A 128,854-nucleotide genomic window follows, 5' to 3' on the forward strand; every position below is an offset into this window, starting at 1 on the left:
AAGGATTTGGGTCATCTTCTACCGCTTTCCCAGGCCATAGCAGAGAGCTGGATCAGAAGTGGAGCAGCCGGGACTTGAACCGGTGTCCATATGGGATGCTGACACTGCAGGCGGCAGCTTTACCTGCTACACCACAGTGCTGGCCCCCAGAACACTATCTTAAAGGAGCAAGGGTTGCACTGGTGTTGTGGCATGTCAGGTTAAGCCACCACCTGTGATGCCAGGCATTCCATATGAGTGCAAGTTCAAGTCCCAGCTGCCTCACTTATGATCCAGTTCCCTGCTAATGCTCCTGGAAAAGCAGTAGAGATGGCCCAAGTACTTGACTCCATCTGGGGAGCCAGCAAATGGAATCTCTCTCCCTGTGTCTTTCCCTCTCTCTCTCTCTCCTCTCTCTCTCTCTGCCTTTCAAATAAGTGAAATCTTTTTTTAAAGGCAAGGATGAGGGTAAACAACAAAGTGCTTCGCTGAAGGACATTATGCTAAGTGAAATAAGCCAGACACAGACAAATACTGCATAATGCCACTTAAATGTGGAATCTGAAACAATCAAACTCATAGAATCAGAGCGTAGAATGGTGTTTACTGGAGGCTGGCGGGGTGGGTAGGAGGATTGGGGAGATGTTGGTCAAAGTCTACAAAGTATTCATTTAAAATGAGGCTTTTTGAAATATATAGTGCAGCATGGTGACACTACTTGATAATAGTGTCTACTTCAAAATTGCCAAGAGTAGGAGTAGGTGTTGTAGTGCTGCACCCCATATTAGAGTGCCTGGGATTATATCCCACCTCCACCTCTTATCTAGCTTCTTGCTAATGTGCCTGGGGGGCAGCAGGTGATGACTCAAATACTTGGGTCCTTGCTACCCATATGGAAGACTGGATGGAGGTCCAGGCTCTTGTCTCTGGCCTAGACCAGCTCTGGCTCTTGTGAGCTTTTGGAGAGTGAACCAAAGTATGGCTTCTTTATCTGTTCTCCCTCCTCTCTGTCACTTTGCCTTTCAAAAAATAATTGCTAAGAGTAAATTCTGAGTGCTTGCTTCGGCAGCACATATACTAAAATTGGAACGATACAGAGAAGATTAGCATGGCCCCTGCACAAGGATGACACGCAAATTCGTAAAGCGTTCCATATTAAAAAAAAAAAAAACAGTAAATTCTGAATGTTCTCACTGCAAAAAATACATATTTGAGGTGACAGCTATGGTAATTAGCTGGCACGTTGTATAAATATATCATTACTTTATACCTTATAAATACATATAATTTTTCAATTCATAATAAAATTAATTATTTTATAAACATTTATTTATTTGAAAGGCAGAGTTACAGAGAAAGAAGGAGAGACACAGAAAGATCTTCCATTTGTTGGTTCACTCCCCAAATGGTCACAATGGTTGGGGCTGGGCCTCTGGATCTCCCATGTGGTTGGCATGGGCCCAAGTATTTGAGCCATCCTCCACTGCCTTCCCAGGTGCATTAGCAGGGAACTGCATTGGAAGCAGAGCAGCTGGAACTTGACCTGGTGCTCCAATATAGGATCTGACATTTCAGGCGGCAGCTTAACCTGCTGTGCTACAATGCCTGCTCAAAAATAAATAATAGAAAGTGTTTAAAATTAAAAGGAGAGGTTGGCAAGAAAGTATTCCAGTCAAAAGAAAGGAAATGTCTTCATATTATGCTAATTGGATTAACAGTGAATAATATGGTTGCTTTTATAATAATGAAGTCAATGGTGACTTATCTAAATTGGTGGATATAAATCTATTGAGGGATAGAAGATGAAGAAATAACACATGTGTTTATGAGAAGACTTGAGCATAAATGCATATCTTATTTCCTATAGCAAGTAGTAAAATGGCCCACACTTAAAAATTAAGAACTAGCAGTATATGATGCTACTTATGCTTTATTTTATTTGAAAGAGGGGGAGGAGGAGGGGGAGGGGGGAGAGAGAAAGAGAGAGACAGAGAGACAGAGAGAGACAAAGAGAGAGAGAGATTCCATCTGCTAGTTCATTCCCCAAATGCCCACAACAGCTAGAGCTGGGGCCAGGCTGAAGCCAGAAGCCCAAAACTCCATCCTAGGCCAAGATAGTGTGAGATCCCATTCTGTGGTTTAGTTCTCAAATTCCTGGGATCCAAAAACTGAATCCAGGTCTCCCACGTGGGTGGCAGGGAGCCAACTGCTTGAGCCATCACCTGCTATCTCCCATGGTGCACATTAGCAGGGAGCTGGAATTGGAAGCAGAGCTGGTACTCAAACCCCGGCACTTCCATATGGGATGCAGGCATCCCAAGCAGCATCTTAACCACTGTGCTAGACATTCACACCTAAGCGTGATATTTAGAAATATGAAGATAAGTCCCAAAAGAGATAGCTAAAAGGTAAAAAAGAGATTAGCTCTGGGGAGTTGAAATAGGAAGTATAGAGGGCTAGGGCAGTGTCTGCTCTTTTTCATTATAAGCCTATTGATACCTGTGAATTTTTTTAATGTAATTGATAAAAATTAGTGTTTAATGTAGCAGTTCATTGATTTGAAAATCTAAGTGGATGGAGAAGAGGAACTGCTTCTATTAAGCAGTATAAGACTCTGGAAAACCAGTAACACTGATTTAGTACCCCTCTGGGAAAAAAAAATATAATAGCTCCTTATTTTGGTATGGAGCTGTACTGTGTTCCTTTGTTATTTTAGGGACTCCAGTGACTTGTCAGCAGTGGTAGCACCAGCAGCTCTAGGAAAAGAGAATATTCTGGCTCCATGCGTCGTTGTTACCATAGTAGCTACTAGTATATGTGGACATGACACACACAGCTTTCCATGCAGCGGCCAAAGAGCCTAAGAGGGCGCATCCTAGCAGATGTGCAAAGTAAAGTGTTGCTCAAATAAGACATTTTAGGGTTATGCTTGGGAGTAACTGGAAAGCCTTCTCTGAATGTGTCCCATCACAACCACTGGAGGCCAATCCAAGGAAATCGTCCATGCTGTGCATACTCCACTTGTCTTGGACTGGTGTGGCCTAAGCCAGAAAGGGTGGTGCGGAGGGATAAGAAAGAAGGGGGCATCCAGCCAGCCATTCAGTCATTAGAGGGGAATGGAGATCAGAGTAGGGAGATAGCGGAACTGGCAAGGCCACAGTCACAGATCTGTCCCAGATCCATAAATTGTCACTTCTGCTTCCTAACCCTGTGACTGCCACACTTAAAATTAGAAATAGTTCCCCTTCTTTTCCTAACCACCACCACCACCACCCCAACACACACACCGGGGAATTTTTTTTCAAGCCTCACAAAGAAATAAAAGGACCTAGGCCAGGTGGGAGGGTACACCTGGGCCTGTCTCGCTCTTTAAGAGGAATGGAACAGGAAAATCTAGTTACAGCAAAGCAAGGAAAAGGGTGGGTACTAAGGCCAGTCCTGCACATAAACAGCACAACTCCAATGAACCCTAATCCTCTGAGACCCTAGGCCAGAAATCTTTCCTCCCTTGCCTACTATGGTGGCCCCAGATCCTACCATTTGCATCTCTTTGGGCGTCTCAGCAGAACTGAGTAAGGATTCAAGTAGCTATAGGTACCTGATACTTTTCTTTGGCCAGAGGAACCTTTCCCATTCTCCTTTTTCCTTTCTCTGATCCCTGTAAGCATTTATCATTTTTTAAAAAAGATTTATTATTTACTTGAGAGGCAGAGTTACAGACATAGAGAGGGAGAGATAGAGAGGTCTTCCATCTGCTGATTCACTCCCCAAATGGCTGCAACAGCCGGAGCTGGGCCAGGAGCTTCTTCCATGTCTCCTACATGGGTGCAGGGGCCCCAGGACTTGAGTCATCTTCTACTGCTTTCGCAGGCCATAGCAGAGAGCTGCATCATAGTGGAACCGGTGCCCATAAGGGATGCTGGTGCTGCAGGTGGATGCTTAACTTACTACGCCACAGCGCCGGTCCCAGGCGTTATCATCTTGATCTCAGTACCCATGTGCAAAGATAATAAGACAAGGTCCCCATCTCACCAAGCGCACAATATTTTGGTGGAGGTTGGGAGTATAAAGGCAGATAAGAAAACATAATTTTACTGTAATGGGGTAAGTTAGGAAAGAGATGGGCACAAACACAGAAAGGAGTGCACTTAGGACAGGCTGTGTGGTTCAGCAGACCCCTGACCTAAAGGAAAGTAAGAGTTGCCCAGATATGGGCAGGGCAGAACAAACGGAACTAGCCCCACCGCTTCTACAAAGTCACCGGAAGTTGTATTCCAGTTTTGGCAGACAGCTGCCTCTCCAAGCCCTGTGTTCTTGCTAGATCAGTTCCTGTGACTCCTCTCCTTACCTTGGCCACAACCTTGAACCTTCATTTAGGCTCCAGTCAGGTACCCATCCTTCCAGTCATAGTCTACTCACGGCAACATCAGTCTCTATTCTAGAATGGCATTGTCTAATATAAATAGAAAATATTCTGGTAACCACACTTTAGTAAAAAAGCAGGTGAAATTAACATATTTAGCCCAGTACAAAATATCTAACCATATTAATATCTTAAAATCTGAGATGTTCTATTTGGTTTTTAATGCTAAATCTTTGAAACCCAGTGTATATTTTATACTTACAGCTTGTCTCAAATGTTCAGTCGCTACATGTAGCTAGTGGCTACTGTACTGGACAGTGTACTTCCAGTGTTACAGTGTATTTCCTCTAAGCCTCTGCACCCCAGTCAAGGCCATGAAAACAGTTCAGGAGACAGCTATGAGGTTTCAGCCAAAGCATGAGCATTCTCTTTAGACGCCAGACCTAAACAACCCTAAAATAATCCCAAACTTGCTTCTGAATAAGCTTATACAATCAGATCCGAGGTGCCTCACTGGTTGTGTAAGCTGATTCAGGGTGTGTAAGTTTGACCCAGGGTGTGTCTTGATTGTTGTGGGTCAGCAGAACACCCATTGACGTCAAAATTCACCAGTGACAGCATCTTCCCAGGGCAGCCTGGTGACAGGACAGCCAGCACTGAACTGGTCCTGTTTGGGGATGGGTATTTAGGACTGAAAGGAGCTAAATATATCTGATGCAATATCAGACACTCTTGCGTTAATTCTAGCCTGGCTTCCATAGGAATCATGTGGGAGAAAAAAAAATGTATAAAATTCTGTTAATGGGCCGGCACCGCAGCTCACTAGGCTAATCCTCCGCCTTGCGGCGCCGGCACACCGGGTTCTAGTCCCGGTCGGGGCACCGGATTCTGTCCCGGTTGCCCCTCTTCCAGGCCAGCTCTCTGCTGTGGCCAGGGAGTGCAGTGGAGGATGGCCCAAGTGCTTGGGCCCTGCACCCCATGGGAGACCAGGAAAAGCACCTGGCTCCTGGCTCCTGCCATCGGGTCAGCGCTGTGCCCCGGCCGTGGCGGCCATTGGAGGGTGAGCCAATGGCAAAGGAAGACCTTTCTCTCTGTCTCTCTCTCTCACTGTCCACTCTGCCTGTCCAAAAAAAAAAAAAAAGAAAAAAGAAAAAGAAAATTCTGTTAATGAAAACATTTACACAATCTAGGAAAAGATAACTTTTACAATCTGTTTAGAGAAGGAAGCGCAAGTATTCCGTCTGAGTTCTTGAAATCCAGAGAGGCACAGAGAAGGGCGTGTGATTTGCCCAAGATCGTTCAGCAAAACCCTAACAGTTTTGACGAACCCTGTATTCTACCCGCCGACTTCACGGTCTCCACTAACTACAACAAATATTTTAGTGGAAGACACTGTGCCATCGCCAGGGTGCCCCTAATGCACCCGCGGAGGACGACCCGCGCTGGGCAGACGGGGTCAGCCGCCGCGAACACACTTGTCCCCACCTCCTGGAGGTCGGGGAGGAGGATACTGCTGGCGGTTCTTTCGCCAACTTCACACCGTCCGGAGCCCGGCCTGGGCCAGCCCAGCATCGCCGCTGCGGCCTCCTTTCCAGCTGCCGCCAGGACCAAGGCGGCCAGTGTCCATCCGGAGGCCGGCGGAGAGCCGCACCTGAAGGCGGCACACTGCGACTGCAGGAAGCCAAGCCGGGCAGGGAGCTGTGTCCGGTCGGCGCGCGGGCTGCAGGTCAGCACCTAAAGTGATGGGGAAGACCCCCGACCCCCTGACCGGGGGTGGGTTTATGCGAAAACAGATGGCTCGGCTAGTCCCGGCCCCGTCTCCACGGACTGGGCCACCCTGCCTGCCATTCCAGGGGCCTGGCACATCCGGGCCGCCGGGATCTGAAACAAACGGCTCAGGCCTTGCATGGGCTGCATCTGACAGCCGGAGCTGGCACTGGCTTCCGCAGAGCCCAGGCTGTCACCCCAGAACAGCCCTACTCTGTCCGGGGGCCACGCGTGGGCCGGGCCGAGCGCCGGGACCGCGCAGCCTCCGGACCCTCCGCACACGGAACCGTTTCCGGGGCGGATGCTTTTTGCTGCTGACCCGGCGCGGCCGGTGACGCCAAGGCCCAGACGGAAGTGTGGGCGGCGGAGCCGGAGCCGGAGCCGGATCCCCAGCGTGAGCCCGAGCCGGGAGCCGGTCTCGGGGGCTCCGGGCTGTGGGGACGGCTGGGCCTGGCAGCGATGGCGACCCTGTGGGGCGGCCTCCTTCGTCTCGGCTCCATGCTCAGCCTGTCCTGCCTGGCGCTCTCCGTGCTGCTCCTGGTGCAGCTGTCAGACGCCGCCAAGGTGAGTCCCGCCCAGCCTTCGCTCTGACAGGAGCTCCTCCCCTGCTCCGGCCTTGCGGAAGCTGCCTCTGCCGACCTGCTCGCCGCCAGTGGGTTCCTCTCCGACCCTGACAGCTGGACCCCTGGCTTCAGCCCCCGCAACACCGCACCCTGCCGGCTGCCTGGGAGCTCGCTCGCCCTGAGCCCGGGCAGCCCGGCCGCCCCCGCGCCCAGCCCAGTGCAGCCCAGCCCGTGCCCGCAGCCTGGACAGCAGCTCCTTCGTCACTTCCCTTCTCAGCCCCGACAGCACCCACCTCACCCGTCCCAGCCTTTGCAACTCAGAGGGCCTTCCGTTCTCCACCCTGAAGCTCTGACCACCTCCTCCTCCCGCCCCCATTCCCCAAGGCAAGGACCGAGGGAGCCCCCCATCTCCCAGCAGTCCTCCTCATTAGACTAACTCGTGTCATCTCACCCCCGAACACATTCCCTTCCCGGGTGGAAACTTGCCCCTCCTGGCAACCTCCCCTCCCGATAGGATCGCTCACTTCCTAGGCTCACCCAACCCCCTCGGGACCTCTTGGCTGCTTTTCTGCCTTTTCTTGACTGCCTGATACTTTAGTGGGTAAAAGAGGACCCAGACTGCGGAAGAGGTGAGGTGATCTCCCTGGTTGCGTTTCTCCGCCCATCTAGTACCCCCATGCTGCTGGGTGCCCCTGCTCCCCGGACCTGCCCTGGCCCCACACTCTTTACTGAGCTACCCATTATCGGGGGAAACAGAAGGGATTCACACTAGCGTGGTGGGAAAACAAAATGACATTGCAGTTTTGGGCAAAAAAAAAAAAAAAAAAAAAAAAAAAAAGCTTTCATCTATAGGGACTGGAAAAAGGAAATGACAGGTAGCAGATGTTTGTGATCAGGGACTCTGAAAGCTTTCCCACCTCCCACTAGAAGCAGCAACAGCAGCAAGTCTCCTGGCACCCTCCGCATAGCTCCCCCATCGCTTTATGTAACGTATGGCGACCGTGTATTTATGTGTCCTTGTTATGGGCAGGAACCCTGGCTTGTGCTCATCTGAGCCCACCTCATTGAACACAACAAGTTCTGCACAGAGCAGATGCTTACCAACAAGCAGTCGCTGAATACGTTTATGAACAGCTCTGCCAGGTGGATTGTGGGTGCCGGGGCCCAGTGCTCAGGGGATAATAGATTTCCCTTTGCTGAGGAAGAGTCCGCTACTCTTTCTCTACACAGATGCTTGGTCGCTCTTCTTCTCTCTCTTTAAAACTTTTTCTTAGAACTTGTGCTGTCAGCTGGTTCCCTGGGAAGCACAGACCAAACTGATCTCAGCTAGAATGGAACTACTTCCCGTATGTACTTCCTTTCTGGTTGGAGCTAGGTGCCTCCGACACTTCATCCCTTTTACAGGACTCTGGCCCAACTCTTTTGGTCAGTGTCACTGCCCTTCCACCCAGGAGTGGCAGAATGGTATGGAGAAGCACTGTGACTCTCTTTGAATAATTGTTAGTTTGCTCCTTCCCCATCCTTTTGAAATCAGCGTTCTTATATGCAGGCACAACTGTCTACTCTGTGTGTTTCTAATGGCAAGTACTTCTTGAGGATATGAACACAATTGGATTGCCATATGACCATAACTGGCTAATAAATCACAAATCCTGTACTAGGAATAATTTCAAAATAATTTTATGTGCTATACAATGATTCATGAGCATTACCATGTAGGACTTGTGAGTTTTGAAATTTTGTCTCTCTCAAAATTAAAGTTTTTTTTTTTAAGATTTTTATTTTTTTTTTTTTGACAGGCAGAGTGGACAGTGAGAGAGAGAGACAGAGAGAAAGGTCTTCCTTTGCCGTTGGTTCACCCTCCAATGGCTGCCATGGCCGGCGCACTGCAGCCGGTGCACCGCGCTGATCCGAAACCAGGAGCCAGGTGCTTCTCCTGGTCTCCCATGGGGTGCAGGGCCCAATTACTTGGGCCATCCTCCACTGCACTCCCTGGCCACAGCAGAGAGCTGGCCTGGAAGAGGGGCAACTGGGACAGAATCCGGCGCCCCGACTGGGACTAGAACCCAGTGTGCCGGCGCCACAGGTGGAGGATTAGCCTATTGAGCCACGGTGCCAGCTTTAAGATTTATTTTATTTATTTGAAAGACAGAGTTACAGAGAATGGTAGAGACAGAGAGAGAAGTCTTCCATCCGCTGGTTCACTCCCCAGATGGCTGCAACGGCCGGAGCTGCGCCTATCCGAAGCCAGGAGCCAGGAGCCTCCTCCAGGTCTCCCATGTGGGTGCAAGGGCCCAAGGACTTGGGTCATCTTCTACTGCTATCCCAGGCCATGACAGAGAGCTGGATCAGGAGTGGAGCAGCTGGGACTAGAACTGACGTCCTTATGGGATGCCGGTGCTTCAGGCCAGAGCTTTAATCTGCTGTGCTACAGTGCCGACCCCCAAAATTAAAGTTTTAAATGAATGGTTTTAGAACATTTGGCCAGAGGTGTTTAGTAAAATGTGTATGGTGCAGTTTGTGTTTTCTTTTCTAAATGTTGATGGTAAATTGTGAACAAGCTGTGCTAAGTTTCCATTTTGGTTACAGAATTTCGAGGATGTTCGATGTAAATGTATCTGTCCTCCCTATAAGGAGAATTCTGGGCATATTTATAACAAGAACATATCCCAGAAAGACTGGTAAGTATTCTAGTTATTGGATTATCTGTCAAGTTTTTTTTCTTTGCTTATTGTTGTTAGTACAGAATGTTCCTCTCATGTGTAATTTTCTTTTGAAGTATTTCTTTTTAAGCAAAAATGTCCACTTCTATTTGCATTTGAAAGTCCCAGCAGAGCCCTGAGTGCATTATTCCAGCTTAAAGGAGTCCTGCAGCTAAAACACTAAGACCCAGGATTCACATGAGGATGAGGCTGAGTCTATGGCGCCTAAACCACCATAGTTACTTTAAATTTCTCCCTCATGCTCTTCAGTAAGGGGTTAAGAAACCTCCTTTCTCTGGATTATAAAAAAATTTTTTTTGACAGGCAGAGTGGACAGTGAGAGAGAGATACAGAGAGAAAGGTCTTCCTTTGCCATTGGTTCACCCTCCAATGGCCACCGTGGCCGGCGCACTGTGGCTGGCGCACCGTGCTGATCCGAAGCCAGGAGCCAGGTGCTTCTCCTGGTCTCCCATGCGGGTGCAGGGCCCAAGCACTTGGGCCATCCTCCACTGCACTCCCGGGCCACAGCAGAGAGCTGGCCTGGAAGAGGGGCAACCGGGACAGAATCTGGCACCCCGACCGGGCCTAGAACCCGGTGTGCTGGCACCGCTAGGTGGAGGATTAGCCTATTGAGCCGCGGCACCAGCCCTGGATTATAATTTTTACAACTTACAGGTTTGGGTCAAATATTGTGAAGTATGAGAGGCTATGTATAAAAGTGACAGAGGCTCAGGAAGGAATGGGAGTGAGCTGTGTATGGGATTATCAGAGTTTCCCATTTGGTGCATGTGAATGGGCTATAGGTGTGCCCTCAGGAAGTCAAGCAGGCCTGGCACCCCTGGGATCCTGACTGACTAGCAGCCAGCAGCCTTCTCTGTTTGTCCCAGTGGGCCTTACAAATTAATTTATTAATTTATAGTATTTATTTGGAGGCAGAGACAGAGAGATAAATCTTCCAACCTCTGGCTTACTCCCTGCACAGCCCTAATAGCCAGGGCTGGAGCAGGCTGGGAGCTGGAAACTCAATCTGGGTCTCCCCTGTGGGGTGGGTGGTGGGCACTCAACTACTACAGCCATCACCTGTTGCCTCTCACTGTGCAGATTAGCAGGGGGCTGACAGAGCTGGGACTCGAGCCCAGGCGCGCCACTAGGCGATGTGGTTGTCCCAGCAGTGGCTCACCTGCTGCACCAAATACTCTCTCCCAATGTTCTCTGTGAAATGGTTTCATGTGACAAAGTGATTCGGCTATGTTCTTACAGGTTATACAGAAGCTAGTTACTTTATACAATACAAGAAAGTTCAAATAATTCTTGTTACTTCTATAAATTTTTCAAATATATTCTACACCCATCGACAGTTTATTCTGTTATCAGTAATAGAACATGATGCCTAAGTGGCAAATGAACTCATTCTTCAAGTGTTTAAGCACTGGTCTTCTCACTAACATTTTGTTATCGCAGGCTTAGACAGAATCATGTCGTTCATCCCTGGTAACTGGTTGTAATAGGGAGCTTTGGAAATAAAGAGTTGCAAACAAAGCGTGTATGGATCCTGCTCGCCCTCCGGCTCTTCCCTGCCTCCTTCCTGCAGCTTCCCGTTTACTGGGAATGGGTTCCCAGCTGGCTCTGAAATGTTTTACCCGGCTTTAGATGGGCAGACAGGCTATGATCAACCGGGATGTTGGGACTTTCTCCAGGCCTCCAATATTTGTAAATCTCCACACATGTTTTTTTTTTTTTTTTAAGATTTATTTTAAAGGCAGAGTTATAGAGGGAGAGAAAGAAAAAGAGGGAGAGAGAATGAATGAATATCTTCCTTCTGTTGGTTCACTCCCCAAATGGCTAGAGCTGGGCCAGACTGAGCCAGGAGCTTCTTCTGGGTCTCCATGTGGGTACAGGGGCCCAAGGACTTAGGCCATCTGCTGCTGTTTTTCCCAGGCACATTAGAAAGGAGCTGGGTCAGAAGTGGAGCCAGCTGGGACTTGAACCAGCATCTAGCATTGCAGGTGGCAGCTTTACCCGCTATGCCACAACGCTATCCCCACAACGCAGGTGTATTTTTACCTTCTGTTTTCTAGTCTCTCATTTTGTCCAGTTGTTAGCTTTAATTCTTCATTGATTTACACTGGCCAACTTAGAATTTAAGAAAAGTTAGAGGGGTCGGTGCTGTGGCGCAGTGGGTTAAAGCCCTGGCCTGAAGCGCCAGCATCCCATATGGGCGCCGGTTCTAGTCCCGGCTGCTCCTCTTCCGATCCAGCTCTCTGCTGTGGCCTGGGAAAGCAGTAGAAGATGGCCCAAGTCCTTGGGCCCCTGCACCCATGTGGGAGATCCGGAAGAAGCACCTGGCTCCTGGCTTCGAATCAGCACAGCTCGTCGTTGTGGCCATCTGGGGAGTGAACCAGCGGATGGAAGACCTCTCTCTCTGTCTCTACCTCTCTCTGTAACTCTATATTTCAAATAAATAAATTAATCTTTAAAAAAAAAAAAAGGAAGAGTAACCTGCTTTTTATTAAAAAAGAAAAGAAAAGTTAGAGTGCTCTGGTTTCTGTTTGGGGTGTATTTTAAAGTTGTTAATGCCTTCTTTTGGCACTAGAGGGAGCCATTGCCTAGTTCCCACGGTAGTCTAATTCAGTCTGGTTCTGTTTATGAGTAGACAACCAGAGGGAACCTTCCTGCTTCCTCTTCAGCTCTTCACAACTTTTGCACAGTGCTGGATATTTTTTTGTGCCTGGAATATCTTGTCCTTCAAAATAAATACTCAATACTTATCCAGCACTTAAATTTCCAGGTAATTCTTAGGTTTTGTTGCTGAGGCTCCTGTAACTGAGATGAGAAACTAAACAGGAAACAAGTCTCACTTTCCTGGGGTGCAGAGAGATAAAGGCAGCTGACCTAGGAGGTGACAGACCTGGATTCTGGTCCTTTTTCAGTTACTGGTTCACTCTGTGACCTTGTGCAGGTGACCTCTCTGGGTGTTGGGCTGGATGACCTCCCTGATTCCGAGGTAGATGGGCTCCTGCTAGGGTGTTTAGCTGCCTCTGCCCACTTTATGCCTGCATGTAGCTGCATACTTGCCTGGTCTTCCATATGTTTGCAGTAGATACCACACATTTTTACCATGTGTCTCATGTGGTCTTATCCTTGTTTGAAATTCTACCACTAGCGATTTAATTTTCCTTACCATCTTTGTGAAAATTGAGTTTGTTAAGGATACCTGAGATGTCATCACTCATACCATTTTGAATTTTCCTTCTAATGCCACAGTTCAGAGCTAGCAGAACACACAAAAAAAGTGCTTTTTCAGGGTGCAAAGAGAAGCCTAGAGCCAGGTGCTTCCTAGAAGAATGGACCTTATAGGGAGGCCGCTGTGGTAGAATTAAACCATAAATAGACTGGATATCAAGGGGCAGGGTGGATAAACAATATATTTTTAATGTATTTATTTGAAAGTCAGAGTTAGAGAGAGGGAGAGGCAGAGACAGAGAGAGGTCTTGCATCTACTGGCTCACTCCCCAAATGGCCTCAATGGCCAGGGCTGGGCCAGGCCAAGGCCAGGCCAAAGCTAGAAGCTTCATCTGGGTCTCCCATGTGGGTGCAGGGATGCTCTTGGAGCATCTTCCACTGCTTTCCCAGGCTCATTAGCAGCGAGCTGGATCAGAAGTGAAGCAGGCAGGACTTGAACCGGCTCCTATATGGGATGCCCGCGCTGCAGGCAGCAGCTTTACCTGCTGTGCCACAGTGCCAGCCCTGATAAACAATCTCTTACAATAACAGAAGCACTCATCTTTTTATCTTTTTTTTAAATATATTTTTATCTTATTTTATACATTTTCTCAGGGTAATTACTTTTCATTTTAAAATGTTACCAATCCTACTTGTCCTTGCTTTTTCAAATAGAAAGGATTTTTGCTCACTAAGAAAAGTGGGTTTTTTCTTAGTGTGGCTTTTAGTGTTCAATTTTCAGAATTTCAGAATTTACTACTTTGTTTAATGTGATAAACAATTCATAAGCTACACTGTGACAGAAATTATATTAGTTAATTCACAAAGGAAATAATCTTATATTTGAACAGTGTCCCATGTACCATAGTTTTGTCTGGTAACAGCATCATTTGTAACTCTTTTTTTAAAGATTTATTTATATTAAAGGCAGAGAAACAGAGGGAGAAGGAGAGAGAGAGCGATCTTCCATCCACTGGTTCACTCCCCAAATAGCCACAATGGCCAGGACTGGGCCAGGCCGAAGCCAGGAGCCAGGAGCCAGGAGCTTCTTCCAGGTCCATGTGGGTGCAGGGGCCCAAATACTTGGGCCATCTTCTACTGCTTTCTTAGGCACATTAGCTGGGAGCTGGACTAGAAGTGAGCAGCCAGGAGGTGGAGCAGCTGGGACTCGATTTATTTATTTATTATTTGAAAGACAGAGTTACAGAGAGGCAGAGGCAGAGAGGTCTTCCATCCGCTGGTTCACTCCCCAGATGGCTGCAGTGGCCGGAGCTGTGCCAATCCGAAGCCAGGCGCCAGGAGCCGCCTCCGGGTCTCCCACACAGGTGCAGGGGCCCAAGCACAGAGCTGGATCAGAAGTGGAACAGCAGGATTCAAGCCTACTGTGCCACAGAGCCGGCCTCTAAACTATGAAATCTTAACAAAGTGCTAACACCGAGAGAGGAAATGATCTCACTTTGTATTTGATTGTTTGTTCTTTATATTCTTCCACTGGGTAAGTTCAGTGATTATTCTGGACTTTAGGAAGGTTTTGATGGATTCAAATAGAAAATACAGGCAGGCTTAAGTGGTATTTTGTCTTTGTGTTTTCAGTGATTGCCTTCATGTTGTGGAGCCCATGCCTGTGCGGGGGCCTGACGTAGAAGCCTACTGTCTGCGCTGTGAATGTAAATATGAGGAAAGAAGCTCTGTTACAATCAAGGTAAAAAATATATATATAGCTTTTCCTTTCCTGGGTGACCTCTGGACCCCTACCCCAAAAGGAGCCTGCAGTGTGCTTCATTGAGATGCTTTGTGGATTAGTTAGGATTTGTTAGATAGATAGGTGAAAAGGCACAGCAGTGCCCTGTGTGTCATCAGGATGCTGCAGGAGAATATCCCGGCTTCTCTGTGGGCCATGTATAGCAAGGCTTCTGAGAATAGCCTCCTTGCCCGCCAACACTTTGAAAAAAACTAGATAAATAATAGCTGTTCTAAAACATCACCTGTGGATTTTGAGATTCCCTTTCTTTATTTCCTGGAAGAAATAGAAAGTAGATAACTCTTACCACCATTTGGAGCTCTAATTGTTTCATTACTTTATTATGGTGCTTGATTCTTCTCCCTGATCTTTCTATATGGTATTTTCCGTTCCTTTTCCTTACAAATGGGAAATCTGGGATGGTCAGTTATAACAGTCACAAAGATTTCTTTTTCTTTTTTGTAGAGATTGACTTTTTTTTTAAGATTTATTTATGGGACTAGGAGCCAGGCGCAGTGGTTTAATGCCCTGGCCTGAAGTGCCTGCATCCCATATGGGCACCGGTTCGAGTCCTGGCTGCTCCACTTCTGATCCAGCTCTCTGCTCTGGTCTGGGAAAGCAGTGGAAGATGGCCCAAGTCCTTGGGCCCCTGCACCCACGTGGGAGACCCTGAGGAAGCTCCTGGCTTCTGGCTTCGGACTTGGTGCACCTCTGGCCATTGTTGGCCATCTGGGGAGTGAACCAGCGAATAGAATACCTCTCTCTCTCTCTCTGCCTCTGCCTCTGCCTCTCTCTAACTCTGACTTTCAAATAAATAAATAAATCTTAAAAAATAATATTTATTTGAAAAACAGAATTACAGAAACGCAGAGGCAGAGAGAGAAGGATATCTTTCATCTGCTGGTTAACTCCCCAAATGGTTACAATGGTCAGGACTGAGCCAAGCCAAAGCCAGGAGCTTCTTCTGGGTCTGCTACATGGGTGCTTTCCCATCTGAGTCTCCCATCCTCTTCTGCTTTCCCAGGAACATTAGTAGGGAGCTGGATTGGAAACGGAGCAGCCAGGACTTGAACCGGTGCCCATATAGGATGCCAGCACTACAGGTGGCGGCTTTGCTCGCTACGCACAGCACTGACCCTCACTGTAGTTTTAAAATTTTTTTTTTTTAAGTTTATTTTTACTTACTTGAAAGGCAGACTGACAGAGAGGGAGAAAGAGAAATTTTCCATCTACTGGTTCACTTCCCAAATGCCTGCAACAGCCAGGGCAAGGCCACATCAAAGCCAGGAGCCAGAAACTCCACGCGGGTCTCCTGCTTAGTTAGGTGACATGATCCAGGTATTTAAGCCATCACCTTCTGCCTCCTAGGATGTGCATTGGGAAGCTGTATCAGCAGTGGAGCCAGGATTTGATCCTAGGCACTCCCAACAGGGCACGCAGGCATCCCAAGCAGTGGCTTAACCTGCTGTGCCACAACACATACCCATAAACTTTTTTAAAACATTATTTATTTATTTATTTATTTATGGGAGAGAGGGGGCAGAGAGCTTGCATCTGTATTGCCCAAATGCCTGTAATGGCCAGTCTAGATCAGGCCAAAGCTGGGAGCCAAGAACTCAGTCCAGGTCTCCTGTGTGTGTGGCAGGGACCCTACTACTTGAACCTCCACATGTTGCCTCCCAGGGTGCACACTAGCAGGAAGCTGGAGGCAACAGCAGATCCAGGACCAGAACCCCAGCACTCCAGAATGGGAGGTGGGAATCCCAACTAGCATCCCAACTGCTATGCCAGATATCTGCTCCTGTACTTTTTTTTTTTTAAGATTTATTTATTTGAAAGGCAGAGCAAGAGAGGTTTTTTAAGACTTGAAAAATATTTTGTGTAGTTCTAGCCATCTAAATGAGACTAATTCTTTATGAGAGGAAAGGAATCCTAATAAGAACTGACAGAAAAGTTTATTCAAAAACATTTCAGGCTTGAGGAACTAACATCAGATCAGCCTGATCATTAAATTTTATACAAACTTTAAAAGATAACTTTAAATAGTGTCTTAACTACTCACATATAACCCAGGTTGAAATCAAATCTTAAGGAGAAGCTTTGACCTGATGTAATTATAAATAGGCAGATAATCAGCATATTTAGAATGTTTAATTCTATAAATTTACATATCTTGGAGTTTTTAAATAAGATTAATGCTACTTGTGTAACAGCATTCATACAGATATTTTTCTAACATAAATGAGAATAATTTGATGATATTTGTATTTTATGAGTAATGTAAAAAGTAAACCATGGCACACAGTTTAATACCAAATCAGATAACACACAGGCATGTGTTCCTGATTTTGTCTTCCCCCTTTTCTCCTCTTTCCTTCTCTTTCTCCTCCCTCTCCCCCTTAAAACAACTTTTTTTGCTTTTTTTTTTTTTTAAGATTTTTATTATTTATTTTATTTGAGCGGTAGGGTTACAGACAATGAGAGGGAAAGAAGGAGAGAGGTCTCCCTTCCCTTGGTTCACTCCCCAAATAGCCACAATGGCTGGAGCTGCGCCAATTCGAAGCCAGGAGCCAGGCGCTTCTTCCCGGTCTCCCATGCGGATGCCGGGGCCCAAGGACTTGGGACATCTTCTGCTGCTTTCCCAGGCCATAGCAGAGAGCTGGATTGAAAGTGGAGCAGCTGGGACTAGAACCGGCGCCCATATGAGATGCTGGCACTGCAGGCAGAGGATTAACCTACTGTGCCATGGCGCTGGCCCCCTAAAACAGCTTTTGACAGCTTTTTAAAACATTCCCATCTCTCATGCCCATTTACAGTTAATTCTGATTCCAACACCCAGCCCCAGACAATCACTATTCTAATTTCTGTCTCTGTATATCTGAACAGTTCATATAAATGGAATCATGTAATATATGGTCTCTTGTGACTGGTATCTTTTAGTAAGTATAATGTTGTTGATGTTCGTTCAAGTTTTAGTATGTATCAATACTTCATCTGTTTTATTGCTGATTAGTATTGTAATATGTGACTACCCATTCATCAATTGATAGGCATTTGGATTACTTCCAGCTTTTTAAATTATGAATAATACTGTCATGAATATCTGCATATATGTATTTATATGGATTTATGTCTTCCTTCCTCTTGGATAAACTCCATACTGTGGCAATTTTCTGTTTTACTTTTTAAGAGACTGCTAGATTGTTTCCCAAAGTGGTTATACCAATGTACCTTCCTATCAGCAGTGATGAGGGTTCATTTCTTTTTTTTTTTTTTTTTTTTTTGACAGGCAGAGTGGACAGTGAGAGAGAGAGAGACAGAGAGAGAAAGGTCTTCCTTTGCCGTTGGTTCACCCTCCAATGGCCGCCGCTGCAGCCGGCGCACCGCGCTGATCCTGGCAGGAGCCAGGAGCCAGGTGCTTTTCCTGGTCTCCCATGGGGTGCAGGGCCCAAGCACCTGGGCCATCCTCCACTGCACTCCCTGGCCATAGCAGAGAGCTGGCCTGGAAGAGGGGCAACCGGGACAGAATCCGGCGCCCCAACCGGGACTAGAACCCGGTGTGCCGGCGCCGCAAGGTGGAGGATTAGCCTATTGAGCCACGGCGCCGGCCCGATGAGGGTTCATTTCTGCACAGCCTTGCTAACACTTGGTATTGTATGTCTGTTTTTTTTTTTTTTTTTTTTTTTTGACAGGCAGAGTGGACAGTGAGAGAGAGAGAGACAGAGAGAAAGGTCTTCCTTTGCCGTTGGTTCACCCTCCAATGGCCGCCGCGGCCTGCGCGCTGCGGCCGGCGCACCGCGCTGATCCGATGGCAGGAGCCAGGAGCCAGGTGCTTTTCCTGGTCTCCCATGGGGTGCAGGGCCCAAGCACCTGGGCCATCCTCCACTGCACTCCCTGGCCACAGCAGAGGGCTGGCCTGGAAGAGGGGCAACCGAGACAGAATCCGGCACCCCGACCGGGACTAGAACCCAGTGTGCCAGCGCCGCTAGGCGGAGGATTAGCCTAGTGAGCCGCGGCGCCGGCCGTATGTCTGTTTTATTATAGCCATTCCAGTGATGTATCACACTGAACTTTTTTTTTTTTTTGAAGATTTATTTATTTATTTGAAAGTGAGAGAGATAGACAGTGACAGATCTTCCATCTACTGCTTCACTCCCCAGATAGTGGCTAGACCAGGCCAAAGCCAGGAGCCAGGAGCTTCTTCCAGGTCACCCATGTGGGTGGCAGGGGCCCAAACACTTGGGCTAGTCTCCACTACTTTTCCCAGGCTATCAACAGGGAGCTGGCTCAGAAGTGGAGCAGCTGGGACACAGGCTGGCTCCCATTTGGGGTGCTGGTATTGAAGGCTATGGCTTTACCCACTACGCCACAACACCAGTCCCTGTACTTTTTGTTAGTAGACAAACTAATATCCCCAGAAAATTTCTGGCTTAAAAAAGTATTTTTGTGTATCTGGATTGATGTAAAAGGATACCTTGTTGAAATTGATGTGAATTACATTTTCTGTTACGGTTCCTTTAAGGTGTTTTAGCAGTGGTGAATGTAGGATGCTATGTTCACTTTAAAAAAAAAAAAAAGGCTGGCGCCGCGGCTCACTAAGCTAATCCTCCGCCTTGCGGCGCCGGCACACCAGGTTCTAGTCCCGGTCGGGGTGCCGGATTCTGTCCCAGTTGCCCCTCTTCCAGGCCAGCTCTCTGCTGTGGCCCGGGAGTGCAGTGGAGGATGGCCCAAGTGCTTGGGCCCTGCACTCCATGGGAGACCAGAAGTACTTGGGTCCTGGCTTCGGATCAGCGCGGTTTGCCAGCCACAGCGCGCCGGCCGCAGGCCGTTGGAGGGTGAACCAACGGCAAAGGAAGACCTTTCTCTCTGTCTCTCTCTCTCATTGTCCACTCTGCCTGTCAAAAAAAAAAAAAAAAAACCAAAAAACAACCTCCTGCTGTGCCAGCAATGGTGACAAACGATTAGCAGTAAGTGAGGATGAAATTTTGAAGACTTGAAAACAAATGCTTTCTTTCCTCCCTCTCTCTCTCTCTCTCTCTCTCTCACTTTTTTTTTTTTTTTTAATAATTCTTTGGTAAAGGGTTGTGTTAGTTTCTTAAATCAGAATCTGGTTTGTGTAGACGTCCTGGATGCTTAGCAGGTGTATTAGTCTTTACTGTGACTTTACTGCTATTCCACAAAATTCTGATTCCTTGGCTTGAACAGAGATATGACTTGTTTTCAATTTCCTTTAGGTTACCATTATAATTTATTTGTCCATTTTGGGCCTTCTGCTTCTGTACATGGTATATCTGACTCTGGTTGAGCCCATACTGAAGAGGCGCCTCTTTGGACACTCACAGTTGATACAGAGCGATGATGACGTTGGGGTAAGTTCTCAGCATGCGCTAGCTGCCCAGGGCCAGTCTCTGTCATCATCGGGCGTGAAGCACAGTGAAAAACAATCACATGTGTATGCTGATGTGCGGGAGCAGATCCTCAGCTAGAGAAGCTAATTCCAGTTCTCACTGTAAGGTCCGTCTGCTGCTCTGTGAGGAGACTGTTCCCACAAAGCTGTAAGCACGGTGGTTTTAACTGGTGATCCTTGGGAAAGGTGCCACAAGAGGCCTTGCCCTGTTTACATTGAGAAAAGCATCCGGGACGGCTTTCTCCCCTTGTTCCTGCCTGAAACACCTTTCCTACCGATAGCACCAGAAATTTGAGGAGAAGGAGCTTTAGTGAAAGGAAGCATGGAGACCATGACACTTTTTTCTTAGTGAACTACAGCTTGATAATCTGCTGATTGTTTTATCTTGCCTTTTTTTCCTCCTGCCTAAGAGAAACTTTTTTTTCCCTTTCATTATGAGAAAAATGAAAATGTTACTTTAGATACTGTTCTTGACTTTAAAACATGTTTATATTTGTACTTGTAGTTGGTGTAATCAGTGTATTAATATTTTTGTGGCCTCCATTTTGTTTTCACATTTCATCATTCTGGACTATGTTGAGAAACTGACACAGCTAACAAGCTTGTTTTTCATTATAGCTTAGAGAATTACATTGTTTTATCATTGTCTTGTTTAGGATTGTTTCTGGATTTCCACTGTTTCATTATTATATATAATTTTTTTAGAAATTATGCTTTTTTATAAAAAGGTTTATTTGTTTATTTGAAAGGCAGAGTTATAGAGAGAGAAGGAACAATAGAGAGATTTTCCATCTGCTGGTTCGCTCCCCAAATACCTTCAATGGCTGGGCGTAAGCCGGGCCGAAGCTAGGAGTCAAGAGCTTCATCTGGGTCTCTGATGTGGATGTAGGGGTCCAAGCACTTGGGCCATCTTCTGCTGCTTTCCCAGGTGCATTAGCAGGGGGCTGGATCAGAAGTAGAGCAGCTGGAGCTCGAACTGGTACCAATATAGGATGCTGGTATTGCAGGTGGCAGCTTAACCCACTGTACTACAATGCCAGCCCCATAGAAATGATATTCTGTTTTGAATAATTTTATTGAGCTACATTCCTTAAAGTAGATAAGATTCAGTGTGTTTTCAAGAATCAATGCCAGAGCCAGCACTGTGGCGTGGCAGGTAAAGCCACCGCCTGCAGTGCCAGTATCCCATATGGGTACCAGTTCGAGTCCCGGCTGCTCTACTTCCAATCCAGTTCCTTTCTGATGCACCTGGGGAGACAGCAGAGTATGGCCGGAGTGCTTGGGCCCCTGCACACATGTGGGAGACCTGGAAGAAGCTCCTGGCTCCTGACTTCAGACTGGCTCAGCTCTGGTCATTATGACCATTTGGGAAGTGAACCAGTGGATAGGAGACTCCTCTCCCTCTCCCTCTCCCCCTCTCCCTCTCCCTCTTTCTAATAAAAAAGTCTTAAAAAAATCAATTCCAAAAGCCAAACCCAGCATGAGCTCTTGCCAATCACTTCAGAAGCCCCTTTCCTCTGGAAAGGCTTGGGCACCTGTCAGTAAAAGATGGGAGAGGGGATCCTATCTGGATGGCTCAAGTGATAACTATAAAAACCTGGACTTTGAGCAACACATAGTCTCATGAATATCAGTTATGAATACTTAACTTCATTGAACAAGCTCTTAATGTTTTTGGTCAAGAATTTTCATAGAAATACCTGTTTGACTCTTTCCCCCTTGCTGCCTATATGAATTCAGCCAACACATATTGGGTTAGCTTTTTTGTTCCTGGTACTATACTGGGTACTAGAAATAAAGGGAAGAATAAAACAAAGACAGGCTTGTGATAGAAATGACTGACAGTGGTGTGTTTTCCTTTTATTTTTAATCATATAAGAAACATTTATTTTAGAAGAATTCTTGGAGGAGACTGATAGGCTGAGAGAGAAGTTAAGGTGAGAGATCAGATGTGGTCCAAACCACTTCGATGAGGCTGAAGTGGAGAGAGCTAGAAGGACGGGTTTGTGTCCCAGAAGCAGTAGAGTCTCAAGTGCTGCTTCCCTGGTCATTTTCATCCACATGTTCGGGTTTTTTAACCTTGATGCCAAAGACATTTAAAAGGTTAAGTAATTGTTGGAGGTTGCGGGGAGATGTCCTGTTCATTGTAAGATTATGAGAGTACTTAAAAGTTTGTGGAAAATGCATCTTATGAAAAAACTATGCTTGGACTTCAAAATTTCCTGCAACAAAACAAACTTGTCTTCATTCCATTTTTCCATGAAAGTTTTGAAGTTTTCTCGTATTTAACAGTATGCCTGACCTCTGTCCACTAGGTCTGGCAGCACCATCCTGCCAGCCTCCCCCATCCTCACCCACATCCGGGTCATGCCAATCAGAATTGTCCACAGACATTGCTAGCTGTCCCTGGGAGGCAAAACTGTCCCCAGCTGAACTGTATTGCTAAATGAAAGATGCGTATCCAAGGCCACTTAAGCCATTTTTGTTATATGCTCTTGGGTTGAAAGTCTGACTTTACCACATTCTTTACAGCATTAGGTATCTGCTCTTGATGTCAGAAATAGCATTTATATAATGTATGTGGAACATAAAATAACAGACGCTCACATGTGTAGACAGGTGCATGTGGGTCAGGCCCCGAATTGGTGAAGGCAGGTGCTCAGTAACTGTTCTGTATGCCAGTGATTTTTTCTGCCTGTGCCTTGAGCTGTGAGAGACGTGGCTCACCATTTTTTGGCCTTTTGGCTAAGATCACATGAGAAGCCTGATTCTTGGATATCTCTTAACTGGTTCTGGTCATAGAGAGATTTTTCTGACCAGAGATATGAGTTTATGTTAACAACTTCATATGAAAATAAATTAAATTTAAATTCCTAAAATATGTGAGTTCCTCTACTACATATGTACTTTTAAAATTTCTTTGTTAAATTCCTAACTTTTATTTTTCTATTTGTATTCAGTGTAGAGCATTTTAAATCAAGTTAAGTTAGTACAAATAGTTAAAAAGCTCACTTCAAGTAGTCACAATATTTACTGTATCATATATCCATGACACATCATCACTGTTATCAAAGCATTACATTAAAACATGTTTTGTATTTATTGTAATTTTATCAGGTGTAAAAAGAACAAACATAAAAAGGGCAAATCTCTTTGCATTCCTCCAGCATCCTTGACCATGAGCAACTAGTTCAATCTTGTTCTAATAGGTGTAGAACAGACCAAAAGGATTAACTGGTTTGTTTAGGCTTTTGAGTTTGTTCCTTAAGAAGATTTTTTTCTCATTACCTCAGAGGTAGGTAACAGAACTGTGAAACTGAGAGGTGCCCTGCTGATAAAGTACATCCCTCTTCCCAGTCTTGTTTATGTCAAAACAAACCAATGGTAATAATGTTTTATATACAAGTCCATTGTGGCACCATATTCCTATAGTGTCATTTTAATCTTCCTGAATAAAACCTGTGTGTTGAGAAGCTATGACATCAAGTCAAGGTTAGGCAAAGTTTTGTTTGTGCTAAATGACCTTGGGCTGGTTTATTTCCTTATGGGAAATCAAGGAATCCTAAACTTTAACCGTCCTCTTTCCTTACTTTCTTTCACATATCTTTGAAACATTTTGGACTTTATGGAATTGTCTTTATTATTTTCATTTGTAAGGTTAAAAATATTTAGCCTTTGCACTAAGCCATTACCTAAATCGAGTGAAAAGGGAATTTTGGTAAAGAAGGCGAGGAGTGATTCTTGGTTAAGGCGCCGCCTGGGACATACTTATGAATCCCATACTTATGAATGCCTGCTTCAAGTTACTGCTGTTCCATGCTTCTGATCCAGTATTCCTGCTAATGCGCCTGGGAGGTAGTAGATAATGGCCCCAGTAGTTGGATTCCTGCCATCCATGTGGGACACCTAGGTGGATTCCCTACTCCTGGCTTTGGCCTGACCTAGCCTAGCCCTTCCTGTTGCAGGCTTTTGGGGAGTGAGCCAGCAGATGGAAGATCTCTTTCTTTTGTGTCTCTCCATCTCTCTTTGTCACTCTGTCTTTCAAATAATAAATAAATCTTTAAAAGAAGAAGATAAGTTCTTTGGAAATGGAAATATTATATGTTTTGTTGTTAAAATAAAACAGGTATTATAATACTATCTAATAGTCAGTGCCGCGGCTCAATAGGTTAATCCTCCGCCTGCAGCGCCGGCACACCGGGTTCTAGTCCTGGTCGGGGCGCCAGATTCTGTCCTGGTTGCTCCCCTTCCAGTCCAGCTCTCTGCTGTGGCCCGGGAGTGCAGTGGAGGATGGCCCAAATGCTTGAGCCCTGCACCCCATGGGAGACCAGGAGGAAGCACCTGGGTCCTTGCTTCGGATCAGCGCGATGCGCCGGCCATTGGAGGGTGAACCAACGGCAAAGGAAGACCTTTCTCTCTCTCACTGTCCACTCTGCCTGTCAAAAAAAAATAATAATAATACCATCTAGTTGTAGTGGCTTATATAGTTAGGAGATTATGCATAGCTTTCCACAAACATGCTGACTCCTGTCTTGCATATATACTAGAGCTTTTTAAGACATGCACAGTAAAACAACGTTGATTTTTTTGTTGTTCCCTAGAGGCAAAGTTTAGTTTAAGAGAGCTGACTTATGATTTGGATCTTGCGTTAGAACATTTGAAAGCTTTGCTAGCATAGGGTTCTGGAAAAAGGGATCAAGGAAAAAGCAAACAAAAGCAATACATTATTATTGAATGCTATTTGTCATGTAGCCAGCTGTGTTTGTATCTCATTCATAAATAGATTAGCGTGGTGGTTTCCTGTGTAGTGACTACAAATATCCAGTTGCATTGGTTTATTTTGACCGAGATAGGTTGGCTTCCCACACAGATACCTGAGTAACCCTTCAGTGGCCTCTTTCCTAAGGCAGCAGCTGACATGGAAGGCGCTAGGCGCTCAGCAATGAAAGATTCAAGTCTCTGTCAAACAGAAACTGAAGTAAAGAATTCCTTACTATGGTTGGTGCTGAAGGGTAATTGTAGCACTTGAGCTGTCTCTTTTCATTACAGACTGGGGAAGGGAGGAAATGAGAAAACTTGGAATCTGGTCCATTTAGTGTTGTATTGAGGGTATAGGAAGAGATAAAACCAATTAATATAAGACCCTGGCAACTCATCTTCCAGGGTGAATATGGTCCCTACCTGGCAAGTAAACAATTCTAATATATTGAGAGTCAGGAAATTAAAAGAAGTTTCCTCTGTCACAGATTAGCTGTATAGTATTGAGTAAAGTCAGCTGAATCTCTACTTTCCATATCTGTAACATGGAGGTGTTAAAGTGACAATAGATGTTCTTCCCCCTGCTAGTCAGGGAAGCTTTCTTTCTTTCTTTTTTTTTTTTTTTTTCAAGTTGTATTTATTTGAAATGCAGAGTTGCAGACAGCAAGAGAGAGAATGAATGAACCTTCTGTTTGCTAATTTACTACCCAAATGTCCACAATAGCCAGAGCTGGGCCAGGCTGAAGCCAGGAACCTGACATCCAGGTCTCCCATGTGGGTAGCAGGGACCCAAGTACTAGGGCCATCTTTTCTGCTTTCCCAGGCACGTTATCAGGGAACTGGATCAGAAGTGGAGCAGCCCCAGAACTTGAATCATTGCTCATATAGGATGCAGGTGTTGCAGACAGAGGCTTAATCTGCAGTGCCACAGCGCTGGCCCTGAGGGAAGACTTCTTTTTAGCCTGAATGACCAATGTCTTTATCTTGGTCTCTGCTTCTTAATGGAAACATCTTTAGAAATGATGACCCATGGGAACATTTCACAAATACCTCCTATCACTTGTTCCCTGAACCACCTATTTCCATATTTGAGTTCATCTACTTCTGATAGTTGAGTATACAGAAACACTTAGTCAGGCACATACTCTGCTGTTTGAAAGTCCAGCTGTTCCTATCTCTGTGGCTGGCCAAGTGCTGTTTGGTGTGTGTGTGTGTGTGTGTGTTACACTGATCTAACCATCTCTGATGTTCTCCATCCCTGGACTTTCAGGATCACCAGCCTTTTGCAAATGCCCATGATGTGCTGGCACGCTCCCGCAGTCGAGCCAATGTTCTGAACAAGGTAGAATACGCCCAGCAGCGCTGGAAGCTTCAAGTTCAAGAGCAGCGAAAATCTGTTTTTGACCGACATGTTGTCCTCAGCTAATTGGATTTTGAATTCAAGGTGACTGGAAAGAAACAAGACAGACAACTGGAAAGAACTGACTGAATTTTCCTGGATTTTGTTTTAATACTCTGTTTGATCTCATCAAATCTTGCTGAAGACTCAAAATTGGAAGCAAAAACATGCTTGGTATTTTTTTTTTCTTGTCAATGTATTAATAGAGACATTTTTAAAAGCACACACCTCAAAGTCAGCCAATAAATCTTTTACTACTTGTGACTTTTACTAATAAAAATAAACTTTCTTGGTAATTATCTTGAAGTCCTTTAACCTTGAACAAGCCCTCTTCTTTTTCACTACACAGTTTTAACTTGGTTTTCAAGAGGATTTTTAGGGGTTTTTGTTTTGTTTTTATTTTTTTGTTGTTGGGGGGGTGGTTTTTTGTTGTTTTTCAGGAGAAGGGAGGGATGTGTGGGAACTGCTTCACGATGCTTTTCTTGAGTTACTTCACTACACAAACTTTTGTAAATAGTCCTTACCTTCTACTTTCAAGTTTCATTTCTATTTTGCCATGAAGCCAGCCTCATCAGAGCGCTGACTTACTCAACTGACTTTTGCACTGACTGCATTACCTAGGTATCTGGCTGGCCTGTGACTGCACTTCATGTAAACTGGGTCTGAAATGCCTGGTGGCTCTTCACAAAATGCAGATTTTCCTCATGTACTGTGATGTCTGATGCAATGCATCCTAGAACTGGCTATTTGCTAGTTTACCCTAATGACTAAACATAGTCTTGATGTGTGTGGTCTTCCTCATCTTCACATATCTTTAAGGACAAATCCTAAGGACTTGGACACTTGCAATAAAGAAGTTTTCTTTTAAACTCAAGCCTCCTTGGATTAATGACATACGCATTATTTGCTGGCGATTCTGGTCATGAGAAGCAGCTGTGAACTAGGACTGGGTGCCTTTCTCTAAAGGGTATAACAGTTATTTGAGAATTGACTTTTTCTTCCTATATCTTTGTTGGAATGTAATAATAAAATAATTTTTGAAACACCTATCAGTGTATTCATGTCTGCTAGCTTTTTCCTCCTCTCTCTTTTGCTGAAGGTAAGGTTTGATGAACAAAGACATCTCTACCGTGTTTGTGAGACTGCTGTTTTACATTAATCATAAAACATTGATACTAAATGTGTGTGCAAGAGCAGAGAGAGAATGTATGATTTCTTAGAAGGGTCTCTTGGCCGGCACCGCAGCTCACTAGGCTAATCCTCCGCCTTGCGGCACCGGCACACCGGGTTCTAGTCCCAGTCGGGGCGCTGGATTCTGTCCCAGTTCCCCTTCTTCCAGGCCAGCTCTCTGCTGTGGCCCGGGAGTGCAGTAGAGGATGGCCCAAGTGCTTGGGCCCTGCACCCCAGGGAGACCAAGATAAGTACCTGGCTCCTGGCTTCGGATCAGCGCGGTGCGCCGGCTGCAGTGCGCCAGCCGTGGCGGCCACTGGAGGGTGAACCAACAGCAAAGGAAGACCTTTCTCTCTGTCTCTCTATCTCACTGTCCACTCTGCCTGTCAAAAAAAAAAAAAAAAAAAAAGAAGGGTCTCTGAAAAGTATAAAAGTTTCATTTTGATAAATTAAGAGACTTGAAAGTCTTTTTTTTTTTTTTTTAATTTTTGACAGGCAGAGTAGACAGTGAGAGACAGAGAGAAAGGTCTTCCTTTTGCTGTTGGTTCACCTTCCAATGGCCGCCGCGGCCGGCGCACCACGCTGATCCGATGGCAGGAGCCAGGTACTTCTCCTGGTCTCCCATGGGGTGCAGGGCCCAAGGACTTGGGCCATCCTCCACTGCACTCCCTGGCCACAGCAGAGAGCTGGCCTGGAAGAGGGGCAACCGGGACAGAATCCAGTGCCCTGACTGGGACTAGAACCCGGTGTGCCGGTGCCACAAGGCGGAGGATTAGCCTAGTGAGCCACGGCGCTGGCCTGAGACTTGAAAGTCTTAAAGAAATTAAAAAATTCTTGGCAGACATATTAAAATTAAATTACTTTAAATGAATAAGGATGAGATCTTAAGAGCTATTGATAGGCATTTTTGATTAGTAAAATTTTTTTAGCATTTATAAATTTATTGTAAAATTGATTTTTGTTAGTATCACAGATACATGAGACTAGTTTAACATTTTAAAATAATGTAATCCTTCATACCTAAAGAAGAAAAACCACATGATTGGACTGATAAATGGAGAAAAAACATTTCACAAAATCCAATACCTGCTTATAACAAAAACTCTCAGCAAACCAGGAAGAAGGAGAATGTCCTCAACTGGATAAAGACATCTACAAAGAAACCTGCAGCTAACATTACCTTTAACGCTAAGAAACTAGAAACTCCCACAGGTGAAGAACAAAGCAAGGATACCCTCTCTCAGCACTTATTTCCTACATTATATAGGAAGTGCTGGTGTATGCAATCAGTGAAGAAAAGGAAATTAAAGGTATAAAGATTGGGAAAGAAGAAATAAAACTTTACAGATGAAGTAATTGTGTAAAAAACCCAAAAGAATAGACCAAAAGAAATTTCTCAAATAAGAAGTGATCACAGCAAAGTTTCAGGAAACAAGATTAATATACAAAAGTCAATTTTTTCCTATATATCGGCAATGAACAAGTAGAATTTGAAATTAAAAACAATACCATCTGTATTAGCAGCCCCCCTCCAAATGAAGCACTTTAGTATAAATACTTAGATAAAATAGGTATAAAATCTACTTGAGGAAATCTACATGACTGATTAAAGAAATTGAAAAGCTAGATGAAGAGATTTCCTATGATCATGGATAGTAGGGCTCAACATTTTTAAAATATCAGTCCTTCCCAACTTGATTTATAGATTAACCATCCTCATCAAAATCTCAGAAAGTTATAGTGGATATTGACAAACTAATTCCAATGGATATTTGGAAAGACAAAGACCCAGAATGGTCAGCATGACGTTAAAGGGGAAAAACAAAGTCAGAGAGCTGATGTTACTCAACTTTGACATTTACTATAAGCCAACAGTAATTAAGGTCGTGTGATGTTGTCAAAAGAATAGACGAATAGGGACCAGTGTTGTGGCATTGCAGGTAAAGCCACTGCCTGCAATGCCAGCATCCCATATGGGCACAGGTTCTTGTCCCAGCTGCTCCACTTCTGATCCAGGACCCTGCTAATAGCCTGGGAAAAGCAGTGGAAAATGGCCCATGTATTTGGGCCCCTGTCATGCATGTGGAAGATCTGGATGAAGCTGTTGGCTTTGGTCTCGCACAGCCCTGGCTGGTACGGCCATCTGGGGAGTGGACCAGTGGTTGGAAGACTCTTTCCCTCTGTAACCCTGACTCTCAATAAATCCAGGTGTTTTTTTTTAATAGATATATCAATGGAACAGAACAGAGCTCAGAAATGGACCCACATAAATACTGTCAACTCATCTTAGACAAAGGAGCAAAAGGAATACATTGGAGAAAAGGAAATTTTTTCAACAAATGGTGCTGGAGCAATTCAACATTGATATGCAAAAAAAAAATCTGGACACAGACTTTATACTCTTGGCAAAAGTTAACTCAAATTGGATCATAGGCAGAAATGTAAAATGCAAACCTATGCAATTTCTAGATGAGAATGTAAGAGAAAATTTAAATTATGATGAATTTTTAGATACCATACCAAAAACACAATCCTAAAAATCATTGTTGAGCTGGAAAAATTTAAAACTTTTACAAAAGATATTGTCAAAAGAATGAGATCAGCCACAGACTAAGTGAAACTATTTGCAAAAGACGGATCTGATAAAGGATTGTTATCCAAAATATACAGAAAACACTTAAAAATGGACAAAAGTCCTGAACAGGCACCTTACCAAAGATACACTGATGGCAAATATGCATATGAAAAGATGTGTCATTAAGGAAATGCAAATTAAAACAATAATGAAATGTCATTACATGCCTATTAAAATGCCCCAAATCCAGAACACTGACAACACTAAACGCTCATGAGGGTGTAGAACTCTCCCTGATTTATGCTGATGGGAATGCAAAATGGTATAGCAATTTGACAGCTTCCAACAAAACTAAACATGGTTTTACTGTATGACCCAGCAGTCAGTCTCCTGGTAATTACCCAAATAAGCTGAAGTCATGTGTCCATGCAAAAACTTGCATGTGGATGTTTGTAGCAGCTTTAGTCAGAATTGCCAAAACTTGGAAGCAACCAGGATAACCCTTCAGTAGGTGAATGGATAACTTGTGATACATTCACACAATAAAACATTCCTCAGCATTAAAAATAAGCTTTCAAGGCATGAAAAGACATGGGGGGGGGGGGACTTAAATGCATACTACCATGTGAAAGAAGCCAATCTGAAAAGGCTACATACTATGTGATTCCAATGATATGGCTTCTGGAAAAAGCAAATCCATGGAGATGGTAAAAAGATCAACAGTTGCTGGGGTTAGGGAGGAGGAGGCAGAGGCAGAGCACAGAGCTGTTCTGGGGCTGTGAAGCTTCCTTATGAAACTAGAAAGGCAGATATGTGTCACACACTTGTCACATCCACAGAATGTAAATATGTAACACCAAGAGTGACTCCTAACCTAAAGTATGGGCTTTGGGTGGCAATGATATGACAATGTAGATTGGTCAAGATGCTGGAAGAGGCTGTGCATGTGCAGGGGCAGGCAGTTTATAGGAACTCTGTACATTTTGCTCAGGAGAAAAATGGGTGCAAAAAAAAATCTAAATTCACATTGACCTTCAAAGTTTGGGCTTTAATCTCAATCTGCCTGAAAGAATACTGGCCAACATTTGTACATTATGACCATTATTGAAGAAGACTTTCCATAAATATTATTATAAAATCATATAAACCAGATGATGCAGGAGGACAGGTAGACATTCTTTAAAGAAAAAAACAGTTTGTTACAAGTGCCCAGTTTTGTAAGCAAACCTCTCTAGTGAGCATTGTTACGTGTTGTGATATCTACATTCTAGGTAGAAAAAAAACGGCTAAACCAGAACTGAGCAGTTCTGTTTAACCGTAAGCTACTTTGCCTGTTGTTACTAAATGATCACCTATAAATCAGGCTAAGTCTGACCTCAGCGCAGAATACAGCATCTTGACAACAAAACTCAGGTGAGAGACTAACTTCTCCCCAGTGGGGGCGGGGTGGGGGCGAAGAACCACATGGTTTGCTAGACAGTCCCTAGACACAGTTGGTAAGTGGTGGAGTTTTGTCGGCTATCTGATCATTCTATTATCTTACACTATCAAGTGTGGCCCACAGAATGAAAGATCCAAACTTTGCTGGTGATTAAATCATCTCCAGGAGCGGAGACTTTGGGTCTGGAAGTCAGGACACCAAGGTCTGGCTCCTGCTCTGCGAGCAGCTTTGCATCCGTAGCAGCCTGTCATGCCTCTGTGAGGCTGGGGCAGAGGTCTCTAACCTTCGCCCCGCCCTGGCATGCCGAAATTCAATTATTCGTGTAGTTGTAACTTTGTGTTTCTTACATGCCAGTTATTTTTGGTGCTGAAAGTTGAAGCTTTTATGCTCAGCAGAGCATCCAGAAGCTGTCACAATTTTACCATTTAGACCTCTTCATTTATTTCCCAGAAGAGTGCAAAGACAGAAACCTGAGATTTTTCTCGAGATAGGTGTTTGTTAGTTGTGCATATTTCTGGAAACATGAGTCCTGGCACCAACAATCTGAATTGCTTTCATTTAAAAATGTGTACTCAGGGCCGGCGCCGTGGCTCAATAGGCTAATCCTCCACCTTGCGGCGCCGGCACACTGGGTTCTAGTCCCGGTTGGGGCGCCGGATTCTGTCCCGGTTGCCCCTCTTCCAGGCCAGCTCTCTGCTATGGCCAGGGAGTGCAGTGGAGGATGGCCCAGGTGCTTGGGCCCTGCACCCCATGGGAGACCAGGAAAAGCACCTGGATCCTGGCTCCTGATTTCGGATCAGCGTGGTGCGCCGGCTGCAGCGCGCTGGCCGCAGCGGCCATTGGAGGGTGAACCAACAGCAAAGGAAGACCTTTCTCTCTGTCTCTCTCTCTCTCACTGTCCACTCTGCCTGTCCAAAAAAAAAAAAAAAAAAAAAAAAAAAAAAAAAAATGTGTACTCAATTTCTACAAACATGTCCAGGCTTCCTAGCTTCCTATGTTGAATCTCTTCATTGCTGCATTTGTCATCTTTTTCTTACTGGAATAAAAGGCAGTCATATTTAAATGCTGCTACATTGATTAGTGAACTTACTGGGAATGCTCAATGGAAAACCTTGTCAATATGTCTCCAAAGACACCATGTTCTTTTTCCAAGAATTATGCAAAGGCTTGTTAAAATCTAGGAACTTCTAATTACCTGTGGCATATACAAATTTTTCAGATCCCCTCTGGATCAAGATTTTAAGACATTATATCATTGGCTTTGATGACATCTGCTTTACTTTTTGGTAATCATTGTTAGGGAATCAATCCTGCCTTGTTAGCTACAGGCCAAAAGAAGACTGTGCTCTTCTGAGAACTGCAGTCACGCAGGCTCCGTCCCCTCCTGCCATCATTTTACTGCTTTACCCAGCAGAATTCCTGGCTTGGGAATTTCCTAACTTGTGTCTCTCAGCAACTTTTTTCTTTTTGACAGAATCTTGGCCCGTTTTTAATCTTCCAGAGATTTTTGTTTTATGTTAGTTATTTTAGGTCATTTGGTCAGTCATTTGGAAACTCATTTCCTGTTCCTCTGTTTTCATTTTTTAATTGGATCTCTCCCACTTATCTCATCTTCCCTGCCATAGGCAGAGCTTTTCCTGGCATTCCCTCCTTCTCCAGCCTGGTTCACCATAACTTTTTATAACCCTTCCCAGCTGCCGCCGCCCTGTGTCCATATCCTCCTGGCTTTTCAGAAGCCACACTCGATACTGGAATTGGAACGCACTTGAAATCTGGCCTGAGAGGCCGCTCCCCGCATTACCCAGTGCAGCCTACAGGAGTTTCGCCACACTGGGGTAGACGAACAAGTGACAGTGCTGGCTAACCTTGCTTGTAAATATTAGGACTGCTTGGGGAGAGTTATTTTGTTTGTTCGGCTTCTTATATGCCAAGTGCACAGCACAAGTGGCTCCTAAAGGCACTGAGAACCCACACCCCTCCGACAGTAACAGCCACGCTCCTCCTTTCATGGGGGACCACGATCAGAGTTCAGCTCCTTTTCCGAGTTAGGTTATTCACATGTCCACAAACACGCGTTGGCTGGATCAACGTGGACGTCCCGCCCTGGGGAGAACACAGGCCATGTTTTCTACCAGGTGCAGCTGAGAAAGGACGCACCACAGCCTTCGCCTGGGAAGAAAGGAAAGCGGAGAACTCACGGCTGTGCCTGGTGCAGTGTTTCTGTGTTTGTGTTTTCTTTGGGTCCTCACAGCCTCTCAGCAGAGTGCTTAGTATCTCACTGGACCCGGAAAAAAGCTGAGGCTCAAAGAGATTGGGAAATCTGCCTAAGGACACACAGCTCCGCAGGGGTACAGCCAAGACTGACACCCAAGGGTGTAAGACTGAAAGAACAATGCTCTTTCTCCTGCAGCGCTGGCCTGCCTCCCAGCTAACCAGCTACACGCAGTGCCCCTGGAAACCCGATGGCCACGTGACCAGGGGGAAACGCACGAAGTAATGGTGGTTTAAAGAATGAGGTGGAGTCTGACCTCATCAGAGAGGGGGAATGTGCTGGTTAGTGTGGGGCCTCTCGGGATAGAACTTTCTCCTCACGGTCTGTGAAAACCAAGCCAGCAAAACCTAAACAGAGATGCACTTTACTTCTTAGAAGTTCTGTATAAGTAAAAAGTTATAAGTTGACCCAGTTTTTAATGTCTTGGAGGAGTTGCTCACCAAAGGAGTCTCCTGTATTTATTTTGGGTTTTGTCCCTGGGCTCTCAGGAGTCGGCCTGCCTGGTCAGCAGCTCGGGTCCCACCCGCACGACAACTGACTTGCCTCTTCATCAAATCAATTCGGGTCTTTCAGAGAAACTTTGTATCACTACTGTAAGTGTGAAACCCGTATAACTCAGCAATTCACAGAAGTCAGCGGAAAAATATTAAAGTGCAGCTAGATCCTTCGCTTGTTGGAGGCTTGGCCTGAGGGGGTTCCGAAGCAATACTAGCGGTGGGGAGGACACATTCTCACCAAGCAAAGGCTTTTAGCTTTGCCATCACGAGGACCAAAAAAGAACGGGAAGGGGAACAGCTTTCTCACAAGGCGATTCAGCATTTTGTTTGTTTGGACAGGCAGAGTGGACAGTGAGAGAGAGACAGAGAGAAAGGTCTTCCTTGTGCCGTTGGTTCACCCTCCAATGGCCACCACGGCTGGCGCGCTCCAACCCGCACACCGCACTGATCCGATGGCAGGAGCCAGGTGCTTCTCCTGGTCTCCCATGGGGTGCAGGGCCCAAGCATTTGGCCATCCTCCACTGCCCTCCCGGGCCACAGCAGAGAGCTGGCCTGGAAGAGGGGCAACCGGGACAGAATCCGGCGCCCTGACCGGGACTAGAACCCGGTGTGCCGGCGCCGCAAGGCAGAGGATTAGCCTAGTGAGCCGCGGCGCCGGCTGTGATTCAGCGTTTTTTAACGCAGCGTGCGTGTACCATTAAAATCCTCTCGCTCCGCACAAAATACTCTGACCCCATCTAATTTCCCAAATGAGGTCAGGAACTAGTCCGCAAGCTAGCACGCCATATCTGCTCTCTTTTGGAGTGGCCAAATGAGTAAAACTCGGTTATGTTTCCAGGTTAAAGAGGAAACGATGGACAAGAGAAGCTGTTCTAATCCGCCAAATAAACTTCCGGTCTTCCCCGATCCCGCCCACTCGCCACTGGGCAGGTCCTTCTACCTGGACCCCATGGTCACTTTCCACCTGTACCCGGAGCCCCCACTGCCAGCCCCTTACTCCGAGGAGCTGCCACTGCTGCCTTTTTCCAGTGACTCCCTGATCATGGAGAATTACGGGGAGCCCTACCCTTTCCCTTTCCCAATGCCTTATCCAAGCTACAGCAGGTGTGAATACTCCTACGGGCCGGCCTTTATCCGGAAAAGGAACGAGCGGGAAAGACAGCGGGTGAAGTGTGTCAACGCAGGCTACGCCCAGCTCCGCCATCACCTGCCGGAGGAGTATCTGGAGAAGCGACTCAGCAAAGTGGAAACCCTCAGGGCCGCCATCAAGTACATCAACTTCCTGCAGTCTCTCCTGCACCCTGCCGATGCCGCCACCAAGCACGCCCCGGGGCCGCGGTCCTCCATCACAGCAACCGCCAGCCGGCACCCGGACCCTATTTTTAGAATTGTGTGATTCAGGATTTCCAAACAGGAACAATGTCACAAAATGGGGGCCCTCACAGCCTCCTTCCGTGGTTTCCTAAATGTAATTTCTGTGTGTGTGAGCAGACAGCGGCTCTGCCACTAAGCTGCCCTCGTGGTTCCTTGCCTGGATAAGCGTTAGCTTGAGTAGACTAAGATGCTTTGCTTCCTTTCTTTCAAGAGCTCTCGGGGAGCAGGTGCCCCAGGCTTCTCTGTTGCTGCCCTTGGCACCCTTGTAGCCAGAAGCTCCCACAGTGACACACACAGCCTCGCACACAAGCTCCCCCGGGGCTTGCTGGGCTCTCTTGCACACACTCGATGTGAAACAATCACAGTGAACCTCCCTTGATGTGTCAGTTTGGTGGTTTTTATTTATTTGCGCTTGACAAGAAGTCACAATATGACAGCGTCTCGGGACTAAAGCTCAAGCAGTTCACAAAGCCTTGTTGTCTTTGAAATTGGTTCCGAGCCGCTTTCTCCTGCAGACACACTTCTCCAGGTAGCTTAGTACAAGAGTAGGGGTTAAGAAGGCAGGCTGTGCAAACACGTCCTCTGTCTGCTCCAGGCCTTGGTTTTTCATGCACAAGATGAGGATAGAGCAGACTCCACGTGTTCGCCATGAGGATTACCAGTGCCCGGCACGCAGGTGTTTCTAACCATTGCTTCTGATAGGCGCTGTTCTCAGCCGTGGCACATTTTGTCCCCAGCATCCCCATTCGCTTCTTCTGCCAAGCCTTTCCTTCAGCCCTGGGAGACAGTCCCCGCCCCATGTCTTGGGGTCTGCCCTCACAGGGTCTCAGCTCTGCCTTGTTCCCTAACTCCAAGTCCCATATGTCACCAAGCCCAGTCAGGACTTATTCACACTGTGACACTCGCCTCCATGTCATGTCTCTCTGTGAAGTCACCCCCAGCATCCTGTCCTGGCCATTCCTTGATTTGATTTATTTCTGCGGCAGTTGCCGATTCTGCTGTCTTCACATCCGGGATACCCATCTCCGTGTTCTTCAGTAAAGGGCGCTCCCTGGAGGACAGGGGCCAGTCATTCATCCTGCATTGCTAGCACCCAGCAGAGCCTCAAATCAGCTTGGTGCAGCAAATGCTGATGGAGACTGTTTTCCTGTCCGCGTGTGTCTGGGTCGCTGCTGACAGTTTCTTCTCCAGCCTCCTGGGCTCTGTTCTCACTCAGCTTTCCCTCACTCCACTGTTCTTTCTTCAAGCATTCCATGCCACTTCGTCACTCAAACCACCTGGAGATCCCCTTCTGCCTACTGTTGTTAAATCCATCTGCTGGATTTTCAGAGTTCCCTATAGCCTGTCCCCGGCTCAAAAATCCACGTCTCGATTTTCTCTGGACTCCCCCAAAAAGAGTATGATGGTCTTGCAAATGCTTCCTTCTCTCTTCCTGAATAACCTGGAACATTTCCCTTTTCTCCATTACACTGAGGAACCCTTTGCTCACTGCCCGAGAGACTTCCATGGTCTGATTCTCTAGCTTTGTGTGCTCTTACTCAGCCTTTAGACATACGGTCCGGGGCTATGGTTGTTCTAAACGTTAATGGAGCACACATCAACAGGCAGGACTCAATGCCGTCCCCCAGAACCTGTTTTCTTTAGGTCTGTCTTCTCTCTGGGAATAGCTATGGTGCCCCAAAAAGGCAGCCAGGAGCTCTGGGAACTTATTACAAAGAGAAAAGGGACTCTGATCTCGGGGTTCCCAACAAGCATCTTGAGATGCACCCCGATTGCAGAGGCTCAGCAACGTGTTCAAGCTAAGCAGCCCCTGCGGCCAGGGTGCGGAAGGTGCTGACGGCCACACATGCAGCCCTGCAGGTGGGCAACACGCAGCCGCTTCATCCTCAGGGATCCGCAAACGGAAACGCGCGGAAGAGGAAAGGGAGCCGGGGAGACACATCCCACGGCTGTGTCTGCCGCTCTTCATGGTCTTCTTACGGAGCGTAATGTCCATGTCCGGCGCAGCACCAGCGAGCAGAGACTCTCAGATGCCTCAGAACGCCAGCCTTGCCCTGTACAGAAGCGGGACTTGCGTTCCCTTGGTCACCGGGATCCATACACACTCGCGCCAGCGCCACCCAGCATCACCACACCTGTGCTCCTCCGTGGAGGCCCGTTACGAACATGTCCTCACCTTGCCATATTTTGCTTTCAGCTCCAGACAAGTTCTTAGAGTCCCCAAACCAGCCAGCGGCTCCCCGCATCCCAGCCTCGCGTTTGCTCAGGGTGAAAACAAATCAACAACCCGAGTTTCTGGAGGGGTCAGGACTGCTCTGAGATCCTTGGCTCCCCAATGTGAGCCACCTGAGCTCCTGGGGATTGAAGCTGCGTGGACCTTCCTCTTCCCTTCCCCTCCCTTCCCTCCCCTCAAAGACAAAGGTGAAGAACGGCCCCTCCCCCCCTGCTCCTCCGCACATGCCCAGTGCCCTCGCTGGGCCCGCCTCAGCGTTCCGGGCTGCCCTCGCATCCATGGCAACCTGCTTGGCTGCGTGGAGTCAGTTGAGCTGAGGCCCAGGGCCCCAACGGTCAGCAGGGGCCTGAGACTCAGGGGGAGGCCAGGAGTTTGAGGCTGTGGGTGAGTCCCCGTGGGGTCAGTTTTGTAGACTTGGGCAGTAACGGACCCTGAGAGGGCTCTGGTGGGCTGGGGCAGCCGAGTTTGCCCTTGGGCTCCTAGGGGTCAGCTGCCCAGGTCTGCGGAGGGAGGCCCTGGCCCTGAGGCCAGCTCTGCTGGGGCCACACCCAGTCCTGTAGGTGACCCGGGTTGGGAAGAGCTGTCTTAATGGCAGGAGTCGCTGCGGCTAAGGACAAGAAGGAGGGAAAACAGCTTGAGCCACGTTTATGCCAGGTGCATTCTGGCCTGAGCCCAAGCGCAGGGGCTGAGTGGATCAGCGGCCGGGTGGGCCGAGAAGGATCTGCAGCTGCTCCTGTGTAACAGAGCCGGCCCCGGGCCCCTTCCTGAGCTGGGCTTCCCAGGGCAGGTGATTGAGAGGAGAAGCTTGGTGTGTCTGTGTGGGGGGGTGCCGCCCGCCCCACCTGGGCGCCCTCTGAGGCGCTGTGGATGGCAGCTCAGGTAACCGCAGGGCTTGTTCTCAGGTGTTTCTTCAAACGCCATGGACTCCGCCGGGCCAGGGGCGCCTTTACCCAAATACTGCAGTGTGGCCACAGCCCTGAAGGCCCCCGGCTGGGACTGTGCTGCACCACCCTGGGATCTCGCCTTGGCCTGCCCCTGGGCTCTCCGAGCGCCCTGGCTCAGCAGGCACAACCCCCTCTCAAGGTACTGTCTCTGCCTCCAGCGGGAAGCAAACCCTTTGCTTTGTCCTGTGTTCCTGCCGGCAGCAGGGAAAGAAATTTTTTCCTGGGAGGGCTGCGAGGGCTTGTTATGTCTGGCTTATTATGTGTATGGGCTGTGAGTATTTTACTCCAGCCTAAACTACTCCTGGGGCTGGTGCTGTGGTGCAGTGGGTTAATGCCCTGGCCATATGGACACCAGTTCTAGTTCCAGCTGCTCCACTTCCGATCCAGCTCTCTGCTATGGCCTGGGAAAGCAGTAGAAGATGGCCCAAGTCCTTGGGCCCCTGCACCCACCCTGGAGACCCAGAAGAAGCTCCTGGCTCCTGGCTTTGGATTGGCACAGCTCTGGCCATTGCGGCCATCTGGGGAGTGAACCATCGGATAGAAGACCTCTCTCTCTCTCTCTCTCCTCTCTTCTCTCTGCCTCTCCTCTCTCTGTGTAACTCTGACTTTCAAGTAAATAAATCTTTAAAAAAAAAAAAAAAAAAAACTCCTGGTGACACCCAGGTTGACCTGGTTTGTTCTACCGGGAATATCGCAGCTGGCATGCGTGAGAGGACAGGGGTGAGCAGTTACAACTTTCTTCTTCTTCAAGGTTATTTATTTGAAAGGCAGAGTTACAAAGCGAGTGTGAGAGAGGTTTTCCATCCACTGGTTCACCCCCCAAATTGGCCACAACGGCCCGAGCTGGGCCGATCCAAAACCAGAAACTAGGAGCTTCGTCCACGTCTTGCACGTGGATGCAGGGACCCAAGCACTTGGGCCGTCTTCTGCTGCTTATCCAGGCACATTAGCAGGGAGCTGGATCAGAAGTGGAGCAGCCGGGATTCAAACTGGCGCCCCTGTGGGATGGCGGTGGCTCACACAGCGATGTTACCCACTTCACCACAATGCTACCGAGTTACAACATTTCTAGCTCCTTTTCCATCAACTCTGAAACTTGCTGTGGTCCCACAGGAGAAATCAGAGCTCCTGCAACCAACAACTAAAGTAGGCCCTCCAGGGCCCTCGGGCGCCCTCAGCAAGCCTCACCTGTCCGGGAGTTTACTGAGCAGCAGCCCAGTCAGCTGTGACTGTTAAGAGAGCAAAGGAGCCGCCTCCACAGACCCAAAGTGTGGGCCTCGCAGGGACTTGAGCCTGTGCCGCTCAGCTCCGCTGCCCAGGGCGTGGACATGGCGGCCGGGCCGTCTTGAGTCACTCCTGTCCTGATTCACCTGTGAGGACCCACCCGTTCCAGGCCAGAGTTAAGCAGCCTTGTTCCCAGCCTTGCCCACAAAGTAAACCCAGACCCTGACTCAGCAGCTGGCCCTGCCCACAAAACTTCCCAGAACCGGCTTCTCCTTTTCTGTCCCACGGGCCCAGCAGTCGGCTTCTCTGGGCAGCTCCTCCTCCGGCACTTCCTCATCCCCTCCGCCGCCACAGCACCGAGTTTGCTCCATCAGCTGCCATCCCAGCTTCCACGCCCTGTCCCGGAATCACACACACCTTCACATCTACCTCCCCGGTACTCTCTCAGGGACTGTTGTCCCAGAACAAGCATTAGTTAACTTGTTTATATCCGGGCTAATTGCATTTCAGCTAGCTTGCAACAATTCCCCATTCACAGACAAAGACCCCTTTATTGTCCTCACCTCCTGCCTATTAAAAGTTGACCTCATCTTAGCACAGTCACGGATTGCTACCTTCTCTCTGGATTTCTGTCCCACATACCCCGTGTGTCCTACATACACCGCGGTGCTCCTCAGATCTGACTGAGATGTAGATCTTCATGGTTTGTTTTTTTTCCTTAAAGATTTATTTTAGTCATGTAAAGGCAGAGTTAGAGAGGGAGTGAGAGAGATGGATCTACTGTCTGCTGGTTCACTCCCCAAAAGGCCACAATGGCCAGGGCTGGTCCAGGCTGAAACCAGGAGACTGGGCTCCATCTGAGTCTCCCACATGGGTGGCAGGCGGGCCCAGTCACTTGGGCCATCTTCCACTGCCTTCCCAGGTGCATTAGCAGGGAGCTGAACTGGAAGCAGAGCAGCTGGGACCCGGTGCTCATATGGGAAGCAGGCACCCTAGGCAGAAGCTTAACCACTGGGCCACAGTGCTGGCTCTGAGCTTCATGCTTTTGGGGCTTGCAGGTTCCCACCCTCTAATTTCCTTTGCTTTCTTCCAGGTGTGCCTCCTATCACTCGTGTATCCACATTGCTGACCCAGCATGGCAGGGGTCGGGCTGGCTGGGAAGAGCTGGAGATGCTGCTGATACCCGGGTCTTGGCGAGGAGGGAACCAGATGGTTTCTATTACTGGGCTCAGATAAAGGCTGCTCCAGAGGCAAGTCCCTGACTCCCAGTATCTCCCTGTCGCGCTCCGTAGGTGGCCCTGTCTTACCTGATGTGCCTTAATTATGTGTGTCCAGTGGTTTGGTTTCTTGGATGGGCACAGACCTTCAATGGCCGGGCTGTAGAAGCGAACTTGTAGTATCTGTGAGTGTTAAGTTTGTTATAGCTGTGTAGACTTGTGTGGATTCATGGAGGAAAGGCTAATGGGAATTCTCAAAAAGTATTAATGATAGAATTTCCATTCAATGACAATGATTTTTTTTAAAGATTTTATTTATTTATGAGGCAGAATTACAGACAGAGGGAGAGACAGAGAGAAAGCTCTTCCATCCACTGGTTCACTCCCCAAGTGGCCATACGGCCAGCACTTGGGCCGATCTGAAGCCTGGAACCAGGAGCTTCCAGCTCTCCCATGTGGGTACTGGGGCCCAAGCACTTGGTCCATCTTCCACTGCTTTTTCAGGCTATAAGCAGAGAGCTGCATCAGAAGAGGAGCAGCTGGGACACGAACCAGTGCCCATATGGGATGCTGGGGCGGCAGGCAGAAGCTTAGCCTACTATGCCACAGCACTGGTCGACTGATTTTTAAACAGAAATTCTGTCATTCATATTTTTTTGAGAATTAGGTTTCCCTATCCAAGAAACCAAACTCCACTTCTGATCCAGCTTCTTGATAATTTGATCCCGGGAGACAGCAGGTGATGGTTCAAGTACTTGGGTCTCTGCCACCCATGTGGGAGACCCAGATGGAGTTCCAGGCTCATGGCTGTTGCAGGCATTTGGGGAGTGAACCAGCAAATGAAAGATCTCTCCATCTCCCTCCCTCCCTCCCTCCCTCCCTCCCTCCCTCCCTCCCTCCCTCCCTCCCTCCCTTCCTCCCTCCCTTCCTCCCTTCCTCCCTTCCTTCCCCCCTTCTCTCTCTGCACCTTTCAAATAAATAAAAATTTAAAAAAGAGTTTTGCTCCAATAGTTTCTATACTCAAACCAGCTTAAGTACCTCTACTGCTTTTATGCTATTCCTTTGCTTGACTGTAGCTTTCTTCAGGCCTGCCCCATCTCCATCACTTTGCCCTTTGTGGGCCCCCTGGATGAATAATCAGCCAAACCTTGTTGGTCTCTGACATAGGAACAAAACTTAGCAGTGTCGGGGGGAGAGAGTGCACTGGGGAAAGATTCCGAGGAGCCAGGTTACTCCTGGGAATTGCAAGCCAAAAAATTGAGTAGGAGGAAAGAAAAACAGGAAAAGGCAGAGGATGGAAAGGGAAAGGAAGTGATAAAAAGAGTTGCCCAGGGTGAGAAGAAACAGAATGAAGATCAGCAGTCCCACAGTCCATCTCTCTGCTGTCAGCAGCACTGGTCCTGTCCCTTCTTTCAAACGGCCTCTTTCTGGGGACTTGTAGGGAACTAAATGATCCCAGTTCTTTTTTTTTTTTTCTTTTTCTTTTGAGAGACTGCTCTTCCATCTGTTGGTTCACTACCCAGTGCTTGTAACAGCCACAGTTGGGTCAGGCTGAACCCTGGAGTTGGGAACTCCAGGTCTCCCACATGGGTGGCAGGAACCCAAGGACTTGAACCATCACATGGCTCTCTCCCAGGGTGCACATTAGCAGGAAGCTCAAAAGTGGACCTGGGGGGCCAATGCTGTGGCATAGATCTTCTATCTGCTGATTCTATCTGCTCTGGACCCTGGAGATCTCTCTGCTGATTTACTCCCCCAAATGCTTGTAACAACCAGGACTAGATCAGGCTGAAGCCAGGAGCCAGCCATTCCTCAGGGTCTGTGTGGATGGAGGAATTCAAATATTCAGGCCATCATCAGCTGCCTTTCAGGCAAATTAACAGGAAGCAGGATCAGAAGTGGAGCAGGGGCCAGGCTGTAGCATAGTGAGTAAAGCCTCTGCCTACAGTGCTGGAATCCCATATGGGCGCCGGTTCGAGTCCTGGCTGCTCCTCTTCTGATCCAGCTCTCTGCTATGGCCTGGGAAAGCAGTAGAAGATGGCTCAAGTCCTTGGATCCCAGTACCCACATGGGAGACCCAGAAGAAGCTCCTGGATCCTGGGTTCAGAACAGCACAGCACTGGCCATTGTGGCCAACTGGGGAGTGAATCAGCAGATGGAAGACCTCTCTCTGCCTCTCCTCTCTCTCTGTGTAACTCTTTCAACTAAATAAATAAATTAAAAAAAAAAAAAAAAAAGTGGAGCAGCCCAGGCTCCAACTGGCATTCTGATAGGGGATGTAGGCATCCCAAGTGGCAACTCAACCCACTGTGCCACAACACCCGCCCCCCCATGATGTACCATCGATGCCTCATTGTATCACCGTGAGTGTTTTCTTTCCCATAGCTGGAGCAGCAGGGGACTCTGCTTGTGGAATTTGAAGTTCCCCTTGTCACAGGCCCAAAGCTGCCCGCCCCACAGCTGAGTGTGGTCTCGGAGGAAGATGTCATTCAGCTCCCACGATCCGTGGACTACTCGCTGAGAACTGGGGACAAGGTGCTGGCACCCTGGGAGCCAGACCGACAGCGCTACGGCCCTGGCACTGTTTTGCTGGGCTTGGAGATGACTGACTGCATGAGAGGTGAGGGAAGCTGCCCCGACCACTCAGTCCCCAGGAGGAGCCAGGCTGGCGATCAGGCCAGAGAGCAAAGGGGGTCTCTTCAGCAGCTTTAAGGAAATGATCCTCACCCCCTTAACTTGTTGCTTCATCCTGGGGCAGCCGCAGATACACAAATCCTATCTTGCAGACTTTTTATTTTTTAAATCAGGGAAAGTGGTCTTCACTACTAGGTCAGTGGCCTAAATCACAGTGGGGTGCATTATCCTGGGGTCTCACCAGGTCTCAGGAGTGAGTCCTCCAGAAACTAATGGTCCTCTGCTGAGGGGAGCAGGGGCCACTGGGAACCCGAGAGGACAGGAGGGGGCTTTCACTGAGCACATGTTGGTTTGAGGTGGGGGATGGGCCCCTCCAGGTCATCTGGCCCAGGAGGCAGGTGGGCTTGTGCAAGTCTCCGGGGAGAGAGGGGAAGGGGCGTGGGTGGGGAGATGCTCCCAGTAGGCTCCCCCGTGGACAGGTGCCTGTGAGAAGCTGGGAGACAGAGCAGAGCGGTGGCGGAGGCTTTCTCTTGGGGATAGGACCACCTTACCCCACCATAAGCCTTACCCCTTTTCTTTTCCTTAGCATCAGAGGAAGAAGAAATCACTGTTCATTTCTGGAATGGCCTGACAGCTAAGGTGCCTCAAGGTGGGGTCCGGTGGGTGCCCCCAGCTGTCTGGAGGAAGGCTGTGGAGAGGCTGCACAAGCCTGTCCCCAGAGAGCACCTCCGGCCCCTCCTCTGGGCCCCATGCTGCTCTCTGCTGGGGCCGGTCGCCGGATGCATCACCAGCGGGCTTCCTGCGGGCACGCAGTTCCTGTGCCCTCCCTGCCACCCCCGCGCCTGCTGCCCTCTGCTGTGCCAGGGCTGCCTCTGCTGCTCCCCCTTGGGTGGCCCCACCTGGTGGCCCGTAACCAGGACCTCCAAGGTCTCAGGTAGAGAGCTTGCTGAGTCCGAGCTGAAGTCCACAGGCCAGCTTTTGCCCCTGGAGGGTTCCACGGAGAAGGCGGCAGCAGTGCAGGCCCCGGTGGCTGTCTCTTCCTCCTCCTCTTCCTCCTCCTCCTCCACTGAAGAGGAAGATCTGGACACTGATCTGGACAGGGGCCTTCCCCAGACCCTGACGGTGAACCGCGCAGTCCACACAGAACCCGTCTTCCTCGAGAAGTCTCGGAAGCAGGCTGCCCTTGGGCAGCCCGAGTGGAGGTACTGGAGGAGAAACGGACCCGAGCCGCGGCCCGGGAAGCCAGGTACACCGAAAGCGTGGGTCGTCCCTTCCCTCCTGTGTCTCGTGGGAGAGGGTGCTTTCTGTTGGGACTGCGACACATGGGAGACCCTGAGAAAGGGAAGTGGCAGGTTTTTGCTGACTCGCAGGCCAGTGAGAGGAGGAGGCACTGATCTCTGTGCTGAGGTGTGCACTCCTACTTACTATTTGTCTCTTTCTTTGCTAATCTCTACCAACAAGGCACTGCCATTGTCTGTTTTTGCTCCTCCCCTTTTCCCCTGGAAGCACTGGTTTTTCTCTAGATGAACAGTCAAAATGCCCCCAGGTCAGTGCTCTGAGCAGCACAGGAACTGGTCATTCAACAAGGCCTGCCAGGCCCTGCTGTCCCACTGGCCCCTTAGTTGGAGTGACAAGAACCAGGACACTGTCTAATGCTGCCATTTATTTATTTATTTATTTATTTATTTATTTATTTATTTATTTATTTATTTATTTAGAGTTAGAGGGAGAATCAGAGACAAGAGTTCTTCCATCTGTTGGTTCACTCCCCACATGGCCACAATGGCCAGAGCTGGGCCAGGCCAAAGCCAGGAGCTTCTTCCGTGGGTGCAGGGGCCCAAGCACCTGGGCCATCCTCTGCTGGTTTTCCCAGGCCATTAAGAGGGCGTTGGATCGGAAGTGGAGCAGCAGGGACTCAAACCAACTCCTGTATGGATGCTGGTGTTGCAGACGGTGGCTCTACCACAACGCCAGCCCCTGTGCTGCTCACTCCTCACTACTAGGAGGGGAAGCAGTGTTAAGTTCCCCTCGGCAGTCTTCAGACTTCCCCAAATTTCTCTGCCAGGAGCTGAAAAGTATGGAGGGCTGGGAGCAGCATCTCATTGATCTGCCTCACACCTGTCCTAAGTGTGTGTGTGTCTATGCCACGCCCTTCACATGGCTCTGCTCTCTGTGCTGGGAAGGTATGCTGGAAGGCTGAATGGCCTCCAGGCACCGGCCACACTGGGATCCACTGTGGGACCTAGTTTGAAGCCACTGCCCTATTGCTCGGTAGCTGAAGGACTGCTCACGCCAGGAAGATGCCGGTCTTGCCCCAAGGGTAGGTGCGGTACTGCCAGCCACAGCTACCTAGTGAAGATGAAGCACACAGAGGCACGTGTGGCTCAGGGCTGAACACAAGGGCAAACACCGGAGTTTGCCTTTGCTCCCCTCCGGCCTGTTTCCCTTTAGGGAAATGTGCTGCCAGCCTCTCCTAAATATGTCTGTTAATCAGTGCTAGATGTATTTGATAGGAGTCCTGTCAAGCACTGATGCTTTGATAGTCAGTCCTGCGCTTGGCCTCTTATGAAATCTCCTCCACTTTCATTCCCTTCGGTTACAGTGAGAGGCCAATGATCCTAACAATCCTAGGGAGACTGGGATGCTGATGGCCAGCAGTCATAATGCTCTCCTCCTCAGCTTGACTGGAACAGGATTCAACGTGTAGTCTTAAAAGTTGTCTTTTTAGACTGTTCCCATCTCCTAGGATTTTTATTTCGTCTAATTGAATTTCTTAAAGCTTATTTTCCCACCAGCTTATTATCTTTTCTTTTCCTTTTAAGATTTTATTTGAAAGGCAGGAAGAATATACCATGCAATGGTTCACTACCCAAATGGCTGCCACAGCCAGGTCTGGGCCAGGCTGAAGCCAGGAACCTGGAACTCCATTCTCGTCTCCCACAGAGGGAGCAGGGGTGCAAGCATTTGGGCCATCTGCTGCTGCCTCCCCAGGCCATTAGCAGGGAGGTGAACTGGAGCACGGTATCTGAGAAAATTGGTACTCCAGGATAGGATGCCAGCATCACAATCGGTGACTTCACCTGCTGCACCACAACACCAGCCCCCAGCTTTCCCTGTGATCAGCATTATCAGTTCTGATACTGTCAGTAAAGGAGAAGCTTCCGCAACGGGAGGCAATAACCCATCTTTGCTTCCCCCACTGGCATTTTTCCATTTTTCTTTTTTAAATATTTATTTGAAAGTCAATCAGAGAGAGGGAGAGACAGATATCTTCCATCAGCTGGTTCACTCCCCAGACACAACAGCCACTGCTGGGCCAGGCTGAAGCCAGGAACTAGGAGCTGCTTCCGGGTCTCCCATGTCAGTGGCAGGGGCCCAAGGACTGAAAGGGTCTCCTCCCCTTTTTTCCCCAGGCTATTAGAAGGGAGCTGAATGGGAAGTGGAGCAGCCAGGACATGAACCAGCGCCCATATGGGATGCTGGTGTCATAGGCAGCAGCTTTACCCACTACTCCACAACACCGCCCCCTCCCCAGAGCTCTTTGAAAAAGCTGATAACTGTTGCTCCCCAACTCGAAATCTGGGTATCTGATAATACCCCTTACTCTAAAGCACAATGGCCAGAAATGATTAACAAATATTATTTCTCTTTAAAAATACAAAACAATACTAGGAGCTTACAGATGCTTGAGATCTGGTGATCCCTGATACGTGACTTGCCATCAAGATTAGTTCTGGGGTGGGTGTTTTGCTTACTGCTTAAGATGCCCACGTCCCATTGGGGTTGGCGCTGTGGTGTAGCGAGTAAAGCCACTGCCTGCAATACTGGCATCCCATATGGACACCATTTCAAGTCCCAGCTGCTCCACCTCCGATCCAGCTCTCTGCTATAGCCTGGGAAAGCAGTAGAAGATGGCCCAAGTCCTTGGGCCCCTGCACCCATGTGGGAGACCTGGAAGAAGCTCCTGGCTTTTGGCTTTGGATCAGTGTAGCTCCGGCTGTTGTGGCCAACTGGGGAGTGATCCAGCAGATGGAAGCTCTCTCTCTCTCTACTTCTCTCTCTGCATAACTCTTTCAAATTAATTAAAAGATGCCCCCCATCCCGTATTTTAGTATGTGGGTTTGATTCCTGGCTCCTCCAACTTTCTGCTGATGAGACTGGGAGGCAGTTGTAACAGCTCAGGTAACTAAATCACTGCTACCCATATGGGAGACCTGGATCGAGTTCCCAGCTCCTAGCTTCAGCCCAGGGGCCTAGGGCCATTGTAGGCATTTCAGGGAGTGAATGGGAACTTTTCCTCTCTGCTTCTCAAATAATAATCCTATCAAAATGATGGCGTATTCAACATAACTAACGGATTTTGGGTTTAGGAACAAGATCTTGCACCATCCGAAAGGAAGAGAAGGACACTAAGCAGGAGAAAGTGCCAACTGCAGTAATGGGGACTGCCACGGAGCTGGCCCTGAGAGCCAGCAATGTGAAGCTACCACAGACCCTGCCGGAGGAAGCTGGACGCCGAAGGCCGAGTACAGGAACATATCACAGGGACAAGAACTCGCCCTAGACAAAGCTCGGAGGATCTAGGTAAAGCAGGATGGCTGGGAAGGGGCTCCTTGACTCCTCTCGTGGCTCTTAGAACTTCTGGGCCACACCCACTTTGAGAACGGTAAAATCCACAGTCCTTTTCCTGGAAAACAGGACATACTCAGAATTTTGCACATGACTTCAGAAGCTTCGAGAATCCTCAGGTTCACCATAGGCTTCAGGGGTGGGGGAGGGGAGAAGGCTCTCCATTTCCATGACTTTCTGCCCTATGGTGTTGGGCACAGGCTTGCTTTACCAGACCCTGTATCTATAAGTCTATTCCAAACCAGGAATGCTATTACAGCTGTACATAGACTGCCATTTTCAACACATAAAATACTAGCATATCTACCAAGGCAACACTTAACTACATTAGATGAACTAAACTGTCAGAGGCAATCATACTGTTAGTATGGTGGCTTAAGGAAGTTTGGGACACATCAATGACTTTTAAAGCCAGTGACTTGGGGCCAGAACTGTGGTGTACTAGGTTAGGCCTCTGCCTGAGGCACTGGCATCCCATATGGGTGCTGGTTCGTGTCCTGACTGCTCCTCTTCTCATCCAGCTCTCTGCTTATGGACTGGGAAAGCAGTGGAAGATGGCCCAAGTGCTTGGGCAGCTGCACCTGTGTGGGAGACCGGGAAGAAGCTGACTTCAGATCAGCCCAGCTCTGGCTGTTGTGGCCATTTGGGGAATGAATCAGTGGATGGAGGCCCTCTTTAACTCTGCCCTCAAAGAAGTGAATACATCTTTTAAAAAAAAGTGACTTAAAAATTTATTTGAAATGCAGAGCAACAGAGAGTAAGAGACAGACAGATTTCACTCACTGGTTTATTCTCTAAATGGCTGCAACTGCTAGGACTGGGACAGGGCAAAACCAGGAGCCAGGAACTCCATCTGGATCTCCCACATGGGTGCAGGGGCTCAAGCACTTGAGCCATCACCTGCTGCTTTCCCAGGTGCATTAGCAGGGAGAGTTGGAAGTGGAACAGCCAGGACTAGAACCAGCGCTCTGATACAGCACCACAAGTGGCAGCTTAACCTGCTGTGCCACAGTGCTGGCCCCCAAATCAGTGACTTTTGATCCTTGAGATTTTTCTCTTACAGGAATAAAAATAATGATGGTAAATACTTGAGGAGGCACTACAGACAGTGGCTGACAGGGATGCTCTCCACAGGAGGAGGAAGAGCACAGGCTACAAGTGCAGCAGCTGCACCCCGTGAAGACTTCCCTGCAGACGAGCGGCCAGAAGGCATCTGTCATGAGGGGCATGGGAGTATGGCAGCCCCATCCCAGGGCGCTCTGCCACAGGGAGCTGACGATTCTGCATGAGGATGCCCCATTCACGGCTGCGACAGAGTGTGGTCGGCCTGCTTGGGGCAGATGTGTCCACAGCCTCTCTGCCATCTTCTCATGAAGCCTACAGTTACATGTGGGTGACAGTGTGTTGTACCTGTAAATGCAAATACAAATGAATTCTCTTCATTTCCAAATCTCTCCCTTTATTATCATAGTTAGTCTTTCCTTGGAAAGCAAGCAATAAAAACTGTTGAGACAGCATCATCACATTATTTCAATCAACAAGGATGGGGACTTGTACATATCAAAGCAGCCACCAAAAGAAGCAGAGGCCAGTTCACTGGAAGACTGGCCCTGTGCAATCAGCACTAAAAGCAGTAGTAATGTGTTAACTACTACAAGGATCAGACCATGGCTTTATTCTTGCTACTTAAAAAGAGGTGATGGCAGTGACGGTCACCATCATACTGGGAAGACCAAGTCCACACTTTGTCCCGAATCCACCGCTACCACGTGAGTCTTCTTGGTGAAGTCACTTGAGCCCACAGTGACAGAATAGGTCCCTGGGTAGACTTCTATGTAGAGGTCCTTAGAGATGTCCTCAGTCTACAAAGAGAAGAAGCTATTAGGTTTCAGATGCATCTCTCCCTCTACCAGGCTGGCTGTGCCAGAGCATAACAGAGGGAAGCGCTCACGTGGGAGGCGGAAGCCCTGCCTCCAGGGACCAGCTGGGCCACCTAACAGCACTGTCCTTTAGAAGTCTCAGCCTTTCCTCACACTCATTTCCTTCTTTCTAAACTAGGCTAATACCTACCTCGCAAATAAACATGTGAGAAGGCTCTGTAATGCTAAAGTGCTACAGGACTGTGAAGAATTATGAACCAGCATTCCAGGTGGAATATGAATGAGGCAGGTAGAAAGGCTGATTAATGGTCATTGTTTGAGGCTCAAAGTAAACAGAGCAACTGGTAGCACAGATTAGCAGTAAAGGTGGCTGAGAATATTTTAACTAAGTCCATGATTAGGAAAATTAAGCATTTCTTTTAAAGCTAAGAACATATGACTGGATTCCATTTTGTGACTGAGGCAGCAAGCTAGTCAGTGGGCCAAAGCCCTGCCTCGGAGGACTGATTCTCTTGTGGTGTAAAACACTGGAAACTGGAGTTAATGGGAAGATTTGTGTTTAGAACTGAACGGAGGCTGGCGCCGCGGCTCACTAGGCTAATCCTCCGCCTAGCGGCGCCGGCACACCGGGTTCTAGTCCCGGTCGGGGCGCCGGATTCTGTCCCGGTTGCCCCTCTTCCAGGCCAGCCCTCTGCTGTGGCCAGGGAGTGCAGTGGAGGATGGCCCAGGTGCTTGGGCCCTGCACCCCATGGGAGACCAGGAAAAAGCACCTGGCTCCTGGCTCCTGCTATCGGATCAGCGTGGTGCACCGGCCGCAGCGCGCTGGCCGCGGCGGCCATTGGAGGGTGAACCAACGGCAAAAGGAAGACCTTTCTCTCTGTCTCTCTCTCTCTCACTGTCTACTCTGCCTGTCAAAAAAAAAAAAAAAAAAAAAAGAACTGAACGGAGCACAAACCGTCCTCTAAAACCACCCTCCAAGGACAGGCTTCACACATGGCTGGGAGATGGGTCAAAGCAGGTGTGCAGGCAGGGGATGGGTCTCAGTCCAAAACCCTGAGGGAAAAGTAACAGATCAGAAAACAGCCAGAGTGATAGCAGGGGTGCCCCTGGGCTTACTCATTGCTCCAAAGGAGCCACAGGTGGAAACTGTCTTTTCTTTTCTTTTTTTTTTTTTTTTTGACAGGCAGAGTGGACAGTGAGAGAGAGAGAGACAGAGAGAGAAAGGTCTTCCTTTGCCGTTGGTTCACCCTCCAATGGCCGCCGCTGCAGCCGGCGCACCGCGCTGATCCTGGCAGGAGCCAGGAGCCAGGTGCTTTTCCTGGTCTCCCATGGGGTGCAGGGCCCAAGCACCTGGGCCATCCTCCACTGCACTCCCTGGCCATAACAGAGAGCTGGCCTGGAAGAGGGGCAACCGGGACAGAATCCGGCGCCCCAACCGGGACTAGAACCCGGTGTGCCGGCGCCGCAAGGTGGAGGATTAGCCTATTGAGCCACGGCGCCGGCCCGAAACTGTCTTTTCTTTCCTTACACACAGAGGAAAAAAAGATAACTACTGGCCAGCAAGTTCCAGTAGGAAGAACAAATGATAACTTTTATTTTTATGAAATGTCTTCACCCCCCTTATCTTGCAGATAGATTTGAAGCCAATTTGCTTCCCAAGCTGCTTTATGTTATATCCTTTCCTGCCAAGTTACAGCAAAATTGGAGGTCTACTACCACTTAACTAATAGAAACCTAATTGACAATGTCACAACTATCTATTGGTGATCAACTATGTAAATAAAAAGTTTCAGAAAATATGGCTGGGGTGGGTGTTTGGTACAACAGTTAAGACACCACTTGAGACACCCACGTCCCACAATGGAGTCCTTGGATTTCAGTCTTGGCTCGGCTTTGGATTCTACCTTCCTGCTAATGTGCACCCTGGGAGGTAGCAAGCAATGGCTTAAATACTTGGGTCCAGGGGCTGGCGCTGTGGCGCAGTGGTTTAACGCCCTGGCCTGAAGCGCTGGCATCCTATATGGGTGCCAGTTTGAGACCCGGCTGCTCCACTTCCAATCCAGCTTCCTGCTGTGGCCTGGGAAAGCAATAGAAGATGGGCCAAGTCCTTGGGCCTCTGCACCTGTGTGGGAGACCTGGAAGAAACTCCTGGCTTCGGATCAGCACAGCTTCAGCTGTTGTGGCCAAATGGGGAGTGAACCAGTGGATGGAAGACCTCTCTCTCTCTCTACTTCTCCTTTCTCTGTGTAACTCTGACTTTCAAATAAAAATAAATAAATCTTTAAAAAAATATATTTGGGTCCTAAGCCACCCACATGGAAGAACTGGACTGATTTGGGGCTCCTGGTTTCAGCCTGATCCAGCTCCGGTTGGGTGGATATTTGGGGTGAATCAGCAGATAGGAGATCTATGTCCCAGTCTACCTTTCAAATAAGTAAAAATAATTTTTAAAAATATGGTTGTCTCAATCACAAAAACCCAAGGAGTTCCACTTGTCTGCACACAAGGAAACACCTGGGAAAGACTGGTATCTGGGGGCTGGTGATTTGGCATAGCAGGTAAAGCCACCGCCTGAGATGCCAGCATTCCTTATGGGGGCTGGTTTGTGTCCCAGCTGTTCCACTTCCGAACCAGCTCCCTGCTAATGGCCTGGGAAAAGCAGTGGAAGCTGGCCCAACTGTTTGGGCCCCTGCTACCTATGTAGAAAATGCAGAAGAAGCTCCTGGCTTCAGCCTGTCCCAGCACTGGCCATCACGGCCATCTGGGGAGAATCAGCAGATGGAGACCTCTGTCTCTACCACCCTTCCTGACTCCTTTAACATAAATTTTTTTAAAGGATAAGTGTCTGTGGTTCCAATATGAAGGAACATCAAGAAGATTAGCATTACCAAAACTCAACCAGCATTGCAAGCATCTCAAGCTAAGGACTCCTATTTGCACTACAAGTGGAATATTCTTACTCACTACTAAGCCTAGTTTATTCCCAGTCCTGGCTCATAACAAACTGTATACAAATAAAAAGCAAGGAATTTATTGCAGCAGCATGCTGAAGCCCCTCCACAGAATGTCAGCTCTTCCAAGGTCCAAAAAATTCCTTGAGTTCATGACCTAATAAATACTTTATCCTAAAAATGAAAAACTCACCACTGTGTGTTTTTGCAGAGAAACATTTGTAGAGACTGGGAACTAATGCCTTCAAATGTTTTGGAACCTGATCTCACCAAATGTATATGCTCCAGAATTTGGGCAGCCGTTTCACTTTGTTGACGGGGGGTGGGGTGGGGGTGTCAGGTCCCTCCTGCTGTTTGAACAGATGGTGGAATTCCAGCAGGATACTGTGCCAGCCCAGCTGAGCTGTAGGAGCTGAGAGGGAATGCTTCACATTCTTTTTAACCACAACTATGAGTTCAGGCACAAACAGTATCCTTGAAGCTTCTAGTGAAGGAAGGATACCAAGAAAACAATTTTACACTGAGTCAACCATCTCAACTTCAAACTACTATAGATTTAGTACAAAAGAGAGCCTCTGATAAGCAGGTCAACTGTCTGATGGCATGGCAATGGTGAAGTCCAGGACGCCAGCAGTTCTGTACTCACCGACTGAGAGGATTCCAGGGTATGCTCTGATGCCGGGAGGCAGCCTCCAGGACCAACAGCTGCCTCCCCTCTGTCTTTTCTCTGCAGAGGCAACAGAAACAGATTAGTGCCTAAGCTTTGACTTCTGACTGATGTTCAGTTCTGTCAACTTTTTCTAAGTTGTCACCTAAGCTATTACATCTCCTTTTAGTGAGACATTTCCAGGCTGTTTGCCCCGATTACTTTTATTCTTTCATAGGCTCCAGAATCAGATCTGGATGTAAATCCTACCTCTGCTGTTTACTAAAAGGGACAGATGAACTTCTCCGAGTCTTGACTTCCAGTCTGTAACACAGGACTCCTAGACTATAGGGAACACTTACTGTGCAAAAGTGACCAATACCTCACAGGTTCTGAAAAACCTAACCCTCTCTGCCCTTGTGCTAGGAGCAGGGGTATGAGAAGGGAGCAGGCTGTCAAAGCCAATTTCCCTTAGAGGCTCCAACTTATATTTTACAGGGTGAGACAGCATTGAGCCCAGTCCATATAAAACCCCTTAAGATCAGGCACATTTGCTTAAGTGTGAGGCAAACTCGGGACTCATGCTCTGGTGTGGCTCTTCACATCCCGGGCCAGGGAAGGAACACGGGCACTTCTGTACCCATTCTGTCCTCGCTCATGTCCCCTGGCCCACTCGCCACACTCCTCCTCCACCTCTTTGCTCCAACATCTTGTGGACTACACTCTGGATTTAATTTTGCTATATTTGAGCATACCCAGGGGAGTTTATCTCAACTATCACCAGCTCCTGTTCAACACCAGTCTTTGGCTTCCCTGCAATGACATGAGGTCAAAGAAGTAAACTTGTGGGGTCCAGCGCTGTGGCATAGCAAGTAAAGCCGCCGCCTGCAATGCTGGCATCCCATATGTGCGCTGGTTGAAGTCCTTGCTGCTCCACTTCCCATCCAGCTCTCTGCTATGGCCTGGGAAAGCAGCAGAAGATGGCCTAAGTGCTTGGGCCCTGCACCCATGTAGGAGACCCAGAGAAGCTCCTGGCTCCTGGCTTCAGATTGGCCCAGCTCTGGCCGCTGTGGTCATTCGGTGAGTGAACCAGCAGGTGGAAGACCTCTCTCTCTCTCTCTCTCTGCCTCTCTATAACTCTGTTTTTCAAATAAATAAATCTTAAAAAAAAAGAGGTAAATTTGTAATGAGAAGTCTGTAATTGTTACTATGTTTAGGAAAAGTATTTTGTTAGAAGAGAAAACCCCTCCTTGCCCTTTTAATTTTTTTGTTTATTAATTTTATTTATTAGAAAGGCAGAGTGACAGAGACAGAGTTCTTCCCACTGCTGGTTCATTCTCAAAATGTTACCAACAGCTGGGACAAGTCCAGGTGAAGCCAGGAGCATAGTGCTCTATCTACATCTCCCACACAGGATTGAACCATCATCTGCTGCCTCCTAGGCACATTAGCAGGGAGCTGAATCAACACAGAGGTGGGACTTGATCCAGGCACTCCAATATGGGAATGCCAAATGGCAGCTTAACCCACTGCACCAAAACACCCATCTTACACTTTCTTTTTAAAAATTACCGAAGATGGGGCTGGTGCGGTGTCATAGCGAGTAAAGCTATACAGTGTTGGCATCCCATGAGCAGTCCTGGCTGCTCCATTTCTTTTCTTCTTCTTCTTTTTTTTTAATATTTATTTATTTACTTGAAAGTCAGATTCACAGAGAAAGGAGAGGCAGAGGAGAGAGAGAGAGGTCTTCCATCTGATGGTTCACTCCCCAACTGGCCGCAACAGCTGGAGCTGTGCCGATCCAAAGCCAGGAGCCAGGAGCTTCTGGGTCTCCCACGCGGGTGCAGGGGCCCGTGGACTTGGGCCATCTTCCACTGCTTTCCCAGGCCATAGCAGAGAGCTGGATCGAAGTAGAGCAGCTGGGTCTCAAACTGGCGCCCATGTGGGATGCCAGCACTTCAGGCCACACCACAGCGCTGGCCCCCGGCTGCTCCCTTTCTGATCCAGCTCCTTGCTAAGATGCCTGAGAAAGCAGCGGAAGACGGCCCACATCATTGGGCCTCTGCAGCAATGTGGGAGACCGAGAAAAAGCTCCAGTCTCCTGGCTTTAGATCAGCCCAGCTCTGGCTGTTGCTGCCATTTGGGGAGTGAACCAGTGGATGGAAGATCTCTCTCTGCCTCTCTGTAACTTTTTTCAAATAAATAAATAAATCTTAAAAAAATTACTGAAGACATGAAAGTTATAATTTACCTTACAGTAAAATATATTTAATTAATAAAAATCTCTTTTCTATCTCTAGATGTAGAAGAGGCTATCTGAAGCTTTTTTGTCAAGCCTGCCCAAAAATCCTGTGGCTCAGGATTGCGGGTTGCAAGATTCTACAGTGGCATCCATCTTAGATTTAGAAAAATCTTCTACTCATGTTCATTGTGATAGTTCTCTAAGGTTGCGAGTTGATCTGTTTCTGTTGGGCCCTGCTACGCTGGGTCACACCAAGCCCTGCAGAAGATCTGGAGTACAGGGTCTCACACCTTGGGAGGTCAAGGGCACTGTGCAGGCCACGTGAAGAGACATACCTGACCATTCCCAGTTTCCGAACACAGGTGCACCATTGACTTCCCTCTGTGATAACGACAGACGTGGGTGGTCCCTCCTTCTTCTGGCACAGATGAGTAATATTTCTAGGGAAGTGGAAGAAGTGGGGTAAACAGATGGTCTGGAACTGGAGCTAAGTGTAGTTAAGGAGGGAAGCAAGAGCACAAGGGCAAATTATCCCACCTTTTAAATTTATTTGAAAGGGAGGGAAGGAGGGGGAGGGGGAAGGAGAAGGGGAGGGGGAAAAGAAGAGGAAGGGAGAGAGAGGGAGGGAGAAAATATCTTCCATCCACTGCTCTGCTCCAAATGGCTGCAACGGAGACTGGGCTAGGCTACAGCCAAGGGTCAGGATCCAAATACCTGAGCCACCACTTGCTGACTCTCAGGGTGCACATTATCAAGAGTGCAGGATTGGAAGCAGAGGTGGGACTCAACATGCAGTGATCCCAAGAAGAGGCTTAGCCCACTGGGCCACAAAGCCCAGCCTTACCTGCCCTCTTGACAGGCGACTGAAGCCTCTAGCAAGCCTGAGCCCATGAAAGTGCTGCAGGGAAGAAAACTGCCTTTGGCCTAACTTACTTTGCTGCCATCTGCTGCCTCCATGCCGGATGAAGTAACTTGCACATCTTTGCCCCAGTGTCACATGCACAATTTTTTTTTTTTTTTTTTTTTTTTTACAGGCAGAGTGGACAGTGAGAGACAGAGACAGAGAGAAAGGTCTTCCTTTTTGCCGTTGGTTCACCCTCCAATGGCCGCGGCGGCTGGTGCGCTGCGGCCAGCGCACCGCGCTGATCCGATGGCAGGAGCCAGGTGCTTTTCCTGGTCTCCCATGGGGTGCAGGGCCCAAGCACCTGGGCCATCCTCCACTGCCCTCCCTGGCCACAGCAGAGAGCTGGCCTGGAAGAGGGGCAACCAGGACAGAATCCAGCTCCCCGACCGGGACTAGAACCCGGTGTGCCGGCGCCGCAAGGTGGAGGATTAGCCTAGTGAGCCGCGGCGCCGGCTGCACATGTACTTTCATCTCTTTCCCTAACAAAGTTTAATGAACAGTTCCATGTTTATGTTTAAGTCTCAGATAAGGATAAAAGAAGAGAGAAGTGCATTTCCTTGAGATTTAAAATTACAGCACGAAAGATGGGTGTTTGGCACAGTTGCTTGAGATGTCAGCATCCCATCACAGAGTGCCTGATTTGGAATCCCAGCTGTTTCCAATTCTACCTTCCCACTGACGTGCAACTGGAAGGAAGCAGGTGATGGTTTAAGTACTTGGGTTCCTGCCACCCACGTGAAGACCTGAATTAAGTTTCAAGTTCCTGGCTTTGGTCTGTCCTAGCCTCAAATGTTACAGGCATTTGGGGAGTGGAATAGTAGAAGTCGGAGATCTGTGTTCCAAATAAATGAAAATAAAAAAAGAAATACGGCAGGAAATGAAACATAAACCTAAGAGCTATCTAACCCTTTTCCTCATGATTCCCACATGAGCGAGTAGAGGGACAGGTCTCCAGTTTTAAGAATGATAATCCACAGGGTTGAAAAAGTTACATTTTTCTTGTCTACTTCCTTCCATTCCTGGAAGTTAACCTTAGATTTGCCCTTGGTTATGACTAATGATGAGGCCATCACAAGCCTGCTTGTTTTGAATGTGGTTATGGACAGTGTGTTAAAACATGTGACCAGAAGAATGAGAAGCTGAACACTTCAGGACACGGATCTAATGATATACTTAGCAGCTACTTCAAAATCGTGGAGGTAAACCCAAAACCCGGTGCAGTTGTTTTTTAACTTGAAAGAGCAATACAGAAGGAGACAGATCTTCCATTTGCTTGTTCACTCCCCAAATGGCCACAACAGCCAGGACTCAGCTAGGCTGAAACCAGAAACTCTATCCTGGGCTATCCTCTATCCTGGGTAACAGGGGCCCAAGTACTTGGGCCATCTTCTGCTACCTTCCCAGGCACATTAGCAGGAAGCTGAATGAGAAGTGGAGCAGACAGGACTCAAACCAGCATTTCAAAACGGACTGCTGATTGGTGTCAAGTGGTAGCTTAGCCTACTGTGCCCAAACACCAGCCCCTCTTCCCCTTTTTTGAGAATGATGGATGGATAGAAATCTCTCATCAACTGGCTCAATCCTACAAGGCCCTCTAGAGCTAGAGCTGGACACTCCATGCAGTTTTCCCACATGGTTGGGCAGAGAACAAATCACTTGAGCCATTACTGCTGCCTCCTAGAATCTGAGCTGGAGTCAAGAGCTAGAGCCAGCACTCAAACATAGGCACTCTGATATGAGATGCAGGCATCCCAAGTGGCGTGTTAACTGCTAAGCCGCATGCCTGCCCCAGAACACTATTTTTCATGTCTAGAAAGCCAAGGGGCTCTGAAGCTCCATCCCATAACGGAGACCTGAACTGAATACCAGTATGAAGAACACCAATATGCTAAACCTCAAACCAAAGACAAATATTATTCCTTTTACTGAGCCAGGAACCAAGTATTTTAATCACTTTAAAGAAGTTACAGATTTTTCTACAACTTAACAGTACAAACAAGAACATAACAAATTTTCTCTGAACCATATCCCACTAGTTAGAATCCTATCCTGAACCACAGGCATCTTCATAAAAGATATAGAAAGATTAAGTCTTTCTCAGATCTTAACACATGAAACTGAAAGCAGGAGAGAAACAAGGTATATTCTTCGTTCTCCTGCACAGGCTAGCATCCTGACAACCACAGAAGGCTCACAAAATGCTAAGGCCAGAGGAGTCAGAACATGTTGAGATTTCTAGCAGACACGTGGTACTTTCCTCGCGGGTGATTTCCTTGCATGTTGACTACTCTGCTGTATTTCCTTCAAGTACTTAAAGATGATCTAAGTGTATGGATTTGAGAAGAGGGACTTTAAAACCATAGTTCACCCATTTCGATGAATGTTAACTGTCCATTTTGCACTGTTACAAGAAACATTGGAAGCTGGGCAACTTTATAAAGAAATTTTGCTAGCTCATCCTTCTGGACGTCCAAGGGCCTACTTCTGATAAGGACCTTCTTGCTGGCAAGGTCTGGAGGCAGTACAAGGCATCCATGCAAGAGACAGGGAGCGTGTGTGGGTCTCTTCTAATAAAGCCACCAGAAATCAATCGAGGTGCTCAATCCTGCGGACCTTATCAAATCCTAATAGTCTCCCAAAGACTCTGCCTCTAAACACCACAGGTCAAGTTGCTACCCTCTCAGTGCCTCACAGCGGGGATTAGATTTCCACATATGAACTTTTGGGGGACACACTGAAACCATAGAAGGTACCAGAAATTTCACTCAAACCTCTCATGCTATAGTTTATAACCTACACTGTGAAAGAACCTTAGAAGTCTTAATTTTATGAGGAGGAAGCTAAAACACATCAGTAGCTTCATGTCCTGAAGGTCTCTGCACAACTTCCTCTTATTCTAGTCCCATGCTTCAGGAAGGCTGAGAGAATAACCAGCCTAAGGCACTGCAGCCACTAAGAACCTGGCTCTGACTCCTGGGGAGCCCCTCCTGTCAATAAGCCACACAACCCTGACCAGGGCACTGCATCTGTTCCATGTAACTGTCTTCCTAGGGATGCCAGGCACTTAAACATTAGAGGATAAGAGCTAATGCAGACATTTAGTTTCAGTTTCAATACATTTTGAAAACAGAGAGGCTCAGTTCTGAGAACAGGGGAGTGGCTGGGACCCGGTCATCCCATATCTGAGGGCCTAGGTTCCATGCCCAGCTCTGGCTCCTGACTCTGGCTGCTTGCTAATGCGGAACCTGGGAGGCAATGCCCATTGACTGGTTTCCACCATCCAGCTGGGAGACCTGAGTTGCGTTCCTGGCTTAGTCTCCTGCCCCAGCTGAGGCACTGCAGGTGTCTGGGGAGTGAACCAGCAAAAAGGTACTCACTCTCTTCGCTCCTCAAATAAAGTATTTTGTAAAAACTCTAAATATTTTTAACTTTAGTTCAAAGTTTTTTTTAAAGGCAAAAATGGATATGCAACTTGTTTTAGAATTCGGCAAATTAGCTGTTTTTTACCACTAGACTGAAAACTCAATGAGGGCCTTTCCTGGCTTGTTTATGGCTGAATGACCAACAATTCCAATTAAGCATTTAGTACATACTTTTTGGATGAATTCTAACCTGGATTTACCACTTGGTTTAAATTCCTCACTGATTATAACCTGCCTAGGAAGGGGAAGAGGTAGTCTCCAGACTGTCCCTAAATTCCAGAAAGATCCACGCTGGGATCCATCAGCAGGTGATCAGGAGGCATGGCTACGGTTCGTGCCAACTTACCCCACACTGGCTTGAAGTATAGTCCATGAATTCAGCCATCGTTCTGAACGAAGCACTAAGGGTCGGGTGCCTTTCTTCTCTCTATTTGAATAAATGGCAAGTCACAGGTGAGATGTAGGATCCCCTGCCTGAGAATGAAGCCATCTTGGCAATAGCCTCCTTTTTACTTTTGGAAAGACCTCTCTGTTTGCCAGTAGGAAGGCACTTCAGACATGCAATTTTATCAAGGACCTAAAATGGGTTGGCTGGTTTTCCTCTAGTATGCAAAGGAAGCAAGGTAGGTTTTTTTTTTTTTTTTTTAATTTACCAACCAGGGCTGATCACTGTATTCTACAACAACCCAACAAGAATCTGTAAACTGTGAAGAGTTTTCAAGAGACTTTCCCATTCATCGTCCCAATACTTCCCGGCTTCCGCCATGGGCAGTACGGTGCGCCCCTGGGCCCCAGCAGGCCGCCGCGGGCGAGTCCTCAGCATGGGGCCCTCACCTCTCCCGGGAGAAGGCACAGGGGGCCGGCGGGCGGCCTTCCTGCGTGGTAGGGTCCCTCCCAGGAAAGGACCCCCGTGCTGCCTCTGGGACGCTCCTGCGAATGCCAGTCCACCGCCCTTCTTTTGGCCCGCTCCAGCACTTCTTGCCCCAGCCTAGCCGAGCGCTGCAGGGAACGTCGGTCCACCCCGTTCAGCGCCGCGGCCGCCAGACAGCTCTCCATGTCTCCCTGGGCGGGTACACACAAACACCGTCGGGTCAGGGGCGCCTCGGCGACCGTGCCCTAGAGGGGTGGGGGTTTCGGCCTCGCCCCCCTCAAGCAACCACTGCTCGCCTTCACCCCCAACGCGCACTCCCGCGGGCGCCCTAACGGGACGGGGGCTGTAGGCGCCATTCCCTCCCATATCCGTCTCCCCCTCCCCTCCTTAGAGAGCCCCTCACCCGGCCCGCTTCCTAGGCGCATGCGCTAAGTGCGCCCTCAGAAGAGGAGGGCGGGGCCTGAAGCTCCCGGTGCCCGCGCCGCAGGCCATTGGCGGAGGGCGGAGAGGGGCGGGGCGCACGGCCTGCGCCCGACACGCCTTGTGCGTCGCGGCTGCGGTGTCTGCGCCGGTTGCCGGGCCCCTGACGAGCAGAGGGTAGATGGGGCCCGGGGTCTCGAGGAACGTGGGTCTAGGTTGTGCCAAGAGCCTTGGACAGGATCCTGGCTGTTAGGATTGTGCTCTGCCGCTTGACTTGGTAAACTTAGTGCAAAGTGACGTAGTCTCCCATTGGGCTAAGAAGTTGTGGCGACTGAGATGATTGCCTCATACTGCTTGGTTGATGCTTTGAGGTACACAGCCACTCTAAAACTCCTTTTATTTTGTTTCAGGAGGTGGCTAGGCTAGACCAAGCAGCGCAGCAGGAGGCGGGAGCGTTGTCCTGCCAGCAGTGTGACAGCTCGGGTCGCAGGGAAGACTATTGTTCCGGGCTCCCAGGTCCCCACCCGGGAGACACGTGTTCCGGCCCTCAGGAGCAGGGCCGCGGGAGGAGTTGGTCTCTCATCCCCTCGCGGCGTCTTCCTCATCCCTCCAGTAGGAAGTCGGTTTACACGTTTTGGGAAGCCTCAAGGATGACTGTACCATGTTTAAGTATTATCTCCTACCCTACTCCGCTCATTATTGGGAAGGAAATAGAAATATCCCCGAAGGTCACAGTACTAGTGACAGCTACACCGGGCAGCTCGCGGCGGAGCAGTGATGCTCAGGAACAGCCCCGTAAAGGGACTCCACAGACCACAAATCCGCAGTGCTCAGCGAGTCTCGGCAGATGGCTTGATGGGCGGATAGGTGCTGCCAGGTGAGTGCTAGGTTAGGCTACGACCTCTACCTGCGCTTTGCCATTTGCTCGATTCCTGCTTTCCCCCTCGTGAAAAAAAAAAAAAAAAAGAAAAGAAAAGAAAAGAAAAAAAAAAGAAAGAAGAAAGAGAAAAAGAGAGAGAAAGAGAAGAAAGAAGCCTCATGAGCCGATTTTTCCTTTTAGGAGTATTCTAGAACTTTTCATTTTTTAGATGCCTCCGTTAGAACACAGTACTTATGTTCCCGGAAATGGCTAGAACAGAAGTCCTTTCTTGTCGTAAGAAAAGGATTTCAGGTGTGAGACAGAGAAGGGCAGTAAGTAAGCTAGTGAAGTTTAATGAAGAGAATACACCTGGATGGCCAGGTGGGCAACACAGCGAAGAACGGAGAGCCCAGTTTGCATTCAGACTGCAGTTTTTATGGGTGTGGGCCCGTGGATTTTCACCTGAAACATTTGTTTCTGGGGTATTGCTGGGCCAACGGCTTTTATGAAATTCCTCCTGGGGCTTTTATCAGCACACTGTTATTGGATCTCATAGCCCCCTGGCCAGGGGCTGGGAAGATTCCCTTAAGATGTCATCAAGGGAAGGCTGGGGTCTACCTAAAAAGTTATGCGTCATTGACAAGACTTTTGATGTGTAAGTGCTGGGCTACCTCCAAGGCCTGTTGCTAGTTTCTGTTCTGCCTCTCTCACATACCTAGGCTCAGGCTCATGTCTACCTTCATACAGTATGAAGGCTTAGGGGCCTGAATATCCAGTCTGGAGAATTGGTTTGAATTCTGGCTTTGCCACGATTTTCTCTCAGATTCTGGGAAAGCAAGTTATTTCTTTGAGTCTCACTTTTCCTCGTCTTTATAACCCTGGCGCACTTACAGTACCAGCCTCCCTAAGCTGAGCTTGAGGGCAGGGATCTTGTTCATTAAGTTTAAGGTACATCTAATATTTTATCTGTATGAATTTTTTTGTTGTCAAGATTTTGTGGGGCTGGCGCTGTGGCTCACTTGGTTAATCCTCCACCTGCGGTGCCGGCATCCCATATGGGCACCGGGTTCTAGTCCCAGTTGCTCCTCTTCCAGGCCAGCTCTCTGCTGTGGCCCGGAGGGCAGTAGAGGATGGCCCAAGTGCTTGGGCCCCTGCACCCCATGGGAGACCAGGAGAAGCACCTGGCTCCTGGCTTCAGATCAGCACAGTGCCAGCCGTAGCGGCCATTTGGGGAGTGAACCAATGGAAGGAAGACCTTTCTTTCTGTCTGTCTCTCTCTCTCTCTTTCACTGTCTATAACTCTGTCAAATAAATTTAAAAAACAAAGATTTTGTGAAATAACTACTATAGAATGTTCAGCACAGTGCATTGCAAAGAATTACTGCTTCATAGATTTTTTTTTTTTAACTATTTGAAAGGCAGAGAGAGAGAAAGATCAATCTATGTGCTTTCACTCTCCAAATGGCTGCAACAGCCAGGCAGGGCTGGGCCAGGCCAAAGCCTGGAGTCTGGAACTCCATTTGGGTCTTCCACATATGTAGCAGGGCCCCAAGTACTTGTGAGGCACATTAACAGGAAGCTGCATTGGAAGCAGGGTAGTTGGGACCCCCTAATACTTGGATATGGGATGCTGGCATCATGATGGTGGCCTAACCAGCTTCAACACAACCACGGCCTCTGTGACATAGATTTAACAAGCATTATTAGGTGTTGAGCCCTGTCCTAGAAGTCATGGAAAACAGAAAATGGATCAAACTAAAGGAAAAAGGAAGGATGCACATAAAATCTAGAATGCCAGGAGCAAAATGTTATGATATGCCATAGAAGTGATATAGGTAAAATATTTTGAGGCTTAAAAAGAGATTATGTTCATCTGAAAGAATCAACAAAGACTTTGCAGAAAGGTAGCATTTAAGCGAGGCATTAAAAGGATGGCTTATGAATAATGAGAAAAGAGGTAGATAAGATACCTGTTAACTGCTCTTACTTGAAAGGCAGAGTGACAGAGATGGAGATCTTCCATCTGATCTATTTGTTCATCCTCCAGATGTCCATGATAGCTAGGGCAAGGCCAGGCCAAGTTAAGGGCCTGGAATTCAATCTGGATGTCCCACATGGGTACAGGGACCCAACTATGTGAGCAATCGTGTATCAGCAGGAAGCTGGAATTGGAAGTGGAGCTGGCAGGGCCCTCTGATAGGGGATGCAGGCATCCTAACTGCCATCTAACTTCTACACCTGCCCCTGTAAAGTACTTAGGAGTATTTGGCATGCAGGAAGTACTCGCTAAATGTTAATGTGATTATGTAAATCAGACTTCAGCCTGTTCTCAACATGTCCTCATTCGCCCAGTATTATAGCCACACCTCAGCTCTCTTCTCTGGAATTCTGTCCCTACTCCTCTTCTGCTTATTGTAATCATTCCAGTTGAAACATTAATTGCTTTTTGTCATTTCAACCCTTTGAAATCTTTTCCAGCTATTCCTAACTGCCACCTCTGATGCCATATCTTTTTGTTTAAATTGTGGTCCTTATCCCAATCTGTTTAAAATTGTAGCTATGGCTCATTCTCTTCCAACAGCTTCTGGACTCTTTGAAGGTAGAAATTGTTCCCAATTTGTCCCTAGATATTCCAGGATTGTGGGTGCAATAAACATTTGTTGAAATTACTCTAATTTGATTTTAAATTTAAATAGACCCCAATTGGTCAGGTAATTGTTGTCTTTATAAAAAAAATTACCTGCATGCACTTTAATAAATGTACTGATTGTGCTTTTCCTTAGAATCAAACATTTAGAAATATGAGGGACAATTGGGGCCAGCGTTGTAGAGCAGATTGAGCTGTGATGCTGGCATCCCATGTGGGTACCTCCACTTCTAATCCACCTCCCTGCTAATGTGCCTGAGGAAGCAGTAGAAGATGGCCCAGATGTTGGAGCCTCTGCCACCCATGTGGGAGACCCAGATGAAGCTCCTGGCTCCTGGTTTCAGTCTGGCCCAGCCTTGGCTGTTGTGGCCATCTGGAGAGTGAACCAGCAGATGGAAAATCACTGTCTCTCTGTCTCTCCTCCCCTCTCTGTAACTCTGCCTTTAAAATGAACAAAAATCTTTTTAAAAATTATTGGAATAAATTGAAGCTTAAAGACCAACACAAAATTAAATTTTGCACTTATTTTCGTTTCTATAAGTGTATATATATATATTTGTAATTTCAAGTTTCGTCTTATATACTACAAATTGTGAGAATGCTTTTTCTCTTTTTGAAGATTGGTTGGGAGTAATGATGGAATGTCAACTACCTTCAGGTCCCTTGTGGATCAAAAACACCTGAAGCCAGGTACTTCTGAACATCACTGATTGGGAATGGAATAGTTAATGGAGGGAGAACAACTGATTTAGGAATGTGCCTGATTGACAGAAATAAACTGTGTCTCTCATGACTTCTCTCTTCACGAGGGTGAGTTCATATCTATGTTATGTGTTTTGGACAGTAAATGACTTAGAAGAGGTCTGTTCTTAAGATCTGAAGAAAGAGATTGAGCTATTTGGGGGATTTTGTTTTTCACCCCCAGAGACTTATTTATTTATTTATTTGAAAGGCAGAACCACAGAGAGAGGGAGGGAGAGAGAGAGATCGATTTTCCATCTGCTGGTTCACTCCCTAAATAGCAACAACAGCCAAGCTGGGCCAGGCTGAAGCTAGGAAGCCAGAGCTCCATCCGTGTTCCCCGTGTGGGTGGCAGGAGCTCTAGCTCTTAAGCCATCTTCTGCTTTCCCAGGTGCATCAGCAGGGAGCTGCATTGGAAATATGGCAGCTGGAACTCAAACAGCTGCCCGTATAGGGACTTTGGTGAGGAGAAAAAACAAGTGAAGTGAAAAGCAATGTAAATTCCTTTTCTCTATGTGAAGTGGGCACAAAAAAGGGGTTAAAAATATGGATGCCTCATTGTAGATTGAGGCACATCTAGTATACGCCCCTCTCATAGCTATTTGAATTACTCTGACACAGTTTGATGTTTTTGTTCTCATTCAGTTTAAAACATATTAAAATTTCCTTTGTGATTTATTCTGTGACCCATTGGCTATTTAGATTGTATTGTTAAATTTATACATACTTGTGGGCTCCCCAAATTTTCTGTGGTGATTTCTAACTTAATTCAATTCTATTGTGGGTGGTGAACATACTTTGTATGATTTCAGTTCTTTTAAATCAATGAGGTTTGTTTTATAGCCTATTTTGGAGATACTATATTAGAAAAAATGTTTATTGTGCTCGTGTTGGGTGCTCCTAAAGAGGTCATTGTGATCTTATAGAGGTCAAGTTGGGTCACAGTGTTGTTCAAGCCTTTTCTACGCTTGTTTATTTTCTGTTTGCTCTATCAGTTATTGAGCATGAGGTGTTGAAGTCAACTACTATTTCTGAATTGTCTATTTCTTGCTTCAATTCTGTTGTTGTTTCGTGTATTTTGAGGCTCTATTGTTATGGTCATATACACATACAATTTCTGTATCTTTCAGGTTAACGACCTTTTTATCATAATGATATATCCAACCTTGTCTCTAGTGATGTATCTTGTCTTCAAGTCTATTTTGTTTGATACCATTATAGTCACTCCAGCAATTTGTTTAGTTGGTTTTTTTTTTTTTTTTTTTTTGTGAGAGGGAGAGGCTTAAAACAATAATAATAAATGTATTTTACAGTTCTGGAGGTCAGATGTCAGAGATGGATTTCACTGGGCCAAAGTCAAAGTGTTTACAGGTTGTGTTTTTTACTCCAGCAGTCTTATGATTGTAATTTACATAGTATATCTCTAACCTTTTATTTTGAATATTTATGTCTTTTACCCTCAGTTGTGTTTCTCTTAACATACAGGTGGATCTTGTTCCTAATCCAGTCTGAAAGTCTCTGTGGAATGGGGTGTTGAAAAGATCAAAATTAACATTTAACATAATTATTGATATTTTGGATTTACATTTGCCCTTTGTTTATCTCTGATACTCCTTGACATCTTTCTTTTGTGTTAAATAAATGAACATTTTCTTTTTTCTTTTAATTAATTAATTTATTTATTTTTGACAGGCAGAGTGGACAGTGAGAGAGAGAGAGACAGAGAGAAAGGTCTTCCTTTATTGTTGGTTCACCCTCCAATGGCCACCGCGGCCGGCATGCTGCGGTCGGCACACTGCGCTGATCCGAAGCCAGGAGCCAGGTGCTTCTCCTGGTTTCCCATGCGGGTGCAGGGCCCAAGGACTTGGGCCATCCTCCACTGCACTCCCGGGCCACAGCAGAGAGCTGGACTGGAAGAGAAGCAACTGGGACAGAATCCGACGCCCCAAGCAGGACTAGAACCTGGTGTGCCAGCACCGCAGGCAGAGGATTAGCTTAGTGAGCCAAGGCGCCGGCCAGTAAATGAACATTTTCTAGTGTATATCTTAATTATACTGTTGATTTTTTTATTTGTGTTTTTTGAGATTAGTGGTTGCCATAGAGATTATAACATGTTTCTTAATTTATTACAGTCTACTTTGGATTGATACAAACATACAAACACAGAATAAAACTCCATATCTTCCCTCTGCCTTGTACTATTAAATTTATGTATCTAATACTTAACAATATGGCATTGTAATTATTGCTATATTCACACTTATGGCATTTAAAGAAGAGAAAAAATGAGGAAAATATTTATAGGATCTTTTATATTAACCCACATATTTACTTTTTGTAATGTAGTACCTTTTTCCTACGGAATTTAGTAACTATCTGAAATCACTTTCTATCAACTGAACCAGCTTCCTTTAATATTTTTTTAAAGTAGCCCTGCTAACAAGTTCTTTGTTTTTGTTTTTTAGGGAATATATTTATTTGACTTTCATATTTAAACGATATTTTTGCTTTATAGAATTTTTGGCCAGCAGATTTTTATTTTTTTCAAAGATTTATTTATTTATTTGAAAGTCAGAATGAGAAAGAGAAACAGAAAGACAGCAAGATAACTTCCAGCTGCTGAAGAAAGATATCTTCACCACCACCCCGTCCTCCCAAATAACAATAGCCATGGCTGGTCTAGGACAAAGCCAGGAGCCCAGAACTCCACATCTGGATCTACCACATGGGGTCGCAGGGGTCCAAGCACTCAGGCCATCATCCACTGCTTTCCTAGACACATTAGCAGGGAACCAGATTGGAAGCAGAGCAGCGAAGACTCCAACTGGTGCTCCAAGATTGGCTTGCTGGTGTGGCAGGCAGCAGCTTAACCTGCTGTGCCACAATGCTGGCAGATGTTTTTCTTTAAGTGCTTTGAGTATTATATCCCTGTTTTCTAGTCTCCATTGTTTCTAATGAAAAGTTATTTGTTAATGTGATTGTAGTTTCTTTGCAAATGATGATCCATTTTTCTCTGTTGCTTTAAAGATTGTCTGTGTTTGGCTTTCAACAGTCTCACTATGGAATGTCTGCATGTGGATCTCTTTGTGCTTACTGTGTTTGGAGTTCATTGAGCCTCTTAGATGTGTAATTTTTTCACTCAAATTTGGAAAGTTTTCAGACATTTTTTTCCTTCAAACTTTTTTCTGCCTCTTCTCTTCCTAGGACTGCTCTGAAACATATGTTAGTATGCTTGATTGCATCCCACATGTCTCTGAGTCTTGTTCATTTTTCTTCATTAGTTCCCCTTTTCTTTTCTTCAAGTTGGATATATCTATCGATCTGTATTCTAGTTTATTGATTCTTTTTCTGCAATTTCAAATCTGCTGTTGCACTCCCATAGTGATTTTTTTTTTCACTTCAGTAGTTGTATTTTTCAACTCTGGAATTCCTATTTGTTTTATTTTACAATGTCTACCTTTTTATTGATAGTCTGTATTGTCATACTTTAATTTTTTAAACTTGATTTTCTTTGTTTTCTGAACTACATTGAAATCTTTTTCTGCTAAGTTTCACATTTCTGCTCCCTCAAAGTTAGTTTCTATTAACTGCATCGTTTTCTATATATAAACTCTACTTTCCTATTTATATATAAGTCTGATAACTTTTTATTGAAAACTGAACATTTTAGATCAGGGGCGACAAAATTTTTTAGAAAGATTTGTTTATGGGGCCAGTGCTGTGGCGCAGTGGGTTAATGCCCTGGCCTGAAGCGCCAGCATCTCATATGGGTGCCGGGTCTAGTCCCAACTGCTCCATTTCCTGTCCAGCTCTCTGCTATGGCCTGGGAAAGCAGTAGAAGATGGCCCAAGTCCTTGGGTCCCTGCACCCACAGGGAAGACCAGGAAGAAGCTCCTGGCTCCTGGCTTCAGATCGGCACAGTGCTGGCCGTTGCGGCCAATTGGGGAGTGAACCATCGGATGGAAGACTCTCTCTCTGCCTCTCCTCTCTCTGTGTAACTGTGCTTTTCATATAAATAAATAAATCTTTTTAAAAGAAGATTCATTTATTTGAAAGGCAAAGTGACATAAAGAGAGAAAAAAGGGAGGTGGTAGGGAGGTTGGGTGAGAGAGAGATTTTCTATCTGTTGGTTCACTCCCCAAATGTGCACAACAGCCAGGACTGGGCTAGGCCAAGGCCAAAAGCCCAGAACTCCATCCTGGTCTCCCACATATGTGGAGGGCCCCATATACTTAGGCCATGATGCACTGCCTTCCCAGGTACATTAGTAGAAAACTAGATTGGAAGCAAAGTAGCTGGGATTTTAACAAACGTTCTGATGTGGGATGTGGCATCCCAAATGGTAGTTTAACCTGCTATGCTATAAAACCTGATCCACCAGCAGACTTTTTTTCTATAGCAGACCAGATAGTAAGTGTTTTAAGCTTTGTAAGCAATGTGGTCTCTATTGCAACTGCTTACTAACTCTGTTATGTAATGTAAAAGCAGCCATAGGCAATATATAAATGAATGAGCAAAAATGTTTTCCAATAAAACTTTATTTTAAAAATAGGCAGTGATCCATAATTGAGTCAAAGGCTATATTTTGCTTATCTCTGTTTTAGGTAATATTTTATAACAACTTTGGATTTCGATCTCTACCATTCTGAAGTGTTTGTTGCCACTCCTATTGTTTGTTGGGGCTGTACTTTGAATGTGATTTTCCTCCTAAATACTTGTAAGAATTTAAATCCCAAAGTCATAAGCCGATGGCCCTGGCCGGCGCCGCGGCTCACTAGGCTAATCCTCCGCCTAGCGGCGCCGGCACACCGGGTTCTAGTCCCGGTCGGGGTGCCGGATTCTGTCCCGGATGCCCCTCTTCCAGGCCAGCTCTCTGCTGTGGCCTGGGAGTGCAGTGGAGGATGGCCCAAGTGCTTGGGCCCTGCACCCCATGGGAGACCAGGATAAATACCTGGCTCCTGCCATTGGATCGGCGCAGTGTGCTGGCCGCAGCGTGCCAGCTGCGGCGGCCATTGGAGGGTGAACCAACGGCAAAGGAAGACCTTTCTCTCTGTCTCTCTCTCACTGTCTACTCTGCCTGTCAAAAAAAAAAAAAAAAAAAAAAAAAAAAAAAAAAAAAAAGCCAATGGCACTAAGAAGGTGGAAATTGAATCTGATTACAGAGTTTAGGAGATGAGATCTCATGGGAGGTCCTTAGGTCAGTGTACCCTTGGAAGGAAGTTCCCCTGGGATGCCCAGCCTCTCTCTCTCTCTCTCTCTCTGCCTCATCATGCACCATGTGATCCTTCTGCTGCATGTGTTGTACCATCCAGTGCCCTCACAGAGGCCAACCTAATGGAGCCACCTGATCCTGGCCTTCAACCTCTGAAATTATGGGTAAACACACCTTTTTTCTTTGTGAGATTACTTGCCTCAGGTATTTCACTGCAGTAATGAAAAACTGACTAATGTGCTTGGTTTATTTGTTTAGTGACTTGCCTGAACTAATTCTGTAGAGTCTGTCTCCTCTGTAGTATATAGCAACTGATGCTTCTATTTAATTTTTTTATTTTTTTAAGATTTATTTTATGTATTTGAAAGAGTTACAGAGAGAGGTAGAGATAGAGAAAGAGGTCTGCCATCCACTGGTTCACTCCCCAGATGGCCGCAACGGCCAGAGCTGTGCCAATCTGAAGCCAGGAGCCAGGAGCTTCTTCCTGGTCTCCTGTGTGGGTGCAGGGCCCCAAGGACTTGGGCCATCTTCTACTGCTTTCCCAGGCCACAGAAGAGAGCTGGATTGGAAGAGGAACAGCCAGGACTAGAACCGGTGCCCATATGGGATGTTGGCGCTTCAGGCTAGGGCTTTAACCCGCTGTGCCACAGCACTGGCCCCTTATTTTTTCCTTTTAATTCTCATTTTTATTTTTAAGCCTGGTTTCCCAGTGGTTGTCTCTTGGTTAGCATAGTTTAGCCGTCAACTAATGGTTGGGAAGAGATAGTACTTAAAAATGTTAAGCCTAGTAAGGCTTCTACTCTTTGCTGAGTGATCTTTGTTATGGTTTGTAGAACACATTGAAAGTTCAATCGAGTCTGCCTCCACTTTTATTTACTGTATATGCAAGCCTTCTTGTTCAGCCAGTGACATCTGTGGCCCACTCTGGTGTCTCCTGCGCATGTGCATAACCTTGCATATGTGCACAGTCTTCCAGACCACCAAGGATGTCAAGATCCACTGTGGTAGTCCCATTCCTTAGATCTCCCTGTTAAATTTCTGGCCAGCCTGTTTTATGTCCTAACCAGACTGCAGTTTCAAGCAGCTGTGACGTTGAGTTTCTCTGTTTATTTACCAGCAAGATCGCTTGATTTTGACAATGTCCTAGGCACCAAATCACTCATCTCCCACTAGTTTTAGGGCTGCTCATTTACATAGCTTGCTCTGTCATAGTAAAACTACCTACCATGTGGGAGCTGGGGGTGGGGGTTGGGAACAACCTCAAATGCCATATTTTTACTTTGCTTCCAAGGTTCAGTAGTATTTTTTAAATATTTATTTATTTATTTATTTTGAAAGATAGAAGAGAGAGGGGGAGACTCTAAGAAAGGGAAAGATTGTCCATTCATTTGTTCTCTCTCCAGATTCTGCAAAACTGGACCTAGGCTAGGCTAAAGCTGGAACCGGGCCCATCAGCAAGAAGCTGGATTAGAAGTATGGAGTAGCTGAGACTGGGACCAGCACTCCAATACAGATTGCAGGTCTCCCAAGCAGTGGCTTAACTCTCTCTGCTGTAACATCCACCTTGTACTATTTTTCTTTTTAATAAATACTTTTCAGTTTGTTTTGTGGCTCTGGTTAGTTTCTCAAATCTTGAAATGGTTGTTTTGACAGTTTTATTGGGGCTGTTAGATGATTTGCCAATCTCCTTACTCTGCAATTGTGGAAATGTCTCTTATGTACAGTTTTAATGTCCTAGAAATGATAATATGGGCTGGCATTGTGGTACAATGGGCAAAGCTGCTGCCTGTGATTCTGGCATCCCATACTGGAGTGCTGATTTGAGTTCCAGTTGCTCAGCTCCCTACTAATGTGCCTGGGAAGACAGTGGAAGATGGCCCAAATGCTTGGGTCCCTGCCAGCCACGTAGGAAGCTGGGATGTAATTCTTGGCTTCTGGCTTTGGCCTGACCCTTCCCTGGCTGTTGTGGCTATTTGGAGAGTGAACCAGCTGATGGAAGATCTCTCTTTCTCTCTCTCACACTTTGCCTTTCACACACATAAGTAAATATACAAATAAACCATTACATGGCAGTATTTCCCAACAGATCCTGTATTTTAAAAAATTAATGTATTGATCCTCCCATTTCTTCATATTTTATATTCCCCAACATTTTTATTTTAACATAACTTTTGACTCACTTAAGGTTTCTTTTTTTGACTTAAAGTGATAGGTTTCAGTCAGTATATTTATGTTCAGTGGTCATTCGTTAAGCCTCTGCTTTGTGTTGATACTGGAATGTATTTCTTCTTTTTAATTTATTATTTGAAAGACAGAGTTATAAAGAAAGAAGGAGAGACACATACACAGAGATCTTCTATCTACTGGTTCACTCCCCAAATGGCTGCAGTGGAGGCTAAGCCACATCAAAACCGGAAACCTGGAAATCTATCTGAGTCTCCCATGTGGGTAGCAGGTGCCCACGCACTTGGGCCATCTTCCACTGCTTTCCCAGATGCATTAGCAGGGTGCTGGATCAGAAGTGGAGCACCCAGGACTAGAACCTGTGCCCTTTTGGGATGTCACTGTCCTGAAGGTGGCAGCTTAACCTGTTGTGTCACAATGCCAGCCCTTTGTTCTACTCCAGGAAGATCTAACAGGTAGAATGAGAAGTCAGATCTCTAGGTAAGATTAGCTTTATTCAAATTCAGGGAAAACCTGTATCTTCTAGTCCATACTAAATTTACTTAGTTATAGGTGTTCCCCATTTTAGACATGTATGTTGTAGGGTGATTATATTATTTAGAATACACTGTTTACATTCAAGTATCTGCATCATTCAGTGTGTGACTATTTTTTAGTCACATACCACATTTTCCCCATGTTTTATTGCGGTAAAATACACATAAAATATGCAGTCTTAACCATTTATAAGTGTGCACTTCAGTGGTATTCAATGTGTTCATAATGTACAGCCATCACTGCCATCCAAATACTTTTCATCTTGTAAAAACTCTATATATATATTATTTTTTTTTTTGACAGGTAGAGTGGACAGTGAGAGAGAGAGACAGAGAGAAAGGTCTTCCTTTTGTCGTTGGTTCACCCTCCAATGGCTGCCGTGGCTGCCGCGCTGCTGCAGCCGCACCACACCGATCCGAAGGCAGGAGCCAGGTGCTTCTCCTGGTCTCCCATGGGGTGCAGGGCCCAAGCACTTGGGACATCCTCCACTGCACTCCCGGGCCATAGCAGAGAGTTGGACTGGAAGAGGGGCAACGGGGACAGAATCCGGTGCCTCGACTGGGACTAGAACCCAGTGTGCCTGCGCCACTAGGTGGAGGATTAGCCTATTGAGCCGCGGCACCGACCTCTATATATCTTTTAAGCAAGAACTCTCATTCTTTCCTACCCCCAGCCCCTGGCAACAACTATTTTACCTTCTGTTTCTATGATATTGACTACCCTAGGAACTCATATAAGTAAAATAATATAAAATTTGTCCTTTTGTGACTGTCTTATTTCACTGAGCAGGTCTTAAAGTTTCATTTGTAGCGTACTGAAGAATGTCTTTCTTTAAAAATTTTAAAAATTTCCTGGCCAGGCCAAAGCCAGAACCAAATTCCTGATCCAATTTCATCCTCCTCCTTTTTTTTTTTTTTTTTTTTTGGACAGGCAGAGTTAGACAGTGAGAGAGAGAGAGAGAGAAAGGAATTCCTTTTCCATTGGTTTACCCCGCAAGTGGCCGCTACGGCCAGCACACAGTGCCAATCTGAAGCCAGGAGCCAGGAGCTTCTTCCTGGTCTCCTGTGTGGGTGCAGGGCCCAAGCACTTGGGCCATCCTCCACTGCCTTCCCGGGCCACAGCAGAGAGCTGGCCTGGAAGAGGGGCAACCAGGACAGAATCCGGCACTCCAACTGGGACTAGAACCCGGGGTGCCAGTGCCGCAGGCGGAGGATTAGCCTAGTGAGCCATGGCACCGGCTCAATTTCCTTCTTTTTAAGGCTTGGTTATAGCTATACTACGTTTTACTTATCCAGTTGTAAGTCAGTGGACATCTGGTTTATCTACATTTTAGCTATTGTGAATAATGTTGCTATGAATATGGGTGTATACCTATCTATTTGAGTCTTTTCAGTTATTTTGGGTATATACTCAGAATTGCCGGACCATATGGTAATTCTATTTTTAACTTTTCTGTTTTCCACAGTGGCTATAACACTTTACTTTCCCACAAAGAATATATAAGGGTTCCAGTTTCACTACATTGTCACCAACACTTGTTACTTTCTGCTTTCTTAAAAAAATATTTAATAGCAGCCATCCTGATAGATGTGAAATATACTAGAAAATGTTTTAGACTATCTGATTCTAGACCTAGTTCTCTAACTTAATCTTTGACTACAATCAAATCATTTAACTTGTATAAGCATTAATCCTAGTGCTAATAAAATGAGTGTTAGAAAAAATTAGGATAATAGGTATGAAATATTTTTAAAAATTCATGATTGTATGGGGGCTGGCATTGGTGGAGGGGTGAAGTGAGGTTGTCATCCATGTTGGAGCACCTATTCAAGTTCCAGCTGCTTTGCTTCTGATCTGGCTTTAGATGCCTGGGAGTCAGCGGATGATGGCCCAAGCACTTGGTTCCTGCCACCCACAGGGGAGGCCTTGATGGAGTTCCTGGCTCCTGGTTGCAGTCTGGCCCAGCCCTGGCTGCTGTGGCCATTTGGTGAATGAACCAGTAGATGTACGATCTCTTTCTCTTTCTCTTTCTCTTTCTCTTTCTCTTTCTCTTTCTCTTTCTCTTTCTCTTTCTCTCGCTCTCGCTCTCGCTCTCGCTCTCTCTTTTTCCTTTTTTCTCTGTAGCTCTGCCTTTCAGATACATACATTCATTATTATGTAAGTATGAGAAAGTGTTGTCCTTCTATAATGGTAAAGTATTAAGAGCTGCTGCTGAATGAACATTTTCAAAACATAAAGCTTCACCAAAATGATGAAAATTAACGGAGAGATACAACTTAATATACCGCATTAAACTTCAGCTATCATGTATTGAACTTCTTGATCCATGCCTGTTGAGCAGTGAGGTTCATGTGTGTTAGAAGTGAAGAATAGGGGCCGGCACTGTGGCGCAGTGGGTTAACGCCCTGGCCTGAAGCGCCAGCATCCCATATGGGCGCCGGTTCTAGTCCCGGCTGTTCCACTTCCCATCCAGCTCTCTGCTATGGCCTGGGAAAGCAGTAGAAGATGGACCAAGTCCTTGGGCCCCTGCACCCACGTGGGAGACCTGGAAGAGGCTCCTGGCTCCTGGCTTCAGATTGGCACAGCTCTGGCTGTTGCAGCCAAATTGGGGAGATGGAAGATCTCTCTCTCTGCCTCTCCTCTCTGTGTAACTCTGACTTTCAAATAAAATAAAATAAATTTTTAAGAAAAAAAAGTGAAGAACAGACCATTTGTCATAGATCCTACAGGTACCTCCATTTAAAAATTGCCAATGCCCTTTTCTGCTTATTGTGTTTATGATGCTAAACTCAGTACATTTGTTTTAGAAGAAGCCAAAAAGAATGTTTTTCCAAGAAAAGATGATAGTCTGTTTATCTAGGTCCTCTAAAGGCATTTCCTGCCAGGCAGTTGACATGTAGCCTTGGCCCAGTTTCAGGAAACTATTTGCTTCTGTTTACCCTTTCCAGTTACAGCATCTCCTAGGAATTGAGATGAGGGATCTCCTTTAACTTTAGAAGCATATTTTATGTAAGACTTTGGGATTGCTTTTTATACCAGAGCAGTGAAAATGCTTGTGTCTTTAAATTGAAAGGAAAATGCATCTGTTTTAGTAATTTGCTGGTAGAAAAGTCAGTGCCTTGAAGTGAGTTAACCCAGTAAAATGTGCTCATTCCTTTCCCAAAAGATTGTTCAGATAAGACTCCCAGAAAACTCATTGCAATCTTATATGAATGTATAAAACTGTTGATTATGGGACAGCTGTCTGTGTTTCCCAAATCCTTCTTCACCCTGAGAAAGAACCTCCTGATGAGTTTCTTCAGAAGAGTATGTTCTACTTAATTCATTTGCAATGTTTTTATTTTTATAGAACATTTTAGAAATAGTTTGTGAAGTGGCATAGATACTGCATTTGAATAATAACTTACTCAAAAATGTTATTCCTTTTATGGAGCCCACTTCTATTGCTTTTTTTAAATATTTACGTATTTATTTTGAAAGAGTTATACACGGAGAGAGGGAAAGGGAGGGAGGGAGGGAGTGAGAGAGAGAGAGAAAAAGAGAGAGATCTTCTATCCACTGGTTCACTCTCCTGAGCTACGCAGATCTGAAGCCAGGAGCCAGGAGCTTCTTCTGGGCCTCCCACATGGGTGCAGGGGCCCAAGGACTTGGTCCATCTTCTACTGCTTTCCCAGGCCATAGCAGAGAGCTGGATGGGAAGTGGAGCAGGTGGGACTTGAACCGGTGCCCATATGGTGGTGGCCTTACCTGCTACACCACAGCACCAGCCCCACTTCTATTGCTTTTAAAATATTCATTATACAGTTATAAGTACAGCATATATAATAACCATTATAATGCATGTTGTTTTGATTAAGTATAACTATATTTTTGAAAGAACATGGTGGGAAACATTTTAATTTAAAGATGGGAAACTTGAGTTAAGAATGATAATAACATGATGCATATACCAGAGTTAACTGTGAGTAAATCTATATCCTGTCTGAATTGTATTGTTAAATAAACTAATTATTTAATTCCTTTGTCCTTCCAGTATGAACTAAAAAATATTCCATAATTCTTGCCCATACTAGAACTATAAGTAGCAGAAGGTGGGGAAGCAGGTCCGGCATCTGAGATGGAACTGAAATAAATGACATGGAACAAGTAGCAAGATAATAAATTTAGTTTGCAGTCAGGCCTACTGGAGTCAGGTAAGTGTTTCAGATCAGGAGCATATCCATGACTCAACATCAGAACAAGGCTGTCCATCAGAGCCAAATGACCTCTGAATGGCAAGGATCAGAGCAAACAACTGCACTGAGACAAAGTTGGGAATGTTGTCACAGGTTTCAGTGAGCTGGCACTCAGTAACAAATGGTAGATGGTGAGCAATGAGCAAATGTCCAGGATTTGAAGTCCAATTTAAGTTCTGCCTTTCGAATCTGGCCCTTGAGGCTCCGGACATCAGACTCTTCTCACTTCTCACCCCTCTCTCCTATCTTCATAAGGTTTCAGACTTAGTTGAAAGACATGATCCTGACTTGTACTTAATTATTCTGAAAGCTTATATGTTCATATGAACAGCTCCCTGCTTTTTTTTCCCCCTTTTTTTAAGGGAATCAGAAGTCAACTTAGTTTGCCGAGTGAAGTCTAAAGAGCTCAGCTTCAGATGCTAGGTTGCAAGGGCAAAACCTTCAGCAAACCTAGAATCACCCCTGGTATGACACACAGAGAGGTTCACCTTGGTATTGTGAATTGGTGACTTTGGTCCATTCTTTGACTTATCTCTATCTTGAAACCATGTTAATTCTTAGATTGTGTGGCCCTGCAGCCATCTGATCTTTGAGTGACTACCTTAATCCAAACTTGTGAATCTAACCTGCCTTAATTTTTAGGACTTCCAGCTATATGTTCTGAGAAAATAAACAATAGAAAACCCAGAGAGTCAGGATGAAACAGGCAGATTGAGATAATTCTTTCTGTTGATCAGTAAACCAGTATTGGTATCCTCGTAGAGACTGAGCTCATCTGTATCCTCACCACATTGCCTGTTGGGAGAAAGTCCTTAGAAAATGATGGTTCAGTATTGAATGAATGAGAATATGAATGATAAAATGAATGAATGGGAGAAATGAGGGAGCAAATCCTGGCATAGGCACAGAGTCTGAATGTAGCTCTCAGATGTAAGATAGAACTGTGTGGAGATACAGGAATATCCTGGAAGTTAACTAAGGTATAAGAAAGACTCGTGGCCCACATCAGAATGCCTGGGTTTGATACTTGGCTCTGACTTCTTACTCCAGCTTCTTACTAATGTAGACCCTTGGAAGTAGCAATGATGATACAAACAACTGAGTTCCTGCCACCCACATGGGAGACCTGGACTGAGTTCCCAGCCCTGGCTCAGCCCAGCCTTCACTGTTGCTGACATTTAGAGAGTGAACCAGCAGATGGGATTCCTCTTCCTCTCCCCCTCTCTTCCTCTCCATCTTCCATCTCCCCCTCTCCCTTTCTCCCTCTCCCTTTGTCCCTCCTCCCTCTCTACTCTTCCCCTCTCCCTCTCCTTCTCAAATTAAAAAATAGTTTAAATAAGATGCAAAGAAATTATTTTTTAAAATTTTTTGACAGGCAGAGTGGACAGTGAGAGAGAGAGAGACAGAGAGAAAGGTCTTCCTTTGCTGTTGGTTCACCCTCCAATGGCTGCTGTGGCTGGCGCACCCCGCTGACCTGAAGGCAGGAGCCAGGTGCTTCTCCTGGTCTCCCATGGGGTGCAGGGCCCAAGCACTTGGGCCATCCTTCACTGCACTCTCCCGGGCCACAGCAGAGAGCTGGCCTGGAAGAGGAGCAACCGGGACAAAATCCGGTGCCCCGACCGGGACTAGAACCTGGTGTGCCGGCGCCACAAGGCAGAAGATTAGCCTATTGAGCCACGGCGCCAGCCCGAAGAAATTATTGACCCGACCAAGGCTATAGAGCCGTTCAGGACAGCACTAAAATAAACTGGGTATCTTCATTCCTAAATTTATGCTGTGCACACTAAATGAGTGTTTTTTAAAGATTCAAAACAATGCCTAAGTCAGCCAAAAAGTATTTTTATATAAAGTTTGAGTAGGTGAAATTTTGAAGGTGATGGAATCTAATTAATAACTTCCTTACTCCTTAACCTATAGATAATCTCCCTTTGTAAAGTACTCATTATAAGAGTGATTAGGCAGAGAAAAAAAAAACAGTGAAGAAAATGTGGTATAAAATTGTGTTCTTTGTTCAGCAAGTTAAAACAAGCTGGTCTGTAAGCAATTATTATCTTCATCAAAATTCCTAGCTCTAATGTTTTGGCTTCATTGGCTCAGCACGTATGCCTTCTCAAACAATTGGATGGATTTAAAACACTTAGAGATGTTTGTTGCTTATATCTTAACATAGCATCAGTTCAACAGGAAAAAGGAAAAAAATGTAAGATTTGGCATTGGGGCTTAGTTTGGGAAAGAAAATCAAACCCAAACTAAAGTAAACAAAAAGCCCACAACAGCACCTAGTCCCTGCATAGGAATGAACATTCTTTATTTAACCTTACTAATGCCCTTAGTAGCAGTGCTCTAGTTAAGGTTCAGGAGAGTCCCTCATTTCCTTACTCTTTAATCATGTAACATTTCTGGAAAAAATTATCAGAAGGTTGGCATGCTTGTGGGTTACTGATGACTAACATTTTTATATGGGTGATACATTCTAACAAGATCTCTTTTAGCTTTTCTTGTTTTACCAGTGTACTTCAGACAGTTTGTGGGAAAATAGAATTGAAAGATAAGTGTATTTTGGTACAAGAATTTTTGAAATCCATTTTTTATAATATTTTTTTTCATAATATTTTAAGATCCCTAGGTTATCCCAGACAACAAAATATATTGTGTAATCTTTTTTCCCCCATTTGATTTGAAGGAGAGAGAGAAAGAGAAAGAGAGAGAGAGAGAGAGAGAGAGAGAGAGAGAGAGAGAAAGAAAGTTCCTATCTGCTAGTTCACATACTAGTTGCCTCCTATGGCCAGGGCTGGGTCTTGGACCAAACCCAAAGCTGAGTTGACAATCCAGGCTTCCCATGAGGGTGGCAGGAACCCAACTGCTTGAGCCATCACTGCTGCCTCCCAGGATCTGCATTAGCAGAAATTTGGAGTCCAGAGCCAGAGCCAGAGCCAGGAATTGAATCTTGGTACCCTGATGTGGCATGTAGTCATCTTAACCACTAAGTAGATGACTTAAAATGGAATTGGAGTCCTGGCTATTCTGCTTCCAGTCCAGCTTCCTTCTGATGTGCCTGGGAAGGCAGCAGAAGATGATCCAAGTTCTTGGGCCCTGCCACTTATGTGGGAACCCAAGTTGGAGTTCCTTGTTCCTGTTGGTGCCATTTGGGGAGTGAACCAGCAGATAGGAAATCTCTCTCTCTCACACACACACACACTCTCTCTCTCTCTCTCTTTTTCTCTCAGTGTGTGTATATTGCTCTGTCTTTCAAATAAAATAATAAATCTTTAAAAAATAAAGTTGAATTAGTTTTTCAAATTCTGAATTTACATATATTTAAGTGACTATGAAGAATGTATCTTTGGATAAGGTTAGGAAAGTTTGATTAAGAAATAAGCTTTTACACCTGGCTCCTGGCTCGGATCAGCGCAGTGCGCCATTGCAGCGTGCCGGCCACAGCAGCCATTGAGGGGTGAACCAACGGAAAAAGGAAGACCATTCTGTCTGTCTGTCTGTCTCTCTCACTGTCCACTCTGCCTGTCAAAAAAAGAAAGAGAGACAGAGAGAGAGAGAAAGCAAGCAAGCAAGCAAGCAAGCAAGCTTTGAGTGGCAGGCCTTTTGCACAGTGGTTAAAATGCACTTAGGATGCCTGCATCGCATATTGGACTACCTAGATTCAAATCCTACCTTTGCTTCCAATCCAACTTCCTGTTAATGTGCATCTTGGGAGGCATCAAGTGATGGCTGAAGTACTTGGGTCCTTGCCATATACATGCAAGATTCAGATTGAATTCTAGCCTCCTGGCTTCAGCCTGGCTCAACCCTGGCTATTGAGGCTATCTGGGGAGTAAATCAGCAGATGAGAGATTTCTGTATGGCTGGCTGGCTCTGTTTCTCTGCCTTCAAATCAATACAATTAAATAAGGGGCCAGTGTTGTAGCTTAGCAGGTTAAGCTCTCGCTTGCAATGCCAGCATCCCATATGGGTGCTGATTCATGCCCTGGCTGCTCCACTTCCAAACTGGATCCCTGCTAACATACTTGGGAAAGCAGCAAATGATGGCCTCCATACTTGTGCCCCTACCATCCATGTAGGAGACCTGGATGGAGTAATAGGCTCCTGGCTTCAGCCTGGCACAGCCTCAGCTGTTGTGACCATTTGGGAAGTGAACCAGTGAATGGAAGATTTCTCTCTGTTTTCCCCTTTCTCTCTGTAATGCTGTCTTTAAAAAAAGTAAATATTTCTTAAAAGGTAATAAGTAAGGGCCAGCATTGTGGTATAGTGGGTAAAGCCACCACCTGCAATGCTGGAATCCTATATGGATACCACCTCAAGTCCCAGCTGCTCCACTTCCAGTCCAGCTCTCTGCTAATGCATCTGGGAAAGCAGCAGAAGATAGCCCAAGCCTTTGGGCCCCTGCAACTACGTGGGAGACCCAGAAATTGTTCCTGGCTGCTGGCTTCAGTGAGGCCCAACCCTGGCAGTTGCCCGTTATTTGGAGAGTAAGCTAGCGCATGCAAGATTTCTCTCTCTGTCTCTCCCTCCTCCTCTCTGTAATTCTGCCTTTAAAATAAATAAAAGAAGTCTTCAAAAATTAATAAGTAGGCCGGCGCCATGGCTCAATAGGCTAATCCTCCGCCTGCGGCGCCAGCACACTGGGTTCTAGTCCCCGTCGGGGCGCCGGATTCTGTCCTGGTTGCCCCTCTTCCAGGCCAGCTCTCTGCTATGGCCCAGGAGTGCAGTGGAGGATGGCCCAAGTCCTTGGGCCCTGCACCCCATGGGAGACCAGGAGAAGCACCTTGGCTCCTGCCTTTGGATCAGCGCGGTACGCAGGCTGCATTGCGCTGGCTGCAGCAGCCATTGGAGGGTGAACCAACGACAAAAGGAAGACCTTTCTCTCTGTCTCTCTCTCTCTCACTGTCTACTCTGCCTGTCAAAAAAATTAATAAGTAAAAAATTTTTAATTATCTGTTTTAAAAATATTTTTTATTTATTTGAAAGGCAGTTACAGATAGAGGAGGAAAGAGGAGATAGAGAGACACAGAGAGAGAGAGAGCAAAAGAGAGAGAGAGAATTTTTCACCCACTGGTTCACTACCCAAATGGCTGCAATGGCTGAGGCTGGGCCAGGCCAAAGTCAGGAGCCAGGAACTTCTTCAGGGTGTCTCACATGGGTGTAAGGGCCCAAGCACTTGGACCATCTTCCCCTGGTTTCCCAGGCTCATTATCAGGGAGCTGGGCTGGAAGCAGAACAGCCAGGTCTCAAATTGGCACCCATATGAGTTGTAGGTGTTGCAGGTGGAAGCTTAACCTGCCATACCACCATTCTGGCAGGTTAAAAGATAAAACTATCTTTTAAGATTATGAATAACAATAGGTGTGTTTTGAAACTTTGGTAATTTTTTAATGGATTAGGTTTCTGGTTACATTCTGTGTTTGATGATTATATTGTCAAATGTTTGTAATGTATGTTCATTTGAAATCACTGCAATTCAACAGCTGTTTATTGAATAACAGCTGTCTGCTAGATGTTGAAGATGGTGCTCATACTGATAGATGAATAGCTCATAACTTCAAGAGGTTCACAGTCTAGCCAAGTAAACAGATTGGTTCATGGCGAACAACATCTGTGAATAAGTGTTATGGGCTATGAACTCTGCTGTGGAGTAGGAAGAAGTCAGAGAAGGTTCTGCTGAAGAGGTAACATTTGAATTGAGCCTGTCAAAGGTGTTAATTTTAGTGATATTTTCCGGGAATGAAAAAATTGTTAATGAGATTGGAACGTGGAATGTCTGAAGTTAGTAATGAGCTATAAAGTTTGAAGAATCTTTGGGATATCCAGGAACAAATATGTACCAGGCAGTTGGAAAATCATGTGTGGAACTTAGAGAAGTTGAAGCTAAATATAATAATTTGATAATATTAGAATATTTAGTCAAAGCTATATAAGATGACTAAGGAGAGGCTATAAATTGAAAATATCCGAGAAGGAAATCTTCCACTTAAATGTGCATGCAGAAGAGGACGTAGTAATAAAAGGGTCTGGAAAAGAGTGCTGACAAAGATAGGAGGAGTTGATGGTGGTATCAGGAGCATAGAGAAGGTCAGGGAAGAAGCTCAAGAACAAGAGAAACCCAAAAGAGCATTTGAAAAGTAAAAATGTAATAGCTGATACAAAAAAAAAAAAAAATCGATAGAAGAATTGGAAGGAAAAGTGCACAAAATTTTCTGTAAAGTATAACAACAACAAGAAAAAACAAATGAGATGGATAATTGGGGGATCAATCAATGAAGTGAAACATGATAGCAGTTCTGGAATGGGAAGTTAAGGAAAATGAAATCATCAAAGAAATAATACAGGAATATGTATTGGAAATAAAAGACATGAGCCTCCAGATTAAAAGGACCCTACCAAATGCTTTTGAACTGTATTTGTAAAACACCCACCCAAGGCACTTCACTATGAAATTTCAGAGACAGCCTACAAGCTTCCAAAGATAAGATAATAAGTATATTCCCTAGGTGAAATCTTAGATTAGTATTATGAGTATATGACCAGTGGAGCAATAGTTCAGTGATTCTTTACCCAGCTAAACGATCAATCAAATGAAAGAATATTTTAAATCCTTTTCATCCTTGCAGAATATCAGAAATTTGCCTCTATGCACCCTTTCTTAGAAGACCACAGGAGGAGGTATTTACACAAATGGCAGGGCAGAATAAGAAAGAGGAAACTGGAGATCCAGTAAGGTAGAGGTTATTCTTCCAACGAAGAGGCATGCTTCTGAGATAGGAGGTGAATGGTGTAGAAATGCATTTTGACCCAGTAGTTGAAAGTTGAGAGAATTTACACCTCTGTTTTCTCAGTGGTGAATGCAGGGCTGCTTACTGTAGTTAGAAGCTTTGAGAATAGACAGACTTGGGGAACAAGAAAAGGATCTCATAACTTGGAATAAAACTATTGGACAGTTTGGTATTGGGAGGTTTATAGTGAAGCCCGTTGGTTGCTTTTTTACCTTGCAGTAGGGTTTTGGAAACAATGAAGGAACCTTTTTCCATCAGTCACTTCAGTGCTGTTTGTGAGATCACTTTCTCTTGAGGTGCTCTGAAGATATAAGTCTATAACACAAACAGAATTATTGTATGCAAAGGATTTATTTCTTCACAGTACTGGACTCTGTATGCCAGAAATCTGAGGCGCTTAGCAATTACATGCTTGTATATGAAGTCATATTTGCTGTTAACCCTTCAAAGCCCTTCTCCTCTCCCCTAGATTCAAGTGATAGCTTCCAATGCATCTGTAACCCAGGCTTTTTGAGCCCTTTAATGTCTTGGCTCTTCAAGTCTTGATAAGTTGAAATTTGACTCAGGAATATCTAGGAGGAAGAAGCTAGGGCAGAATGAAATGCCAATTATCCTAAAAGAAAAGGAAAAGAGGAAATTAGATGTAAACACTTGGCTTTCCAGTAGAAAAGTTGGCTCTGTCCTCTATCTCTGGCATCTCAGCCGTGTTTCCCAGCATAACAGAAATGCCAAGATAGGCTACCATTTAGCAATAGTATAGATGCATACAAACTGCCACCCCATGTTATGGCTGTTTAAGTTTTCAAGTCATAACTATAGCTATATAAATGACAATGTTAGTACCCTTTTGTAGCTTATATTTCAACAGAAACTCCCTAAGCATTTATCATTCCATTGAAGGGAGAATGATTATTTGAATCCACTAAGCATGTGAATTTGGTTACCTCTGAACTCAGCTTGTCCTTTCAGTTACTTGTGCATAAACCCCACCTCTAGAGATGCTGATTCAGGATATCTGAAGATATCCTGGCCCAGAGCATTGCATCTTGAAGAATTCCTTGGGTAACTTTTTTCCCCAGAGGATAAATATTTTCTTCTTTATAGAGTGTGTAATATGTAGGAATTGGAATGTGACTACCGTTCTTCATGGGGGATTTTTATGTACACCAAAGGTTGAAAGTCACCTTGTTTTCAATTTACTATGTATGTTGTATCCAGAGTTATTGTACTCAAATGTACATCGTGTCACTCCTTTCAAAAATGTTATCTCTGCACCTCCTTCAGAGTACAATTCGAATTCCTTAATATGGCATTTATGGCCTTCCTAGACCTGAATCTGTGTCTGTCAGGGAAAACTGTGTGTGTGCTGTAATAACAACCTCTAAAATTTCAGTGGCTTGAGTCAATGAGAGTATAATTCTTTCTCAAACAACACATCCAGCATGGATCAATAAGAAAGCCTTAGTATATTTAGAGACCTGCTCTGCTCTAATGTCCCACGTGCTTTGGATTCATGTGTCAGAGCAGAGAGGCATGGATTTCTCTCACCTGTTCGTCAGTGCTCAGTCCTAGAAATGATATGTGTCACTCCTGCTTACAGTCTGTTGGCTAAAACAGGGCAGAAGAGTCACATGGCCCTGCCTAACTGGAGGATTACTGGGATATATAAACTTCTGTGGACTGGGAAGGATGTCAGTGAACTCTAGCAGTGTCTACCATAGACTATAATCTACCTTTTAGTTTTTATTTTATTTTTAAAATTTATTTATTTGAAAGAATTATAGAGAGAGAGGGAGAGAGAGAGATCTTCCATCCACTGGATCCCTCCCCAGATGGCTGCAACAGCTAGGAGCTTCAGCCAGGTCTTCCACATGGGTGGTAGTGGCCCAAGCACTTGGACCACCTTTCGTGGCTTTTCCCAGGTCATTAGCAGGGAGCTGAATCCAAAGAGGAGCAACTGGTGGCACCCATATGGGATGCTGGTGTCGCAGGCAGTGGTTTTACCCACTATGCCACAATGGCAGCTCCTATCTTTTTTTGTTGTTGTTGTTAATTGAGGTCGAATCCACAAAACATAAAAATTAACCTTTTATAGTATACCATTCAGTGGCATTAATTACATTCACAATATTGTGCAGCCATCAGTTTCAAAACATTTTCATCTTCCTCAAAGGAGGTCCTATAATCATTAATCAGTTACTTCCCATTTCTCTCTCCCTGCAGCACCTGGCAATCACTTATCTGATTTCTGTCTATGTATTTACCTATTCTGCATAGTTTATATAAGTAGAACCATATATTATGTGGATTTTATGTTTTGTTTCTTTTACTTAGAATGGTTTCAAGGTTCATCCACATTGTTACAGTACATTATTCCTTGTATAGCTGAATAATACCCTCTTTTATGGATATACCACATTTTGTTTGTCCATTCATCCACTGATGGACACTTAGGTTATTTCTACCTTTTGGCTATTGTATATAATGTTGTTAGAATGCTTAGGTACAAGTATTTGTTTAAACACCTGTTTTCAGTTCTTCTGAGTTTATACTTAGGAGTGGAATTTCTGGGTAGTTTGATAATTCTGTTAAAATATGTTCTATCTACTCTACCTTTCTTTAAAAAAATTATTTAATTATTTATTTTAAAAGCAGAGTTACAGAGAGGAGAGAGAGCGACAGACAGACAGACAGACAGACAGATCTTTCATCCTCTGCTTCAATCCCCCAATGGCTGCAATGGCCAGGGCTGTGCCAGGCCAAAGCTAGGAACTTCATCTGAGTATCTCATGTGGGCCATCTTTCTTGGCCATCTACTTGGGCTATCTTTCACTGCTTTCCCAGGCCATAAGCAGGAAGCTGGACTCAAAGTGGAACAGCTATGACTCAAACCAGTGCACATATGGGGTGCCAATGCCACCCAATCCACTGTTCCTCAATGCCAGCCCTACTCTACCTTTTAATGTGTAACTTTAGTCAGTGGTGGGGAGACTTTTTTATGCCATTTGGATATTGATAATGTTATTCAAGGTCCATCCAAAATTAACAACTTAAAAACAGCCTACTGTAGATGTATTGAAATTTTTTTTTTTTTTTTTTTTGACAGGCAGAGTGGACAGTGAGAGAGAGAGAGACAGAGAGAAAGGTCTTCCTTTGCCGTTGGTTCACCCTCCAATGGCCGCCGCGGCCGGCGCACCGCGCTGATCCGATGGCAGGAGCCAGGAGCCAGGTGCTTTTCCTGGTCTCCCATGGGGTGCAGGGCCCAAGAACCTGGGCCATCCTCCACTGCACTCCCTGGCCACAGCAGAGAGTTGGCCTGGAAGAGGGGCAACCGGGACAGAATCTGGTGCCCCAACCGGGACTAGAACCTGGTGTGCCGGCGCCGCTAGGCGGAGGATTAGCCTAGTGAGCCGCAGCGCCGGCCAGATGTATTGAATTTTAAGTCCGTCTTGCAGTTGCCTTGGCAGGGCTAGACCAAATGATTTCACAGCCTTATATGGCCCATGGACTGGATGTTCTCTACCCCTGCTAGTCAAATGTGGGCTGGTCACTGTTCTTGGAGCTAGTTTCTCACTTTCACAGCCCAGGCAATTCTTCTGGTTTTGAACTATCTGCCTTTCTTTTCTGTTACTGAAATAAAAATTCTATCACTTACGGTTCAGTTTCAACCCTCTTTCCTTCAATTCTAGTAAAAAATCCCCACTACTTCTGCAAATTCCTATATTTCCTCCTCTTTATCTCTTTTATGCTATTTATTTTAGTCTAACAATATGGTTGTTTATATATGCCTTCCTCACTAGATTTTAAATTTTCTTTTAGAATTTATTTCTCTTTTATTATCCATGGTATTGAAAACAAATTTTTTGTGGGTTTGTTTAGAGTTGTTTAATAAATGCTTATTGAATAAGTAAACAAGTGAGTGACTAGCCATAGGTATAATAATCAGTTCTTGGGCTATGTGTTTTGAAGTCTTTTCATTTTTGATCAGTAATATGGAGAGTGGGAAGAAGATACTATATTCTATGGCTGGAGCGGTGGCTCACTAGGCTAATCCTCCGCCTACGGCACCAGCACCCTGGGTTCTAGTCCCGGTCGGGGCGCCGGATTCTGTCCCGGTTGCTCCTCTTCCAGTCCAACTCTCTGCTGTGGCCAGGGAGTGCAGTGGAGGATGGCCCAAGTGCTTGGGCCCTGCACCCACATGGGAGACCAGGAGAAGCACCTGGCTCCTGCCTTTGGATTGGCGCAGCTTTCCAGCCGCAACACCACTAGGCTAATCCTCCGCCTACGGCACCAGCACCCTGGGTTCTAGTCCCGGTCGGGGCGCCGGATTCTGTCCCGGTTGCTCCTCTTCCAGTCCAGCTCTCTGCTGTGGCCAGGGAGTGCAGTGGAGGATGGCCCAAGTGCTTGGGCCCTGCACCCACATGGGAGACCAGGAGAAGCACCTGGCTCCTGCCTTTGGATTGCCGCAGCTTTCCAGCCGCAACACACCAGCCGTAGCAGCCATTGGGGGGTGAACCAACGGCAAAAGGAAGACCTTTCTCTCTGTCTCTCTCTCTCACTGTCTAACTCTGCCTGTCAAAAAATTCTCAAAATTCTGATTTCAGGGATGCTTGTTTGGCAAAATTCAATGAATGCAGTGATAGTGTTAATAATAATTTTTTTATCTGAAGACATTTGATTCGACCAGGAACTGATATCATTGGTACAAAAATTGATAACTAGTGTTTCAAATCAGTACCATTTCAAAGTTTTATTTCTCTCAATCAGAATTCATCAGTAAGCTCCTGTACAAAGAAGAAAGGTTATCCAGCAGAATAGAGGAGTGAGGAGCTGGTCCAGGTTCTGACCCTGTCATTGTCTCCTGCTCATCTAAAAGGTACCTGGCATCTCAATGCACTTGCTCCCAGCTTCAGCCTGCCTTGCATTATCAATCAAGCTGCCCTAATACTTTGTTTAAATTAATGATAACAATAGCCTGGTATTTAGAATTAACCCCCAAATAATATTAGAACAAAACCAAATACATGATCCTATGTCTTACTGAAACTTTTTGTAAACTGATTATAGAAAGCAAACTTTAATTTCATGTGTTATATCTCTTGTGCACTTTGGAAAAGGGAAGTGAATTGCAGTGAATGATATCCAAACAAGGAAATTTTCTATAATAAAAAAGAAACAAGTAAGTTCAGTTATCCCTTAAATTGGGGTAGGGAATCTTGTTTCCGCAAAGGCCATTTGGATATTTCTAATATCATTTGCAGGCCATACAAAATTATCAACTGAAAGTTAGCCTTCTATCGATTTAATGAATTTTGAGTCATATCTGCAGTTGCCTTGGTAGGGTCAGCCCAAATGGTTTTGTGGGTCTTACACGGGCTGTGGGCTGGATGTTCCCCACTTCTGCCTTAAATATTTTTACAAACTGTTTACTTTTTAATATTTTTCTTAAGAAGCAGGGTGGAGGGGTGTTCAGGGTGGGGAGGTGGTTTGGGACAGACCAACAGAGCCATCATTCACTTCCCAAATGCCAGCAATGACTAGAACTGGGCTGGACCAAAGGTGGCAGCCAAGAACTCAATCCATGGCTCCCATGGTAGTGATGAAATACAGTTGCCTGAGCTATGCCACTGCCTTCCAGAGTCTGCATTAGCAGGAAACTGGAATTGGGAGTTGGAGCTGGGAATTGAACTCATGTAATTCAATATAGGATGCAGAGCATCTTAGCCAGCCTCTTAGGCACTTAGCCAAATGTCTGCCCCATAACTTATCTTTATTTTATATTAAAATCTCAATAATAACAATTAATATCTTGATAATTACTGAAATCCAAAAGAGATTTACTAGCTTAATGTATATTAAGATTAATGTATATCTTAAAGTATATGGTTCTTCTGTTAAGATCTTTAATAATATTCCTGTAGCTGATGTTAATTGTATTAATGCTAATATCAGTACTGTTAGCTTTTGCCCTTCAGGTATATGCACATACAAATAAAATCTTTCCTTTATCCCAACAGAAATACTTCAGGTTTTGAGAGAAAAATGTCTGCTGTCTTGTTATATATACATATGACAGAAATTTCCTACAGATTTTCATTGTCGGTCTACAAAGTAACAGAAAGAACCATTCGTTGGCGGGATTGTTAGAGACAGAAATAAAAATCAGGAAGTTATTTGCAGACAGATGTGATATTTTATAACCACATCTGTGTATTAACCCACACTGCTTGCTGAAGCTCTTTTGTGTCTGGAATTGTACATGGTGATACAAATAAGCAAACTGCAGTTTGCAATTCTGCTAATTTTACCAATGGACTGGGGCAGAGTGTTAGCCATTAGCCTTGCTTTAGAATGAGATTCTTAACTTTTTAAAAAGCATGACCCTCTTTAAGACTCTTTTATTTTATTTTTTAAAAAAGATTTATTTAGGCCGATGCCGCAGCTCAATAGGCTAATCCTCCGCCTGTGGCATTGGCACCCCAGGTTCTAGTCCCGGTCGGGGCGCTGGATTCTGTCCCGGTTACTCCTCTTCCAGTCCAGCTCTCTGCTGTGGCCCAGGAATGCAGTGGAGGATGGCCCAAGTGCTTGGGCCCTGCACCCACATGGGAGACCAGGAGAAGCACCTGGCTCCTGGCTTCGTATCAGCGCGGTGGGCCAGCAGCAGCGCGCCAGCCACAGTGGCCATTGGGGGGTGAACCAACGGAAAAGGAAGACCTTTCTCTCTGTCTCTTTCTCTCACTGTCTAACTGCCTGTCAAAAAATAAATAAAAAGGGATTTATTTATTTATTTGAAAGGCAAAGTTACAGAGAAGCAGAGGCAGAGAAAGTGGTCTTCTGACCGCTGGTTCACTTCCCAGATTGCTGCAATGGCTGGAGCTGTGCCGATTCGAAGCCAGAAGCCCCTGCACGTGTGTGCAGGTGCTCAAGGACTTAGGCCATCTTCTACTGCTTCCCATAGCAGAGAGCTGGATCAGAAGTGGAGCAGCCAGGACTCAAACCAGTGTCCATATGAGATTCTGGCGCCACAGGCAGAGGCTTAGCCAGCACCAGTCCTGGAGACTCTTAAAAGCTATGGATCCTACTCCCCCAAAGGAAGTCTACACACCTCATTAATGTTCCATTCTCATTGAACATCTTTGGAAGAATAGATAAAAAACTGCAGTGTTGTGGTGTAGCAGGTTAAGTTGCTGCCTGAAATGCTGGCACCCCATATGGTGCTTGTTCAAGTCTGGCTGCTCCACTTTCCATCCAGTTTTCTGCTAATGTGCCTGGGAAAAGCAGTGGAAGATGGCCCAAATGTTTGGGCCCCTGCCATCCACATGGAAGACCCAGAAGAAGCTCATGGCTTAGGCCTGGCCCAGCCTGGCTATTGCAGCCACCTGGGGAATGAACCAGTGGATGGAAGATTTTCTCTGTCTCTCTGCCTCCTCCCCACCCCTCCCTCTACTCTCTGTGTAACTCTGAGTTTCAAAAAAATATATTTTTTAAAAAGAAAGAAAATAAACTGTAGGGGCTGGCGCTGTGGCATAGTGGGTAAAGCTGTCACCTACAGTGCTGGCATCCAATATGGGTGCTGGTTCAAGTCCTGGCTGCTCTACTTCCGATCCAGCTCTCTGTTATGGCCTGGGAAAGCAGTAGAAGATGGTTCAAGTCCTTGGGCTCCTGCACCCATGTGGGAGACCCAGAAGAAGCTCCTGGCTCCTGGCTTTAGATTGGCACAGTTGCAGCCAATTGGAGAGTGAACCAGAGGATGGAAGACCTCTCTCTCTCTCTCTCTCTGCCTCTCCTTCTCTCTGTGTAACTTTGACTTTCAAATAAATAAATCTTAAAAAAAAAAAAAAAAAAAAAAAAGCTACGATGATTGCTTTAAAGAAGGGAACTAGAGAACAAGAGTGAGAGGAAAGACTAATTTTCCCAGGGCCGGTGCTGTGGCGCAGCAGGTTAACGCCCTGGCCTGAAGTGCCGACATCCAATATGGGCTCTGGTTTGAGTCCCGGCTGCTCCTCTTCTGATCCAGCTCTCTGCTGTGGCCTGGGAAAGCAGTGGAAGATGGCCCAAGTGCTTGGGCCCTGTACCCACATGGGAGACCCAGAAGAACCTCCTGGCTCATGGCTTTGGATCGGCGCAGCTCCGGCTTCTCTCATGAGGTACAGGGGCCCAAGCACTTGGATTATCTTTTACTGCCTTCCCAGGCCATAAGCAGAAAGCTGGATCAGAAGAGGAGCATCTAGGACATGAACCTGCACCTATATAAAATGCAGGTGCCCCAGGTGGAGGACTAGCCTACTGTGCCACAGCCCAGGCCAGAGAATAGTTTTTTTTAAATTCTCAGTTTAAGGATTTTTTTTTTCTTTTAAGAAGTAGATTGTAAAAGGTAGTTGTATCCTAGTAAGTTACTTATTGTGAGAAAAATGCATTATATTTCAATTCATATAATATGTTGCTTGATTCCTTTTGGGACACCTATGTTATGATATAGTGATGGTTGGGGCTTTCCTCTAAGAGAAAATTGCCCTATATAGAACTGACAAAGTAAAGTTCTTAGAATTAATTTAGTCCAGTATTTTTTGATATAGGAGATTCTCTTTCAGTAGGTTTGTTACTAGAGCCCAAGAATCTGTCTACTAAAACTTCTTAGAAGATTCTGAATGGCTGTCATCTTTAGGAAACAATGACCTGTATGTCATGGGATTCAAACTTTTATCTTAGTTGCATCTGTGTGACTGTGAAAGCCTTATTTGCTTTTCAATTGACTTGGAAAAGAAAATACACAAGCCAAAGGGATGATAAGGCCATCCTTTGTGCTTCTGATGATATTTCTGAGGTACACTGGATTCTGGATGTTAGGTACCCAAATTAGCCTGAAGCCATAAAGCCTACAGGGGTCTTAAAGCCTACGCAATATGGGGTGCTATAGAAGTGATATTTGATTCAAATCCAGGGAGAATGGAAAGCAGGATGGGATAAAACAGTACTTGCTGAGACTGCAAACTAGTGATTTTTTTTGTTAATGTTTTGTTTATTTATTTGAAAAGGAGACTGACAAAGAGAAAGAGAAATCTTCTATCCACTGGTTCACATCCCAAATGCCCAAAGCAGTTGAGACTGAGCCAGGAAAAAGCCAGAAGCCAGAGGCCAGAAATCTCATCTAGCTCTCTGACATGGGTGGCAGGAACTCAAGTACTTGGGCCATTACCTGTTGCCTCCTAGGAGCATTAGCAGGAAACTGAATCAGAAGAATTCCAGGCACTTCGATATGGAGTGCAGATGTCCCAAGCAGCAGCTTAACCTTCTGTGTTACAATACCTGCCCCTGGACTAGTGATTAATAATAATTTTTTTAATTTTCAAAATTTATTTCTATTTATTTGGAAAGAGAGAGAGAGAAGAGCAAAGGAGAAGAGAGGTGAGGTGAGGAGAGGAGAGAAGAGGAGAGGAGAGGAGAGGAGAGGAGAGGAGAGGAGAGGAGCTATTACCTGCTACTTCTTGTGTATGCATTATTAGTTGGAAACTGGAATTAGGAGCAGAGCCAGGACTTAAACTCAAGCACTCTGATAAAGGATACAGGCATCCCTGGTGGCATCTCAGTTTAGGCTTTGCCAAATATTCTCTTCCTCCCAAAACATACTACTATTATTTTTTTTAAAAAAAGAATAGTATTTGTGGAAAAGTATGGCCTAGAAAAGGTCATCCAGGCCAATGATCTTCCCAGTTGCTTTCCTTAGCGGAATTGTTTGTTTGGATCACGAGGCATAAATAAGCCCCCACTGCCTCTTTAGTGACTACATACCGTTTTACAGGCAGAATGCCTAAGCAAATGTAATCCTTTCATGGCTACTACTAGATCTGCAAACTTGAAAGTCTCCTAGAAAATCTTAACCCCTCTGTCCCTCAAAGAAAAACACATAACATGCCAAAGCAAAATCCATGAACCAGAAAACCCAAACAATTCACCGTGTTTAAGTGCAGGATTTAAAATAGCAAAAGGAAGTAAAACCCATTTCTGTGATGTTGAGTTCCATTTTGGTATATAACAGAATAGTTGAATTGAAAGTCCCTCACAGTTAAAATGTTAAACAGACTCTTAGTTATAAGATATGTTGCCAGGCAGCTGTATGGAATATAACCATGGATTCAGGGTGTATTGTACTTCTCCACACAAAGCTACTACTTGTAAAGATTAGGAAACTTTCATTAGACTGACAGAAGACAGTACAGAGGAAATGGCTTGGGGGTGGAGGAGACGTAGGAGAGAGGATGAAAGGAACAGTATTCATGCTATCCAAATTAGAGTCAGGATGTTTATGCTCAAGTCTTGTCTTGGCTCTGTGTTGAAAGTACTGGATAACGGGGACATGGGAAAGTGAATCTCTGGTCCTTAATTTTAGGCACTGAATATACCACATTCTTCCTACCAGTGTTTTGTATTCTCAGCAGTCTTCATGTATTTCCCTCTCTAGCTCTAGCTCTAACTCTAGCTCTAGCTCTATCCCTATCTATGTATCTATATCTGTATCTACATATACATCTATATATAGATATATCTATAGATCTATATCTATATCTAGATGTAGATATAAAGACCAAAGCTGGGAGCCGGCGCTGTGGTGCAGCGAGTTAAAGCATACCTTGCAGTGCCAGCATCTCATATGGGCATCGGTTTGAGTCCCAGCTGCTCCTCTTCCGATCCAGCTCTCTGCTGTGACCTGGGAAAGCAGTAGAAGGTGGCTTAACTCCTTGGGCCCCTGCATCCGTGTGGGAGACCTGGAAGAAGCTCCTGGCTCCTGGCTTTAGATCAGCTCAGCTCTGGCCATTGTGGTCATTTGAGGAGTGAACCAGCGGAGTGGAAGACCTCTCTCTCTCTCTGTGTGTGTGTCTCTACTTCTCTCTGTAACTCTGTCTCTCAAATAAATAAAATAAATATTAAAAAAAAAAAAAGACTGGGGCCAGTGCTGTGGCACAGCGGGTTAAAGCCCTGTCCTGAAGCTCAGGCATCCCATATGGGAGCCGGTTTGAGTCCCAGCTGCTCCTCTTCCAATGCAGCTCTCTGCTATGGCCTGGGAAAGCAGTAGAAGATGGCCCAAGTCCTTGGGCTCCCACACCCATGTGGGAGACCCGGAGGAGGCTCCCAGCTCCTGGCTTTGGATCAGCATAGCTCCGGCCATTTTGGCTGTCTGGGGAGTGAACCAGCAGATGGAAGACCTCTCTCTGTCTCTACCTCTCTATGTAACTCTTTCAGATAAATAAATAAATCTTAAAAAAAAAAAAAAGACCAAAGCTGGCTAATTATGTTTTCCTCTTTCTTGTTGCTTGTATCTTTCCTATATATAGCTATTATTTCATTCTATTGTTTACAAGTCACATGCCTCTGTGAGTGTTTTAATTTATCTTTCATTTATAGACAACAGGCATTTATGGTGCACCTACTTCATGCTGGGGACTGTACCAGTCACTTAACATGTAATCATTAGCAAGGCAGACCTGGTTCCTCTCCTCAAAGAGTTTACCATCTCCCTTAGCATCTTATACATAGCTTTGTTTGCTAAATAATATGGACATTAGATTAACACAAATTAATAAATTAGCACCATTTTATTTTTTTAAAGATTTATTATTTTTTTATTTTTATTTTTTATTTTTTGACAGGCAGAGTGGACAGTGAGAGAGAGAGAGAAAGGTCTTCCTTTTGCCGTTGGTTCACCCCCCAATGGCCGCTACAGCTGGTGTGTTGCGGCTGGCAAGCTGCACCAATCCGAAGCCAGGAGGCAGGTGCTTCTCCTGGTCTCCCATGGGGTGCAGGGCCCAAGTACTTGGGCCATCCTCCACTGCACTCCTGGGCCACAGCAGAGAGCTGGCCTGGAAGAGGGGCAACCAGGACAGAATCTGGCACCCCAACCAGGACTAGAACCCGGTGTGCCGGCGCCGCAAGGCGGAGGATTAGCCTATTGAGCCACGGTGCCGGCCAAAGATTTATTTATTATTTGCAAGTCAGAGTTACACAGAGAGAAGAGAGGCAGAGAGAAAGAGGTTTTCGATCCTCTGGTTCACTCCCCAATTGGCTGCAACAGCCAGAGCTGTGCCAATCCCAAGTCAGGAACCAGGAACTTCCTCCGGGTCTCCCACATGGGTGCGGAGTCCAAGAACTTGGGCCATCTTCTACTGGTTTCCCAGGCCATAGCAGAGAGCTGGATCAGAAGTGGAGCAGCCAGCCCATATGGGATGCCAGCACTGCAGGCCGTAGCTTAACCTGCTATGCCACAGCGCCGACCCCTAGCACCATTTTAAATACCATTAGGTGCAGGTATTGGGTGTAGCAGGTAAGACAGTGCTTGGGACCTGCACATGCCATATCAGAGAACCTGGGATTGAGTCCTGATTTGAGGCCTGGCCCTGCTCATGATTCCAGTTTCCTACTAATGTGCACCTTGGCATACAGCAGAGTGATGACTCAAGTGCTTGGGTTCTGCCACCCATGTGAGAGACCCAGATCATATTCTGGGCTCCTGGCTTCGGCCTGGGCTAGCCCTGACTATTGTAGGCATTGGGGAGTAAATCCCTGGATGGATGATCTCTGCCTTCAAATAAATAAAAATAAATTTAAAATAAATAAATAGACATTTAAAAGGTAGTATCAAAAACATTTCAGATGTCAGTGTCACTAATATTTGGTCAGTATTAACATCTACTAAGGGGAGGGTTGCAGGTGGGAGGGAAGTTATGGGGAGGGGGGAAGCCATTGTACTCCATAAGCTGTACTTTGGAAATTTATATTCATTAAATAAAAGTTAAAAAAAAAAACTTAAGGAATGTTAATTTTTTTGGTGAGAGCAGATCTAATGAAGGTTTTTCTTAGGAATTAAAAAGTTCCATTCATAGTTTACAATGGAATCAACAAAAAGTTTTTGTATATGATTACTGCCCTCTTCCATTGCTTCAGCACACATCAGAAGCAGCAAGCGGGAGCTTCCAGAGGTGAAAATGATTACTGTCCTGGGTCTGAATAGAGGAAAATCTTGATGCCTTTTTTGGCGTGGTTTTCTTTACAGATGTTGCTCACCACAAAAGCAGGACTTTAACAGAAGTCCTAATAACTTTGGAAGTGGGAAACTTAAGAACTTCCTTAGAGAGTTGTGCGAGCTGCAGGTAGAATTTGCCTGGAATACTGTTAAAGCATATGGCTTGCTTTCACATGCATGAAGTCTCTGAAGAGTCGGTGTCGGGGACAGAACTACTGTATTATGAGACTGGAGATAGGAAGGGTCTAAGTCCATCAGATCATGGCTCAGTTTTCATGCAGGGCTCAAGTACCTGAGTGAACTAGAGTAGCAGCTCACTGATGCGTTGAGTTGGAGTGACACTTGTTCCGATGTGCTTAGTGTTCCAGTGTGCCTCAACTGCAGCTGAAATGTTGGGTTTTCCTACTGGAGAACACATTCAGCTCATTAGAAATTAACTTATTTTTCACACACAGACAGCTGTCCAACTGCATATCGAGGCTTTCTGTTAGAAAGGCCCAGCACATCATGTGGTATCAGTAGCAGGGAGACCAAGTCAACACTAGTCATTCATTTGTTGTATCTTTTTTTGGCAAAGGTACAGTGGACTTTATCATTTTGGTTGTTGCTACTATTTGAGTTTGATCATGAACAAGTTAAATGATTTCTAGGATGAATCTTAAACTCATTTTTGATGCTTGCTCTGCAGCTGAGTAAATAACTTCTTAGGATATGTGACAATTGAATTGGCTTGGGTTTTTGAAACATGCCTTGGCTTTAGAGCCTGCTTATGTTCATTCATATGCATTCATATGCATTCGTCCCTGTGAGTCAATGTAAAATTGTAAATTTGAAATTATAAACTTCAAAAGTCAATTTCCATTACTGCCTTGGCTGATTGGGGCATTTCAGTATCAAAGTCTATTTATAGTGATTTATGGGAGGAGACTCTGGGTTACATGGCTTCCTACAATCCCACCAAGTATATATGGGGTTTGGATTATAAGCGATTTACATTATTCTTTTCCAAATGTGAATTGACATCCTGGGCTAGCAGTTTCCTTCAGAATTCCACCAATAAATCATAGAATCTCACTGCCAGTATTCCATTGCTTTATTATTAAATGACACCCTTTTCTAGTTTTTGGTTTTGCAAGCTAGTGGAATATTGCATACAAATTCTCATACTGCTCATGGGACTTTTGGTTCCGACCAGGTGCCTTGGAACCCTAGCGCTTTCTGAGTTCTGCCGCAGTACCAAATGTAGCGTCTTCTAATGTCCTTGGGGTTATGCAGGGCTCCCCCAGGCCAAGAGCCAGGAGAACCCGGAGAGCGGCTGCTCCTCGGTTTGTTTGAAGGCGGGCGGGCTGCCCCGGCGGCTTTTCCCAGACTCTCCCAGCTCCGGCTTTTCATGCATACCAGCGGAGCCGCTTTTTTCCTCGGTGATTGAAACCATCTGGACTGCAAGGGGGTCACGTGTGTATGAGAAAATGACATAAACTTTCAGGCCCCCTTGTGCTTCGCTCCAGACCCAGACAGTTCTTGGTCGGACGGTGCCGAGGTGAGGGCCGACCAGTGTGCGGGCCAACTACCCATCCTCGCCTCCCCCGCCCCCGTGCCTTCTTCCCGGTCCACCCCCTCCCGCGCGCTCCCGGGCGGCTTCCTAGCTCCCCCGGCGCCTCCTTGCTCTCTCTCCGCCGGGCTCCAGCAGCCCACCCTCCGTCCTGGGTGGAGGCACACATCCTCCACGCCCCCCTCCTGCTCCCTCCCTGCAGCCCGGCCGCAGCCCCGGGGCGCGGATGCCTGCCCGCCCGCCCTCTCTGCGGGAACGGCTCCTCCTCCGGGCTGTGCAGCGCCCCGTGGGCTCCTGTCTGTGGGAGCGCCCCGCCAGGCTGGGGTGCGCGTAGGTGAGTGCCCCCCACACCCCGTATTCGGGAGGTCGGCTGCTTGCCCTGGGGTCCTCGCTCGCGCAGAGGCTCCACCGCGCCCTGCCCCGCCCCTGCACTCCTAGCCCTTTTCCCGCTATTCCGACTCCATGCCCCAGACGGAGTTCCTGCTCTGTGAGTATCTGCGTGGGGGCTGCCGAGGGCACAGAAGAGCCAGCGGCTGGCAGCTCCTTCGGGCGGGCCGGGACAGTCCTCCCGGGCGATCAGCCGGGGTGTGCTTTCCGGCCCGGCGGGGGCCGCTTGGTGGGGGGTGGGGAACCGCGAGGCCAGGGTCTGGGGCAGGGACTAACTGCGCAGAGCAAAGCCCAGAGCGGTCTTGTGCGGCCTGGGGTGGGCGCAGCGAGCTGCCGTGCCTCCTGGACGCCACCCGGGCTGCTGTGCCGCGGCCGCCGAGCTCTCACCTGGAGCTGGAGGAGCTTGCGTGCACGCTCCAGAAGCGGGAGCACATCCGCACGCAGGGCACTCAAACAAAGGAAAATTAGCTTTGACTCTTGTCACTTCAACAAGTCAAACTGTGGATGGTTACCTTTCATCTCTCTCCCCTCCTTGCTTTGATGTGCGCTAAGTATTAAAGGTATTGTTTAAAAAGTGACCGCCTGAAGGACCACAAGTTGGCCGGTATTTATGCCCCCTTGTCCAAGAATTTACAACCGAGTCGAGTTCAAGGGACCGAACATTTTCAGATGTTACTAGAGAGGGATTATTGCATTTTCCTGGGACCTTTGTAGGAACATAGTTTATAAATTGAGTGTAAATAAAACAATATTTTTTTCTGCTAAGTGAGAGAATTTGCCTTAATTCTACCCTGGTCCAATCCTTGGTTTTATCCCGGCGCAGGTGTTTCTGCTGTTTGGACGGCAGGGTTTTGGGGCTGGTGGAGGGACCCTTATCGCATGGCCAAGATGGTTTTGAGCCACCCCTGCCAGGATGCACACAGTTCAGCTGGCTGGGGCAGCTTAGAGCCTCCAAGTTAAAACCCTAGTGACTGCATTGCTGCTTTGTTTGGTTTCCTGAAGTAATATTTTTCAGGAGGTGAATCCCTTCCTTGATTTTTTTTTTCTAATGGATGAGGAATAGTTTAGATTCTGGAAAGCTAATCAAAGATAGAGACTGCACTGCTCAGAGTTTGTCATCAGTGGTAAATTCTGGGCAGACTAAGATTTCACGAAGAGGCTGCTGTATGCCTGGAGAGCAGGCATCCTGGATTCTGCAGGCCTGGCTGACTCATAGATTCAACATTACTTTTTGTATACCTGGTAAATTATACCTTTTTAAAAATATATAAGATTTATTTTTATTTATTTGAAAAGCAGAGTTACAGAGAGAGACAGAGACAGAAGTCTTTCATCTGCTGGTTCACTCCCCAGATGGCTGCAATGACCAGGGCTGGGCCAAGCTGAAGCCAGGAGCCAGGAGCTTCATCTGGGTTTCCCACATGAATGCAGGGGCCATCCTGTGCTGCCTTCTCGGGCGCATCAGCAGGGAGCTGGATCAGATGTGGAGCAACTAGGACTCGAACTGGCACCCATATGGGATGCTGGTGCCACAGGCCGGAGCTTTAACCCTCTGCACCACGGTGGTGGCCCCAAATTATACCTTTGAAAAAACTCTCCAAGATATGAGAAAGAGGTGTGTTAAAGGGTATATGGAAAGTGTTATTATTACCCAGTTAGACTGGACGGGTGCCATTTTTGGTAGACAACTCCAAGGCAACTTTTTATCTTCAAAGTGTTTTTTTTGGAGGGGGGCGCCGACGCTGTGGCTTAGTGGGTAAAGCCACTGCCTACGGTGCTGGCATCCCATATGGGTGCCAGTTCGAGTCCTGGATACTCCATTTCCCATCCAGCTCTCTGCTATGGTCTGAGAAAGCAATGGAAGATGGCTCAAGTCCTTGGGCCCCTGCACCCATGTGGGAGATCTGGAAGAAGCTCCTGGTTCCTGACTTCAGATAGGCACAGCTCTGGCTGTTTCGGCCAATTGGAGAGTGAACCAGTGGATGGAAGACTTTCTCTCTCTGCCTCTCCTTCTCTCTCTGTGTAACTCTGACTTAAAAATAAATAAATCTTTTTTTAAAAAAGTGCTTTTTTTCTTTTATTGGCTACCTAAATTGTGATTGACTTGATAACTAGTAGTACCCTTGCTCTTGAGCATGTGGACTCATTGGGAAAAGAGGATTGACTTAAAGAAAAAATAATTTCATATGCATTGACTTAGAATGTAAGATTTACAGAAGCTCAAGAAGAAAATGATTACAAGGCAGGGTGGCTTCACACAGAGGGGTTTCAGTTGAGGTGTGAAGCAAAGGTGTTTCTGAAACTGGTGGAGAGTTGCTGGGGAGATTATCTATTTAGTTTTAAAGAATTATTTTAAAGACAGAGTTACAGAGAGAAAGAGAGAAATTCCATCCATTGGTTTACCACCCAAAAGACTGTAATGTCTGTGGCTGGGCCAGGCTGAAGTCAGGAACCAGGAACTCCGTCTGGATGTCCCATGTAGGTTGCAGGGGCCCAAGTAACTTGAGCCATCCTCCGATGCTTTCCCAGGCATGTTAGCAGGGAGCCGGATTGCAAGTGGAGCAGCTGGGACTTGAGCCAGCTCTCATATGGGATGCCAACATTGCAGGGAATGGCTTAACCTGCTACACCACAACGCAGTGCCTGGGAGAGTTTTCAAGAGAACAGATGGTAGACCATTTGAACAAGAATGAGGAGAAGAGTGATCTGTACTGGGCATCTGCTGTGTGCCACAAACCACTCTCCCTCTGTCACCCAGTGTTCTGGTGTTGGCAAGTAGGCATTGTTTTAAAGGCAGGTGAGTAACTTGCTCCACACGACACAAGCAGTGAGTGGCAGAGCTAGAATTCCCACGCGCAGTTATCTGACTACAAACTGTGGCTCTGGCTGCTGACTTCCCTGTGCAGGGAGAACAGTGGGAGGTCTCACTGAAGCAGACTCTGGTCAGCTTCCATTCTGGCTCAAGGGCTGTATCGTTATCCTATAGATGCTGTTTAACTTTTAAAGGTGTTTGAGAAAAGGTGTAAGGCGCAAAGCCGTGTTTTTAGACATTTAACGTGACATCTGTGTCCAGGAATGTGACGTGCTCATCACAAGCCATGTGCGAGTTGTACTTAATTAGTAGGTTAAAAAGTGAATGTGGCTGGAATATCTGGGTGCTTCAGTTCCTGCCTCATTTACTGTACCCTGGCAGTAAGTGGCCTGGCTCCCCGCGTAAGAACTCATTACACTGACCACAGGGATGTGGGGATTAGAAAAGAGCTGGATCTTCCCAGACAAACATTGAAGTGGAATGTGTGTGCGGAACAACAGCGTGCTGGCTTGTCCTTTTTGCTCCCCACATGCTTCACAATGCTTCGGTGAAAGGCTGTTTTCTTTAATGACTACCCTGGGAAGGTAGACCAGTGCTGTAATTTGTTTAAGAGCCCTTCCTTGTCCTGAATGTTTTACTTGAGGTAGCCCTTTTCCTCTCACATTCTCCTCTTTCTTAAAAATGCTAAATTTTAGAACCTGGTGCTGGCAAGGTAAAGCTGTGTTTACCATTCTTAATAATGAGAACTAATTAGGTAAAAGGTGCATTTACTTTACTTTTTGTTTTAAGAGAGCATTTGGAAGGCTTTAGAAGAATTTCTGAGAATTTAGAGGGGGTATGAAAGCCAGGGTTGAGAGGTGTGCAGACCTTTTCCTACCCTTCCACGTTTCTCACTAGTTAATTGTATTCTTCATGTATACAGACAGGGAGCTTCCAGGATTCCTGAATACTCCAATTTACAGGCAGGCGCTTTGATCCTCTGCAGAAAATGGGCTCAGGAAGGGCAGCAGTGGGTGGAGACATTTGACCAAAATTGTCTGCCATTCTGAATACAATATGGATTTCTTGCTGATCCTTTCTCGAAACCTCTGGGCCTTTTCATTTGAACTTAGCAGTGCCCTGAAGACTTGATTCTTCGGCTAAGGAAATAGCAGGTGGCAGGAGGTTACCCAAAAAAAGGAGCTGAAAGGCAGAACAGTGAAATTGTTAGAGAAATTTTATTTTAATTAACGTCAGGGGCAAGATTTGTTTGCTTGTTTGTGTAAAAGAAAAAATGCAAACTCAAATGTAATCTCAGTTCACCATTCCCACTTAGCTTGTCCTGTGGAATGGGGCTGGGATATGTGAGTACCTCTAAATGTATCAGGACACAGTTCAGTTTGGGTTTTGGGTCTTTGAGAAATGTGATTTCTCTTAGTGTACGGAGTAGACTTAGTGTACAAGTAAAAAACTCCAACTTTGCAGTTTATTCAGAAGTTTCTGGAATTTGATGTTTGAGGGATGTCTTAATTTTTATATTTCTTTTAGGCCAGGGTGATTCCTTGGGACTGGATGTTGGAGATCCTGTCCTTATTTGCCTCTTTGTTCCCTCTCCCATTTTGTGTCTGGTGTCACCTGGAAGCCACTTTGTTCTGTCGGTGGCTTGGGGCTCTGAGTTGGCAAGGAAGACCATCCAAGACTTTCTACAGAGAACCACAAACCTCTTTATTGGTCATTTGATTTCTTTTGTGTGGGTTCTTGCAACAAGGCTTTTGGACTTGGTTTTGAGAGGTGGGGACCTGCAGAAGAAGCCTTGGTAGTGCCATTATTTAAATGTCAAAAATGGAGGGATGGTGCTGTATGCCTTAGTATGTAAAGCTGCCCCTTGCAGCACCTGAATTCCATATGGGCACTGGCTCATGTCCCAGCTGCTCCACTGCTATCCAGCTCCCTTTTAATGGCCTGGGAAAAGCAGTGAAGATGGCCCAAGTGCTTGGGCCCCTGCTACCCACATGGGAGACCTCCAAGAAACTCCTGGCTCCTTGCTTTGCTTGCCCAGACCTGCTGTTGTGGCTATCTGGGGCAAATGGAAGATCTGTGGCATCTTCCAGCAAATGGAAGATCCCTGTGTGTCTCCCTCTCTCTCTGTAACTCAGATAATTGAATAAATCAATAAATCTTTTTTTAAATGTGAAAAATGCTTGGTTGCATTTTTGATGCATTTCTTTTTTTTTAAAGTTTTATTTATTTTTTTGACAGGCAGAGTGCACAGTGAGAGAGAGAGACAGAGAGAAAGGTCTTCATTTTTTTCTTTTTCTTTTTTTTCTTTTTTTATTTTGGACAGGCAGAGTGGACAGTGAGAGAGAGAGAGACAGAGAGAAAGGTCTTCCTTTGCCGTTGGTTCACCCTCCAATGGCCGCCGCGGCCGGTGTGCTGCGGCCGGCGCACCACGCTGATCCAATGGCAGGAGCCAGGTGCTTCTCCTGGTCTCTCATGGGGTGCAGGACCCAAGCACTTGGGCCATCCTCCACTGCACTCCCAGGCCATAGCAGAGAGCTGGCCTGGAAGAGGGGCAACCGGGACAGAATCCGGCGCCCCGACCAGGACTAGAACCCAGTGTGCCGGCGCCTCAAGGCAGAGGATTAGCCTATTGAGCCACGGCGCCAGCCTTGATGCATTTCTTCGGCCTTGATGCATTTCTTACATTGTTATTCATGTTTTTATATTTGGCAAACATTTGTTGTTTTTATAATTTATTGAAACACTGATTTAGATCTTTCTAAGATAACTAAAATCTTAGAAAAATAGGACTGGAATAGCCTTCTGATAGGCAGATGTAATCTCCTAGTATCTGGAACTTTGATTATTTTAACTCCACCTCCAAATATCCATAAATCTTTCTCAAGAGATTTGATGCTGCTTATGATATTTTACAACCTCCCTAGGCGGCACTTCCTAAAGTCTCCAGATTGATGATCACAGGTTATCTCCTTGCAGTTACCTAATTTCTTTACATGTTTCTTACTTTTACCGTTTCCTAACCTTCTTTGATGTTCCCAGAGGAGCAGATTGTGTTTCCTGGACCTCAGTGGCAGCTACCAATGTACAGATTTCCCCGTCTGTACCCATCCTTCCCTTCTGCGGGCTAAACAAGCTGAGCTTTCTCTGTTATTCTTTATGAGTCTTGCTTTTTAAATGTACGATTACACTTGTTGCTTTGTGTTTTGTTTCGTGCAGGAAGTCGGTATCAGATATGTTGGCAGTTAGAGCTTTTAGAATGGAAGGAGCCTTTTGAAATAAAATGTTGTGCATTTTTCAAATCAGCATAAGTGATTGTGGAACATATGTGGAGTCTGGAGATGACCTATTAAAAATTATCATCAAAAGAATTTTTCCAAGTTCTTTAAAAGCTTAAAAAAAAAATCCAGCCCTTGTAAGATTGCACTGAAAGTAACAGACCAGCCCAATTAAGGCCTTCCTAGAAGAGTGGGAATCATTTGTTTAAACAGGAATTTAGGATCCCCAAGCAAAATGATAGAAATAATCTGCTTAACTCTTTACTAGAAGCATAAGAAACCAACCTTATGGGCTTCTTGTGATAAAGGACCATAGTGATTAGAAAAAGCTAGAGATACATCCCTGTTTGTTAGTGTTCTGGAATTATTTTGAATGGGCAAGGGTCAATTTTGGTGGCTTTTGGTCTCTCTGTGATGTGAGGTTGGAGTCTTGGATATTAGTTTAGCTAAGGACAAGTTTGAATCCCCACTCCCCATGCCTTCTTTCCAATCCTCCTTTTGTGGAAGGTTAAATGATAGAGTGGAAAGTGCCTCTAATCAGGGAGGCAGCCTGAGACGTTTTGTAAGACACTGGTCCCTGGGGAAGCACTCTTCTATTACTGTCATTCAGACACTTCCTTTCTGTATCTGACCTTTACTGAATATCTGCTGTGAAAGAAGCACTGGGCTAGTGCTTCTAAGCATCTGTTTATTCTCTTATATTATCTCTCAGGTTTAATATTAGGGATTTAATGAATTACGAAGCAGATGGGGTTAAGAAATTAGATTAGAAGGTGGACATTTGGTAGAGTAGTTAAGATGCCATCTGGGATGGCCACATCCCATATCCAGGTACCTGGGTTCGAGTCCCAGCTGTACTTCTGGGCCTAGCTCCCTGCTAGTGTGCACTTTAGGAGGCAGCTGCCACTCACTGCGGAGGCCTGAGTTCAGTCACTGTCTCTTGGCTTTAGCCTGGCTTCACCCTGGATGTTGTGGGCATTTGGAGAGTGAGCCAGTAGATGGAAGATCACTTGTTCTTACCCTCACTCTCTCAAATAAATGACAATAAATAAATAATAAAAAATAAATTAGATGGGAAATTATACTTCCTGATTCAAATACTTTTGTTGGGAAGTGGCTGTTTATACGTTGCTCTGGCCTCTTGACGCTGAGATGACCCCTGATAAAGCAGTGCAACATGTAGGGATACAGTTCTTAGTGAGGAGGGCCTACTTAGTTACTTTTCCTGTTAGAATGTTAATTATGTGTGCTATTGCTGGGAACTCCCGTTAGCATCTCCCCCTTTGTTAAAAAGTGTCACTCAACGGTTAGTATGAGGACTGCCTGAAACGCTCTTTTTGAAAGGCAGGGATGGATTCCAAGTGGTTAGTCCCAAAAAGCTTCTATACGCTGGGACCAAGTCCATAGGGAATGGAAGCTCTCTCAAAAAGTGTGTAGTTACTTAGGAGGCAAATCCAAGCTTTTTGCTTCTTAGTGAGCACTTGAATCTGAGCATAGAGATCTAGAGGTGGAGAAAAGCCAAATGGCAATTGAATATTTGGGATTAAAGTTACCATGGAAAAATGGGACTTAAGGTCAGAGTATTCACTTGAAACACTGATATCCAATTAATCAGAAATACCAGTTAAGAGGGTTCTGTTCTGCTATTTTTTGCTCATAGCTGTGTTTTAGCCTTGACTTAGAGCAGTGTTTGGAACCACAGTGTTTTTTTTGTTTGTTTGTTTGTTTTTTGTTTTCTTTTGTTTTGACAGGCAGAGTGGACAGTGAGAGAGACAGAGAGAAAGGTCTTCCTTTGCCGTTGGTTCACCCTCCAATGGCCGCAGCGGCTGGTGCACTGCGGCTGGCGCACCGTGCTGATCCAATGGCAGGAGCCAGGTACTTCTCCTGGTCTCCCATGGGGTACAGGGCCCAAGCACTTGGGCCATCCTCCACTGCACTCCCTGGCCACAGCAGAGAGCTGGCCTGGAAGAGGGGCAACCGAGACAGAATCCAGCGCCCTGACCGGGACTAGAACCTGGTGTGCCGGCGCCACAAGGCGGAGGATTAGCCTAGTGAGCCATGGCGCAGCCGGGACCACAGTGTTTGTACAGAGTGCCATGAGAGCCATGGGAGATGGACAGAGGTCACTTTATCTTGTTTCACATGGACCCTTTGAAAAGTGCCATAAGTGCTCAGTGATCAGAATTAGGTATAACTTTACTGAAGGGTATTAGTAAAACAACATGTAGCAACCTTTATCTTTTTCAGTTTTAGATTTGCACTAGTAAGCCAATTTGGGAGTGAGTGTCCTGTGCCCAGCTGTGTCCACATTCAGTTCGCCTACATAGTTCCCACATGTTTGGTGCTTTTGTTGGTTTCTGGAGGACCAGGGGTAGATTTCAGGATATGAGGCTTAGATGGGGTTGAAGCCACATCAAGAGCTGGCGCTGGTGGGTCAGCAATATTTTCTGTTGCTTATCACCAAGCCTGGGGGTGTGGGAGGGTGGGTGGTTGGGTGGGACAGGGAAGAAAAACCAAAGGGTCAGATAGTTTTGTTGAGATTGAGTAAGAAGTAAAAAAGAGGCTGGCGCCACAGCTCACTTGGCTAATTCTCCGCCTGCGGCGTCGGCACCCCAGGTTCTAATCCCAGATGGGGCGCCAAATTCTGTCCCGGTTGCTCCTCTTCCAGTCCAGCTCTCTACTGTGGCCCAGGAGGGCAGTGGAGGATGGCCCAAGTGCTTGGGCCCTGCACCTGCATGGGAGACCAGGAGGAAGCACCTGGCTCCTGGCTTCGGATCAGCGCAGCGTGCTGATCATAGCGGCCATTTGGGGGGTGAACCAACGGAAAAGGAAGACTTTCTCTCTGTCTCTCTCTCACTGTCTAACTCTGCTTGTCAAAAAAAAGAGAAGAAGTAAAAAAAAGAAATCTTTAACTTTATTTTATTTTTATTTTTTTTATTTTTGAGAGGCAGAGAGAGCGGGAGCACATGCAGGAGTGAGCTAGCTTTCATCCAATGATTCACTCTATGAATGCTCAGAACCACACCAGAGCCAGGAGCCTGGAATGCAATCCAGGTCTCCCAGAAGAGTGGCAGGAACCTAATTTCTTGAGCTATCACTGCTGCCTCAGAGGGTGTGCCTTGGCAGGAAGCTGGAATCAAAGGCTGGAGCCTGAATAATGAGTCCAGGCACTCTGATGTGGGATCTAGGCATCTTAACTACTGTCTTAACTACTAGGCTAAATACTCACTCTGAAAACGTTAGAAATCCCACCTCCCCCTCACCCCCAATTCGGCCCTTTGTTTTGTTGGTCATTTTCAGCATTTCAAGTCCTTTTATAAACACTCACAGTGAGCCGCTAAAGGCGCTGTGACTCCCTTCTGTACTCCCTCCTCCCTCCTGGGGGTAGAGGAAGAGAGAGATCTATCTGCTGCTTCACTCCTTAGCTGAAACTAGGGGCCAGGAACTCCATCTGGGTCTCCCATGTGGGTGCAGGGACCCAGGCACTTGAGCCATCTTCCACTGCTTTCCCTGCATTAGCACAGAGCTGCTTCAGGAGTGGAGCAATGGGAACTTGAACCAGTGTTCATATGGGATGCTGGCGTCGAAGGTGGAGGCTTAACCTGGCTATGCCACAGTGCTGACCTCTGGGTTATGTCCATATTATTTCCCTCTTTTCCTTCTAAGTTTTGATGCTGATTTTTTTGGGTAATATTTTTACTTTAGTGTTTAGTTTCTTTTAGAACCCTGGGTACTGAATTGGGAGGCAAATATAATGCTACCTAATATGGGAGGTTTTTATCCCTATACAAATCACCAGGAAAGAAGAGACAGAGGCTTCTACATACAGCATGAAGTGGGAAAGTGGCATGGCACATGGTGTGACTGCTTTCACCAGTGTGACCATCTCTGCTGAAATGGGTCTGAAGGTTGAATGTAACTTATGATTCATGTCATTCAATTTTTAAATTTATATGAAAGACAGAGTTAGAGGGAGAAGGAGAGGAAGGGAGGGAAGGAGGGAGGGAGGGAGAGAGAGAGAGAGAGAGAGAGAGAGAGAGATCTTCCATCTGCTGATTCACTCCCCACATTGCTGTAATAGCAGGGGCTGGGCCAGGCTGAAGCTGGAGCTGGAATCCATCCAGGTCTCCCATGTGGGTGACAGGGGCCCAAGTATTTGAGCCATCTTCTGCTCCTTTCCCAGGTGCATTAGCAGGGAGCTGGAATGGAAGTGAGGCAGCTAGGCCTCTAACTGGCACTCGTATGGGATGCACACATCACAGGAGTCACCTTAATCTGCTGCTGCACAACACATCATTTCTTGAGGACATTGTCTCTTGAGGAGGAAGATGATTGTTATTTCTATAAAAGAAAGTGTAGTGCTTTACATTGATGTATGTGGCAGGTGCATGACATAACCCACAAATAAGTATTTGCAAGCAGCCTGAGTATGTGTCTAGTTTACTGTTGCACATACTAGTGGATTTACAAGTATGAGAAAAAAAGAACCTGAACTTAGAAATAGACTCATCAACAAGAACTATATGAAATATTAAGTTACCAGGCTCTAAATTGTGAATTTCACACAGGGACATTTGGGACCCCAGACAAGGCTTAGGACAGGCAGGCTTCCAGCAAACCTTAGGCCAAATGGAGGACTTTGCCGAGCTTGGTCTTCAGCCCCATTCTCTTCTCTGGCTGCACTTTTCTTGGGTAATCTCATTGGGGTGTTTACTCTGTGCCAGACTCTCTTCTAAGGGTTCTTACAGACACTAATTTAATCTTCCAGATAAACCTACAGTTTAGGTACTATTCCCATCCCTTCCCTTCCCTTCCCTTCCCTTCCCTTCCCTTCCCTTCCCTTCCCTTCCCTTCCCTTCCCAGGCAGAGTTAGTGAGAGAGAGACAGACAGAAAGGTCTTCCTTTCCATAGGTTCACCCCCAAAATGGCCGCTACGGTCAGTGCGCTGCGGCTGGTACGCTGCACTGATCTGAAGCCAGGAGCCAGGTGCTTCCTCCTAGTCTCCCATGTGAGTGCAGGGCCCAAGCACTTGGGCCATCCTCCACTACCCTCCAGGGCCACAGCAGAGAGCTGGACTCGAAGGGGAGCAACTGAGACAGAATCCAGCACCCCAACTGGGACTAGAACCTGGGGTGCCGGTGCTGCAGGCAGAGGATTAGCCTAGTGAGCCACGGCGCCGGCCACAATTTAGGTACTATTATTATCCTCACTTAATAGTGTAGGAACTGAGGCACAGAGAGGTGAACTTTGCTGACATTCCCCCAGCTTGTGAGCCAGAGCCCCGGGACATGAACCTAGGCAGTCAGACAGTACGTACCAAGCTCTGGCTCTGTATAGCCTTTGAACTGGCGCTGGCTCCTCCACTCTTGTTTCTTTACAATCTCTTTTGCACATAGCAGCAAGAGCATTATTTAACCTTCACAGAATCCAATTATATTTAGAAACAGAATCCACATTTCCTACCAAGTTCTTATGTGAGTTACCCCGAGCTCTGCACCTGCTCTTCACCTTCCTCCCACCTCTTCTTCTTCTTCTTCTTCTTTTTTTTTTTTTTTTTGAAGATTTATTTATTTATTTGAAAGTCAGAGTTACACAGAGAGAGGCAGAGAGAGAGAGAGGTCTTCCATCTACTGGTTCACTCCCCAATTGCGCCCATCCAAAGCCAGGAACTAGGAGCTTCTTCCTGCTCTCCCATGTGGGTGCAGGGGCCCAAGGACTTGCGCTACCTTCTTCTGCTTTCCCAGGCCATAGCAAAGAGCTGGATTGGAAGTGGAGCAGCCGGGTCTCGAGCCGGCGCCCATATGGGATGCTGGCGCTTCAGGCCAGGGCGCTAACCTGCTGAGCCACAACACCGGCCCCTCTCCACCTCTTCTATCTCTTCAGCTTTGCCCTGCATCTGCGATGCTTTTCTTGAATATTGCTAGTTTGAACCCTCAGTGTGTTTTCATGTGGACTCAGATGCACCATTTCATAGAATATTCCTGGAACATTCCATGTAAAATTGCTTTGAGTCACTCTTTAATCCCTGCTTTGCTTTTCTTCCTAAAGTTATATTACATACTGTGTTTTTCCTATCTGCTTTCTCAAATAAACTTTGTGAGGTTAGGTACTAGGTCCCTTTGTTCATTGGTGACTGGTGTCTTTACTTTTTAGGACAGTACATGGAAGGTTTTCTTTAACTGTATATTAAATAAATGAATAAATGGTATTTATTTGTTATCATTTGATGTTCATGTTTAACAAGACTTCACTTGGATAAAAGTAGGGGGAGAGTTAAGGGTATACAGGTGGTAATAGGTCTGGATCTTTATTGGCTCTATGATTATTACCAAGGCTTTGCCAAAATAGCCAAGAAAATGCTCGGAAAATCTTGGCTGAGTGATAGCACTGTGTGATTTGTTCTGGATTCTAGATGTAGTTCTGAGTAGAGAGGGTAGTATGGGCTGGCACGCTCTCAGAAATTCCTGCAGGACCTGCAGGTATGGATGACGAGATTGGATCTGGTTGAATATGTAGGAATCACAGGATCAGGGAGAAGGAGGCACAATAGCTAAGGCTGGGCCGGGCCAAAGTCAGGAGCCAGGAACTCCACCTGGGTCAACCGAGAGTGTGGCAGGGACTCTGCTGCCTTCACAGGCACATTAACAGGAAGCTGGAACTGAAGTGGATTAGCCAGGACCTGACCTGGTACTCTGATATGGGATGTGGGTGTGCCAGGTAGCAGGGATACTCACTGCCTCATTATACAATACCTGCTCCATGGAATATTATTTTATTTATTTATTTATTTTTAAAAATATTTATTTATTTATTTGAAATGCAGAGTACCAGAGAGAGGGTAAGAGAGAGATCTTCTATCTATTGGTTCACTCACCAAATGGCTGCAGTAGCCGGGGCTGGGCCAGATTGAAGCCAAGAGCCCAGACTTCATCTGGTTCTCCCATGTGAGTGGCAGGGACCCAAATACTTGGACCATTCTCCACTGCCTTCCCAAGTGCATTAGCATGGAGCTGGATCAGAAGCAGAGCAGCTCCAATAAGTGACGCCAGAGTCAGGAGTGGTGGCTTAACCCGCTACACAACGCCAGCCCCAGGATAATATTTTAAAGCTCGAAGGGCTGTTAAGATGACTGAATCTGAACATTCTGTTGCGGATGAGGAAGCTGAGTTCATGGAGGCTAAGTACTTGTCCAAAGGCACACAACTAGTTAATGTCGGAACCACACCTGGAATCCAGGTTTTTTTTACTCCTTTCCTTTTTTATCTTTTTATTATTATTATTATTATTATTATTATTATTATTTTGGACAGGCAGAGTTAGACAGTGAGACAGAGACAGAGAGAAAGCTCTTCCCTTTCCGTTGGTTCACTCCCTCAATGGCTGTTACAGCCGGTGCGCTGCGCCAATCCGAAGCCAGGAGCCAGGTGCTTCTCCTGGTCTCCCATGTGGGTGCAGGGCCCAAGCACTTGGGCCATCCTCCACTGCACTCCTGGGCCACAGCAGAGAGCTGGACTGGAAGAGGAGCAACCGGGACAGAATCTGGCACTCCAAGCGGGACTAGAACCCGGGGTGCCAGCGCCGCAGGCGGAGGATTAGCCAAGTGAGCCACGATGCCAGCCTCAATCTACTTTCTATAACCAGCTACATGCCACCTTCACTGGAGAGGAAGACAACAGCATTTAGACTCTTTCCACCTGCCTCCCTCTCATCCAAATTCAAGGTCTTCAGACTGCATTCAAGACCCTCTAGGATCTGATTCACCTCACACAGACTGCTCTGCCTCCCGGGATCCTTCAGAAACCCTCTGATTCAATTAGGAGGACTTGATTTCCATTCCCCACAAGTCAGTATCTTTCCTGTCTCTGGAACTTTGCTCAAGCTGCTGGTGGTCATGTCTCCACCCCACAAGTGTCCTCCTTGATTCTGAAGGCAACACTGTACAGAAGAAAGGAAACTGGGCCAGTGCCTCGGCTCACTTGGCTAATCCTCTGCCTGTGGCGCCGGCACCCCAGGTTCTAGTCCCGCTTGGGGTGCCGGATTCTGTCCCGGTTGCTCCTCTTCCAGTCCAGCTCTCTGCTGCCCCAGGAAGGCAGTGGAGGATGACCCAGGTCCTTGGGCCCTGCACCCACATGGGAGACCAGGAGGAGGCGCCTGGCTCCTGGCTTTGGATTGGCGCAGCCCACCGGCCACAGTACGCTGGCCTAAGCGGCGACTTTGGGGGTAAACCAACGGAAAAGGAAGACTTCTCTCTCTGTCTCTCTCTGTCTCACTGTCTAACTCTGCCTGTCATTCAAAAAGAAAAAGAGAGAGAGAGAAAGAAAGAGAGGAAAGAAATAAGATTGAAGTTGAAGAAACTGGAGGCCCAGAGGAGTTGGGAGATACTTGCAGCATTCCAAGTATCCCTGTGGTTAGTGGTCCACTGGCGTTTCAGTTTGCTTTGTTTTGTTTGTTTGTTTGTTTGTTTTTGAAATTTTAACCAGTTTTGGAGAAGATGACGCACACTTCTCAGGTAAGATGTAGGGATCCAGAGAGTTTTGGGGTCAGAAGCAGACCACCAGGTGTTTTGCCTTAACTCTGTATGTGGCTGTAAATGACATTTTAGTACCCGAACAATAATTACCCCCCCCCAGCCAGGAACCTGGGTCATATAAAGACAGTGGGGGTGGAAGGTAACATATTGGTGTGAAGTTAGTAATGGCAAGTGAGGGGGGCAGGAAGAACAGGTGAAAAATGAATGAGGACAGCTGAGATGGGGCCTGGCCTGTCTGGGGAGCCAGACATCTGGTGACCCCAGTGTGCTGACATTTTAGGACACAGCAGACCAGTAAAGGGAGACTTGCCTTGTGGGCACCCAAATGCTTAGGACAGATGGATTGTGCAAAGGCCTAGGCCCGTTCATGTGGTCCATGTAGGTTTTCAACCAGAGCTGATGAGAACAAATCAACACAGCCTTTGCTAGGCCAGTGGATTGGCACAGGGTATGAGACTTTAAAAGTTTTTCCATTCTTGTGAATATTTTTCCATCTCTAAGGAAGAACTTTGAAAGTCAGCATGAAAGTGAGAACAGAGACCATTAGATAATATCTCACACTGGATCTGAAAGTTTGGGTGGTAGAAAAAACCCTAGAGCATTCAACATTTAGCAAATATGCATTGAGTAGTACCTACTAAGCATCAGATACGACATCAAATGTTATTAACAGAATATTCACATTGGTACTTTGCATTAAGCTCTTTTAGCCTTTGATCCACAAACCCTCAGTGGGTTCAGAGTGTTCACTCATATTTGCATTCACTTGTTGAATGTTTACTGTGTAACAGGCATCCACTGGGTGTTGAGGCCATTTTGCAAATGAATAAGAATAGGTGAGGGCTGTGGGCTGGCTTTGAGCTGGTAGATGTGGCAGCATTCCAGTTTGCTGGGATTCCTGGCCAAGAGGAGAGTGTAGTTGGCAGTCATATCCACCCCCCCCTTCCTTTTTCTGTCTGCAGTGAGCCCTCATTTCTACCCTTCATCTCTAAGTGAAAAAGAAATGACAATTAGCTGCTTTGCATTAAGTTTAGGAAGCTCCATAGGGCAGTACTTCCTTAGAAGTTAGCAACCTTTCCCAGAGAATCTCTGCTGCTTGTGTAATCCCTAGGGGAGAACCTTCACCGTGTGTGTGATCTCCCCCCCTCCCTATGACAGTTGCTTTTGCCTTGATTATTTTTCAGGCCCTTCCTCACTTCTACCAGCTCCATTGGCTCCATTAGAAGGTGCTGGCAGGTGCATGGTGTCTCCTTTTCTTAGAATGAGTGATACAAATAGAGGCAATCATGCTAAAATTTTCCATCATTTGGAAGGTCAGCTGCACAGAACAAAACAGAGAAAAGAAGGTGAATACAAAGGAAGGTGTTTTTATTGAGCCTTTGGATTAGCAACTGGAGTGAGATTGTTACCCCTTCAGTGCTTGGCATCTGGAGCCAGCTCCTACACTGTCTGAGGTTTGCTGTTGCTTGCTTTCTTTCTTTTAAAGATTTTTTTGTTTTTTATTTGAGAGATAGAGTCAGGGTTGGAGGGGGAGTGACGTGAGAAAGAGATCTTCCACCCGATGGTTCTCTACCCCAAATGGCTGCAGCAACTGGATCTGGGTCAGGCCAAAGCCAGGAGCCAGGAGCTTCTTCTGGATTTCCCACATGGGTGCAGAGGCCCAAGCACTTGGGCCATCTTCAGCTGCTTTCCTATGTGTACTAGCAGGGAGCTGGATTGGAAGTGAAGCAGCTGGGACTTGAACCAGCACCCAGTTGGGATGCTGGTGCTGCAGGCTGTGGCTTTAATGCCCTGAGCCACAGTGCTGGCCCCTGCTGTTGCTTTCTTTGTCTATGATCTCCTTTTATTGAAAACTACAAAATGGAAAAATTATCTTTAACTTTAAATTGGTTATTCTAAAAATATAATGTGTGCATTTATAGTACATTCTAAAAAAATTAAAAACTCTACTGTCCCAACACCCAGATTACTGTTGTTAATATCTTAGTGTACTCCCGTCTAGGTCTTTCTTTAGGATGCACATGTACATACTTGTATTCTTTTTTTACCAAAGTAAGATCCTACTATACATATTGTTTTTCATTCTATCTTATTTTTCAGTTTTTTCTCTTCAAATTCAGAATTAAAAAAAATTAATTAGGAGAGGCCAGCATTGTAGTGTAGCAAGTTAAGCCAAGCCATCTCCTGTGGTGCTAGTATCCCATATGGGAAATGGTTCCAGACCCTGCTGTTCCATTTCAGATCCAGCTCCCTCTTTTTTTTTTTTCAATAATTATTATTTTATTTATTTGAAAGACAGAGTTACAGAGAGAGGTAGAGCCAGGGAGAGAGAGAGGTCTTCCATTCCACTGCTGCACTCCGCAAATGACCACAAGGGCCAGAGCTGAACTGATCCAAAGCCAGGAGCCAAGAGCTTCTTCCAGTCTCCCACGTGGATGCAGGGGCCCAAGGACTTGGGCCATCTTCCACTGCTTTCCCAGGTCATAGCAGAGCCAGTTCCCTTTTAATATACCTCTTAATACATCCCCTCTTAATTTGGGGTCAGGTTTTTTTAAAAAAATTTTTTTGGCCGGTGCCATGGCTTATTAGGCTAATCCTCTGCCTGCGGCGCCGGCACACCAGGTTCTAGTCCCAGATGGGGCGCCGGATTCTGTCCCGGTTGCTCCCCTTCCAGTCCAGCTCTGCTGTGGCCCGGGAAGGCAGTGGAGGATGGCCCAAGTGCTTGGGACCTGCACCTGCATGGGAGACCAGGAGGAAGCACCTGGCTTCGGATCGGCGCAGCGCACCGGCTGTAGCAGCCATTTAGGGGGTGAACCAATGGAAGGAAGTCCTTTCTCTCTGTCTCTCTCTCTCTCACTGTCTAACTCTGCCTGTCAAAAATATTTATTTTTATTTTATTTATTTATTTTTTTACAGAGAGGCAGAGGAGGAGAAAGAGAGAGAGACAGAGAGAGAATCTTCCATCTGCTAGTTCACGCCCCAGATGGCCACAACGGCCAGAGCTGGCAGTGATCCAAAGCCAGGAGCCAGGAGCCTCCCCCGGGTCTCCTACATGGGTGCAGGTACTCAAGGACTTGGGCCATCTTCTACTGCTTTCCCAGGCCATAGCAGAGAGCTAGATTGGAAGTGGAACAGTTGGGACTCGAATTGGCACCCATATGGGATGCTGGCACCACAGGCAACAGCTTTATCTGCTATACCACAGTGCTGGCCCCTGGGGTCAGGTTTTAATGTATGGATTTTTGAGGGACACAGTCGTTAAAGCCCTAACACCCATAGATCTCCAAATGTCCTTATCATTTTTTCCATATTGACATCAAACTTATAATCAAGTATTATATTTGGTGGTTATATCTCTAAATTTCTTTTAATCTAACCCAGTCATTTTTGAATGATGCTATCTTGTTAAAGACTTATCCTCAGTGGGCTCCTTTCATTAAATGCTGACTCAATGGCCAGTACAGTGCTCAGAGCTTTATAAATGTCATCTAATTTAACCCTTTCAACGACACCATAAAATAGGTTTTATTCCTGATTTTTGTATAATCTCTTCCTGTGAGATTTTGACTGTCTCCGGCCTCAGCTGTTTCCTTTGTGTCCAAGATATATCACCTGTATCTCAATGGTCACCTTTAAGAGTGTGGACTCTTGAGCCAGATGGTCTGGGTTCAGATCCTTTTACCATTAGTTATTATATGTGATCCTGGACAAATTCTTTAATCCCCCTGCCTCAGTTTCCTTGTCTATAAAATGAGGTGATAATAGTTTCTACCTCATAAGGTTCTCTCGAGGTTAAATGAATTAAAGCATGAAAGATGCTTACAGGGCCTTTGCTGGGACGTAGCGGGTGAAGCCGCTGCTTGCAGTGCCGGCATCCCATGTGGGCACAGGTTTGAGTCCTGGCTGCTCCGCTTCTGATTCAGCTCTGCTGTGGCCTGGGAAGGCAGTGGAAGATGGCTCAAGTCCTTGGGCCCCTGCCCCCGCATGGGAGACCCGGGGAAGACTGCTGGCTCCTGGCTTCAGATGGGTGCAGCTCCAGCCATTGTGGCCATCTGGAGAGTGAACCAGCGGATGAACGACCTCTCTGCCTCTGCCTCTCTGTAACTCTGCCTTTCCAAATAGATAAATAAATCATTTTTTTTTTTAAAAAAAAAAAAAGATGCTTACAAAGTGACTTGGCATACAGCTACTGTATATAATTATTGGCATTCGATAGCTGGATGATCCACGGGCATATCACACTCTCCATATCCAATACTTACCTCGGTAAAGTTGCTCTCCTCCTTTATCTGCTGGTTTTTTTTTTTTTTTTTTTTTTTTTTTTTTTTTTGACAGGCAGAGTTAGACAGAGAGAGACAGAGAGAAAGGTCTTCCTTTGCCGTTGATTCACTCTCCAAATGGCTGCTATGGCCGGCGTGCTGCGGCCATCCGAAGGTGCTTCCTCCTGGTCTCCCATGCAGGTGCAGGGCCCAAGCACTTGGGCCATCCTCCACTGCCTTCCCGGGCCACAGCAGAGAGCTGGACTGGAAGAGGGGCAACCAGGACAGAATCCAGCGCCCCAATTGGGACTAGAACCCGGGGTGCCGGCGCTGCTGGCGGAGGATTAGCCAAGTGAGCCATGGCGCCGGCCTGTCTGCTGGTCAGCATAGTCTCTGATTTGTCCTCTATCAGCAACCACACTCATAATCTTGTTGGTGCCACTTTCCAAATGGTCATGAACTAGACTCTTCCTTAATGTCTTGCTGCCTCCACCTTGGTTAGAGCCTGGGCCATCTTTTGTTGGGATGCAGCTTTGATGTTTCAGAATGGCTGCCTCTGTGTGTTCATCAGTCAGTCATCCAGGCTGCTCCTAGAGTGAACTTTCTAAAATACCATTAATTGATGGTACTTTCGTAGCAGCCCTGTCTGTGCGTGTTGCTTAACTGATTTCACTGTTGGTATACATCCATGTAACTGTTGTGGAACTAAAGACTGAGTCTGCTTGTCTGATTGCAACAAGCCAATCACTGACAACAGGGTGGTGGAAGAAAGTAGCTGCTTGTTGCAAGCTTCAGAGGAAGGAGTTGGGCAGCTGTTGCTGAATTCCCAAGGCTCTTGTGGGGTTAAGGGTAAAGGTTCCTATAGATTGAAATGGGGATTGAGCAATGCATGTTCATCTTGTTTGTGTGCAAGTCTCTGGTTGGTCTTGCACTGTTCGTGCCCTCCTTTGGTAAAATATTGTGTTCTGGAAATTTTGATGTGGCACGGCAGGCTTCAGTCCATCAGATGATTGTTATGTCTTGCTCAGGGCCTTGGGTTCCTGGAAAATCCTCTAAGTCAAGACCGAATATAGAGATGTCATCTATAGTGGAGGTCAGTGACGATGAATCTTGCGATCAAGGCCACTGTGGGGCAGCTGTAGCACTCCCTTAATTTGGTGAGCTAATTTTAGTAAAAGCAGGACAAGCAAACTTTAAGCTAAGGAAGGGAGGCTGAGAGACTGTGAGAGATTAGGACCTGACATTGCCCTAGCTTCTGTATCAAAGGCATGGTGGACGGGCTCAATTTCCTAACCACACTCAGAGGAAAATACAAAACATTTCCAGGTTCCCAGGGGAAGCCTTATGCCTCTTTCTAGATAATATCCACATTCCTACACCTAAAGGCTCTGCAGTTACCATTTATTTTGCCTTCTGCTGATGTTTGTGTAAATGAGTTGTAAAAACTCCGATGTTTCTTTGACAAGGTAATTCCATCCTTTGACGTGACATTCACATGTCTTTGTCACCTGGCTTTTACTTCAAGTCCTCTGCACATAGCGTGCCCTTCCTGCTAGTGTAACAACAGGCTCTTTCTTTCTCTCTCTCTCTTTTTTTTTTTTTCACCTGATATTCTCTGGTCCTCCTGACTTTACCCAGGCAGACTGAAGCCCTTCTTTGAACTCTTCAGGCATGATTGTTACAGGTAGTTGCTCATTTACACATCTTTCTCTTCTGCGCCTTGTTTTCATGGGCCTTAGTTGAATGTTACACAAGGATTCATATTCTTTGCAGAAAATTTAGAAAATAAAGACAAAACCAAAACTACCCACAATCCCATTGTACATAGATAATCCTTGTTTACATATATGACAAAATATACACCAGTATTTTAAAACAAATAATAAGTGTACATTTGCAAAATGTTAAATATTTATCTACTTTAATCATCTGTTATTTAGTTCTGGTTTGGTTGGGTTGTTTAGTTTCACTCTAATTACTTAAACTATTATAGAAACATGGTGACACACATCCTTATGCCTATATTTTAGTGCAGTTCCTTGATTGCTTTTTGGGAGTAAAATGGAGAGATGAAAGGCATGAACACTTTTAAGGATTCCTGATGCACTTCATCAAATTGCCCCCCAGAAAATCTTATAGCTTTCTGTGTATTCTTCCACTAGGGTCAGTGAGAATGCCTGTTTTCAGCCATCTTTGTTAAACTGAAAAAGAATGAAAATAATATTTGCAAATCTGATAAGATAAAAATAGCATTGCATTGCTGCTTTAATGTGCATTTCTTTTGCTACTGAGGTTGAATGTTTTCATGATTTTTAAATGGCCATTTAATTTTCACCATATTTCTTTTGTGTTCACATTTTCATGTATTTATTTTAATTTTTAATTGCCAAAATTCTATGTATTTATAGTTTACAATATGATATTTTGATACATGTAAACACTATGGAATGCCTAAGCCAAGCTAATTTCCATAGGTATTACCTCACACACTTAGTAGGATGTTTTTGTCATGAGAATGCTTAAAATCTACTCTTTTAGCAATTTCGAGGTATACAGTATATTGTTATTAACTGTAGTCATCATGATGTATAGATCTTGATCTTATTCTTCCTGTCTAACTGAAACCTGGTACCCTTGGCCAATATCTCCGCAATCTCCCCACTATAAGTGAAATCATGCAGTTTTTATCTTTCCATGACTGACTTATTTAACTTAATGTAATATCTTTCAGGTTCATCTATGTTATAGGAAATAACAAAATTTCCTTCTTTTTTAAGAAAATATTTATTTGAAAGGCAGTGTTGGAGAGGGAGAAGGAAAGGGAGGGAGGAGGAGTTGGATAAGGGAGGGAAGGAGGAGGAGGTGGGGAGAGAGAGAGAGATCTTTAAGCTGCTGGTCTACTCCAAATATGCCCACATTAGCCAGAGCTAAACTTGGCTGAAGCCAGGATCTCAAAACTTCATCTGGCTCTCTCACATGGGTGACAGGGACCCAACTACTTGGACCATCAGCCACCACCTTCCCAGGAGCCTTGGCAGGAAGCTGGATCAAAAGTGGAGTAGCTGGTACTTGAACTGGTGCTCTGATATGGGATGTGGTTGTCCCAAGTGTCAGCTTTACCCACTGTGCCACCATATCCACCCCAGAGTTCCTTCTCTTTTAAAGATTGTATAATATTGAATTGTGTGTATTTCATATTTTCTTTATGGATTCATTCATTGTTGGACACTTAGTTTGATTGCATGTTCTTGGCTCTTATGAATAAGGCCGCAGTGAATGTGAACATGCAGATTGCTCCTCAAGATGTTGATTCCACATCCTTCAGATGTTTGCCCCGTAGTAGGATTGCTATCTCAGATGGTAGGTTTATTTTTAATTTTTTTGAGAAACCTCCATACTATTTTCCATAATGGCTGTGCTAACTTACATTCCCACTGACTGTGTATACAAGAGTTCTCTTTTCTCTACATCCTCACCAACATCTGTTATCTTTTGTCATTTTCATGGGTGTGAGGTGACGTCTCATTATGGTTTTGATTTGTTTTTCCCTGATGATTAGTGATGTTGAGCATTTTTTCCTATACTTGTTGGTTCTTTCAACGTTATCATTTTTTTTTAAATAAACTTATCTCTTAATTCCATTTTCCCACAAAGTTTATTTTTTAAGATTTATTTATTTATTTGAAAGTCAGAGTTACACAGAGAGAGAAAGGGAGGCAGAGAGAGAGGTCTTCCATCCACTGGTTTACTCCCCAGCTGGCTGCAACAGCTGGAGCTGCACCTGATCCAAAGCCAGGAGCTAGGAGCTTCTTCTGGATCTTCCACATTCGGTGCAGGGGCCCAAGGACTTGGGCCATCCTCTGCTGCTTTCCCAGGCCACATCAAAGGTCTGGATCGGAAATGGAGCATCCGAGACTCAAACTGGCGCCCATATGGGATGCTGGCACTGCAGGCAGTGGGTTTACTTGCTACGCCAGCCTCGACAAAGTTTTTTTAAAATGTTTATTGTATTTATTTGAAAGGTAGAGTTACAGACAGAAAGAGAGAGAGACGTCATCCATCCACTGGTTCACTCTCCAAATAGCCACAACAGCCGGGCTGAAGCCAGAAGCCAGGAACCTCATTTGGGTCTCCCACATAGGTGCAGGGGTACGAGCACCCAGCCATCTTCCACTGCTTTCCCAGGCACATTAGAAGGGAGCTGGATCAGAAGCAGAGCAGCCAGGATTCGAGCCCATATGGGATGCTGGTACTACAGGTGGTGGCTTAACCCGCTTCACCCCAATGCCAGCATTTTAAGAAATATATAGATATTTTAAAATAGATATTTTAAGAAATATCTATTCAAGGGACCGGGGCCATGGTGCAGTAGGTTAATCCTCCACCTTTGGTGCCAGCATCCCATATGGGCGCCGATTCTAGTCCCGGCTGCTCCTCTTCCGATCCAGCTCTCTGCTATGGCCTGGGAAGGCAGTGGAAGATGGTCCAAGTCCTTGGGTTCCTGCACCACGTGTTAATATCGCTGTACACTGACTTGCTGAAGGTGAACCAGTTCATCAGCAGCAAAGTTAGGTTTCAGGTTCAGGTAGTCAAGTCTCAGAACCCCATGTCCTTAACTACTCTGCTAATTTAATTTTTCCAAAGAGTTGTCTGAATATCCTTTGTTACAGAATTCATTTTTTCATTCCTGTTTGAAGGTGCCAATTTTAATTAGATGCTAAAAACATGAGGGTCTTCAAAAAGTTCATGGAGATGTGTTTTATGAAGAGACTTGCAGGATTCTAATTTTTTTTGCACTGAATTAAAATTAACTGTTGAATTCCATTTTTCCATAAGCTTTCTGAAGTTCCTCGTGTGTGTACATGTGTGAGTGTGTGTGTGTGAGTGTGTGTTTTACACACACATTTAGGTATGTTTGTAGACTTTTGTCCCATTGAGCTCACTTTGTGTTCGTCCTGGTGCCGATGTCACAGTTTTAATCTGAGTAGGTGAGAGACCATAGTCTCTGTGCTCCTGTATCTCCAGTGCCTAGCAGCACTGCAGGTGCTTGGTGAACATTTGCAGAATGACGTAACTGTTGGAGTTCCAAAGGAGAGAATTCAAAGGGTCTGCAACTTGGACAGAAAAAAACATTAACATCATCATTTTCACTGATCCCAACTGAAATTTAGGATTTCTCTCAATTTTGAATGTGGTCAGTAAAGCTCAGTAGTAGTAGCCAAAGCTCTATGACTGTTGCCTATAGAAATCACGAATATTTCCCTGATGAACCCTGATTAGGAACTCGAGTTTTACTCTATTTCTTTCATGGGTCATTTTATCTTTGTGTCAAATACTAGGCAGTGCCTGGTACTTAGTATATGCCTAATAAATGTTAATTTTTTTTTGACAGCAGAGTGGACAGTGAGAGAGAGAGACAGAGAGAAAGGTCTTCCTTTTGCTGTTGGTTCACCCTTCAATGGCTGCCGCGGCCAGTGCACTGTGGCCAGCGCACCGCGCTGATCCGAAGCCAGGAGCCAGGTGCTTCTCCTGGGGTGCAGGGCCCAAGCACTTGGGCCATCCTCCACTGCACTCCCGGGCCACAGCAGAGAGCTGGCCTGGAAGAGGGGCAACCGGGACAGAATCCGGCGCCCCGACTGGGACTAGAACCCGGTGTGCTGGCGCCGCAGGCAGAGGATTAGCCTATTGAGCCATGACGCCGGCCTAAATGTTAATTTTTTTAAGATGTTGCCTTTCTTATTTCTTTGAAGATTAAAAAAAATTATTTGAGAGACAAATAGAGAGGGTCATCCACTGATTCATTTCCCAAATGTCCATCATAGCTAAGCAGAACCAGGCTGAGGCTGGGAGCTGAGAACTCAGTACAAGTCACCCATTGGTGACAGAAATCCAATTACTTGAGCCATCACATGCTGCCTCTCAGGGTCTACATAAGCAGGAAGCTGGAATCAGGAGGAGCCTGAGTTGGGTATCGAACCTAGGTTCTCTGATTGGGACATAAGTGTCAGAACTGGCATCTTAATTGCTAGGCTAAATGCCTGCTGAAATGTTAATTTTTTTAAGATTTACTTTTTATTTATTTGAAAGGCAAAGTGATAGAGAGGAAGAGAGACAGAGGGAGGGAGAGATCTTCCATCTTCTAGTTCTCTCCCGAAATGGCCTCAATGGCTGGGGCTGGGCCTGGGCCTGGGCTATCCGAAGCTAGGAGTGTGGAGCTTCTTTTCCACATCTCCCATGCGAGTACAGGAGCCCAAGCATTTGGGCCAACCTCCACTGCTTTTCCAGGCACATTAGCAGGGAGCTGGATCCAAAGTGGAGCAACCCAATCTCGAACCGACACCCATATGGGATGCCAGCATTGCAGGTAGAGGCTTAACCTGCTACGTCACAATGCCAGCCCCCCAGTGTATTAATTTTTATTTAAGATTTTGTTTATTTTTTATTTGAGAGGTAGAGTTACAGAAGGTGATAGGGAAAGAGAGAAAGGTCTTCCTTGTGTTGGTTCACTCCCCAAATGGCTGCAACAGCTGGAGCTGCGCCAATTCAAAGCCAGGAGCCAGGAGCTGCTTCTGGGTCTCCCACGTGGGTACAGAGGCCCAAGGACTTGGGCCATCCTCTACTGCTTTCCCAGGCCATAGCAGAGAGCTGGATTGGAAGTGGAGCAGCCAGGTCTCAAACCAGTGCCCATATGGGATGCTGGCGCTTCAGGCCAGGGTGTTAACCCACTGTGCCACAGCACCAGCCCCCTCAACTACTATTATTTTTTAATTTAATAGTTTGTCTTCTTAATGAGAAATGTTGATGTTGGTTATTTGGTGTCAAACATTGAAGTCTCATTTGGAGTTACTCACTCAGCCATGTTTTGGAGAGTGGTATGTGATGAGTAGATTTCACAAGATCAAAACACTGAGAGGGGCTTGCATTTGGTGTCATGAGTAAGTCACTGCTCGTGATGCCCACATCCCATATTGGAGTGCCTGGGTTCTCTATTCCCAACTCTGTTTCTGATTCTAGCTTCCTGCTAATGCAATGACTCAAGTACTTGGGTTCCTGCCACTCACCCATGTGGGAGACCCGTACTGAGTTCTGGGCTCTTGGTTAGGCCTTACCCAACTTGGGCTTGTTGTAAGCATTTGGGGAGTGAACCAGTGCCTAGAAGATCTCTCCCTGTGTCTGTCTCTGTTTCTCTGCCTTTTAAATAAATGAAAATAAATAAAATGAAACTCTTAAGGCATTTCTTTTTTCGTTGAATTTATTTTGGTTTATTCACTCAACCTTTTTAAACAATTTCTTTTTAAAAATGTATGTAGGGGCCGGCGCTGTGGCTCACTTGGCTAATCCTCCATCTGCGGCACCAGCACCCCGGGTACTAGTCCCAGTTGCCTCTCTTCCAGTCCAGCTCTCTGCTGTGGCCCAGGAGGGCAGTGGAGGATGGCCCAAGTGCTTGGGTCCCTGCACCCGCATGGGAGACCAGGAAGAAGCACCTGGCTCCTGTTGGAATGGCGCAGTGCTGGCAGTGGTGGCCATTAGGGGAGTGAACCAACTGAAGGAAGATCTTTCTGTCTTTCTCTCACTGTCTATAACTCTCTCTCTGTCTCTCTCTCACACTGTCTAACTAACTCTGCCTGTCAAAAAAAAAAAAAAAAAAAAGTATGTAGGGGCCAGTGCTGTAACAAAGTGGGTAAAGCTACTGCCTGTGGTGCCAGCATCCCACATGGGTACTGGTTCAAGTCCTGGCTGCTCCACTTCCCATCTAGCTCTCTGCTATGGCCTGAGAAAGCACTAGAAGATGGCCCAAGTCCTTGGGCCCCTGCACCTGTGTGGGAGACCTGGAAGAAGTTCCTAGCTCCTTACTCCTGGCTTTGGATTGGTGCAGCTCCAGCCATTGCAGCCATCTGGGGAGTGAGCTAGCAGATCAAGCAACCCTCCCCCCACCCTGTCTCTGCTTCTCTGTAATAACTCTGCCTTTCAAATAAATAAATAAATCTTTAAAAATATATTTAATTGGTATATAGTAATTGTATATATTTATAGGATATGAGACATTTCTGTTTGCTCAAGGAGTCTTCCTACTTTGTTAAATAATTTGAGATAATACATTCTCTGAGAGCTTTATGTGCATATCTGGGCCTTAATTATATGCAAAACTGGAAACAATTCAAAATTTGGGTCTTCTCTGCACGCAGGATTCTTTCTTTTTCTTATCTTTAAAAAATGTGAGAATGCCGTAGTGGTAGGTCCTTGATTGTTGATTTTGTTTGGGATTCTGTAAGTCTTTTGTGTCCAGACCAAACCCTTCTATCATTTCTACAAAGTTAGCTTCTATTAAACTTTTAATTATAGATTTGAGGCCATTTGTTCAAAGACTTACATTATTTGCAAGGTGGTTCTCTGAGCTGCATTCCTTCTCATGGCTGTCATCTTGTGCATTCTTTGAATCTGTTTCTTTCATTAAAAGAAGTATACACACACACTTTTTTTTTTTTTTTGAGAGATTCACTTCCCAAATGCCCGCTTTTACTGGAGCAGAGCTGGGGCCAAAGCTGTGAGCTGGGAACTCAGCCTGTCTCTAATATGGTTATCAGAAATCCAGTTACTTGAGCCACTGCCCCTGCTTTCCAGTTTCTGCTAGAGGAATTGAATCCATATACTCCAGTATGGGATGCAGTCATCTTTACTTGTGTCTTAACCACTAAGCCAGATGCCTACTCCTGTTTCTGTATTTTGTTATCTTTTTCTGGTTGGCTTTTTCTGTAGCATTCCTTCTATTTTTCTTGCTTTCAGTCTAGTCACTGACTTAGTTTGGACCTAATGTTTCTGCTATTTCTTTGGCAACTTGTCCTTGCAGAGTCATTCACTAGGACAGGCTGTTTTACCTGCTTGAGAATCTGTGATGGCAGCCATTCTCTAAGTGTGGTAACAGGTGTTTATCGCTTATTTACTCTGAGGAAAGCATTCCATTACAGGGACTTGCTTTGTTACTCTTCTCTGCCATTAGCTTCTTTTCTTTGGTGGCTTCTACCTCTTGAGAGTTTATTCATTCTTCTGAGTTAATGCTTGACTCTACCTTCATTGTTTCTGGTTACTTTGTTTATACCAAATGCACTGTGATTTATTAGAAGTTCTGTTTTAATATATTGAGATCCCATTTCAGGCTCACTATACATGGTTGAGAAATTGAGACATTTTTAATTTTATGATAGTTAGTTTAATTAATGATCAGTTGATTCTAAATTCTCCCAAAGTTATTTGGGAAATAACTTTGTATAAGGGAAATGAAACCCCAAATTCCCATTTCATTCTTGTTAAGACCGGCTTGCAGCAAGAGTCCTCCCAAGAGGGCTCTGAGAGTGGCTTGTTCCTGAGAGGTGCACATTTGGGCATGTCCACAGAGAACTGGCTGATAGCCTATAGATGGAGCAGCACTTGAGGGAGTGTTTAGCATGTATGAAGTTACAAGCTAGAAGCTGTGAAGGACCCAAGAAGAGTTCAAATGTGTACAGTGAACCTTTAATTAGACAGAAGAGGCAGATCTTTGGGAGAAGCAGCAGGAGATAGTATGTCCATTGGAATTGTAAGCAAGTAGGTATCCTGCATGGGAAATGCACTGAGCACCAACTGTCAGGTAGGAAGACTTCTGAGTCTCAGATGTTGTCCTTGGAGAGGCATAAACCATCTACAACAAAGGGCAAAAGATTAATACCAAAATATAAATGGATTCAGGAGGCAGATTAGAGAAACCCTTGGGTATACAGGTGATATAGACAGAGAACAACAAAGGTTTTAAGGGCATAGGAACAGACAATGAGCAGAAGGATTTGAGGAGTCTTTTTGGAATACATAGGGCCTAATCCTGGCCCTTGGTGATGACTGTGAACCTTCTCAAGATCAGTGGTCCTTCAGTCTGGGTGCTGCATTGGTACTGATTACACTGCCATCCAGTTGCCTTCTTCCAAGGGTAGGGCCCTGGTCTCTGGAGCCAGCAACCTTAGCAACTTTTTGAGTCATGAATGCCTGCATACTTTCTTCAGCCTGCCTCTTTGGTTCTCCATGTTACCTTAGAGACCTTCATCCCTACTTTTCCAGACCTAGGTTTCCAGGTTGTAATTCCATAAATGTTCATCGCAAATCTCAGCAATATCCTTTCAGCTTTATCATCTGTATCCTCTGGCACTTCCCTGCTGTATGGGTCATGGGCTCCAGAACTGCAGTCTAGAACCTTCCCAGGAGTGAAGAATGATGTATGGGGGACTGTGTTGGAAGGCGTAGTAGGAGCTAGGAATATCGGGGAGGGTCTTGATTCTGGAGGAACTTGATTCAGTCTTCAACTGGAATTATAGATTTTTGGTTTTGGTTGCTCCGTAATCTGTTTAACCA

At 45.9% G+C, this 128,854-nt stretch overlaps 5 protein-coding genes and 1 non-coding gene across 29 annotated transcripts in view; 5 read left to right on the forward strand and 1 right to left on the reverse strand.

The window, feature by feature from the left end:
- Positions 1–1,032: 1,032 nt before the first annotated feature.
- LOC127484964 (U6 spliceosomal RNA) lies at positions 1,033–1,139 on the forward strand. Its single transcript, XR_007912169.2, has one exon. It is a non-coding gene; the product is annotated as a U6 spliceosomal RNA (small nuclear RNA).
- Positions 1,140–5,605: 4,466 nt separating this feature from the next.
- Positions 5,606–26,948, forward strand: TMEM9B (TMEM9 domain family member B). 4 transcript variants are annotated; one of them, XM_051824518.2, is made up of 5 exons: positions 5,606–6,068; positions 9,262–9,353; positions 14,190–14,298; positions 19,572–19,706; positions 25,773–26,948. In XM_051824518.2, exons 1-5 carry the CDS (start codon positions 5,760–5,762, stop codon positions 25,926–25,928), a joined length of 801 nt encoding a protein of 266 aa, XP_051680478.2. In that variant the 5' UTR covers positions 5,606–5,759; the 3' UTR covers positions 25,929–26,948. The 4 variants fall into 4 exon arrangements, with proteins under 4 accessions (XP_051680478.2, XP_002708846.2, XP_008264148.3 ...); XM_002708800.5 differs by having other exon boundaries at positions 5,849–6,673; XM_070073670.1 differs by lacking the exon at positions 5,606–6,068 and adding an exon at positions 6,727–7,301.
- A 7,687-nt stretch (positions 26,949–34,635) lies between these two features.
- On the forward strand, positions 34,636–35,400 carry ASCL3 (achaete-scute family bHLH transcription factor 3). The gene has a single exon (XM_017345274.3). The coding sequence runs from the start codon at positions 34,668–34,670 to the stop codon at positions 35,250–35,252; it is 585 nt and encodes a 194-aa protein (XP_017200763.3). The 5' UTR covers positions 34,636–34,667; the 3' UTR covers positions 35,253–35,400.
- A 2,298-nt stretch (positions 35,401–37,698) lies between these two features.
- C1H11orf16 (chromosome 1 C11orf16 homolog) lies at positions 37,699–55,911 on the forward strand. 4 transcript variants are annotated; one of them, XM_070073784.1, is made up of 7 exons: positions 37,699–37,847; positions 38,366–38,546; positions 40,725–40,881; positions 43,234–43,468; positions 44,069–44,728; positions 47,853–48,066; positions 55,889–55,911. In XM_070073784.1, exons 2-6 carry the CDS (start codon positions 38,383–38,385, stop codon positions 48,044–48,046), a joined length of 1,410 nt encoding a protein of 469 aa, XP_069929885.1. In that variant the 5' UTR covers positions 37,699–37,847; positions 38,366–38,382; the 3' UTR covers positions 48,047–48,066; positions 55,889–55,911. The 4 variants fall into 4 exon arrangements, with proteins under 4 accessions (XP_069929885.1, XP_008264037.3, XP_008264046.3 ...); XM_008265815.4 differs by lacking the exon at positions 55,889–55,911 and adding an exon at positions 49,175–49,561; XM_008265824.4 differs by lacking the exon at positions 55,889–55,911 and adding an exon at positions 49,246–49,561.
- On the reverse strand, positions 49,554–61,562 carry AKIP1 (A-kinase interacting protein 1). Of its 4 annotated transcripts, none has more exons than XM_008265857.4 (7): positions 61,431–61,562; positions 60,991–61,218; positions 60,503–60,583; positions 56,675–56,728; positions 56,166–56,270; positions 53,589–53,669; positions 49,554–49,973 (listed from the first exon to the last, which is right to left on the reverse strand). In XM_008265857.4, exons 2-7 carry the CDS (start codon positions 61,210–61,212, stop codon positions 49,830–49,832), a joined length of 687 nt encoding a protein of 228 aa, XP_008264079.3. In that variant the 5' UTR covers positions 61,213–61,218; positions 61,431–61,562; the 3' UTR covers positions 49,554–49,829. The 4 variants fall into 4 exon arrangements, with proteins under 4 accessions (XP_008264079.3, XP_051680427.2, XP_069929901.1 ...); XM_051824467.2 differs by lacking the exon at positions 61,431–61,562 and adding an exon at positions 61,324–61,411; XM_070073800.1 differs by lacking the exon at positions 56,675–56,728 and having other exon boundaries at positions 61,431–61,560.
- Positions 61,563–89,414: 27,852 nt separating this feature from the next.
- DENND2B (DENN domain containing 2B) overlaps positions 89,415–128,854 on the forward strand; it is a 186,972-nt gene continuing 147,532 nt past the window's right edge. For 5 of the 15 annotated variants that reach the window (XM_070073709.1, XM_051824064.2, XM_051824107.2 and 2 more), the window contains exon 1: positions 89,415–89,523. The gene's annotated coding sequence lies outside the window, so the exon portion shown is untranslated. Of the gene's footprint in view, positions 89,524–99,168; positions 99,549–99,680; positions 99,702–128,854 lie in introns of those variants that run through there. The other 10 variants (XM_070073700.1, XM_070073711.1, XM_008265895.4 and 7 more) reach the window with 5 other exon arrangements.

Source organism: Oryctolagus cuniculus, chromosome 1, assembly GCF_964237555.1.
Source record: "Oryctolagus cuniculus chromosome 1, mOryCun1.1, whole genome shotgun sequence".
NCBI lineage: Eukaryota > Metazoa > Chordata > Mammalia > Lagomorpha > Leporidae > Oryctolagus > Oryctolagus cuniculus.

What these genes read in the sequence shown, in the direction of transcription:
- TMEM9B (XM_051824518.2), top strand. Translation starts at nt 5,760, where the DNA reads ATGCACCCGCGGAGGACGACCCGCGCTGGGCAGACGGGGTCAGCCGCC. An exon ending in GGTCGGCGCGCGGGCTGCAG is followed by an intron (nt 6,069 to 9,261) that starts GTCAGCACCTAA and finishes TTTTGGTTACAG; the next exon opens with AATTTCGAGGATGTTCGATG. An exon ending in AGAGCGATGATGACGTTGGG is followed by an intron (nt 19,707 to 25,772) that starts GTAAGTTCTCAG and finishes CTGGACTTTCAG; the next exon opens with GATCACCAGCCTTTTGCAAA.
- ASCL3 (XM_017345274.3), top strand. Translation starts at nt 34,668, where the DNA reads ATGAGTAAAACTCGGTTATGTTTCCAGGTTAAAGAGGAAACGATGGAC.
- AKIP1 (XM_051824467.2), bottom strand. Translation starts at nt 61,383, where the DNA reads ATGGCGCCTACAGCCCCCGTCCCGTTAGGGCGCCCGCGGGAGTGCGCG. An exon ending in GTCGCCTGTCAAGAGGGCAG is followed by an intron (nt 56,271 to 56,674) that starts GTAAGGCTGGGC and finishes CCACTTCCCTAG; the next exon opens with AAATATTACTCATCTGTGCC. An exon ending in CCCTGGAATCCTCTCAGTCG is followed by an intron (nt 49,974 to 53,588) that starts GTGAGTACAGAA and finishes TTCTCTTTGTAG; the next exon opens with ACTGAGGACATCTCTAAGGA.
- C1H11orf16 (XM_070073784.1), top strand. Translation starts at nt 38,383, where the DNA reads ATGGACTCCGCCGGGCCAGGGGCGCCTTTACCCAAATACTGCAGTGTG. An exon ending in GATGACTGACTGCATGAGAG is followed by an intron (nt 43,469 to 44,068) that starts GTGAGGGAAGCT and finishes TCTTTTCCTTAG; the next exon opens with CATCAGAGGAAGAAGAAATC. An exon ending in GCCGCGGCCCGGGAAGCCAG is followed by an intron (nt 44,729 to 47,852) that starts GTACACCGAAAG and finishes TTTTGGGTTTAG; the next exon opens with GAACAAGATCTTGCACCATC.